The sequence below is a fragment of the Pogona vitticeps genome, chromosome 5 (genome assembly GCF_051106095.1).
Source record: "Pogona vitticeps strain Pit_001003342236 chromosome 5, PviZW2.1, whole genome shotgun sequence".
Taxonomy (NCBI): domain Eukaryota; kingdom Metazoa; phylum Chordata; class Lepidosauria; order Squamata; family Agamidae; genus Pogona; species Pogona vitticeps.
Window position 1 is genome coordinate 5,192,690 of NC_135787.1, and position 144,179 is coordinate 5,336,868.

Genomic DNA, 144,179 nt, shown 5'->3' on the forward strand with positions numbered 1-144,179 from the left:
ATGTCCGGGGCTACACACGTGCTACACTGACTGGCTCAGCGTGTGTCTACCCTACGCCGACAGGTGCGGGTAACCCGTTGAACCCCATTCGTGATGGGGATTGGGGATTGCAATTATTCCCCATGAACGAGGAATTCCCAGTAAGTGTCGGGTCATAAATTTGCGTTGATTGATTGAACCTTGCCCAAGCAACCCTGCACTGAGTTGATGACGGCATCTTCCTCCGGACCCTAGGTCATGCATTTAATTGGGTGGCAGCTGAGTTAGCAAGGCTGCAAAGGAAATTTTACCCCCACCTTGTCTGATACGGAGTTTGCCCCATTTCGGTGTGCCTCTGCTGTCTGTCTGAAAGAAAGCCTTTGTTTTGATGCGGGTCATGGAGGGGACGGCGCTTGTCCACCCAAATCAGGAAAGGCAGTTTAATTCCCATTGCCTTTCCCTTCTTGCAGAACATTAATCGAGTGGTGTTTGTGGGGAACTTCTTGCGCATCAATACAATCTCAATGAAGTTTCTGGCATATGCTTTGGATTATTGGTCAAAAGGACAGCTGAAGGCTCTTTTCTTGGAACATGAGGTACTCGCATTGTGATGCAGGCGTATTTCTCTGTCCCTCCACTTCTCCCCCTCCCCTCCATCCAGTCTAATATTGGGGCAAAGGACAAAATGAAGAGGGTTTTAAAAATGTATTTTTCTCCAACAACTTCATAATGAAGCTCACGCCATGCGTAATAATTGATTGGATTGAAACCTGAACTGCCTTCTGCAGGCTGCAGTAAGAACAGTTTAATAGGTTATGTAAAGGGGCCAGGGTGGGAGTGAGAATTGGGTGGGGGAAGCTGTGATGAAATGGAGTGGGGCCTTTAGGGGAGGGTCTCAAAAAAGAGCCTTAGGAGGGCCATTTGGCCCCTTGGAGCATTTGATTAAGACTCCCCTTAGTTATATATGTGGGGCTGTCACTTGGTTCCCTTTTAAACAGGGTTATTTTGGAGCTGTCGGCGCTCTCCTGGAACTTCTGCATTCGTCCTGATTCACCAAGCAGCCTGACTCCCAAGTTTCCCCGGAGAGACGTCTGCGCCAAAGGGAACATCTGTGTTCGTTCAGCTTTATTTGTCGAAGCGCCTGCCTTTTGCCAGATAATCCGAAGTAATTGTGAGTGATCTTTCCAATCAGTGCAGAGAATAGCAAGGATATTTTTTTTTAAATAGATGAAACTAGCCTGAATACCAGACTAGTTTATAAGAAATGCTTATCTATATAGGCAGATGTGCAGACTGTATCTGTCTCAGAACCGTTAAAATGCATATTTAGTCAGCCTTGTGTCGTGTGGCTTTTATGAAACACACAACAGGATGAATGTGCATATCGCTTGATGACAATACTGGTTGCACTATGCTCAAAATTATTTTAAGTGCGGTTTTATTTACTAATCTTGTATGAATTTGAAGGGCTTTGTGAATTTTATTAGTAGCACCAAGGTGTGCAGAATATAAAACCACATTTGAAGTATTAAAGCTATTTTTAAAAAAAGAACTGTTGATTGTCTTTTGATTTCAAAGAAACTTGATTCCTTGATTCCTGCATCATAAACAAGGGAGGTAGAGATTTGCTTGCTCCCAGTTGAGTTTGCATTTATATGATCTACCAGCTTTCTTCTAAGAATCTTATTTCAGGCAGTAGGCAAGAGGAGCAGACACTGAAAAGAAGTGCGCTATTTTGGCAGGTGTGCCATAAACCAGTCCGTTGGGCAGGAATGAGTTGGGCCAAGGAAAAGGTACTTTGTTGCCCTATAACTGGACTGGAAGCCAAGCCCTATAAGGAAAGAGTGAAAGAACTGGGTATGTTTAGCCTTGAGAAAAGAAGACTGAAAGGTGATAGGATAGCGCTTTTCAAATATTTGAAAGGCTGTCATCCAGAGGAGGGGCAGGATCTGTTCTTGATCATCCCAGAGTGCAGGACCCACAATAATGGGCTCAAGTGACAGGAAGCCAGATTTAGGCTGAGTATCAGGAAAAACTTCTCAACTGTTAGAGCAGTACAACAATGGGACCCATGACCTCGGGAGGTGGTAAGTGCTCCAAAATTGGATATGCTTGAATGTGGATTCCTGCCTTGAGCGGGGGCCTTGGACTTGTGTTAATTTGGGAAATCTGGGCTTAAAATGAAGAGTTACTTTGGAAGGGTGTGTTCCCCCCCCCCTCCAAAGTGTTGGAGGCATTCAGTAGGACGGGCTATAAATGCATCCGAGAGAGATGGCGAGGGGTGTGGTCCCTAATGACATTGCTGAACACTGACTGTGATCTTGAGTTGGATGTTTGTGCTTTTCGGCCTGCCAAAGAACCTTCCATCTGCTGGATCCTGCCTCTCGTTCTGCATCGAGGTGCTGTCGCCCTACCTGTGCCAGTCTGGAGTGGTGGTGCGTTCTCTGTTGCACATCAGAGCATGGAAGGATTTCTTTGTTTTGGCTGTTTTGGCTGGCCGCTTCTGGAATGCCAGGCTGGATAGAGGGATTCTGGGAGAGGACCTTTTCCACGTGGGGACTGCTGAGGAGTTGGGCCCCGTTCAGTCCTGGAGCTCTCCTTTTTTTGGGAAAGAGAGACACTGTCAGACTTCTCTCTCTGTCCTTGGTGAGGGCGAAATGCAAACTCTGGTCTTCTTGCCAAACCTGGGCTTGGCAGCGGGGTTGTGCTTCAAGGCAAAGGGACCAACGCATTAGGGCTTACAGTTGTGTTCAAAATTATTCAACCCCCAATGCTGTAAAGGGGTTTAGGGACTATAGTGTACATTTGGAATTGTATTCAGAATGAAATCCTACAAGGACGTTTTAAAGAACCAAATGCAACTAAAATAACATCAATTGTTTATGTAATACAGTAGTAAATGTTTCTTTTGTGGTTTCTTCATTGCCACAATTATTCAACCCCTTAAAGACTACCACTCTGAAGAAGAGAGGTTCATTCAGGTGTTTTCGATCAGGTATTGAAAACACCTGTGGATGTCACCGAGCACCAATCAAGCATAATAAGCACCAATTAGGCAGCTTTAAAATGACTGTGATACTCAGCTCCTTCTAGACATTTACTGGTGTGGTTACAAACATGGTGAAGTCAAGAGAATGGTCCAGGAAGACAAGAGAAGAGGTGATTTGTCTTCACAGGAAGGGCAATGGCTATAAGAAGATTGCAAAGAAGTTAAACATACCAAGAGACACCATAGGAAGCATCATTCGCAAATTCAAGGCAAAGGGCACTGTTGAAATGCTACCTGGTCGTGGAAGAAAGAAGATGCTGACTTCGACTGCTGTGTGCTACCTAAAGCGTAGAGTGGTGAAAAGTCCCCGTGTGACTGCTGAGGAACTGAAAAAAGATTTGTCAGATGTGGGTATAGAAGTTTCAGCTCAGACAATAAGGCGCACACTGCGTAATGAAGGTCGCCATGCCAGAACCCCCAGGCGCACCCCCTTGCTGTCTCCCAAGAATAAGAAGAGTCGACTGCAGTATGCCAAAAGTCATGTGGGCAAACCACAAAAGTTGTGGGATAGTGTTCTGTGGACTGATGAAACAAAATTAGAACTGTTTGGGCCCATGGATCAACGCTATGTTTGGAGGAGGAAGAACAAGGCATATGACGAAAAGAACACCTTGCCTACTGTGAAGCATGGCGGAGGGTCAATAATGCTTTGGGGCTGTTTTGCTTCTGCAGGTACAGGGAAGCTTCAGCGTGTACAAGGTACCATGAATTCTCTTCAGTACCAGGAGATATTGGATGAAAATGTGATGCAGTCTGTCACACACCTGAGGCTTGGGAGACATTGGACCTTTCAACAGGACAATGATCCCAAGCATACCTCCAAGTCCACTAGAGCATGGTTGCAGAGGAAAGGCTGGAACATTTTGGAGTAGCCATCACAGTCACCAGACTTAAATCCGATTGAGAACCTCTGGTGGGACTTAAAGAAAGCAGTTGCAGTGCGCAAGCCTAAGAATTTGACTGAACTGGAGGCTTTTGCCCATGAAGAATGGGCGAAGATACCCGTAGATCGCTGCAAGACACTTGTGTCAAGCTATGCTTCACGTTTAAAAGCTGTTATAACTGTAAAAGGATGTTGTACTAAGTACTAAGATTGAATGTCACTTGGGGGTTGAATAAAAACTAATAATGATGTGAGCACAGAAAAGACATTTGTGGTTATTTCATTATAAACTTAAGGTTATATTTCTCTGACCTACAAGTGCCTCTTTCATGTAAATGTAAGCAAGATGACTGAATGATCAAAATCAATGTCAAAATGGCCAAAACATTCAATTTCAGTGGGGGTTGAATAATTTTGAACACAACTGTATTTTCAGGGGATGTTTTGGGTTTTTTTCCTTGTACAACAATCTACATTTATTCCAATACAGCCGTGTCCTCTTCTTCTGGTTGCTGCACAAGGGTGGAGGGCGGGGCGTCACTTAAGTGGGGCTCATTTTTGGGGTAGGACTTCTATGACGATCATCCTGGAAAATCATCCTAGGGCTTGTTTTCAGGTTAGGTCTTATTTTCGGGGAAACAGGGTAATAACTGGGTACCAGGAAGTTGATTCTGACTTGCAGCGACTCTTGCCAAGGTTTCCTATGTGTAATCAGGAACAGTTTACCATTCCCTCCTTCTGGGGGGGGGGGAATCCTGGGTGTGTACAGCTTGCTGAAGGCAATACAGACTTGCTCCTTTCCTGGGAGCCAGAGATGAGAATCAAACTCCCAACCTCTGTGGCTCCACAGCTGGGTGCTCCAACTCAATGACCCATCCAGCTTTTGTTAATAACTTGGGTTACAAATAAAAATAGTCATTTTCTGTCTTCTTTTTCCTTCTTATTCGTCCTTCATACCCACAAGTTGCATGTAAGGCTGTGGGTTTGGATACTGATGTTTTGCAACCCACAAAAGTTCATGCTACAAATTTTTGTGTGTTTTGAAAAATCTGGAATAGATGAAAACAGCCAAGTCTGAAAATTATTATAATGTTGGGAGAACATGTAGAGTTGGATAAGTGGGCACGGATGGGCTGTGGATCTGTATCTGAAGGCCAATAATAATTGTTTATATATTTTAGCACACTTTTTGTGTCACCAGGTATTGCTGAGTTTTAACTCCTAGAGGTCACCAATATGTCCACGGGTCAAGGATTCTGGGAGTTGTAGTCCAACAACCAGGCACCAAGATCAGGGACTACTGTGTCAGTGCACAGATATTGGTGGAACCTCAAGCCACCCGAGAGCATTCAAAAAGCATGATGGAAAGAGAAAGATCAGAGTGGAAGGAAGGAAGTTTAAATCCAGATCTACTGAATTGTGTTGAAGCCCAGCCAACTTTGCTCTGTGGCTCTCATGCTCGCTAGAGGGCAGCAGGATTCCACCCTTTAAGCATCGTGGAACAAATGGTTCTGTTCTTAAAGGAATGAAATCTAGCAGATCGAAGGAATAGCAACTGGCCACAAAGTTTGTGTTGTGGAAAAAGAGTTTCTCAGCTTTCATGGACAAGCGACAAAGGGATGTGTGTTTCCCCAAAGAGTTTGCCAACGGATGTGCGACAGCGTTGTGGGGGCAGCCGAGGGCCTCACCTGAGCTGCAGCTTCTCCCCTACATACCTGAGAGAAGGCAGCTCCCCTGTCCCCCCCCCCCATTGGTGAAGATTTTTAGGGTAGAATCTACCTGGTGGTGGCGTGGCATGCAAAGAAGCTGCCTTCTGTGCCCGAAGCCAGAGGAGGCCACCTCCACGGGAGGTTCCCAGTAGCTGGACGCGTTTGTCACATCCTCCTGCTCATACCTGTTTACCCTCCGTGGACTGCAGCAAGTGACTCTTACAGAAAGCAACTGCAAGCATGTGGCATTGAGCTGCATCAGCACTCAACAAAGGTTACCTAAGGTTAGGAACCACTGCTCTAAGGCACTGAGATTTCAGCTGACCCTGCTTTTCTGTCCTACCTTTAACACGTTGCACACACCCACACACACTCTCTTTCCCCTGCCCTTCTGAGGCTTGCCGAAGGCTGGAGGAAGAGGCGGGAACTTTAAAAATGTTTTCGGACAAACCTCTGTAAACGCCGATCGCTGCACAGAGGGACCCGCGCGGGTCCTCCCATGGTGCAAGGTAAGCCCCGGGGGACCCCCCCAAAACTGGGGTGCGTGGTTTCGGGGCACCCCCGCCAGGGTTCTGATGGCTTCCCCTGCATCAGAGCTCTGGCGGGGGTGCCCCAAAACCACCCGCACCCACTTCAGAGCACTTCGGAAGCTTTTCCTGCACCATCAGAGGACTGGTGGGGGACCTCCAAAGCCAGCGATCGCGGTGAGGGGATCCCCTGCCAGTCCTCCCATGGTGCTTCCCCAGCTCCCTACCCCTTAAGTGCCTTAAAAAAAATTCCCCCCCTAGGAACGCATTAATTCTCAATGCATTCCTATGGGAAATTTGGTTTCACAAGACGATGTTTTCGCAAGACAGCGATTTCCACAGAACGGATTAACATCGTCTTGCGAGGCACCACTGTATATAACTGCATACTGAAGGTGCTGTTCTGTATTTTGAGAACAATGCACAGATCCCGGTTATTTTATGGGGCAAGCGTTCCAGTGATATCTGTGCATTGCCTTTTTATTACAAACCGCCTTCCACAAAATGTAACTACATCAGTCATCCTGTATAGATGTACTTTGAAAATCTGCATGAACTGTGCTTTCATCCCAGATTCTTTTCTATAAGCAGTAAACTAAGGTTAGGCCACAAAAGATTCTAACAAGCAGGCTTTGGCTGCATAAATGGATGGGTAGGTTAGCGATGAACACACTCTCGCACAGGATGGTTATTTCCAAAATCTGCCTTTATTTACATTTCAAGTCAAATCACATGCAAACTTTCTCCCCCCCCCGCTCCACCCCTCCCCCACTTAAGAATAGTGTGATTAGCAAAAAAGAGGCATTAGGATTTTAAAATAGCAATTAAATATACAAAAATATAGCTTACAAAATAATAAACCAGCAAATGTTGTCTTTGTTTTTTTTTCTTTTCCTTAAAAAAAATATTCTGCTGCAGAATTTTTATTTATTTATTTTAGTGTACAAATGCGTCTATGAATCCAGGAAGGGAAATCCCTCAAGGTTCATAAACCGTTTCCAAGAGAGTCACACACTATGTACAAAACAGTTGCAGGAAGGGGTGGGTGGGGGGAACGGGAGAACTCCCCTCTGTACCTGGATGGAGGGACTTTTAGAAAACGGGGAAAGGCAATTCCTTGCACCTTGGTAGCTTTGTGTGGACGGCTGCCACCACTAAAATTCTTGCCACGTTATCCAACTGGCTGAAAATGACCCTACCAAGGAAAAGGCGCAGGGGAAAACAGTCTGTGCCGTTGTTAGAAATAACCACGCTGTACAATGTTAATACTGAAAAAGAAACACCCAGCCCCTTCCCTTTTACCCTCTGTACAACCTCAAGCACTGACGGATAAATAAAATAAAAACACTCCCAAATGGGAGATCAAGAAGTGGAGGCTCCCTCTTGCGTAGACCGTGTGAAATAATATGCACAGCTCATCTTGGCCACGGATCCCAGGCAACAGCCGTCTGTGCAGTGCTAATGAATTACTAGACCAATTTGGGGGGGGGGTTGAGCCCTTCAACTCCAATCCCCATCAGCCCCCACCACTTAACGTTCAAGGACGATGGGAGTAGAAGGCTTACAATCTGGAGAGCCACCAGTTGCCCAACCCAAGGGAAGCCTTCTTACTTTATGTAACAAAACTCGATATTTTCAGGAAGCCAAATTAGTAACGAAAGAGGAACGGCATTCTAACTCCCTTATAAGCCCTTTCCCCACCTTTTTTTTTGGGGGGGGTCATAAATCTAATGAAATTTTCATACTTGAAATTAATATCAAGCTATTGTTGCTTGACCATAGTATTGCTTGACAGTGCTACGAAGTACAAATTTTTGTCAGGGAACTGAAATCGTGGCCTGACCTCTGGTTTGCCACTGCGGGAAGTAGGGTGCTGGATCAGACATGGCTTTGGTCAGATCCAGAGCGGACCTTCTTCCATCAGATCACTCACATTATACAGATCCACCCCAGCAACAAAATCGTCCCTTCACCCTACCAAAACTGCAAAGATGTCAATTTTCAGTTGCACAACAATTGCAAATTTGCTTTTTAATTTTTTTCTTAAAAAAAAAACACGAATCCTAAATACACTTTTAACTCAACATTGGTGAGCGCCCCTTCTGTGTTAGCAGGTGGCATGAACTGAATTTATTTGTGGGTTTAAAAAGAGATATTTTTTGCTATGTTCTAGAGAGAATGCTTTGATTGATACTGACAAGGTTTTGTCATTCCTCACGTAGGATGAAGTTCTCCATTAAGGTGACAGGAATTTGTGAGATCTGATTCTTTTCCACTTCCTCCCCACCCCCTTCTTCTGTGGCACTTAAAGGAGCCGTTTTCTGAGGCTGGAATCGAGAAAACATCTATCTCAAGTGCCCAACAGAAACCATCAAGGCCGCTGGGAGAAATTGGCCAGTCTCCTTATGGGGGCATATCTCCACCAACCCCTTGGGGTCTCCAGGCTGTAGACTGACAGGGGTGGGGGGCCCGCGGCCCGCTCTCTCCAGTTGCCCCCTGCCCCTTTGCACAAACGAACACAAAGACTCGGCAGGATTTTGCCTTGCTGTTGTTCGCTAGAGGCAAACTCGATACGAGGTCACCACCGGGAGGTGGAAACCAGGCGGGGAGGGGCACATTTATCCCCAGAGTGTGTTGGAGGGGTCTTCCTGCTGAGCGTGCTGCTGAGTCACTCCATCTTGAGAGGCAGCAAAGATGCACAATCACATAGGGGGCACCTGGTGTGTTCCTTCTCTCTCTCTCTCTCTCTCTCAAAGTCCCTTACAGGCTCTGGGACCTCCTTCATCCAGCAGGCACCTGACCTGACCCACGTCCGTCGTAAAGTGCTTGTCACAAAAGGAGGGAAAAAAAAGAAAGGAGGGCGGAAAAAAGAAGAAAGAGAAGCCAAGCCAAACCCAACGGCTGGCCCCGTTTGCCTCCTCCCCGGTCGCGCTGCTGAGCACTACGCTGGGGCTCCGTTTTTGTGGCACGAACTCTTCCGCCCTTCCTCCTTCCGAGCGGCTCTTGTGTGCTCTTCAAGAGACAAAGGGAATCCTGCAGGATGCTCGGAAGTGCTCAGCAGCCTCGGGAGAGTCTCTGCGCGGGTCTGTCAGGCTCCGGGTTGCGTCGGAGAAGAAGGAGCGGGTGGGTCTCGGGAAGCTATACCATGTTGGCTGCCCCGGGTAGGGGCTCCTGCGGGGGCCCGTGGGGATCCGGCTTGCTGTGGAGCTGCGCCAGCTGGAGAACGGCCATGTTGCACAGAGGGCAGACTTTCCGCACCTCCAGCCATTTGATGAGGCACCTGCAGGGGGAGACAAAGCATCGCGTTTAGGCAGGAGCGACTGGCAGGACCATCTCCTCTATGCAGGTCCCTGGTATTTCCAAGATGGTCTCCCATCTAAGTGCTATCCGTGCCTGACCTTGCTGGGCTTTTGACATCAGACAGGACGGTTATGCCCAGGACAACCCCGTCTATCCAAACAGCCATGGGTGGCTTTGGACTCCAGTTGTTCCTGAGGCCAACCCAATGTATCACATGCAACAGCAATGGCATTCAAAGCCTAGGCTGTAGAACATAAGAAGATGCCTGGTACGGGGTCAAACTGGTCCAACTAGCCCTGCACGGTCAGCACCAAAAAGCAGTAGCTGTCCAGGGTGCAACCAGGGCTTTCCCAACCCTACCTGGACATGCATTGGGCTTAAACTGGCATGCAAGATGGGACTTCTGCCCCTGGTTTATGCCCCCCCACCCTCCCAGCTAAGGCAACTGTTGCTGATCAGTTGCATGTGCTTGATAAAGAAAAGTTCATTCTGGAGAGCAAAGATCATTCTACCACTGCTTTTAAAATTCTGTTTATCACCACAATGGGCTTCTCGCAACGTCCAAAGTGTCAGTTTGCAAACAAAATCCCCATCTTTGTTTCAAGAGACTTTTGAAGAGGAGGGAAGTCAACAACGTGGGCTTGAACTATGGAGATGGACGGCGAAGCCCAGCAATGCACGTGAATGCTTCGGTCTTTGGAACTCCCTCCCACTGGAGGCCTCTGACACTTCCCCGCAGGGGGGCGCCATCAGGATGGCGTGGAAATTGCAGGTGCCCAGAAGAAAAAAAAGTGGTGGTGCAGACACCTCTGGGTTGCACTGGGCTGTGGCTCTTTTATCTCTCCAGGCGTGGAAAAACCCTGCGTTTTGCCTGTGGCCGTGGTGGCTTGGGCAATCCTTTGTAGTTTGAAGCATTTTCCATTCTGCAGTTTTTATTTATTGGTATTTGATCTCACCGTTTTAATTGTGCTCATGCCTTTTTAGGCGCCCTGGGGAAGCAGGCTTGTAGACGGAGTAGAAGGAAACACTACTCTTTGTAAGATGGTGAGGGTGAGTAAAACTAGATGTAATAATAACCTCAGAGCTACTACAGAACTGGAAGGGACCCTACGGATCATCAAGGAGGCCCACTGGGGGAATCAAACTCCCAACCTCTGGTTCCGCAGCCAAAGACCCAAACCGCTGACTTAGCTATCCAGCAGGTCCTAATTTTTGACAGCTCTGCCCATCTGCAGATTGGTTGACCCAGCTTGGTCAACCAATCTTTCCAGGAGAGAACCAGAGCCGCCCCGAACATTTCGCTCGAATCTTTGGTCCTGCTGATGGTGGTGGTGGTGGGGGGAAGGAGGTCGGCACTTACTTTCTGTGGAAGGCATGTTTGCACGGACAAATCCCCAACTCATCCTTGGGTTTGAACTCCTCCAAACAGACAGCACAGATCTGAAAAAGAAGCCAAGGAACCAGAAAGAGAGAGAGAGAGAGGAAGGGTTACCTTTAGGCACCTGCGCGCACCCAGGCCTGCATCCACCCGCATCTTGCATTCATGACGGAGGTGATCTGACTCTCAAAAGAGAAACGTACTGTATTTTCCGTGTATAAGACTATACTTTTTCTCCAAAATCTTTAGACTAAAAATTGAGGGTAATCTTATACACGGAAGTAAGCTGAGGAGAGAACAAAAACAGGCCTGCATCCACCCGCATCTTGCATTTGTGACGGAGGTGGTCTGACTCTCAAAAGAGAAACGTACCGTATTTTTCCATGTATATATATGAGAGTTGCCTTCAGCCATGGACTGTGTTCTCTCCAAGGGAACAACCCACCATTGTGCTGACCACCACACACTGTGAGAAGCTTGTTTTCCACCAGCCCCTGTTCTTTTTAACGGGTAAGATCTGGCTGTTCCATTGTTAACTGTTTTTCAAAAGGCTTGCTGATTTCCAGCTGGCCTCTTTTTATTGCTACTTCTCAAAATGTTTGCTTTCCCTGTTATTATTTGCCACTAGGGAAGTATGTTGCTGATGTTTTTGTGTGTGTTTTTTTTTTGTTTTTGTTTTGGTAGCACAGGATGAGATCTGTTTTGAATGGGAGGTGGAAAGGGTGCAGCTTGCAGACTGGGACAGCTGAGGGGCTAATCCCAAGGACATCCCTCCCCCACGCCCCTGCTCTTAAGGAGTTAAAAATGGCATGGGGTGTGAAAACACACACATATTTTTCTGTTCCTGCAAGCTTCTGCAGTAGCTATTTTCATATTAAACAGGCAAGGGGGGGGGAACGAAACGGACACAAAAGCTCAAGTTAAAAACAAGGATAAAAATTCGTCTTTAAGGAGCCACACAATTTTTGTCTCCCCCCCCCACACTTTTTATTTTCTTTTGTTTCCACCTATATTATTTTATCTTATTTACTCTGTCTGGCTCTGTTGCCAAAAGTTAGAGCCACTTCTCTTGGCCTGCCTCGGCTTTTGACAAATTACTCATTGGACTACAACACCCAGAATTCCTCAGCCAACTCAATCCAAAGCATGGCAGGGTTACTTAAAAAAAAATTAATCAAAAACGATGATTGTTCCTTAACCCCCTGACAGCCAAGGCCATTGGGCTCAGAGGGGATCCGGGGGTGGCAGCCCCAAAGAGTCACTTTTCCGAACTCTTGCAAAGTTATGATTGGGGAGGATGGAGGTTGCAATCCAGCGCCTCAGGACCAACGCCTGAAAGAGGCCTGCGGTTTGGGCCCCAAATATAAACAGGGCCTTTGTGTGCAGGTCTGCGAGTCTGGACGACATGCTGCTTGGGGGATTCTGGGTGTCGTCGTCCGAAAGCACAAAACCGCACGCTTTCAGCTCTGATCTTCAAAAACGTGTCATTTGGAAGCTGTAATTTTTTAAAAAAATGAATGCCAAGAAATTGTTCTGAAATGTTGCCAAGGAAGAAATGCCTCCTCTTGATGACATTTCTTCCCTCCCTGATTTTCCCCTTGGGTGGGGGACCTTCTTTTAAAACTTAAGTTGCCAATCTGAAGACAATATTCTGAACCCTGGACAGGCCCTCAATAGCAGTCCAGGGGTGGTAAAGATTGTGGTGGCACACACTGCATACGTCACTATTCAAAAATAACTTCCTCTCTCTCTCTCTCTCTCTCTCTCTCTGTGTGTGTGTGTGTAGCATGCTATATAAATTGCTCTGTTCGGGCGAACGTTGGCAGGGGCCTGTCATGGCCGCCCAGTCGCATAACCGAATCTCTCCCGCGCATCTTCCCAGCTGTGTGAGAATATCATCATGTCACGTTGGAGCTCCTCAAACTACTTGGCCCGTCAGCGTCGGAGGCCAAGCCGTTCCGGCTGCCTCTCCAATGTCTCCCCCCTCCCCACAAAGTTTGGAGTCTCTGCAAGTCATTCTGTCGGTGCGGATGGCACCGGGGGAATGCCAGTGAATTCAGCATCTCTCTGCCCTTGTGGCCACGAGAGGTCTAGACATCTCAAGCATTCAAAAAAGGAGAGCTAAAGAGCATCTCAGAAGAAGGCAGGCGGCAAAAGGATTTGGATTCTGCTTTATGTCTCTGGGACAACGGCTGTCTACGGACAAAACAAGCATTCTGATAGCACTGGACTCTTCCAGAGATGAAAACTTGTATTTCCTCTTTTTTTGGACAGCTTCTCACTAGAGATGGGATATTCGTATTCGTATCCCTGGGGATACGAGTACAAATATCGGCAGCCGCAGGCGTCCAATCCCTCCCCCTGCCCCTGAACCCCAATTATCAGTTGCCGCACGGCACATCCAGCTGGTGTTGTTTCCGTCATGCCGATGGCAGAGGTAGCCCGGCCGGCGCTTCCCCGCCTCCCTGCGCAGCCAACCACTCAAGGGTTTGAACGGGGAGACTCGTCCTCTCCCCTCCTCGCTGGACTGGTCGACTGCACAAGGAGACACCAGCCGAGCGACTTCCGCAATGTGTACGACAGGAACCACGCCAGCCACACACGGCCGAGCAGCGACCAGTCATCAGACCTGCTCTTTCGGGGAGCACGGGCTTTCTCCTATGGTGCTAATATTCATATTAGTATCCCTAGAGAGAGGAATAAAAATATCCCATCTCTACTACTACACACATGCATCACGTCTAGCGTGGACACTCATTTCTCATGAGGGCTGCAGGGAGCCTATTCTTTCTCAAAAGCAACAATGGGTGGCTCTCCCCCTTAATGCAACGCTGTGGCCCCAGCCTATGATTTTCGTACAGTGAGGTCTCGACTTATGAACTTAATCCGTATTGGAAGGTGGTTCTTAGGTCGAAAAGTTCTTAGGTTGAATCTGCATTTCCCATAGGAATGCATTGAAAACCATTTCATCCGTATCTGCTCTTTTCCATCCATAGAAACTAATGGGAAGTTGCTATTCCGCCTTCTGCCACTAGAGGGGGATATTTTTCCCCCCTTAGGTTCAGGAAACCAGGAGGAAGGCAGGGAACAGTTTGCAAGACACTTTAGAAATTTTTTTTTCAACGAAGCCAATTTTAAATCATGTTTTAAAGCATGTTGTGCTGATTTTTTAAGTTTCTGACCCTTTTTTCCCCTTCAGAAGCCTCTAAGGGGAGGGGGCACTTTTTTCCTGTTCGTAACTCGAGGGAAGTTTGTATGCCGAGTCCTTATTTTCCCTATAGGGCGGGTTCGTAAGTTGAATTGTTTGCAAGTAGGGTCGTTCGTAAGTCGAGACCCCACTGTAGTTTGGAAAGGTGTGATTAAGCGTGCTGAGTCGCAGTGCTGGTGTGTGTGTGTGTGTGGGGGGGCTTACCTCATGTAGGTTGAGTTCTTTGACTTTTTCCTTCAAGATGACCTGCAGCAGGGAAAAGGGGCCCGTTAGAAGAGGAAAGGTACAAGAATAGGAAAATTCCAGAGAATCAAAAGAATCCAGCTTGAATTCTGGAGAATCGGCACTTCTTGCTCCTGTGCTCGTACAGCGATGGCTACAGAGTTTTAAGGCGGCTTCAGCCCAACCACAGTACAGTATTAAGTGCCAAAGGAAGCCTTCTGTCTGGGCCCAAAGTGGCACCAACACACAGCCCATGGATAAAACCTTAAAGGATTTCAACGCCCTGAGCAGTTTCCCTGGGACTCTGAAAAAGCACAGCCGATTCATAAGCTTTCCCCAGTGATTCTCATTCTGTTTAATGAGGTTTAGTCCTTCATACATGTATCTAGGACTAATGCTCCAGAATTAATATTGCTTGGCCTGGAGAGTGTCGTGGAACCTATCCATAACAATAATTAATGTGGCACCACAGTGTCCGTTTGCTAAAGACTTCACATTAATGAAGCCATACAGGGAAATGCATGATGTATTCATAATCACTTCCGCGTTACAAACCAAATCCCTAGGAAATGTCCTAACTAATGTGAGAAATATTACTCCCTGGCTTAGACCTAATAACACGTTCTCATTAGGAATGAAACAACAAGCAAGCGGGATCTTAAAAGAAAAGGGGAAAAAAAGGTTTAGGGCTGCCAGAAGCCATGGAAAAAAAGACCAAAAGACACAGAGGAAGAGAGAAAGGGGGGAAAAAACACACACACACAGACAAGGAGAGCTTACCTGTTTGTATGCATAAAGTTCTTTGTGGGCTTGATGTCTCAGCCTAGAAATCAAGAACAAAAATAAATATGAAGAAGGCAGATTACAGAAACAAAACATTCGAGCAGCCCTGAAGCACGACCCGATTAAAAAAAAAAAAGACAGTAACTGGAAATGTCTTTTAAGACATTCTCCCCCACAAATAAAATAGAAGGCATGCTTTTGTTTAAGGACTCTAAATAAAATAGCAAATAATTCCTGGGCTATATATTTTCACATGGGGGCCAGGGAGGGAAATCACACATCAAGGTAAACCATGGTTTAATGTGACATGCATGAACAGGAGTAAACTGGAGCAAGCCATGATCGCTTGTACTCTTAACTACAACTTCTATCTGATAACAAGAACAGAGACTTAAACAAGACAGCATGAGAAAAAGCTGGCTTCTTGTAAAATAACGACATCCCTTAAGGAGACTGGTTCCAAAAGGCCCCCCCTCCATGAATGCTGTAAACCACGGATAAGAGAGAATGCTATACATATCATGGTAAAAAGGGGAGGAATTATAAAGGATTTTCACCATGTATTACCAGAGCTCCCTCTAATGGCCAGTTCTAGTAAATACATTGTGAAAATATGTATTTTTCCCCCTTTAACGTTTTTAATATTTTCAGACCACAGATAAGTGAAAAAGCAGATACTGATGCCACAGACAGGGGCTCATGCTGTATTGCTAATAATGGCCACAGTATATCTATGTGGACACCACAACAAACTACAATTAAGAGAAAGTAAAAAACGAATCATTCCAGGTTATGTGAGATGGTGGAGAGCGACAGAAGCCAAACAGTCAATGACATTCATTCCTACTAGTGCACACTGCTCTTGAACAATGGCTTCGCATAAGATCCTAATACAGCCTAATACATCTGGGAAGTGCGAGTGAGAATCCTTCCACACAGGAAGCCAGATGCCGAGCCGTGTTTGAATCTAGCTACTCTTCTCTCTAGCACGTTAAATTTCTCACTACAAAGGATTTTATTTTAATTTAAGGTGGGTCGATATTAAAAAAATGCAACCAGCTGCATTATGAGTTTTAACTCCTTCAGAAGCCTGAGTCTTTCCTTCCACTTGGTTAGACGGTCGCCGGAATTCTTATCAGGGGAAGTTACCGGGTACCTATAAGAGCTGGAGGGCTCAGCGGTATAGCTCTCTGGCTGCAAAGCTAAAGGTTGTGAATTCAGATTCCCACTGTCCCTTGACAGGGACTAGACTCTTGATGGTCCAGAGTAGAGATGGGCATGAATTAAGTCAAAGGTGCTGAGTGGACCCTCCAGCTGGCCCGTTTACCCTCCGTTGGCCCCAGCTATGGTCTTCCTTCTCCGGCTGCGCTCCAGTCTGGGCAGGAGCTTGTGCTGCCCTTCCCTGCCTCCGCCGTCAGCTGTGCGGGGAGAATCCCTGTCTCAGCTCCTCATCGGAATGGTTGGCTGCCAGGGGAGGCAGGGAAAGGAAGCCCAAGCTACTGCCCAGACCGAAGCACCACTAACAAAGGAGGGGCACAGCAGATGGCGAGTGGGCTAGCCAGCCTGCGGTGTGGGAGAAGGGTTTGGGCAGCACCTGTGGCGCCACGCAGAGGACTTCACACAAAGGGGCACAACATAATTCATGCCCGTCTCTGATCCAGGGGGTTGTTTCCAGCTCTGCAGTTCTAAGACTATTATGATCATGATGCCTTCTGAAGTCATCAGAGTGGCGTTGTACTCAGTAGAAGTTTGCAAAGCAACATTATACCTATACATGTACATTTTCATGTAAACAAATAGACATAATATTTAAGGTTGCTGTGTACAATGCAGCTTTTCAAATGCTCTTCCCATAAAGCCAAAACAGATGCTTGAACTGCAGGAACTATCTGGGTGGCAATTCTATTCTCAGCTCTTCCTACCACTTCCAGCTGCCAAAAACATTACACGTTACACTGAGGATGTGCAGGAGAAGATGCGGGGGGGGGGCAGGGGAGGAAGAGAGGGGTAAGCTGTAATGATCCACCATAATGACTAGGCAACAAGAGTCAGAGAGATTTGTTTAAAAAAATACACAGAGAGAAGGGCCCCCTTTGCAATGCTGAGCCCCTTCCTCTATTTTAAGTAACTTAATTTTACTTGGAGGGTAGGAGGATATCCGTCTGCAATTTCCATTAGCTCAGCACACAAGTCGAAGTTGGAGGAGCTGGACCAGTGGCCCACCCCTATCTTAAAGAGCCCCAAACGTTTGCTTTGTTTTGCAGAGTTACTAATGCTAACAATAATGTACAGTGGGGTCTTGACTTGAGAACTTAATCCGTATTGGAAGGCGGTTCTCAAGTCAACAAGTCTGTAAGTCAAGTCTCCATTGACCTACAGTGCATTGAAAACCGATTAATCCCGTAACAGGCCGTTTTGTTCCATTTTGGTTTTTTTCTGGTCTGTAAGTCAATTCTCAGGCTGCAAGTCAAACCTAAATTTTGCGGCCAGAGAAGTCTGTAACTCAAAAAGTCTGTAAGTCAAGCCGTCTGTAAGTCAAGGGTCCACTGTAGTGTGTTTTTTTTGGGGGGGGGAGGAATAACTGTTATAGATTTACCTCCATTAATAGTACACTTAGATTCTCCAAGTTCAAAGACAGTGATCTGTAAAAAAACAGACAGCCCAGTCTAGAAGACCAGGTTTATGTCCAGTCTGACCGCTTGCAAGAGGGGAAAAGATAAGGGATGCAGTAAGTCTAACTGAAGCACCTTAGTGGATCTAACGCAGATTTCCTCTCCCGTGGTGGGACTGTTAATCTTTTTTTTAAAAAGATGACTTTCTGAAAGAATGACTTGGACCAGTTTTTGCGGCACTGGCTTGTACATCAGCAGCATCCTCTGTAATGCCGCAAACTTTTATTTGATTGTTCTAACACCAGGTGCTTGTATTGCCCGATAAAAACAATCTTGTCTGACTGATGCAGGGAAACACCGTGCGCCGGATCTGCGCATTTAGACATCAAAACAGGTACTTCTCCTTTCACTTTATCGTAATGTTAACACCAGACTGAACAATCTCAGCCCACTACTTTCCACTGGGTAATGCTTGCAAAAACATGTGCTTCGAAATGGGTATTTATTTATTTATTTATTTATTGATTGATTGATTGATTGATTGATTGATTGATTGATTGATTGATTGATTGATTGATTGATTGATTGATTGGACTTATATACCGCCCCATAGCGCTACAAGCACTCTCCAGGCGGTTTACAATTTTTTAATTATACAGGCTACACATTGCCCCCCCAGCAAGCTGGGTACTCATTTTACCAACCTCGGAAGGATGGAAGGCTGAGTCAACCTTGAGCTGGCTACCTGGGATTTGAACCCCAGGTCGTGAGCACAGTTTTAGCTGTAGTGGGTAGGCAGAACTATATGCTCATCCACCACCAACCTGGCTTCCATATGTTCCTGCTGAGCTTAACTGCCATCCGCACGTTTGATGGGGCAGTCATGTTGCTGCAAGCTACCTCTGTTGTAACGAAAAATATTTGGGAGTGGTTTTCTTGATTGGGAAATTAAGAGCCGCTGGCTTTACACAAGACCCGCTCCTCAACCATTGTAGCCAGCCAATCCAGTGCCTTCGTTTTTAACTTTCCTACTTGGCAGAAGCTGGACAGTGAGGACAAGCTGCTCACACATGCAAATCTGCCATCATGCCACTTTGTGTACGATCACAGGATGCATGAGTGGAATCACCCACACTGAAAAGCTTTGACACAAAATCACTATTGTTGCTTTCTTGCCCAAGTGCAAGGCGGTGACAAAAAGCCCCTTCCTTAGGGTCCATTCTGCCAGAGGTCTCTGCACATTTCCTGGCCTTTTCCACAGGCCATTCAGGATCCACACCAGAAATCTACAGACCAATACGTTAACGCGCAGCGCAGAACAAAGATCTGTGTCGCAATTCCAAACCGGGCCTTCTCTTTCTCAATGAATGAGTAGAATGCCAGCTTTGTAGAGACGCTGCCCAAGCCCTCAATGGAACAGTCGCCCGTTAGCACAAGGAAGGGCTTAATGATCGAAGAGAAATGGCATTTATGCTCGTTGCTGGACAAAAGGATAACTGCATCTTTTTTCGTTTCTGCAAGAAGGAATACAGAGGGACTTGTCTAAGCTGAGCTCAACTGAAGCTGAAAAATAATTAACTCTCCAAAGAGCTTTATGGACTAAACTATGGGTTTTAGGTGGAGAGCACTGGAGTTGGGCCCGTTTACATGGCGGAGCCGCCACAAAATGTAAGTGAGCCCAAGACTGAAGTTGGTGAGACAGGTTGTAGAACAGACACTTCTCCTGGCCATGATTCCACTGGGAGAATCAAAACTTTCTTCCCCTCTTTGGTTCCCCCCAGTCCCACCCCACCCCCACCCCCAATACCAGACCTCTGCACTGGCAAACAAGCCACTCTAGAGCATTTCCTTTACCCTTTCAGAGAAGGGGGAAAACCACACCATTCTGCTTGTGGAGAAGAAACAGATCCAGCAGAAGGGCACGGATTGATCCCGGACCTAGTCAACTACAGTGAGCATCATGGACTTCCAGGCGAACGCCATCTGAAGAAGGTTTTGCATGCTTTTCTTTCACTCCTGTATGTGACACAGAACTACCAGCATGAGCTAGGCAAGCTGTGTACAAAACTCCTAGATTTATTGGTTGTTGTTTATAGAAGGGGAAGACATGGAGGCAGTGACAGATTTTATTTTCCTGGGCTCCATGATCACTGCAGATGGGGACTGCAGCCATGAAATTAAAAGACGCCTGCTTCTTGGGAGGAAACCGATGACAAATCTTGACAGCATCTTAAAAAGCAGAGACATCACCTTTCCAACAAAAGTCCGCATTGTCAAAGCTATGGTTTTTCCTGTTCTGATGTATGGAAGTGAGAGCTGGACCATAAAGAAAGCAGACCGCCGAAGAATTGATGCCTTTGAATTGTGGTGCTGGAGGAGGCTCTTGAGAGTCCTCTGGACTGCAAGGAGAACAAACCTATCAATTCTAAAGGAAATCAACCCTGAGTGCTCACTGGAAGGACAGATCATGAAGCTGAGGCTCCAATACTTTGGCCATCTCATGAGAAGAAAAGAGTCCTTGGAAAAAACCTTGATGTTAGGAAGGTGTGATGGCAAGAGGAGAAGGGGACGGCCGAGTATGAGATGGCTGGACAGTGTCTGCGAAGCAACCAACATGAATTTGACACAACTCCGGGAGGGAGTGGAAGACAGGAGGGCCTGGCGTGCTCTGGTCCATGGGGTCACGAAGAGTCGGACACAACTAAACGACTAAACACACATTAGTCGTTTAGTCATGTCCGACTCTTCGTGACCCCATGGACCAGAGCACGCCAGGCCCTCCTACCTTCCACTGCCTCCCGGAGTTGTGTCAAATTCATGTTGGTTGCTTCGATGACACTCTCCAACCACCTCATCATCCTCTGACGTCCCCTTCTCCTCTTGCCTTCACACTTTCCCATCATCAGGGTCTTTTCCAGGGAGTCTTCTGTTCTCATGAGACGGCCAAAGGATTGGAGCCTCAGCTTCAGGATCTGTCCTTCCAGGGAGCACTCAGGGTTCATTTTCTTCAGAACGGATAGGTTTGTTCTCCTTGCAGTCCAGGGGACTTTCAAGAAGCTAGAGATCTGGATGTACTGCTTCAAACTTCTTCAGCATTTTAGCAGCTATTTTAAATCGTTTCAAAGGGTTTAAATTTTCACGGTCGGTCGTTTTGAATAATCGACACAGGCGTATGGCTTGCGTGCTGCCCTAGAGCCTGGAAACATACGGTGCACAAAGATCCCGGGGTGGAACATAAATATTTAAGGCCAGTGTCCTTTTGGGATTCCAACGCAGGGAACCAAAATTGCGGGAGCAGTTGCTGCTCCCTGGCCTGAACTTTCTCCTACTTTTATTCTGCGCACGATAATCCCAGCAGGATACGCTGGCTGACACGAATAAATCAGTCCTTTGAAGACGTTTCCCGACAACTAATGAACCCACGTAAATGAAGGTTTTTGCTGACCTCAAAGAGAGAAACTCGTTGGAGTCTCTTTCCTGGCATTCCGAGATTTCCTGATGGAGAACTGGAGGAGGGAACCTTCAGTTCACAAAAAAGATTCTGTGCACTCCCCGAACTCTACGTGTGTTACAGCCGGTGCGCACAGATTTTGGATCTCTGTCATCTTTTCTCATCTGGAAGAACTACGACTTCTTCGCCCCCTCCCCCTCCAAGCTTCTCCCTTCTCTCCGAGCCAAGCCGCCAACATTTCTGAATGAGAACGGGGCACCATTTTTGCCTCGCAAAATCCTGAGCACTCTGCATTCCTTTCAAAGGAAATGCAAGGCCATTTATGTCCTTTGCGGAGCTAGACAGACAGACTCAGTGGGAGAGAGGGTGCATCTTTAAAAAAAAATATGACCAACGTTAAAGCACCAGGATTTTTTTTAAAAGAAAAAAGAAAACACTGTTTGTAAATTCCCTAAAGACTTGCCAGAAGACATTAACCAGTTCTTGAATCCATTTCATCTTACGGCTCTGGTCCTGTAATTTATCATGCTCCACCCTTCTTGCCTTTCACAGATTTGTGCAGGTAGGGTTGCTCTGTTTTGGCTCGTTTCCAGCATGTGCAATAACTGGGATCAAATCCAACTGGAGCTTGTTCTCAATTTTCCCTCCTTCAATTTCCCGATATCATTAGGTAGCTTAAGCAGACAACTTAGCCACTTAATGATGCTGAGAAATTAAGAACTTCCTCTGGTCTTTCTTGGCACAGTGTATCATTACTGCTCTAATAGGCTTTAGCAAAAGCCTGCCTGCCTCCCTCTGCTCCTTCCTAGACTTTAACTTTTGCTAAAGTCTATTAGGACAGTACTGATACACTGGCCTTTTGGGGGGGGGGGAATGAAAGTTTCTTCCCAGAAGGAGGAAAAGACAGGAGAGAGCAAGGAAGGTTTTTTTTGCTTGGCTTGGCTTCTTTTTCTTAAAGGGAGACAGGCTAAATAGGGTCGCTCGAGGGACATACGCCATGTGGATGTGAAGATCACGCCAAATGATCACACCACATCAGACCTCTGTGCAACCTTAAGCAACCCTAGTCAGCTGGAGCCAACTGAGCCATTTAGTCAAGCCAGTAGAAAACCTCAGGAATCAACTATGGCAGCACATCATGATGATGATGATGATGATACTCATGGTACTACGTACTCGGTGCTAACCGGCACTGCAAGCCTCTCCCCCACCACTCTGGATGTGCTTCTCTGACAGGCAGCAGCGTTCTGGATCCTCTGGGTGGGAGCTAAGCCACGACTGCCCGGGGTGGCCGGCATCTTAGCTCTCGCAAAGTGCAATGCTCAATAAAAAAGGGGGCCTGTTTTGGGGAATGTACAGGGGTGGCCACCCACCTCACAGACATGCGCAGAGCGACTGCGCCACTGGCTGCTGTTCTGTGTGCGTCTGCACCCACAAGGTGGCTGGATGCACCCAAAAGGTTCCAGTTCACGAGTGGAAAGAAGGGGCTTTTCCACCGAGCTTGGGGAGGTTCCTTCGTTGGGACTACAGCTCCCAGAATCCACAGCACATCTGCTCTGTCTTTTCAAGGAGGCTCATCTTCTTCCCATGCACGGGGGAGAAACCTTTGGACCCACAGCGCCTTGGGGGAAACTTTGCTTCTGGTTTTAACCCAGGGAAAAAAACATGCCCCAGATCTCCAAAACCAAACTAAATGATCCTAACCCTTGGGGGAAATGCTAGTCTTGAGCAGCCTTTCTTCTCGACTCCAGAGGTGCTAGACTACACCTCCCATCGTCCTCCGCTACCACAGCCCTCTTACTGGGAAGGACTCATCCTGGCCAGTCACTGCTGGGCTGGGAACATGTCCTTTTTTTTGGAAAACATTTCACCATTCGACACCGGGTGCTATACGAGGGCCACTGATCATCGGGGCTAATAAAAGCAGATTCCACATAAAGCCAGCCTTTGTTCTTCGCCACCCGTAAGCCAGAATGTTTGTCTGCTGAACAAGCATCATGGGATCTCCCTGCCGCCAGCTGCCCGGGTGCCCGACCTACACAGTTATCTTAAACGGGAACGAGAACAAAACCTCCCCCAAAGATCCCTCCCAACACAATCCTGCTTCGCCTCCATGGGGAAATATTCAGACTTTGCAATGGGTTTTTTCCACTTTGCTCACGTTCCCGAGCCAAGTGTGTTTTGTTAGTTTGGCCGAGAGCTTAAGGAGGGGCGTCACCAGCTTGCAAATGACAACGCCTGCAGCACAAAATATAGGAGTTATTCACTGGGCAGGTGGTGCCATTGGGCTGGAAGGAGAGATGCTAACTTGTACTACATCCACAGCCCACTAAATTAAAAGAACCAGGCCTGTGGTCAAGGCCATACATTCCTGCAAAAGCCATATAAAGCCCGTCATGGGTTGTATTTTATGTGTTTTATTTTTTACTCATGCTCCGGGGAAATGAACAACAACCAAAAAAGGTGAGAAGAGACGGATCAGCAACAGGGCCCCAGGATAAGATTTCGGAACAGAATTGATTTTTGAAGGCTTTTAGACGAGCCCCCCACCCCCAAATTCTACTCCAGAGGCCTGAAGCACATGATATACAGTATACCTGCTTCTGGATATTGATGATTAGGCATCCTTCAGTCTCGAGATGTGCTCTGTATGGAGGACTTGGAAAAACATCTAGTGTAGCTGAGAAGGCCAATTCGAGAGTGACCATCCCTTCCACACTGAAGACAAATATAATCTGTCCCCTGTCCAGCTCCCTGACTTTGCTGATTTCGGGACTGCCTCTTTGCCTCGGCCTGCTGGACAAGGGTCTCTTCCAATTGGGAGAGGCCATGATGCACCGCCTGTCTCCAGGCCGAACACTCAGATGTCAGGGTTTCCCATCTATTGAGATCCATTTCCAAGGCCTTCAGATCCCGCTTGCAGATCTCCTTGTATCGCTGCTGTGGTCTCCCTCTGAGGTGATTTCCCTGCACTAATTCTCCATACAGGAGATCTTTTGGAATCCAACCATCAGCCATTCTCACGACATGCCCGAGCCAACATAGACGCTGCTGTTTCAGTAATGTATACATGCTAAAGATTCAAGCACGATCTAGGACTAGGACTATTTGGAACTTTGTCCTGCCTGGTGATACCACAAATCCGTCGGAGACAGCGCATATGGAAGGTGTTCAGCTTCCTCTCCTGCCGTGCACAAAGGGTCCAGGACTCACTGTAGTACAGGAGTGTGCTCAGGACACAGGCTCTATAGACCTGAATTTTGGTGTATGCCGGCAGCTTCTTATTGAGCCCTACTCTCTTTGTGAGTCTAGAGAACATGGTAGCTGCTTTGCCAATGCGTTTATCCAGCTCGACATCTAGGGATAGAGTGTCAGAGATGGTTGAGCCAAGGTACACAAAGTCATGAACAACCTCCAATTCTTGCGTGGAGATAGTAATAGAGGGAGATGAGCCCATGCCCTGGCCCATGACTTGTGTTTTCTCCAGGCTGATTGTAAGCCCAAAGTTTCTGGATATTAATAATATCGTTTCTGGATATTAATAGTCTTGAAAAACAATTAAGGTGGCATCTAGCTATTGAATGTGTGACTCACGGTGTTTTGGAGAGTGGAAGGGGGTGGGGGAGAATCGTAGAACAATTTTTACATATCAAGCAGAAAACAAAGAAGGTATCAAACTTCCAACCCGAACAGTTGAGGGCAGGTGCAATTCGCTATTTGCACAAGATAAGGAAAGTCAACAGTGAATACATCAAACCTGATCATCTTTGGAGCACCAGTGAGGAACGAATGAAATCAGTTGTGTTCCCCCCCCCTTCAAATGGAGAGAAGAGATGTAATAAAGATAAAAGGTTCCTTCCCATGTGGGTGAATTCTTTTGCCCGTTTTGCATCAGAAGGTAAAGGCAGGATCCGAGTGCCGCTGTCGTCGTTTCCCCCCCCCCCCAAGTTCTAAAACAACAAGATCTTTATTGATGGTGAAAATCCTCAGGCCTTCTGGTCCTGTAAATGTTTCAGCATGTCTTCTGGCCACAAAAACCCACAACAAAAGGAAAATGGCCAATTTCAATAATGGATGTCCTAGACCAGAAGGAATGCAAAAAAAAAAAATATGTCTCTTTCTGTCACAAACTGAAAAATTAATTAATCTGAGAATCCTAGAAGATTGGAGTTGTAAGGCGTTTGATTTGAATCCAGGTCAAAGCAGATCTAACAAACAGTGAAGACGTTTTTCCTGATATTCAGCCGAAATCTGGCTTCCTGTCGCTTGAGCCCATGATGACGTGTCCTGCACTCTGGGATGATCAAGAACAGATCCTGCTCCTCCTTTGTCTGACAGCCTTTCAAGTCTTTGAAAAATGCTCTCCTACCTCCCCTTATTCTTCTTTTCCCAAGGCTAAACATCTCATTAAAAAGTCTCACTTAACAGAAATTTTTTTTTCCAGCCCTCTTGATGGCCGTTCCCATCAGAACACACCAGGAATAATTACTGCAGGTCCCTTGAGCTGAAAGGCTTCCCTACAAGAATCCTTGGAAGTCCACAGCTAAATCTCAGCCTGTTGCTCAGTTATAATTCCTGCTCTCCGTTGGTAACTAAAGGTGCTTGACCATATGAAACTTCCTTATGCCTCCTGAACCACAGCATGGTCCACCCCTGACAGAAAAAAAAACAGCTTCTTAAGGCTCTTGGAAAAGCAATACCACCACCAGCAGCAGCTATCTGGACGTTTCCAGGTCCCATTAGATTATAAAGTCAAATGTGATGCTCTGGAGAATGCAGATTCCCTACAATTAACTGGATTAATCAGTTTTCCTTAGAGATAACATGCCACAGCAGTCAAGACAGCAAACTTAGCCTGAACTTGCAGTCCAGAGACCAGTTTCAAAACAAAACACATGAAATGCAAGATAGAGAGGTGAGAAAAATCACGCATGTTGAGCAGATCCCTTTCGCAACTTGGGGGAGCCATTCTGCAGAAATCTGCCTCAGATTGACCAGGAAATGAACCAGAGAGCTTCTGCATGCAAACCACATGCTCTACACATTCACTCCATGCTCTTCACATGTGCAAGGGGAAACCTCCAGGGGAAGCCAAGCGGTCGGGCGATAATCCGCCTCCTGCTTCTTTCACTAGGAGGGACACAAGCCGCTTACTGTTTTGCATGCTGAGGAACGGCTGATGGCCAGGGAAGCCACCTGGCAGCTTCTCTGTCCCCTCCTGGACTGTGTACAGCTGCGCATACAGAACGGAAGCCTGCATAGTTATTATCCCTTGCACCTGCCGGGTGAACACGGCCGCCCTCTTCCCGGGCAACGGATCTGCCAGCCTCCGCTGCCAACGTGCATTCCTTTCCAAGTGCTGCTTCTCCTGACATGTTTCTGGCCTGCTGCCTTTTGTTCGTTGAAACGGTTGTGCAATTGTGCAGTTATAGACTTAACTATGTCCAGGGTGGGCAAACTCCGGGGGTGCAAAGACGTTGCTGGACCAGCCCCCTTACGAGGAAACAGTTTTAGAAAAGAACCACGTGCCCCTAGAGATTATATTCCCCATTTTGGGGACATGTTTATATATATATATGTTTTCCCCTTGGGGGGATGCAGAAGAGCAATCTTTGGGGTCCACATGCAGCCCACAGGACCCTGAATTATATGGCGCCTTCTTATTCATTTAACAAGGAAATGATATTTTGTCTCTTTAATCTGGGATATCATGGACACTCAAACCAATCATCATTCTTGCTTTTTCAAACTGACAGAACTTGAGCACTCCTGGATCTTATCCAGAAGAGAAGTCTGGATGGAAATGACCCTCATTGTGAGTCCACATCACCTCAAAAGGCTGGAATCAGTTACCAGAATCTGTGAGTTGTATTCCAAATAATAAGAATAACGATGGTTGTTGTGGGTTTTTCGGGCTCTTTGGCCGTGTTCTGAAGGTTGTTCTTCCTGACATTTCGCCAGTCTCTGTGGCCGGCATCTTCAGAGGAACAGGAGTAGGAACTCTGTCCATGCTCTGTTCTTTTGATCAGATGCCGGCCACAGAGACTGGTGAAATGTCAGGAAGAACAACCTTCAGAACACGGCCAAAGAGCCCAAAAAACCCACAACAACCATCAGATCCCGGCCGTGAAAGCTTTCGAGAATACAACAACAACAACAACAACAACAACAACTTCTCCAACATGTGGGCTAGCTTTCCTCTTCCAGCATTGACTCACACATAATCGACCGGCGGAGATCCACCTTCGTAAATCTGGAGTGTGTGTGAGATTCACTCTCAAGCCCACAACGCAAGCAGAAAACGATGTGACTGAATGCAAACATCATCTGGCTGGGCGAAAGGAAACCGAACATAAGGCCACCACCCAGCAAAGGGGGGAGGAGAGAAGCATTTCTTTACCTGATCAGGTAGCAGCAAAAGAGCAAACTGAGGATGAAGACAAATATGGCTGTGCCGAAGACGACGATATATATGTTGAGAGGCAGGTTCTGGAATCCAATGTTTGGCATCCTGAAACTGTAATGCTGGAAATCTGAGCTCATGGATGGTCTGCCAAAAAAAAATGGGGGAAAAGCATGCCGTGAGGATACAAGTTCACTTATTATTATTATGCAATGCCATCTGCTGTACTTTGCAATTCAGAAAACTCTCAGCCATGTATATTCTTCAGAGTTTAGAGAAGTTGGATTCCCACTCCACCCCCACCCCCACGTGGGCTTACGCTTTCCAGGATCACACACAGACTCCATTGCACACAAACACCCTCAACCAACATACCCGGTGGCTGCTTGCCAGGTAAGGGCAGAGGTCTGAATCATTCCAGAAAGCTCATTTTCCAAACTCTTGGGGATCACCCATAAAATACATGCGCGCCCATGCACGCCCACACATGCACATGCTATAAGAATAAAAAGGACTCCTCCTATAAAACAATCAGCGCCTGTAAACAAAACCAGTGGAAACAACCAGAAAGGGTCAGTCAGCTCAGCTGACGGAAACCACAGCTCCGGCACATCAAAACATTAAGGAAGGCAGACGCATGGGGGCTCCACCCGGCACGTTCAAGACCCTACTCTGGAATTGTGTCCGTTGTATAAAACGGTTGGCCCTCCATGTGGACGGGCAAGAGTGCCAAGTCTACAGAGCGCATCCAACTGACCATAAGAGGCAGCGGGACAAGTCAAGAGATACAAGTGGGTGGATTGGAAGCGAGAGCAGAGGACGCCTCAATGGCTGGTTTGACAGTCCTCCCCTCTCCAAGAGATCCTTCGGTTTTGAGACCTAGTTAAGCATTAAAGAGCTGAACCAGCGAACTGGGTAGTCCATGGTTCAACTTGCCGTCGAGGGACACACAAAACACACCCTTTTCGTTGGGGCCCGCACATCGCATTTCAGAAGGCTCCAGATTTCATTCCCACCACTTCTGCTCGGAAGAGCAACATTCGAATCTCCGGAAAGGAACTCGGAGCTTGGGCGGGTTCCCCCTTCTTTTCGGACGACCCTTCCCACCATCCCCAAGCCCGGGGATTTCTGGAAAGACCTCAGCTGGAAAGCTCAGATCGCTGCCGACAATCGGAAGAGAAAGCCGTGGGAGAAGCCAGTTTGAATAGATATGGTGACCCCCGATGTCCCTTTGCTATGAAGTGGTCAGAGAAGTCCCGTTCCCTCCAAACTCCTGTACACTCAATAACGTGACAGAAAATGAAAACGAGGACGGTCACCAAACACAGTCAAAGCTGGCCTGCTCTTAAGGCAGGTCTTCGTGAGACATCCAAGCACTCGCAAGGCGACGGGAGCACAAGAAAAATAAAAGACAGGTAAAAACTTTTACAGCCCTTTCGATCAGACCTTAATTCCACATTTTTCCTTCATGGAGGTTCACGTAAGCACTTTGGGAACAGGAGAACGAGAGGAAAGACAGAAATACTCCATATCATTACTGCACGATTAGACTTACATGCTGTGCGGCATGGCGAGGATGGGAAAAGACGTCAACGCTCAGAAGTAGAACTGATCCAAACGGTGGCCTTTTAAAAAAAGCTTTCTCTTACGCAGCTTTACGTCTAAGATGAACGATAGGCTTTTTGGCCAGGGCGAGCCACAGCCCTGTCACAAAATTCCCTTGCAGGAGGGTGTGTGTGTGGAGAAAAGGTCCCTAACCACGAAACGTGGCTTGGCTCGCTTCCTGCGCTGCTCAAAGGTCTCCTGAATGAATCCCAGAATGGGTTCGGCCGGCCGGTGCAAGTGGGATCCTATAAGCCCAGTCCGCTCTTCTGTTTTTGCTTCCAGGCGTAGTTTAATCTCCGCTGCTGGTCTTTAACAGAGAGAGTGGATGGGAGGTGGGAATGGAGGCGGTGAGGGGAGATTTCCACTAACTAGGTGGCAGGGCCAGAGGAAAGTTACAAGCGTCATAAAAATGGGAATTTTTTTCTTTTACAACCTTCACATACCTCCCCCTGCCTTCCTGCCCGCCCACCGGCACAGCTGCTGGCCACCCTGGAAGCAGAGGCGCTCTCCTTTCCTCCCTTTCTCCCGGCTTCCTTGATGGCCCAAAGAGAGGACAGGGAAGGTAACAGCCCGGATAATCTCCTCCTCCTCTTAGGCCCTATTTCAGTAGAAACCGGGTCTCCGCGTTCGAAGCAGGGTACGGGTTGCAAACGGTATTCCGTGGCTTATGGAGAGCCACCGGCACCCTGGATTTCTGCCACGCGATGCCATCGGCTTCGGGGATAACCCAATCCCCGTAGCGCCTTTGCTTCCAGTTTTCCCCCCTTTCCTGTTTTTTTTTTTAAACTTAAAAATAAAAAGGTTTCAAAAATATTTTTATTTGCTCTAAGGTTCTGAGCCGTTTCAGATACAGCGATTTTAATGATTTGCCCCACGTTGAAATCTGTTAGTGTAAGGCGGGTTAGAAAAACATCATGATATAATGTGGGGCAGGGTGGGGGACACACACATGTCCCGCAGGATCCCCCAAGAAGCTGGCTGGGAGTTTCTGGGCATCGTTGCTTAAAAATGTAGTTTTCGCTAAGTTCTGGTCGTCATGGAAGTCCTATTTGAGTGTTCTTAAGCTTGCCGATGTGTCACGCAAGGAGAGGAATAAACAGATTCATTCCCTCCCTTCTTTGCTTCTCTCCTGTGAAAAGCAAAAGCAAAAGCAAAGCGTGCTGCTTATATACTGCCCCATGGCACTTAAAGGACTCTCTGGGCAGTTTACAATTCCATTCTGCAGGTTATACATTGCTGCCTCCTTGCAAGCTGGGTATTCAATTTACTGACCTCGGAAGGATGGGAGTCTGAGTGAACCTGGAGCAGGCTACTCGGGATTGAACCCAGGTCGCGAGTAGAGTTTTGACTACAGGACTGCAGTTTAACCACAGCGCCACGAGGCAAGCAGCAAGTCTGAAGCCAGAATGTGTCTCATGGAACCAAGGGGGGCAATAAAGGATGGAACGTGCTTTGCAATGGTGGAAGAAGGCTGCTTAACAAGCCCCACTGTGGTTTAGAATCTGAGACGGATCCCAGAGCTATCAAACGGCATTGCCACTTAGCAGGCGGTTTGTGCAATCCGAACTCCTGCTTCTGCCCCTGCCCGGCTGCCCGAAACTGAGCCAGGCTACAACGGCCGGCTGTGTGGTTTTCGTGGCGAAGCCGCTGCGGGCGACATAATAAACGACGAACCTGCAGGTCTGCTGCCTGGCAGAGCGTGGTGCCAGAGGGGCTGATCTGTGCTGGAGAGAGAGGAGCTCAACAGCTGGCCTGCCCATGGCATTTCCGTTGGTCTCGAAAGGTGCCTGTCTGGAGCGACCCCGGGGCCCCAAAGGGAAGGCCATCGATGAAGGTGGGGGAAAGAAAGCAGGCTGTTCCCGGCTTGCACGTGTCCTTCGAGAAGTTATTTCCCTAAAGAGAAACTTTTCACGTCGGATCGGATGGGAATTCTTTTCTGAAAACTGGGAAAGGCATCACAATGCCGTGACTCATCGCCTCCCAAAAGAGGGAGGAAGGAAGGAAGGAAGGAGGAATGTTGTGACCGAGAAAGGATGGCAGTGGCGGCAGCCACAGCAAAAGGAGCAACAAATCTTTAGCGGAAGCATGACACAAGTTTCATTTGCATTTGCAGTGGGATTAACAAAGGCTGCGGATGAAAAGGTTTGGAAATCGGATATTAACCGTCAAGCCCAATTATGGCAAACATTTATACCTAAAGACTTGGAAGGTCTTTTTTTTAACATGTGTATGTTTGAGAACAGCTGCACTTGGGTTTTTCCTTATTGTGCTCCATGTGTGTATGTGTGTGTTTTATACAATCAGGTGCTAAAGACTTCTGTAACTCTTCAGAAATGGGTCCCCCCCTCTCTTTTTTTCTTCTGTGTTGGGTCTTTCAGAATTGCACACCTGCCGACGGGCAGCATCAGCACGTGGAGACAACCAACAATTTAGAGTGACATGAATAAAGAGAGAACCCCCCCCCCCATAGAGCCTTGGACTGCCGGCCACCACCTCCTTGCAATGGAACCAGGAGGCAGAACAAACCAGCATTCTGTTTCACTTAGCAAATTCCTGGTTTGTTGCTACGCATGAGCGATGAACAGTAGCTTGAAACAAGCCACAATTTGTCCAGCATCTCGGCAGAACAATTCAGCATTTGTTGTTTGCTTATTCAAGAACGAATCAGATTTTCTTTTAAACTACAATCCCTGGTTTATATGTATCCAGCAAGCCAAGAATCTACTTGAAGGAAAACAGGCTTCCTTCAGTTTAACTCAGTGGCTTGTGGCGGGGGGACTGTAGACTCTTTTATTTTTGCACTTATGAATACAGCACTAAGCCAAGAAATATGTTTTAGAGATAACTAAAATGTTTAAAAACAAACACAGGGGGGTCATAAAATGGTGCTTACCACAAATATTTTCCCAAGCTTCAGTCGGTTAGCAGTAAGAGCCCCAAACAGAGGAAAATGCAACGCTCCCCAGAATGAAGAGAAACCATTACTATTTCACTGGCAGGGCTTACATTTTTTATTTCTTTCTTTCAAATATTTTTACCCCACTTTTACCATTGAAAAGGACCCAAAGTGGCTTTTGACATTGGAAGGCAATATTTAAAGCTGAAAACAATGTGTATACAACAGTGGTTAATATCATGAAAATAAAGCACAGTGGTGCCTCGCAAGACGAATTTAATTTGTTCCATGGTTAATGTTGTCTTGGGAAAAATTCGTCTTGCGAAATGCGTTTTCCCATAGGAATGCATTGAAATCTAATTAATGCTTTCCTACGGGCAAAAAAAAGTTGGAACAAAGTCAAATTTGGTTTACAAAGGGTTTATTAAGTGCTCTTTAAAGCCATACATATTGTGCAGATAATTTTAAAAATTTCAATAAAAAAATTAACTTTTTAAACATCATAGAAAAAACATTTTAAAATCAGCAAACATGAGGCAGGAACAAAAAACGGAAAACATTCGTCTTGCGAAGCACAGCCATAGGAACATTTGTCTTGCGAGTAATCAACTCCCCATTGCCAAAACCATTTGTTTTGTGAGTTTTTTGTCCTGGGACACATTTGTCTTGCGAGGCACCACTGTATTTCAAGTTGAGAACAATGAGCATAAAGAATCACCTTACATCTTTAAGAGGCAATATCAAAGCTAAGAACAATAAGTATGCAAATATTTTTTTTAAAAAATGCTACTCTGAGAAATGGAGAACACAAGTACCATATTTTTTGCTCCATAAGACGCACTCCCCCCCAAATGTGGGGGGAAACTGCGTCTTATGGAGCGAAGGCGGCGATTTCACCCCCACTGGCCCTGTGGTGCCAGCGCGGGTGAAATTGCCAGCTTCCAGGTTGGGGGGGGAGTGTCGCAATGGTCCGGGAACTCTCACTCGGACCCTTGCGACATTCCCTCCACCCCCCCCCACGGGGCCAGCACAGGCGAAATCGCCAGCTTCCAGGGTGATTTTGCCCCCACTGGCCCCGTGGGGGTGGTGGAGGGAGCATCACAAGGGTCCGAGTGAGCCTTCCCGGACCCTTGCGATACTCCCACCACCACCCACGGGGCCAGTGTGGGTGAAATCGCCACCTTGTGGCAGTCTTTTGAGGCTTGGGAAGCTTCAGAAGACTCCCAGACGCTGGCGATTTTGCTCCCTCTGGCCCCGCAGCCTTGCAGGACCCTTGGGAGGCTTCCCCCCCCCCCACGGGGCCAGCAGGGGCGAAATCACCACCTTCGGGGACTCTTTTGAGGCTTGGGAAGCCTCAGAAGAGTTCCAGAAGGTAGCGATTTCGCCCCCTCTGACCCCCGGGGGGCAGGGTGAGTCTCTAAAGTGTCCTGGAACATACCCTAGGACCCTTTAGAGACTCACCCTGCTCCCCCGGGGGTCAGAGGGGGTGAAATTGCCACCTCTGGGACTCTTTTGAGGCTTGGGAAGTTTCAGAAGACTCCTAGAAGGTGGCGACTTCGCCCCCTCTGGCCTCCGGGGGGGGGGCTGGGTGAGCCTCCAAAGGGTCCTAGGGTGTGTTCCATAAGACAGACCTCTCCATAAGGCTCACCAATTTTTAGGAGAAGAAAAGAGATTATTTTTTCCTGTTTTCTTCTCCTAAAAATTTGGTGCATCTCATGGAGAGGTGCGTCTTATGGAGCGAAAAATACGGTACCTAAACTCCTAAAGCACAGCCAAGGCAGTATGGCATAAAATCCATCTACAAGCATCACACAAAGGTAGCTAGTTTACTGTGGGAATGCAGGAGATCCTGGTTTGGGAACTATTATTCCTAACTTGGGAAACTCCTTGGAAAAGACCCTAATGTTGGGAAAGTGTGAAGACAAGAGGTGAAGGGGGCAACAGAGGATGAGATGGTTGGACAGTGTCATCAAAGCTACCAACATGAATTTGACCGAACTCCGGGAGTGAGTGGAGGACAGGAGGGCCTGGTGTGCTCTGGTCCATGTGGTCACGAAGAGTCGGACACAACTTAACGACTCAACAACAACAAATTCCTAATTTGATTTGATTAGCTCCTCTCCCTTCCAGGAAAAAAAAGTTGTTACATTTATCCGCAACATTTACTAAACATAAAGCAAAACACAGCTGCTGCTGCTTCCTACCTCAACTGGTCAAACAAGCTACTCTACACAACCAGAGGTCATGCAGGGAACGGGGTGGCATCACACCGGGACAGAGTCCTGACCCCACGATGGAAGCCACTCAAGACAACTACGAGCGAGGGAAGCGAAGGCAAGGGAGATGAAGCAGCAAACATTTCTGCAATTCTAGAACGAAAAGGAGCCAGCACAGAGAGAGAGAGAATGGCATTTTGTCTCACTGATGAAAAAAGCCGGACAAAAGCACTTGGAAGGCTCTCTCTACAACTGCAACCCAAGCCTCTTGAATTCCGGGGATTTGCTGGTGCTTCCTTTCTGGGAATCTTATACTTTCCAAAGAGTGAAACCGTATAGTGATTACACAGAAAACGATGCCCTCTCTGCCCTTAAACAAGTAGGTCCACTGCAATTGCAAAAATGGCAAAAGAGCATCATAAGCTTCCGCGGGACAGTCTCTGTGCCATCGTTACTCCAAAGGTAAAGGTAAAGGTTCCCCTTGACATTTTTAGTTCAGTCGTGTCCGACTCTAGGGGGCGGCGCTCATCCCGTTTTCAAGCCATAGAGCCAGCGCTTGTCCAAAGACAGTTTCCATTGTCACGTGGCCAGCGTGACTAAGGAACACCGTTTTACCTTCCCACCATGGTGGTGCCTATTTATCTACTCGCATTTACATGCTTTCAAACTGCTAGGTTGGCAGGAGCTGGGACAAAGCGATGGAAGCTCACTCCGTCGTGTGGATTCAATCTTACGACTGCTGGTCTTCTGACCCTGCAGCACAAAGGCTTCTGCGTTTTAGATCCGCAGCACCACCATGTCCCTTATCATTACTCTACACCAGCCCAAAATATGAGCATGGCCAATCCTTTCTCCACTGCGCCGACAATGTTTGCGAGCATAAACTCTTGATGGAAGGGATTTTATCTTGAATTCTGCAAGGGGAAAACAAAGTCACTACCACCACTGCTGGAAATGCCAGTCTGATTCCAAAGTAAAGCCCTGTTTTGTCATTCTATAGCACAGGAAGCCTGTGAAGTTTAAAGGAAGCAAGCCAGCTCTACCCCTTCCCACCCCTGCCCTCAATACAGGGCAGGGACAGACTGGGGAGGGGGGGAGAAAGGATGCTGTTCTTTCCAGGGAGCTTCTTCCTATGAACCCAAATCACAATTTGAAGCTAGCATTCTCTGCAGCTTCTTTTTTCCTCCTCGTGTTAAAAAAAATGCATGCATGGAAGACACTGGATTTACGATGTGCAGAATTCGGAGTAGAATTTTTGCAACGTTGCCTTGAAAGATGCATGCTGTCCTTTTCCCAGGCTGTTCTGTAGAGCAACTACGAAACAACCACAGCGAAGCCACTTGTGTTCGAGCCAAATGCCTCCAGAGGGTTTGTGAGCATGAAAGGATTCTTATGCGCATGCACTGCGGATCAACATTCTGGCTGAAGGGACAGTGTGTCCTAGATACCTGATAGCTAAAACACATCATGTCCCTTCTCTAACCCCCAAATTTAATAGGGAGGCATGCTTTCACCTTTAGCGGCCAAAATGGCCTGGAGGAAAATTAACGGCTACCCCTCCACGTCTCCCGCCCCCTTGGGCATCTGTCCCCCATCATAAAGAGGGCAAACTTAGGGCAACCACTTCATGACGGAGGAGAACGGAGGCAGTCCTCGTGGAACACCTTTTAAATATCTCATCAACTTGTTTTTCAACACAAATTAGCAGCCTGCACACCACATGCTGGCTCGGGAATGACTGGGATTGGGTTGGAAAAAATCCAAGCTCAGACCTGGATCAGCTTTCAGAGCTGGGCAAGTCCCTGAGTCTCCCAGCTTAACCCCAAGGTTGTTCAGAAGGTTGCAGGCAGGAATCACAACAGACAAAGCCTGGTTAATAAATTGCAATGGATCCGCTAGCGGAAGAGAATTCTTCCATGCACTCAAGGTTAAGTTTAAAAGCCCCCCTCAAGGAAAAACTCACTGCCCCGGGCTGAATGTCCTCTGAATGTGATTTCTAGGTGGGAATTCCTGCCAACTTGCAAACACAAACACACAATCAAGGATCCTGGTATATCAGAGGTGGACACTTGTGGTAACCCAGTGTTGTGGATTGCACCTTTGCATGTTCTGTTGGCTAAGGCAGTGGTTCCCAACCTTGGATAACCCATATGTTCTTGGACTGCAACTCCCAGAAATCCTGGTCAGCACAGCTAGTGGTGAAGTCTTCTGGGAACTGCAGCCCAAGAACCTCTGGGGACCCCAGTTTTGAGAATCACTGGGTTAAGGCAGATGGGAGCTGTGATCCAAAGCCATCTGGAGAAGTACAAGTTGCTCTTCCCTGGGACAGCCTTCAAAAAAGGTGTTTTTGGTTCTGGGAATCCCACTTTAGAACAAACAGGTCCGTCCAAATGCCCTTTAGTGTCGCGCTCCCACATTTGAAACCTTGATGGTGACAGCATGCAAAAAAAAGTGCCACGACTTTTCAAACCTCAAACAGGTAGAGTGCTGTCAAACTGGGATCTTGACATGAAAATTGCAAGCAATTTTTTTCCTAACGGGAGCTTAACATTGCCAAGTTTTAAATGTAAATTTAAACCAACACAGCAAAGGATGCAGCTAAGGGTAAGAAAAAGACCCTCCCCACCCTTAATAGAAAATAAACTAGATGGGAGGTGCCATGACCAGCGTGTTCTGTGTACACAACTGAATTATTGCTCTTTTATGAAAAAGGCTGACTAGAAGTGGATACAAGGGACGTACAAGCATGTGCAAATAGCTTGCAGCTCAAAGTACAAGCATGTGTACATCGCTTGCAGCTCAAGGACGGCAGGACAGAACAAAGGGGTAGTAAACCTCACAGGGCAGGTGAGGTCTAAGGAAGGTTACGCGGACACTGCAACAAAACTTTACAGTGGCCAAAATCTTAGCGTGGTCATTCGCACCAGAGTAGCCCAAATGAATCAAAGGGGATTTAAAAAACCACTTAATAAATCTAGACAGCATCTTAAAAAGCAGAGACAAAGGTCCGCATAGTCAACGCTGTGGTTTTTTCTGTAGCCATGTATGGAAGTGAGAGCTGGACCATAAAGAAGGCTGACGACCGAAGAATTGATGATTCTGAATTGTGGTGCTGGAGGAGGATTTTGAGAGTCCCCTGGACTGCAAAGAGAACAAACCTATCAATTCTAAAGGAAATCAACCCTGAGTGCTCACTGGAAGGACAGATCCTGAAGCTGAGGCTCCAATCCTTTGGCCATCTCATGAGAAAACTCCCTGGAAAAGACCCTGATGTTGGGAAAGTGTGAAGGCAAGAGGAGAAGGGGATGACAGAGGATGAGATGGCTGGACAGTGTCATTGAAGCGACCAACATGAATTTGACCGAACTCTGGGAGGCAGTGGAAGATAGGAGAGCCTGGCGTGCTCTGGTCCATGGGGTCATGAAGAGTTGTACACAACTTAATAACTAAACAACAACAAATCAAGTCCTGTGTAAATTTCATTGATTTTAATGGGCCTACTCTAACTGCAACGTACTATACCAAATTTCACTGCACCTAGCATAAGCCCATTTAAAATAATGGAACTTTTTGAGAAGATGGCTCACCAAATCCCTACCCATTCAACTGGACTAGTCTAGTGTGATTTCCTGTGCTATGCAACAGGATCTGAGCTAGTTTTATCATCCCCCTAAAAGAGGGTTTCTGGACAGACCATGTAAGACACTCCCCTCCTTTACCATTCCTGTAACTGCTGGGGTTTAATTTTTCAAACGATGACTTTCTTGTTTTGAGGCTATTCAGAAAATTCAGCCCTGGTTGGGCTGGTCCTGAGGTGGTGCTTCACCTGTCTTAAAAAGGCACTTGTCTTCTGCAAACTCCAGTTCTGCCCCCGCCCCTTGATGATTCCCTCTTGTTCTTCCGTGGCACCTGTTCTGACTAATATCCCTGCTAACATACCCTAAGTCAGAGCAACACAAATTGGAGCTGGTTGCACCACACTGTTGTTTTGTGAAGCACCTTCACACGCAGAAAGCATCCGAAGAGGCTGGAGGGGAAATTACAGGGGAGAACTACTAATTACACTGAAAAAAGGTATGGCTGAATGCAAGGTGCTGGAGGAATTTCCAGGTGACAGCCCAGAGGTGAAGCTTTGCACAGGGTCACAGGCAAATGGTTAGAAGGCACAAGCCCTGGAAACTCCGTTTAAAAAAGGATCAGGTAGAGAGGCCTGAGAAAAATTCTCTGCTCAAGATTCTAGAAAACCAAAACAAAGCAGAGATGTCTGGATCAGACTGGACAAATGGTCTGAGTTGTGCATGACATATGTTTTTGACATACCGTATTTTTCCATGTATAAGACCCCCCGTGTATAAGACGCCCTCCACTTTCTTTGCAAAAAGGTCTTTTTCCCATCCATGTTTTGTAAAGAAAATGGAGGGGGAAAGCGATTCCTCCTTTCCCCCTCCATTTTCTTTGCAAAACGTGGAGGGGGAAAGCAAGGATCAAAGCACTTTGATCCCTCCCGCCCTTACTTCCATGTATAAAACGACCCTCAAATTTTCCTTTAATTATTTCAGGAAAAAGTGTCATTTTATACACGGAAAGATACGGCATGTGCAGCACTAATATTGTGCAACAGAGCAAATCAGCATTTTACAAGGCAATTCTAAAACTGGGCGCAACACAAACAAAAACTAATAACTTTTTTGACAATTTAAAAGCGAAGGAAGGTCTCTCTCCAGCAATGTGGCCCTCAAAAGCATTGCCCAGTTTGCAGGAAATAACTTCCTCACATGCAGCTAAGTCATTTAAATGTACAAGACGGTGGCCCTCTCGCCACTCAATGTTGCCATAAACGCCACTTCCGCTCCTTGGCATCAACACCCTCCGCAAACAGACGAGTGTTTTTCTGTTCCTTGAATTGCAAATCGTTGTAACACACCCCTCAACATCTCATACCGAGGTTATGAGAAATTGGCAAACACCTTTGAATATTACCGGTTTATCAAAAAGCAAATATTTTCCTGACGCAGAAAAAAAATGTTCACCACTGGATGGGGGAAAGGCAGCTGCATTTCATGCCAGCGGTAGAAAGTGGCCCTAAAAGAAATCTGATGGACCGCTGAAAAGGCCCTTCTCCAGTGCCAAGAATATTAGGTAAAGGTAAAGGTTCCCCTTGACATTTAGTCCAGTCCTGTCTGACTCTAGGGCGCGGTGCTCATCCCCGTTTCAAAGCCGTAGAGCCAGCGTTTGTCCAAAGACAATCTTCTGTGATCACATGGGCAGCGCAACTTAGACACGGAATGCCATGACCTTCCCACCGAGGTGGTCCCTATTCATCTACTCGCATTTTGCATTTTGCATGCTTTCGAACCGCTAGGTTGGCAGGAGCTGGGACAAGTGACGGGAGCTTACTCTGTTGTGTGGATTCGATCTTACGACTGCAAGTCTTCTGACCTTGCAGCACAGAGGCTTCTGCGGTTTAGCCCACAGCGCCACCACGTCCCAGCTGCCAAGAATATTAGGCCAGTCCTAAAGAGGCTGGCTCAAACCTTAAGACACCCGGCCAAAAGTACAGCTTGGAGGCTGCCTGCATGCAACATGCAAACCCCAAGCCGTTTTCAGGTCTTCTCCCAGAGCCGCCAGGCCCTGTTTCTAGCCGGGCAAAAGCAATTTGGTGAAGAAAGGGAATTTTCTGTCCCCACAAGGTTCTGGGAGCAACGCTGAGTCCAACCAAATTCTCCCAAATAAGCAAAACCCAATGCAATAGAATTCTAGAAACTGATAGCACCTTAAATGTGGGGCGGGGGGGTTATTTAGGCTTAAGGTGGGTCCTGGAGAGTGGGTGCGCAGGTTGCCTTCCTAAAAAAAGGTTTATTAGTCTTTCTTTTTCCCTTGATCCCTGCCTCTCTCCACCCCACCCCACCCCGACTTTGTCCTCGGTATTGCACAGCTTCCATTTAGCCCTGGCAAAAATATCAGGAGAAGGAGCCCATCAAAATCTCCAACGGGGCCGGAGGGGGGGAAAAAACCGAACAGTCATGCAAGACGGAGTTGTAATATTTTTGTTTTAGAAAAGCAACACACCTTTCGCAGATAAAAAGCCTCGTGCGCTGCTGGGCCAACGACGAAGCCCAAAGGGCAAACAGAAGATAAAACGGCAAAACAGCAAGATAGCGGCCAAAAGGAAAAATACAGCAGGCAAGCAGGAAGTCCAAAGCAAACATATTCCTTATCCTCTTAGAACTTCAGAGCCAGAAGGGACCCCGGGGGATCATCCAGTCCAGCCCGACAAGGAGGAGGCCCAACAGGGGAATTGAACTCCTAACCTCCAGTTCCTAGAATACAAAGCTTAAGAATTACGTTATAAAAGGAACTGTGGCCAATTTTTAAAAAGTATTAATTAATAACTTGTTTCCGCTACCCATTCTCCAGTTTTCCCCCTTACTCATAATGTTGCTCATTGCTCTTTTTTGGAGGCAATTTTTCGTTCTTTTGGGGAGCACCGGCGGGCAATCCTGGCAGGGCAAAGGCCCTTTTTGCTGATTGGTCCGTGGCCCAGAGGGCTGCGCTCCAAAAGGGGAGGGGCTAAAGAGGAGAGGTGGGGCCAAAGAGAATAATTTACATGTCCCCCCCAATTTTAATTTCCATGATTATGTATTGTAAATATTGTCACAATGGGTTTTTGTTGACTGGAAAAAAAATGGATTTAATGAAAAGAATTTTTTTTCTACCTATAAAAGATTCCACGCACCCTTTGGTTGTATGAAACAGATGGGACACACAACAACAACAACAAAACTAACAGGGTTTTTGGGACACCCCCCAAAGGTGCTGTGCGTCCCTGAAAACAATTTAACGACGTAGTTTTCTTCTGTGTCATACTATAACTTAACAGTGTTTTTACTTTTATGTGCTTCTCATTCCCATAGAAAGATGGATGAGCGAGCAAGGAAGCACGGAAAAATTCGCGAGAAGATGCAGCAGGTAAATATTACTCCGTACAGATCAAAAAAACCCAACCACGTTACTGATCATTGTGTTCTTTTGCAAAGGAAATTTCATGAGGCCTTAATTGTCCCCCAAAGTTAGGTATTTTTGCTTGTGATATGATTCGATTCTGAAGTCTGCGTTTTAGCCACAAACAGGAAAACACAGTTAAAATATGGCACTTGGGACCTCCAGAGTCCATGCAGCATAGCAGATAGAGCGTCCAACCAGGACTCTGGAGACCTGGGTTCAAATCCCTGCATGGCTACAGAAACTGTGTGTGGCAGTGCAAACTCCATTAGAGTTGCTATAATTCGGAAGCAACCTGCCACAACATTTCAACAAGGGGTCCCCAAGTGAAATGTACAGAACCTATACAGGGAAACACAGAACCTTTAAGTCAGTGGTTATCAAACCTTGGGCCTCCAGATGTTCTTGGACTACAACTCCCAGAAGCCTTCACCACTACCTCTGCTGGCCAGGATTTCTGGGAGCTGAAGTCCAAGAACATCTGGAGGCCCAAGGTTGGGGACCACTACTTTAAGTCACTGAATTGAGGGGGAAAAGAGTATCATCACACCACTCAAGGTGCCAGATGTTCGTGCCGTGAAGGATGAAGGCTGGGCAGACATCTAAGCAACCAGATGTTTGTAAACTTGAGCGCCAGTCTTCTTTCAGAGTCATCGAGACCCACATAAATCTGTCCAGTTGTCCTCTAAGTGGGGCCCAAAGCAGGGTGGCCTTTAGACTAGCAATGCGAAAGACAGATCCCCCAAACTGAGCACGGAAATGGCCTTTTTTTTGCTCTGTTCACTGAATGTTCATCTAACTTTGTACTTAGAGATATTACCCCATGAAAGGAAAGGGTTCATAATTGACATATGAGACCATTTTTAATTTTTTTCCCTTCGCTGCTGCACTGTACCAGACATATATACAAAGAAGTTTACCCAAAGCGGAAGGACCATAAAGGTACTTTATGCAACAGATGCTGGTTCATGAAGGCTTCCCTAGGCAGATGCCCGTCTTTAAAAATCCGCTCAACGCTTGGTGGTTTCTTCTGCCACAGACTGCAAGGGCCATAAACCCTTCCTCCCACCGCACCCCCAATCTCTAAGGAACGGCGCTTTCAGCTTTGACAAGGGATTAAACAAGGTTCCAAAGAATTGTGGGGAAAAAAAGGGAAACGAAGGTCAAGGGGGTAAGAAGTCATCCTTGTTTCAACGGAAGCAAAGTTTCCACGTAGGATTTCCTTAGAACAGGACAACTCAAAATGCAGGAAATGGTCTAGGGTTTCTCCATTGGTCCAGGGGTGGGGGGTGGGTGGGGTGGGGGTGGGAGCACTTGGTTTCAATTTTGTTTGTGTGTGTGTATAATTATTGTGTTTCATTTGCTTGTTGTTCCGTTTGCAGTTCCTTTGTTTCTTTACAATATGTGCTCGTTTCATGAAATAAAGATTTAAAAAGAAAAAGAACAGGACCACTCAGGTGCAAGGGGGGGGGGTCAATTAAGGGAAAACCAAGATGAAAGCAACGAATGCAGCTTCTTTTTTTAAAAAAAGGCTGGAACACAACACAAAATAAAACCAAGAACGTGTGTGTCTGTGTGTAAGTGTAACACTGGGGGTCTATATTTGCAAAGAGATCCCAAAACAAGAGCCTAAGAATGGGCCAGGGGTGTTATTTAAAGAAGAGGGGGTAAAGGTCCCGGGCACGGTGCCAGCTGGTTGCAAGTCAAAAAAAAAAAAGGAAATATTTTTCACCTTGAGCCAAAAGAGGCCCCCGGAAAAGCCTCAAGAATGCCAGCAAACATGGACTCACTTCGCATTTGAAGCACCTCTTCAGGTTTGTAACAGGAAACCTGGAAACACCTCGTGAATGATGAAGCGAGGAGAGGTTTCCTCCCCCAGAGAGGCACATACACCTCTCGAACTGATCTAATAATAACATCTAATTTAGTGCCGGCTCAGATGCGGCGTTACGGCCTCGCTGATCAACGCCAAGAGCCAGGATCCGAGGGGGAGCCGAGAGGCGCCCAGCAAGCGTCAAGGAACGCCGTAAGAAGAGAGGATGAAAAAGACACAGACGTCACGAGGGACAGGCCTAACAAGGAGAAGCCAGCTTTGCGAAAGGTATCCGAGGGCTGGGTGAGGGACGCTGATCCGGGATCCCATCCCCTCTCTTCCCAGACACAGGTGGTCCTGGGACCCAAATAAAGGGCAGGGGGGATTAAATAGTCCACGCTGGCCAAAAAAAGACCCCACGAGCAGTGGTTCTTCTCTTTTAAAAATGGCTTTTGGGAGGGGGTCATCATCATCATAACCTTTATTGGGGGTTAATTCTGGGCCTGTGCGGCCCACAGGTGGAAAGTTTTAAGGGGGACAGGCCTTATCTGTTCTCTTCCACTTAGCCACAACTTTCAGTCACTTCCTCTCAAGCTAATCTACCTGACAGAGTTGTTGTCGGGGTGAAGAGGGTGTGGGGGTCAAGTCACACAGGTATCCATGGGCTCGCTGGAAGAAGGACAGGATCAAAAATGTTGAGCGAGATATATGGGGTTGCTACCGATTCTCTCCTTGGCTGGATCTTTAGCCATTCAACTGCTTGAAGCATAGGCAGCATCAGCATCTCTCTCTCTCTCTCTCTCTCTCTCTCTCTCTCTCTCTTGAGGCCTCATGTGCCCCAGGCGGTCTGCAAAGGCTTCACAACACCCCTCCTTCCAAAAAAAAAAAAAAAAAAAAAAGCCATAGGTCTTAGAGAAAGAGCTGAAGTGGCTTAAAGCAGCACAGATGGCATTGGCTCCCTCCCTCCCAGTGGTTTATCCAACATCTGGATGCATATTAACTACAGTGGTGCCTTGCTTAACGACAATAATCCATTCCAGCAAAATCGCTGTAGAACGAAATCGTCGTCAAGCAAAAGTAAAAAGCTCATTGAAATGCACTGAAAACCATTCAATGCTTTCCAATGGGCAAAATACCTCACCGTCCAGCAAAGATCCTCCATAGGGCGGCCATTTTCTGGTGCCTGTATAGCGAGGAATCCATCCTTAACACAGCGGGGAGCCATTTTGAGAGCCGCCAATCAGCTGTTTTCAGATCATCGTTTAGTTAAAAAAACGGTTCCCGAAGCAGGGAACCAATCGTCGTCAAGCAGATTTTCCCCATTTAAACATTGTTTTGCGATCGCAAAAACCTCATCGTTAAGCGGATTCATCGTGGAGCAGGGTAATCGTTAAGTGGGGCACCACTCTTACAGGTCTACGTGTTCTATTTTCAACTTGGCTATGTTGTGCATGACTTTATGACCCTAAAAAGTGTTGTAAGAGCGAGATTTAGAAAGAGTTACGTTCTGGGATGAAAGTTACCAGAATCTCGGAGCGTGTGAGAACTGCTGTTGAAATGCATACTTTTCCTGAACTCTGGCACTTTCCCAGTCACTAGAGGTGGCAAGAATACACAGAGGACTTATACCAGAAAGATATGGATGTCCCGGACAACCCAGATAGTGTGGCTGCTCACCTTGAGCCAGACATCCTGGAGAGTGAAGTCAAGTGGGCCTTAGAAAGCCTGGCTAACAACAAGGCCAGTGGAGGTGATGGCATTCCAGTTGAACTATTTAAAATCTTGAAAGATGATGCTGTTAAGGTGCTACATTCAATATGCCAGCAAGTTTGGAAAACCCAACAGTGGCCAGAGGATTGGAAAAGATCAGTCTACATCCCAATCCCAAAGAAAGGCAGTGCCAAAGACTGCTCCAACTACCGTACAATCACACTCATTTCACATGCTAGCAAGGTGTTCCAGTGCAACCTTCTTGAATGCCCTGCAGCAATCTCTTTTGCTACTTCGCCACCCAAGGGCAGCCCATAAACACAACTCTTTTATCAGTTTGCTGATTTGGAAGCCGTTACAAAGTTACAACACGCCGGCATCCGCAATGATGAAATGCCAAGAAGGGAAGGGAGCTACCCGAGTCTTTTGCAGAAAAGGCCACAACACTAAACCTCAAAAAAGACAGATTAGCTTCAAGGACACGCGTGCAGATGGAGGCTGGTCAGACTCTGTTGGACATCAACCTGCGTCACATAGTCTATAGACAGGTCCCGCTCCCAAATGCCTTTCGAAATGTACATACCATAAAATCTAACACCCTTCGTCCTTAGGTCGCAACAGCTGACTGCAGCGCATGGTTCTGGAGTTGTGGGACAGTTCTGTACTAAAGGAAACCGGGTGCTTAGCTTCAAACAACCCAAGCCAAGAAAACACAGACAGACTGATTATTTCTCTTGGCACACTTCATTTGCCAGGAGCGTTCTTATCTGAATTCTGAGGAGGGAACCAGGAGCACAACAATGTATAAAACTGTCTTTCTGGATGGTGTCAAAACCTGTTTCATCCAGCTCTCTGCTTCCAGTAGCTGACAGCCAGACGCCATCAATACAAAAACCATGAACGGTCTGACTCTGTTTGTTCACAGCATCGGGAGTAGAACATACAATGCAGTCTCATATCCAGACAGACCACTGGTTCACCTAGCCTAGTATTGTCAACTTTGATTGGCTGGCTGCTCTCCAGGGATTCAGGCATGACCCTGGAGGACGGATCCTGACAACTCCGCATGCAAAGCATATGTTGTTCTAGCATTCAGCTAGACTCATTCCTCAGGACAAGCACCTCAGTATCTAAGTGGATGGTCTCCCATCCACATATCAACCAAGCCTGCTCCAACTAAGCTTCTGAAATCCAATGACGTTGGGTGTCTCCACTTCAATGTCAACGTCACTCCTGCTTCAAGCAGAACATACGTCTACTCCAGTGGTTCTTAACCGTTGTTACTCGGATGCTTTTGAACTGCAACTCCCACAAACCCCAGTCAGGACAGCTGTAGGTGAAGGCTTCTGGGAGTTGCAGTCCACAACTCCTGAGTAACCCAAGGTTAAGAACCAGTGGTCTACTCCTATATTCCATTTCCAGCAGCATTCTATATTCCATGGCAAGTAAGCACCTTACTCCATAGTGGGCTGTGAGTTGTCGTTTTTTCCTTGTCATCACAATTTGTTATGATTTCTATTTTAATAACTCCCCTGGTGTTCCACCACACAGGTCTATAGATCCTTCCTCTTTCCTGTAGTCTTATCTTAACCCCCATAACTGTGAGAAAGTATTATTAACTCTACACACAGAAGTCACGGTCACTTACAGTCAATCGCCTTTGCTAGAGTCATCTTGCCTGGAGCTGTCTAACTGAATACAAGGAGGCGGGAATGTGGTTGAAAAACAAAACTCATGGCCAAAGGGGTATGACCTGAAGTCATGAGCCACAACAGAAAGCCATGGGAAGGCCCCAGTCCTCTTCCCCTCTCAAACGCTAGGGCTCTACTCTTGAGTAAAAGGCTGCTGCAGTGCCAAAACCCAGGCCACGGAACATCTAGATTTTCTTCTTCGTTGCAATTTCATGTCATTCTCCTGGCCAACAGAGAATGACCTTTCCCAAAGACTACAGATGGCAACAGAGAAAAACATCTTGCAGATATTGCTGCTCTTACACGGTACATCCAACAGTCTTCCCCACTCAAACGTCTCCTCACATCAGATATGCAACTGCTCAACACTTGTAATGCAGCATCGCTGAATGCTTCTAAAACAGTTGTTCCCAATCTTGGGTGACCCAGATGTTCTTGGACTAAAACTCCCAGAAGCCTTCACCACTAGCTGTGCTGGCCAGAATTTCTGGGAGTTGTGGTCCAAGAACATCTGGGTTACCCAAGGTTGGGAACCACGGTTCTACACCATTTGACGACTATATCTGAATTTGTCTAATGCTCAACCTGTAGAATACAAGGAAGTGCTACTCAGTTGATCTAGAAGACTGTTGTGTAAAAGGATGGAAGTGTTGAAATGGAGGCAACATATTGCCTTGAGGGCTAGATCCATAAAGACACACAAAATGAAAGTTAAGATTATCTACAGGAAGCATTAAAATCAAGAAATGCTTCTATTTATGTAGAACATATCATTGTAAACACTTTAATTGCACAACTAACAGATACTGACAGAAAATATCTGGAGAGACCAAAAAATCAGAGTTTGCTTTCTCTAAATGCAATCATGTCTGATTTAAACACACAAGCCATGAGGAGGAATCAGATTTTGAAAGTTTACTCTTTTTTCAATTTATACTGTAGCTTCCAGAATCCTCTGGTGGTTGTGTTGTCTGAGAAACTCGGGGAGTTGTAGAGCAATAAGTACCATATTTTTTCATGTATAAGACTATATTTTTGTTTAAAATCTTTAGGCTAAAAATTGAAGGTCGTCTTATACATGGAAGTAAGCTGAGGAGAGAACAAAAACAAATGGAGGGGAAAGCAGGGATCAAAGTGATGCTGCAGGCTTTTAATCCCTTTTCCCCTACACTTGCTAAGTCTCACTTAGATCTCTTAATTTTGGATTAGAAAAGTGGTGGTGTCTTATACATGTAGGCATCTTATACATGGAAAAATACAGTAAGTTTTCCAAGTTGGGATTAAAAAGTGGTCACAACTCAGAGCATGAAACCATGGTCTACAGTTTATCATTGCTAATGTTCAGCCTCCACAGTACAAAACACAGTTAAAGCATGTAATCATAAACCTTGGAGGGGGAGGTCCGGAAACAGCCTCTTGCACCCGGCTCCTCTGATCTTCGACTTTCTTTTGCTGTGTGGGTTTTGATGGGAACAGAAGTGATTAAAATGCTCCATCAAGAAAAGTCGTGCTTTCCATTCTTTCAGATCTTGGAGCAACTGAGCCGCTCATGCTATCCATAATAAATCAGAATCAATTCTAACACTTAGCACTGAGAAATGAATACTTGCAGGCTTGGCCGTACAGTTGCAAGATCACCTACAGCAGAATAGAAGGTTATATAACAGTTTTGATTTCATCTGGACATTCTCATCCTTTCTCGAAGATCAAATTCGGTTTGTCTTTCCACATAAATGTACAATAGCATTGATTCAAAATTGCAGGTGATGCAAAGTTTTAATCAACCTATAGTGACCTGAACAGGACTTTCAAGGTAAGTGAAATATTTTAGACCTGGTTTTACCAGTTCTTCTACCCTAGTGAGCTTCCGTGGCTGAGCAGAGATTTGAATCCCACGGCTCCTAAGTCCTGAGTTGGTGACTCTGTTGAGTACACCACACCCGTTATCCTGGTATAATCTTATACTGTCAAAATAATGGGATGCTTATTACTGTAATGCATACTGGGACATCAGTACGCAAAGACAACAAAGACAGAGATAAGTGTCTATTCTCAAAAATCCTACAGTCATAATAAAAAATGAAAATGGGCTGGTCACCAATATGGGAGAGGAAGGCAGGGGGAAAACAAAGATAGTAAGCATTTATTTTGGATGGATGGATGGATGGATGGATGGATGGATGGATGGATGGATGGATGGATGGATGGATGGATCAGTCAGTGGATGGATGGATGGATGGATGGATGGATGGATGGATGGATGGATGGATGGATGGATGGATGGATGGATGGATGGATGGATGGATGGATGGATGGATGGATGGATGGATGGATGGATGGATGGATGGATGGATGGATGGATGGATGGATGGATGGATGAGTCAATGGGTGGAAGGATGGATGGATGGCTCTTTGATCCCAAAGTGGATTTTAGAATGGTACGTGCTAAAAACAGTTTTTAATAAAATAAAAACAGTAGAAAAGCATAAACAATTTTCTAAAACTAGGAGGAATGAAACTATTTTTTTAAATTATCAAATTTGAACCAAATATTTTAAATGTAGAACTTGAAAAGCCAGGGCATACAAAAGCAACAACATCATTTTAGCTTTGCGCCAAAAGCAGAAGGGCGTTTTGGCATGCTTCTCACAGGAGGGTATTCTCAAGCCAAGGTGCCACCACAGAGCAGGCCCTCAACCTTCATCATTTCTGTGTACAGAATTCAGAGAGAACAGAAGGGCCTCCTCTGTTGAGCTCTTCACACTGGCAGGTTAACGTAGAGAGATGATTCTTAAGATGTTCGGGGCCTGAGTTATTTTTGGTGGGGGTGAGGGGCCCATCTCCTCCTAGGGGCTGAACCCTAGAAGTGTCTGGGGGTGACATTCAAGCCATGGGTGGGATGAGGGTTCACAGCTAGGGCCAAGGTGTGTAAGGCCAAAGTGAAGAGAGAGCGGCCAGGTGTAACTCTTCCTCATTCATCTATCTCTTTCCCAAAAGCCATCAATGCACAGCCTGCAACACCTATAGTTCAGTCCCACACAGCAGCTTACGTCATACCAAGAGAAATACCACTTTTTAGGCTGCCTAAACAGCAGTGAACAACCAATCTCAGAAAACAGTTCTACAGTCGACCCTTGACTTACAGACGGCTTGACTTACAGACTTTTTGAGTTACAGACTTCTCTGGCTGCAAAATTTAGGTTTGACTTGCAGCCTGAGAATTGACTTACAGACCAGAAAAAAAACCAAAATGGAACAAAAACGGCCTGTTACGGGATTAATCGGTTTTCAATGCACTGTAGGTCAATGGAGACTTGACCTACAGACTTTTTGACTTGAGAACTGCCTTCCAATATGGATTAAGTTCTCAAGTCAAGACCCCACTGTATCTTTTCCCCCCTACAGCTTCCAGAACCCACGATCCTGCTTCCAAGCAAACAGAATGTGGTTGCCGCTAGGAAGGAAGATTTAAAAGGTTCAGCTAAAACATACCCAGGAAAAGATGAGAGCTCTCGAAGAATCTGAAGGAAAAGAGAGAGCTGGTCTCTCGTTTTGACTCACAAGTCAAAACACCAACTCTTCAAGTAATCAGATGCTCCACACACATGTTATCTTTCATCCCGCCTCACTGGAAATGCTACGAATGTCGACCCAAAGAGAAAACAATAAGTTACAAGTTAAATAAACTGCCAGCAATATGAGCGGAGACCCCGGGTCTGGGTACCACCGCCCTGAAGATGCTAAACATTGACTGCAGCAGCTACACCCAGACTGTGTGTCTCTGTTGATGCCACTACCAGTTTGCTTAACTTATAAGTCACTCATTTATCTTTGGATCAACATTCATTAACACACAATTGTTCTCGAAAGATCTCCATCAAAGACCTATTCTGCCGCCTCACTCTGGCACCTGGGCGGCTAAAGGTGAAGCTCGCTTTGATTGAACCTGCCCACGTTTCGGCAGGTTCTAGCAAACAGGTACAACTTTTGAGTACAGTCCTAGAGGTGGAGGACTTGCTCTGCCCTCCAAAGACCAACCTAGTTATGTACACAATGGCTTCCCGCCAGGCGTCCGTTCACCAGGTGAGGAATTGGCCAAAAAAAACCACACAGAAAGACAATGTGGAATACCTGCAGTCTACATCCATGAGGAGACCACACAAATAAACGAATATGATGATGTGGGCTGCGGTCCGTGAAGGCTTCTGCCAAAATAAATGTGTTAGGATTTGGGTGGTTGTTTCTATTATTTGTGTATATAACGAACAAGTCAATCTCTCAGGTTCTGAAGAACTTTCCCCTTCTTTTTGACGTAACAGACTGACGCAACGATTTCTTTGGAAATCTGGCACAAAACACAACAGAAAGACTGAGAAGAAGAGGTCAACACATGTACACGTTTGTGTTGCTGCTCATTTGTTTCTAGTGGTGCCTTTGCTTCCTGTGCCTATAAGTGGAAACGTCTCAGTTCCTGACAATGAGCCCATCTGAGAACAACCCAAAGCAGCCACTTGCATCATGCTAATCCCTCGGCCATCTCCTTTTCCTTTCACTTGCCGTTATGATTTTATCCTTCCGTAAGAGTTCCATGCAACTCTTGAGTCAGAGCTTCCTTTTTCTTTTTTAAGGACCCTGAGTATACATTTTTTTAGGACAGCACCTTTATCAAAGCTATTCTCCAAATTCTACGGCATTTGCAAATTTTAAAATTTTTGTGCTACTCACAGGAAGAGCGATGCAGGGCACAGAAATTTGGTCCTCATCCTCCGAAAATCTTCGGCCAACACATATGAGATATGATTACACCAAGCCCATACATGTCAAGCATACCGTTGCTAATATTAGAGCTACAAGCTTCCTGTTTTTTTTTAATCAAAGCAAAACTGATTCTGAAGAAGGTGAACTGCCCTAATGTGTTCTTGCTGTATTTCTGCAGAACTGCCACAACGTTTGGCGTGCCAGGGTGGTGGGTGCTCTACAACCACTTCCATGTTTGCTAAGGAATAGATTTCAGCCATGCAAGTCTGCAGAAGCATCAGCTGCTGGTACCATCCAGGTAATGCTGGAAGGCAATTCCTGGGGGAGAAGTTAGCTCACATGCCTGCAAAGGTGCTTAATTCAGTCCAAGGGTTATCTCAGCGTGTCCTATTCTGAAACCCCACCTTTTCTTGTACTCGTTCTACTTGACTTCCAGCTCAACACCCATCCATCTTTCTTCTGCAAATACTGTAAAAGAAAAACCAACTCACTCCCCTGTACACATCGGGAAGCCCACCTACAGAACTTGGCTGTTGGTCTCCAAATCAGGGTTGAGAGCATGCTCCGGGTGCTGTTTTCGCCTCTCTCCTGGAACCTCTCTTGGTTCATAATCATCCCTTCAAACATAACCAGAAGTGACCAGAAAAATCACTTTCATTTTAAAAAATTCCTGATTAAAAAAAAATAATTGTGTGGGTTACAATGGAGGTGGGGGGTTTACACTTTTTTTTTGAAGCCTGAACATCCCAGGTTACATTTAAAGCAGTTCTTTTTTTAAAAAAATCTTTCTCTCTCTCTTTTTCCTGCTCTTTGAGCTATAAATCAGAATTGACAGCACATGATGAAGATGAAGAAGATGAAGAAGATGAAGATGAAGATGAAGATGAAGATGAAGAAGAAGAAGAAGAAGAAGAAGAAGAAGAAGAAGAAGAAGAAGAAACCTGGCATGGGGTGGAGTTGCTTTTCTCCCCCATAAACCAGTAGAACTTAAATTTGCCAGTGTGGTTATTTAAAAGGAAGGAAAGAAAAACTAACAGTTAAAAACAAGACGGGCAAAGGAGAGGCTGGTTTTTTGTTTATTCTACTGAAGAATCACCCTTCCGGCATTCGAAACTACAGTACAAAGCGGGTTTGTGTTTTTTTTGGCACATAAGTTTTATTTGGCCTGAGTTTCCACCGCCATCACACACTTTTCCCCCCACGTGCACGGAGAAGTCAGGTTGCTTTAAAACAAGGTGCAGGCTTCCGCCGCACCTGTCTTCAATGGGAAAAATTCTCTTTCTGGGTCTGTTCTTTGTGGCCCATGCGGTCAACAGGAATGGCGGGGCTGGGGGCCTCTGTGGAAGGCCACCAACTGAGAGGTGGAGGGAGCCCACGTGGCCCACCCACCCACCCTTCCTTTTAGACTGACCGATGTCAAGCTTCTGCGGACTGGGCTTTCAGCCCACCAACCTTCATGGCATAATCAAAGTTTATTCAGCTTTCAGGTACTGCAAGATAGTCTGTCTTCCCAGTGTTGCTCGTAACCAGAAACCTGAAATACTGGAAGGCAGAATGGCATGTCTCGCCTTAGCGGCATCCCATAGCAACCAACGGTCAGCAGTAGAGGGGTTAAGTCTTTAAAGGTCAAGGCAGGAATCAAGCAGAAAGCTGAGCTTCTGACTCCAGGGTGAAGGGACATCGTGACAGCCACTGAATCAAAACATGGAGACCGGCCAGTTTTCCCCAACCCATCTCGATCATGGAATCCCTTCACGGTGGCTTCATTCTCGAAAAACACCGCACAGAATTTCTTTATTTCTCTCTTATACAAATAAAATTCTACTTAAGTCAGTTTTGTTTTATACAGCACAGCGGTTAGAACGTTGGGGGACCCAGGTTCAAGGCACCAAACAGTCATGCAGGAAGAACTGTGTGACCTTGGGCCAGGCATTCCTTCTCCTTCTCTCTCTCCCTCTCTCGTTGGGATATTCGCATTCGTCTCTCAGGGAGACAAGTACGAATATCGGCACCACAGGTGCCTGGGCCATTTGCCCCCCAATCCCAGAACCTGCCGGTCCACTTACCGCATGACACGGACCACAATGGCCTTGTGAGGCGCACAGCGAGCAAGAAGTGGACTGGCTGGTTCCAGACGAATATTCGCATTCGTCTCCCAGGAGAGATGAATACGAATATCCCATCTCTACACCTCATAGGGTGTAGCGCCAACCAAGTAGGGAGGACACCCTGCCCCGGGCTCATGGGAGGGAAGGTAAAATAGCTGTCGAATTAATTACATTGAACCCATTAAATCAACGTTGAACCAATTACATAGAAAATAAATATACATACAGAGAGAAAATTCAACAGTTTATGATTTATGTCTGAATGCCTTCGGTGCATTTATAGGCTGCTCTTTCCTCCAAGGCTGCATATGCTGCTCTTTGTCCACCACCCCACTATCTTCACAACAGTCCTGTGAGGTAATAATTTAGGTTGAGGCTAGAGACAATGATATTTTTTTTCTCCAATTTTGGCTAAATGGCAATTTGAACCCAGATTTCCTCTGTCGTAGCACCACGCTCCAACCATGACACCCCAGGGGCTCCCACCAGGGAAAATGCTAAGTCGGCTGGAATACTATCATTTGCTACAGGCAGGGGAACCTTCCATCCCAAGCATTTCCACCTGCTGTTGAAAGCAGTCCATGTCAGACAAAGCCCACCACTGAATCTGCTGTTCTCCAGAATTTTTGGGTTCTCGGCTCTTTCAGGCGGAAACCTACCTTCAAAAATTTGCTAGAATTACGACACATCTACAGCTTGCAACTTGGCATACAAGGGAGGGGGGATTCATAGCCCTCAAGGCCTAAAAATGCTCAACCCCGGGGTGGCCGTCTACCACAAGCCCCCTCTGGAAAATATCATCCTCCTTCTTCTTCTCTCTCTCTTTTAGAAACAAAACGGCATTATAAGCAGAATTCCTTCCATCTCAGCTCCAGCAAGATTGGCATATTTCAAATTGCAACTCAACTCGCAGAACAAGCTAGCTAAAAATACCACCACAAGAGCTTCTGGCACAGTTGTAATATGACTCTGCACACGGCTGTTTCCAAATAGTGCCTCCCATGGTCGAAAACACAACTGGTCTACGTGTTCATTTTAAAAACAAACACCACTACGCCTTATGCCTAAACATCTGTGAATGTGGATGCGGACTCTGTGTTTATGTGTGTTAAGAAAGAGAGAGGACGAGGATGATGATTTTTTCTGGCTCCACCAATCAAAAGCATAACCGCAACACGCAGGAATGAATCAAACCGGATAAGCAGGCTAAGTTTTCCCGATTTAGCATTTTGAGAGGGGAAGTTAGACTGCAAACTCTTCATGTAAAATCTGTCTTTCCTACTTTCATTCCCTGGACAAGGAGTGGCGTTTCCTACATGCACCAGCGAGCGCGTCCCTGGAAACGGAAAAAGGCAGAAAGTCCCAACTTCTGTGTATCTTCTGTTCATTCCAAGGGAGCGCTACCTGGCATAGGAGGGAGAGCAACTTAAGCCACTGATGTACCCCCTTTGCCATGGTGGGATCTGCGGGCAACGTAGGCCGAGAGGTCAACACCACAGACTCAAAATTCTCCTGGTTCCAGGCTATCCGTAAAAGTCAACCCCAACGTTGCCCGTACTCCTTTAGGGTGGACATTCCCAGGGTAAAGAATGGCAATGGGGTATAAAGAGCTGGAGAAAGTTACTATTATGTGTGCTGCAATTCCCAGATTCGCTCAGGCAAGCAAGACAAAAATATTGAGGCTCGGTTCCAAAGGACTAGTGGCTCAGTCTGACGGTGCTGTCGGTCATTCCATCAGAAAGATCCTGGCCCAGCCTGGTTCATTCATAAACTGAAAAAGTTAATTTTGCTGGACTCCAACTCTCTATAGTCTCAGCAGAGCTGAGAACTGCCATCTAAGAAAAATGTTCTTTATAAGCTCCAGGGGTATAATGCAGAGGGCGCAGCCTGTTTTTGTGCCAGACGGCTGAGGGATTGTGGAAGTTGTAGGCGAGAAAGTACCGTATTTTTCCCGAGTATAAGACGCCCTCACCTTTTTCCTAAAAAGAGACCCTAGACAGCTTACAAGCTTGTGAACCAAACTCTTGAACAGAGAGAGAGAGAGAGAGACAGACAGACAGACAGACAGAATGATGTGGGATATGCATCCTAAGGAATATGGAAACACATGAAGCTGCCCCATACAGAGTGGGTCCACTGACTAAGCTACTTCCATTCTAAAAACAGCACGATTCCCTAAACCTCACTGGCCGTCTGTGATTCAGAAACCCCAAAAAGTTCTTTCAGAGTATAAAAGATGGTCAACCATCAAAACAAAGATTATCCAGATTTTGTCTTGCCTACCAATGTTGGTTGACTAGTTTCCCTTTGTTTGGGGAATTCCTCTCCACCTTCCTCTCGTAGGGTAACTGGAACGATGCAGATTCAGCCGTCAAAACCAAGATCTGGGGAAATGACCTGTCCTTTCTGGAATTCCACTGATCCGGGGAAATCCCCGAGCCTAGGGAAGTTTCATTTCGGAAACTTTTTAGAACTCCCAGAAAGCCCCAGCCAGCATGGCCAGACTGTGGCTAAAGCATTCCTAGAATCGTGGGCCAAAAAGGTCCATTTCCCCATAGTTGCATTGGATCTCGTTGTAGACGACTAGGGTCAGATTTACATGCAGTGCAGTAGAGAGTGGTTCGAATGTAATTACATTTTCCTGCTCGGTTTGCTCACCGTGAGAACAGAGCACCTCCGACCAGCAGCATTTGCATGACTACCCACGCGAAGACCACGGGTTGTTTTGTTTCACACTAGCAGCGTCAGTCTGCTAAATTTAAAAGTGGGGGACGGAAGAGGCGTAGGGAACGGGCCGAATTAATCTCTGCAATTTTCTAAACATTTTAAGCCATTGATCCCTTAATCTCATTGTAAGGAATTAAGAGAACGTCATCCTTTTGCCAGGAAAAAAAAGTAGTTCTCAAAGGAATTCTGCAGCCAAAACACAACAAAAAAAATGAAAGCCAACACCCTCAACTTTGCCGCAGCCAACATTCCCAGGAAGAATTCCCACACAACCAGAGGCAGCTGACGAAATTTTGTCTGGGCATTCTTTCAAGAGCCCTACCGAATTGGGCCAAAGGACGATCCGGCACTGCCCTGTGTTCGCAGAGTGGCCAACAAGATGCCTCCCGGAAGCCCACCAGCAAGAAAGGAAACACATTCCGTTTACATTTCCTCAATCCAGCCCACCCTACACTAACGGGTTTAGAGAGACAGACCGCACCTGATCCAGGAGAAACCATATAGCCAGAACGGCTAGTTGCCTCTGATTGCATTAATCTCGCCAACCTGGATCATCTCCTTTTAAAGCCACCGAAACTGGTGGTCATTCTTACATCTTGTTGTTCTTAGGAAGGACAAACGGCAATTCAAGTACAGCTCGGCGGGGAGCAGTTTTTTATAGCGCATATCTGGTGCCTCTTCTGGTGTCATGCAATAAGCATGGAAGAGATCCTCCAGAAAAAGCAGGTATTTTGTCACCTCCTGCACAACGATCCTGTAGAGCAGTTGTTCTCAACTTTAGCACTCCAGATGTCCTTGGACTACTACTCTCAGAAATCCTGGCCAGCACAGCTAGTGGCGTAGGCTTGTGGGAGTTGTAGTCCAAGAACATCTGGGGGCCCAAGGTGGGAACCCCTGCTGTAGGGTGAAAAAAGAGGGTACACTGAGATACAGCTCTCACCTTTCTCCATTCAGACCTGAGATGAAGATCTTAACCTCCAGGTAGGTACAGAACAGAACAACAACCCCTTCAAGTCTCCAGGAAAGCTGTTTTGTCAAGAGAACAGGCTGGCCATCACAAACACTCTTTTCCAACAACACAAGAGGCGACTCTACACATGGAAATCACCAGATGGGCAATACTGAAATTGGATTGATTATATTCTCTGCAGCCAAAGATGGAGAAGCTCTATACAGTCAGCAAAAACAAGACCTGGAGCTGATTGTGGCTCTGATCATCAGCTTCTCATAACAAAACTCAAGCTTACACTGAAGAAAGTAGGAAAAACCACTGGACTAGTCAGGTATAATCTAAAACACATCCTTTATGAATACACAGTGGAAGTTAAGAACAGATTTAAGGAACTCGATTTGGTGGACAGAGTGCCTGAAGAACTTTGGATAGAGGCTCGTAACATTGTCCAGGAGGCAGCAACAAAAACCATCCCAAAGAAAAGGAAAGGCAAGAAAGCAAAGTGGCTGTCCAACGAGGCCTTAGAAATAGCAGAGAAGAGAAGGGAAATAAAATTCAAGGCAGATAGGGAAAGTTACAGAAAACTGACTTCCAAAGAATAGCAAGGAGAGACAAGAGGGCCTTCTTAAATGAACAATGCAAAAAAATAGAGGAAAATAGTAGAAAGGGAAAAACCAAAGATCTGTTCAAGAAAATTGGAGATATGAAAGGAAGTATGGACATGTTAAAGGACAAAAATGGTAGGGACTTAAGAGAAGCAGAAGACATCAAGAAGAGGTAGCAAGAATACACAGAGGAATTATACCAGAAAGATCTGGATGTCCCAGACAACCCAGATATTGTGGTTGCTGACCTTGAGCCAGACATCCTGGAGAGTGAAGTGGGCCTTAGAAAGCCTGGCTAACAACAAGGCCAGTAGAGGTGATGGCATGCCATTTGAACTATTAAAAATCTTTAAAGATGATGCTGTTAAGGTGCTACACTCAATATTCCAGCAAGTGTGGAAAACCCAGCAGTGGCCAGAGGATTGGAAAAGATCAGTCTACATCCCAATCCCAAAGAAGGGCAGTGCTAAAGAATGCTCCAACTACCGTACAATTGCTCTCATTTCACAGGCTAGCAAGGATATGCTCAAAATCCTACAAGATTAGCTTATATGCAGAATACATAATGCGAAAGGCTGGACTGGAAGAATCCCAAACCAGAATTAAGATTGCCGGAAGAAATATCAACAACCTCAGATATGCAGATGATACCACTCTGATAGCAGAAAGTGAGGAGGAATTAAAGAACTTCTTAATGAGTGTGAAAGAGAAGAGCGCACAAAATGGTCAAATAAAATCAAATAAAATTGTGGTACTGGAGGAGACCCTTGAGAGCCCCCTGGACTTCAAGGAGAACAAACCTATCCATTTTGAAGGAAATCAATCCTGAGTACTCCCTGGAAGGACAGATCCTGAAGCTGAGGCTCCAATCCTTTAGCCATCTCATGAGAAGGAAGACTCCCTGGAAAAGACCCTGATGTTGGGAAAATGTGAAGGCAAGAGGAGAAGGGGACAACAGAGGACAAGATGGGTGGACAATGTCATCGAAGCGACTAACATGAATTTGACCCAACTCCGGGAGGCAGTGGAAGGCAGGAGGGCCTGGCATGCTCTGGTCCATGGCCTCATGAAAAGTCGGACACGACTTAACACCTAAACAACAACAACAAAAGGAGCCATACAGAAAATTGTAGACCTCCTGGGGGAAAGAATCAGAAGCCTATGTTCATCGCAGCTGGCATTTATACCAATAAAGAATGAAACTAAAAAATCACAAACAATCATATCAACATTCATCTGAGTATCAAAGTACAGTTCTTTTCATTCTTGCAGTAATCCCAATATAGCTTGTGTCTTTTTCTACAAACTTTATTTATCTATGCTGTTTCCATGTTCCATACACACAAGTTGTTCATATGGAACCCTTCAGAAAGTCTTAAAATTGTTAGAAAACTGTCGACACAAACACTTAAAAAATATATGAAAACTGAACTTAAGTTGCAAGCAAATTATAAAGTATTCACTCCAAAATACAGGAGCAAATGTACAAGAAAGTATCCAAAAAGAATATTTTCAGTTACATTCTAAAAATACAAGCTTATAACTTTATAAGGCACATTTGAAAACAAAAGACAGAGAATATCTTAATAAAAAGCATTACAACTTTAAGTACCCTTACTTAATAAGCATGGAAAAAATATCAATATTGTTTAAAATATATAAAGTACAATGCATTACTTAGCTTCTAACCATGTTAAAAAACAAATACAGAACAATTTTAAATGCTCACTCAGCCAAACAATTAAAGTCTATAGAGGAAAATCCATGCTCATTTTTAGTCGCCTTTGTGTCCATCTGCTCTGCTACCTTAATGTTGTTATCTGGTGTGTATAGTGTAGTGCGAAGCTGTCTTGTTATGAGTTGAATACCTTGTTTGTATGTACTGTCTCCCCGTATATATAACTCTTTCATTTGTTTTCACTTCCTCCTTATCCATAAACAAACCTTATCTGCAGAGTTCTAAGAGCCTGTAAATCCAGCAAATGTTTTCCTATGGAAAATTCTATTGTTCCTGCAGTCTGTGTGTCTCTAGGAGTCTGCAATTTCATATCTGGCTAACCAACATTATTATGATTTTCATCATTGCTCTGGCTATTGATTTTACAAGCTCTAGAATATCTGTAATTACAAGCACCTAGAGTAGACCAACAAATCCTTATTGCATCAACAGTCCATGGAATTTCAAGTTGTCAGCTTCTTACTGCAGACCACATAGACTATTATGATCGCTAGTAGGGTATACTGTAAGACCTAAAAACACCATTTTCATATTTTCATCAGAAACAATTCTACTCATTCAATTCAATTGAGTTTATTCAATTGAACTGAATGATGCATGGAAGGGAAAGGCATTTAGTTTACTTCCACACTAAACTGGCAGACATGAATTAAATTCTTCAAAGCAGTGTTATCATATCATTGACCTTGTTCCCAGGCTTAGCTGGAAAAAAGCTGATTGTTTTGAAAACAACTATAACTAATGTAAACTGTTCCCCAAGCCATACTTTTAAACGTCTTTTCATTCCGAGGGGAACTTTTCTGCACCTTCTTTAATCATTTCGAACACCTTATTGACTCAAAATTTCATATGTTGAGACCCTATACAGTGAACTGGAAGAATCTAATCGGGATGTACAGGGTTTGCAGGGTGAGTGGGATAGTGCAGAATAAAATCTCTGTGCGCCTGGACTGCTGATGTTTCACATACTCCATAACTGGTTATTTTGGGAACATGAGATGCAACACACAAGTCCATATCATGTAACCGCAGTGACTTCTGCACTCCTTAAGTTACTGGAACGCAACAACTATCCACACCAGCAGAGGTCCTGGGGATCTCAGCTCAGTTGGCTGACTTCATTAAAGGAAGGGAGGGGGAAGAGATATATAAGGAGGTGTCTAAGGTGCATTGCTGACATTTGTGAGGTTGCATAAGAATCTCACCAACGTCACCAAGGTGATTTCTTAGAATATACCACGAGAATGCCCTTGGTTACCAGCTTGCCTTGTAGAGATCCAAGATTCAACATCCCACAATTGCCCGGCGGTATGACTGGATGGAACACAGCCACCCAAGAATTCCGAGGGGAAAAAAGGCAACCCAACGATGTAACTGAATCAAAAAAAAAGGCAACTAGATCAGGCCTGGCCAGGGCACGGAGCAGAGACAGGATTTTCACAGAACTTAACAAATTACAATAAGCTTAACATCTGGCAACAATGGTGTAGTGGAAGCTACATGTCAAAAGCAACATAGCTAAAAACAGGTTAAAAGCATGAAAATACTCACATTGTACATATACAGAGTGATGAGTATCTACATGCCATACTTTACATTCATGTGTGACCTATACAGTGCAATAAACACCTATATTAAATAACGTTTTATCCTTTTTCATGCTGATGGAGAGAACAATTGGTCAAGGGGAAGCATTCTGCTCCAATCTCCCCCTGCACTCATCTCAAAGTTTATAAACCGAAAGTGGCAGGCTCTTCTCCAGCCATGAAATATTTGCACACAGACTCATCAATTCAATTACAGCTCTCAATAGTGCTCTTAGACGAGAAACACCCTTCGGCTTTGAAATGAGGACAGCTTAAGACTATTCGGGGGGGGGGGGGGGGAAGAAGAAAATAAACCCCTTGGGCTTCTGTTGTTTTCAGTGCCACAACTAAGTTTGCAACTGCCTTGCACGTGCGCGCGCACACACACACACAGGCGTCGAATGCACATTGTAAGCTCCTTGAACTTAGGCAAAACTTTCAATCCCAGCACATATAGAGGGAGCTAAATCAATACTGTACTCAGAAAAGAAGGGAAATATTTCATGCAGGATGCAAGTGTGCAAAACAGCAAACCTAACAATTACAATGAGCAAAGAGATGTCCTTAGCATCCGAACCAACATTTTTTTTAAAAAATACATTTTTTTCCACTAAAGTTTTATAGAAGTTTTTGCAAGAGATCAAGTGACACAAGTTATATACATACCAAGCACAAACATGCTACAGAAAGAAAGAAAACACCACAAAAAAGGAAGAAGGTGTGTGGCCTACCCCAACATCAAGATAAATCAAACCACATCCACATAATAGGATTGCACCATCCTCTCACTTCCCAGTGACATCCGGCAGATTTACCTTGCAGAGCAATGTGCATGCAATGAAACGAAGCATTTCTCCATGAGCACCTCAGCTTGGACTGTGTGGCTTGCTGAGAAAAGCCTGGCGTATTACATAATTCCGCAGTCCGCGCAGCCCGTGGAAAGGAAGCCCTTTCAGAAACAAGATGCCTACCAGCCAAAAGTGCAAGCCTAATTCTGGGAGGGGGCTGCCCCGGCAGGCAGCGACGACAGCAAAATGCCCAAAGCTTGGAAGCGTTTAGGGTGTTGTTCCCCAAAACTGCCAGCCAGCAATTTTTTTTTTTTTTTTTTGCAAGCTGTGAAAACATCCCGGGAAGAGCAAAGACACCACACAACTAAACAAACAGGACAATGTGAAGCAATGCCATTACTGCCTGGGTGAGCACAATGCGAAACCTCACCAATGACAGCTGTTTTTTTTTTTTCCTGAAGGTTTGTCTGATAACAGTTGCCAAGTCAAATAAACATCCCACCCCATACGCGCCTTTCGCAACTATCTCCTGCATGGCTCCCAGACTGTCAGAGGAAAATGGATTTGCTTGGTCTCTACTATGAAGCTTTAGATTCATCCATCATCCTAGGGCTTCCCGTTGCAAAGCAGACGTATCCGACAGGACTCATGGGTTGGTAAGGTAAAGGACCCTGAGACATGCGCGGGAGGTAAGTTTTAAAACAAATCATCATCTGGAAACAGAAACACACAATTAAGGAGAGGGCATCCATGATCTCCTTAATATTCGTAAACTGCGAACAGAAGCCTTCCTGGGGCCCACGGATGAGAAACCTGAAAAGAGAAACATAATCTAGGCAAGGTCTATAAACACGCCTACCAATAAATGATTAGCACGTGTATCAGCAGCAGGAAATGAGCACCTTATGGACAAGGAAATCCACAAACGATAACACAAGGTGTATCTAATTAGGTCATTAACCATTCCTTAAAATAAGGTATTTTCCCTTCCTTTTTTTTTTTTTACAGATAAGAAACACATTTTAACTCAATCTGCTTTACGACTTTAATTCTGAAATGTAGACTTCAACAGGTCCATGTATTTAGTCTGTATTTCATGTTAAATTTGTTTTCTTTTTTTAAAAAAAATATGGGGTGGAGACAAAGAGCATGTAAAGGATCTACATTATGATGGTGTTTTTCCACTCTGATTCAGTTCCCTAGACTTTAAGGCCTGAACCTGCCAGGGAAAACACAGATCAGCACAACCACACAAGTGGGTTCTCCTCCGTCGGACTGTATTTGCACATGCTTGTGCAACCTGCACAAGGGACAGCCTGCTGGTGAGGCAGTTTTTCCGTAAGGAGATGCCGACTGAAATGTTTTTGGCCCCACTAGCAACAACTGGTAATCCTCTTCCTCAGATGCATAGGACTGGGCCAGCCAAATTATAGGCAGGCAGCCTATAATTGCATTAATATATTGTATTAAAAAGCAACTAGAGGTTGAGGCAGTGCTGCATGCGCTAAATAAGAGTGGCTGGATTTCCAATTTTCCAGAGTCACTTTTATAGGGCGAGTCCCTAACTGGGTAAGCAACTCCACCTTTCTTTCCATGGCGAATTTTCTGTGCTAAGGGGGGGGGGAGGCAGAAAAAGCAGCGAGAAATTACAAGGTCAGAAAACAGAACATCAGGACATCTTGACTTTTTGTACAATTAGGTTAATTAGAAGGCCATTGATACGTTAATTAAAGCCTGGTCCAGCGGTTCCCAAAGAAATGACAAAAAGTAATTCTCTGCTGTGAGAAGGAGTCACGAAAAACTCAGTGCCAAGGAAAAAAATGGATTCTACTTCCTCCACCCAAAGCATGAGTTCCTAGTCTTTGCACACATGAAAACCCACAGTTTTGTAGCAACACAACCTGCAACGAAGTGGTTTCTCTCTTCTTCTTTTTTGAACACACCACCTCACATAAATCCTGACACCCAAACCTCCATCGCCCCCCCGAAACAGGAAAGTTGCTGTCCGGTTCTCAGCCAGCCTCTTCTGCTCCCAACCGTCCGATTCTCGCTCTGGCCCTCCCTGTATCTTGGGTAAAGATCGGACCGTGACTTACATCAGGTTGGACATCTGAACGGAGATGGACATCGGTACAGACCTCCTAAAAAGAGCGAACTCATGAAAAGGCCAAAGAAAAGCACACAATCATTTAGCGGCGATCGCCGAAGAAAGAAATCCACTAACCCCGAATCCCACTGGCTGCAAGAGGACGAATCCGGCCAGGAGGCTGGGAATTAATACACGTTACGAGAGCCCTGACGAGGCAGGAGGAGCTGTGAGTGACATTCGCAGCTGCTCTGTACCAGGGCTCTAAGCCAGCGGACTAGGCACAGGATAGAGCCAGAATTACCGCTTCTGGACTACAAATCCCAGAATGCTGGCTGAGGGATTCTGGGAGGTGTAGTCCCAAACCCAGCTTTTCTCCGCTCTGGGATGGGGAGCGTCTCCTTTCATTCATTGATGAACCAGGAAGAGGGGTGGTGAATAACAGGAGGAGGAAGCTGCCCAGGTTCAAATCCGGGCAGATGCCTGTCTAATTCCATCTTTTCTGCGTTGGCTGGCCACACTTCCTTAGATTTTACATCATGTTGCTGCAGCTGCTCCTGCTGTAATTTCGAATGCAGCCAAGTAATTTCAAACGCGACCATGATCATGTTTCCAACATGTATGAGATGCTCCAAGAGTGTTTTATTATTACCACCCTAAGTGATTTGAGATAGCTGAATGGCGATTTGAACCCAGGTCGCCTGAATCTCAATCCAGCACTCTATGCACTACAAGACACTAAATCTCACAACTACTTACATTTAAACTACTTATACACTATTTACATTCAATAATGACCTGCCAAAGCAGGGCAAGTCGAGAAAGTGACCAGGGGAAAAGTTCTTCCGTGAGTTTCATGTCTCAGCAGGGACAAGAACCCAGAACTCCAAAGTCCCATTCCAACACGCTAACCACTACACCATACTGTCACGGTCTTTCGCCTTGCCTGTTACCTTATCCTTTTACGCCAAAATGTCAGGGATCAGAACCTGCGATCTCCTGCATGCAAAAGAGATGTTCTGCCACTAGACTCCGATCATGTGGGGTTTGAAAAACAAAAATTGCTGTGCAGGATATGCGGAGGCATCGTGACCATCAGCCTTTCCAGCTCCATAATACTCAATAATTAAAATGCATTAGCAGAGGCAAGCAGCCAAAGACATAACTTGGTTATTCCAACGCAATACGAGATTCCTTGATTCCGTTGCTTCCTTGTCTACCCATTTCCCATTTCCCTTCCTCACTGGGGTGGGCTTCCAGAATATAATCTTCCTCCATGCAAAAACCTGTATCTTCGTGTGCTTTTTTAAAAACACATAAGCGAAATCCAGACATCCTGAAGACTGGATAATAAACGGCTTGTGCTAGACCAGTTAATTCTGGGAAATATATTACGTGCTATTTTGTGCAGCTCCCTATATGTGCAGAAGCACAACAGAGAGAGAAAACACGCCACGTGACTAACACGGTGAGGCTGTTCCAAAATGACAGCTTCACTACATCTTTGGAGGGGGAGCAAATCTCTCCCTGCAAAAAAAAAAAAAAAATGAGGTCAGTGGCTGAGTGTCAACACAACTGCAGTCAAACCGACGCCACTAAGCAACGAGTGGCCGCACCTCAGAGTAAAATTTGGTTGCAGGGGTACCCAAATCATGCTCTTACTTCCTTTCCAGGCCATAACTGTTTGGAAAACAAAAATTAAAACGGCTTGTTCCAGAGCCAAACTAATTGACAGGAGAACAGGCAGGGTTGTTTCATTGCTTTTTTAATTATCACCCATCCTTCTTTGATTTTTACCTTCATAATTTCCTTCTTTCTTTCTGGAGCCCTGCGTTCTAAAAGTTCAGGCTTGGGATCCCCACAGGCTGAAGGGCGGTCTTGTTAAGAGTTAGGAAACCTTACTTTTTGATTCCAACTCCTAGTGTCTCCCACGATCTTCCAAGTTCCTTATTAAGCTCTGGGTCAGATGCTTCCCTTCTAGAAGAACTCTTGCTTTCTGCCTTCTAACCCAAAAGGGGAAGAGGTGTAAAACGGCAGACCTATGGACGGACCTTCCTTGCACTGAATCAGGCATCTGGTTCACCAAACCCAGCACGGCCTGTACAGAGAAAATCTCTCCAAATAGCTCTTCGGAAAAGACAAGACCTGGGGAAATTTAGGAGTTATTTAGCCCTGCTGTCTCTGGAATTCTGGGAGTTGTAGTCCAGACATTGGCAAAAAGTGTCTTGTGACCTGCTAGACAGGCTCTCAAGGACCTGAATGTGGGCACGAGGGTTTTCTGGTGCTTTTTTGCACCAGCAGTAGATACAGGCCATCTGGCTTCCTTAAGACTCTGAAGAGACCCCTGGACTGCAAGGAGAACAAACCTATCCGTTCTGAAGGAAATCAACCCTGAGTGCTCCCTGGAAGGACAGATCCTGAAGCTGAGGCTCCAATCCTTTGGCCATCTCATGAGAAGAGAAGACTTCCTGGAAAAGACCCTGATGTTGGGAAAGTGCAAAGGCAAGAGGAGAAGGGGACGACAGAGGACGAGATGGTTGGACAGGGCCATCGAAGCTACCAACATGAATCTGACCCAACTCCGGGAGGCAGTGGAAGACAGGAGGGCCTGGCGTGCTCTGGTCCATGGTATCGCGAAGAGTCGGACATGACTTAACGACTAAACAACAACAAGATGACATGACTTGTTAACTTAATTGACAAGCACTGTGCAATCACGTGGTCCACGGCACAGCTAAGTCTTCTAAGGAGGCATCTGGTTCATTGATGTATTTCTTATACAGTAGTTATCTTCTCTTTTAGTTACTGTCTCTTCAAGTTATTTTCTTTTAGCTCTTTTAGTTATTTAGCAGGCTGAATATCTCAATGGGTTAGAAATCTGGCTGAGTTGCTAGAAGGCAGAAGTTCGATTCCCCACTAGCGCCTCCTGGGAGAAAAGCCAGCCTGTGTGGCCTTGGGCCAGCTGCACAGTCCCAGGGCACCCCTCGAAATAGGGAACGGTAAACCACTTATGACTATTCTCTACCCGGAAAAAGCTTACTATTATTAGAATCATAGAATAATGAAGTTGGAAGGGTCCTAGAAGGCCATCTAGTTCAACCCCCTTTTCAAGGCATGGATCCAGGTGGCTGTCGATGTTTCTCTTGAATGCCTCCAGCGTTGTAACACTTACCATGTCTCAAGGTAACTAACTGCCTTACTGCTCTAACAGTTTTTCTTGATATTCAGCCTAAATCTATCTTCCTGTAACTTGAACCCACCGTTATATGTCCTGCACTCTGGGATGATTGAGGCCAGATCCTGCCCCTCCTATGCATGACAGCCTTTCAAGCACTTGAAAAGTGCTCTCCTATCTCTCCTCTGTCTTCTTTTCTCAAGGCTAAACATGCTCAGTTCTTTCAGCCTTTCCTCCTAGGGCTTGGTTTCCAGCCCCCTGACCCTCCTTGTCGCCCTCCTCTGAACTTCTTCCAATTGGTCAGCGTCCTCCTTGAAGTGCGATGTCCAGAACTGGACACAGTGCTCAGGAAGAAACCTTAACCAACGCCAAACAGAGGGAAACTAGCACCTTGCAGGGTTTGGAGACTATACGTCTGTTAATGCAGCTTGAAATAGCACTCCCCTTTCCTGTATTACTTCCTCAAAATTAGTTAGAAATGGATTTGCATACAGCATCGATCAATTCTCAGTCGAGTATCTCTCAAGATGTATCAGAGACTGCCAGGGGAAGCCACGGTCCAGCTTTTTGGACTCTGGGATCTCGAGAGGCACCCGGTTGTCAAAGGCTGGAATCAGTCCAGATGAGCAAACCCATATCTGAACTACAGGGTGCTCACGAACGCATGCACACTCCCTATAATCACCTTGCCTTAGGAAGGGAGGAGGAGACAGCTGAAAGGCCCAGGAATGCCTAAGCCAGATGTGTGCAGCTTTTCTTCGTTTTGCAAATGTGAGCTGCAATGGGAAAGTCTGACAGTCCTGTCTTCGGCCAGGCAACAACACAACGCTTCAGTTCAGTTCCCATCATGTTGACCCAAGTCAGACTCATATTTTCAAAAAAACACCATTTTAGGAAGTTTGGGCTCTTGGTGGTTTCCTTTCCAAATTTCCAGCTGTTTCTGGGCAGGCACAAAGCTACACTTTCTCTGGGCTTCTTGTCCCAAAATGACTCTATGGCTAATGCAAATATTATGAAGCAAGAGGTGTGCAGCCAAAAACTTGCTCCGAATACTCTGGATTAATATTATTATTAACAAGAATAGGCAAGTTTAGTTCACCCTCTGTAGATCCTTGGCTCTTCAGTCCATAGGCCCCTGATTTGACTATATTATCCATCAAGGGTTAGCAATAAGGATGGCTTAGTATATATTGCCTTCAGCACCAGAAATAGTACACTGGGAACATAAGGTGAAGGGTGTTGTGGTCCTGTTTGTGGAAGGGGTGACCGGCTCAAATTGCCCAGTAAACATCAGGTTTGAATGGGGATTTGAATACAGGTTTCCTACGCCCTTGTCTAACACTCTAGCTACACCTTGGCTCTCCTCCTATTTAATTCTACAGCCATCGGCGCCTTTATTACTTGACTATACAGCAGCTGTTCTTCTTTCTCCGGGTGCCATACATTTCCCTCAAAGTCAACTTGCTCCTTGTTCCCCGAGAGCTTTGGGGCAAAATTTTGCACCACTCCAGGCTGCAAACCACTCCACCCCCCAAAAATACCTATTTTTTTCCAGCTACTTTGGGCAACAAAAGAAAATAGCAAATGCTCAGTTTGATAACTCTGCCTTTTTTTAAAAAAAATTGGGCTTTCTGGAGGATGGCTGTTCCAAAGTTCCCAGCGAGTGTAAAAAATAATTTAAAAAATTATTTTAAAAATGGCGTGCACTCTTTCATACTTTTGGAAGTCACAGAATCATAGAAGAACTAAAGATTCCCAGAATCGAAAAAAGGAAAGCTGTCACAGTGCTTCACAGTCTCACGGCCCATTAGGCCCTATAAAGAGCGCGTCCCAAAGAACTACAATTCTCAGAAACCACTGCCACAGCTTTCTTTCAAAATAATACTAAATCAGTAAGAGGAAGCAACAGCAAACAGAAAGGCCAGGGGATCAAAATGATGCAGGTAAAATTACTCAAACGCCCTTCTCCCAGGTTGGGGGACAACTTCCAGGAGTACCGATTTAGGTTTCTCGGCAACATTTCTTGATGAATTCTGGGAACTGAAGTCCAAAACACAAAAGCACATACCCCCACTAACAAAAAAAAAACCTAATATGTCTATAATCAAATAATTATGTGCCATCAAGACAACTCTGAACTATGGCAACCCTTCTCAGGATTGTTCAGGTAGGGAATACACAGAAGTGGTTTCCCCTTCCCTTCCACTAGGGGCGCTGTGAGACTGTGCCGCTTGCCCAAAGCTACCCAGGCTGGCTCTACTCAGAGGAGGCCCAGTGGGGAACCGAACTCCCAGCCTCTAGCGCTGCAGATACCTAAACCATTGAGCTATCCTAGTAGAAATCCAAGAGGCCTACAGGAACTGGAGTAGGGTGTTTTTTTGGCCAAAGCAAGGTTTTAAAAAGATTTTAATGAGTTGGGGGCTCACAGGAGGTCACAGGGAACACAGCCATGACCCATGGCCTGTACACTGCCTCTTTTCCACCCTTGTTTTGCAGCTAGAATAAACTTTCCATGACATCCCATGAACTGAAGTTGATGGTGAATGGTTGCATTCAAAAGTTACAGGTCAAGTTTTAAGGTCATGTTTTCTAGGAATACCTACCCTATGGGGATGCAAAGCTGGAAGGAAACCGTACATTAACTCTATCAAGGGACCAAGGATTACTGGTATCTGAGTGTGTGCATTATTACAACCTCTTTTAAGACACTTGAAAGGTGCCACCCATTTGAAAGGCAAGCTATAAGACGCCTAAATAAATATAGGCTCTACTTAAGAGAAATTAAATTACAGGAATTTCAGAAAGGATATTCTTTGAGGGCAAACCTTATGCCATGTCCTCCAGGGGATTAACTCTGACTTTTTAATTTTGTTTGCCAAAGGACCATCTGGCCTTCAAATTCAATGGCTAATTCAAACAGCTAAACTCAATTTGCTAAAATGGAAATCCATAGAGTGCTCCAAGCACTACCAGCTGCGTGATCCCACGCTCCCCTTGATCGCCTGCTCTTCCTCCTGTCCTTCCCACGGACCCCCCTGGTTCATAAATGGCTAAGCCACTGGAGGGAAAGGGTTAATGCATGCTAGGCCATATAACGCTGCAGGTATCAGCAGTACCTGGTGTAGTATCTTTGGTAAATAAACAGTAAAGATAAGACAAGGGTTAGTTGGTGTGGATTTTATGCCATGTTTGTGTTAATATACTCCCAACAGGATATGAGCGCCATGCAATTCCTGCAACTGTAAGAAGAGCAGAGTCACTCTATGCATCAATACACCGCTTCCTTTTCAAGATGTACAGGTCTAACTCCACTCTCAGATGTTCATCCCATTAACCACTACAGAGATGCTTTGCAGCCTCTTCCCCAGAAGTGACATGTTGCATAAAAAGGGGTGGATAACAGGTAGCCTCCCAGAAATCCTACAGCAACCAAAATATTCAAATTTTGGGGGTGATTGTGTTGGGCTCAAAATGCCCTCTAGGACTGGGAGGGGCAATTGGGGCCCTTCAATTTGTGTCGAGGTGGGAAATCAGGGAGAGTATGACTATGAAATAGTCTATGCAAATAGAAGGGAAAGATATGGAGGCAGTGACAGATTTTACTTTCCTGGGCTCCATGATCACCGCAGATGGTGACAGCAGCCACGAAATTAAAAGACGCCTGCTTCTTGGGAGGAAAGCGATGACAAACCTAGACAGCATCTTAAAAAGCAGAGACCTCACCTTGCCGACAAAGGTCTGCATAGTCAAAGCTATGGTTTTTCCTGTAGTGATGCATGGAAGTGAGAGCTGGACCATAAAGAAAGCTGACCGCCGAAGAATTGATGCCTTTGAATTGTGGTGCTGGAGGAGGCTCTTGAGAGTCCCCTGGACTGCAAGGAGAACAAACCTATCCATTCTGAAGGAAATCAACCCTGAGTGCTCACTGCAAGGACAGATCCTGAAGCTGAGGCTCCAATACTTTGGCCATCTCATGAGAAGAAAAGAGTCCTGATGTTGGGAAAGTGTGAGGGCAAGAGGAGAAGGGGACGACCGAGGATGAGATGGCTGGACAGTGTCTGCGAAGCAACCAACATGAACCTGACACAACTCCGGGAGGCAGTGGAAGACAGGAGGGCCTGGCGTGCTCTGTTCCATGGGGTCACGAAGAGTCGGACACGACTTAATGACTAAACAACAACAAATGACTATGAAAGAGGGGGAAAGGGGTCAAACTTACCTAAGGCAGCACGTGTGCAATTTCTGCCCTGACACTAGAAAGAAGCAACATACAGGACCATCTCTAAATTACACCACAACCCATATTAAGGCCAAAAAATGCCTGATAACGGGTGGAATCCTCTTCTTAGTCCAACTTCCCAGTCCCACTTGTAGGTGCCCCACTGATTCATCCTGCTCGCTATGGGCCAAACTCACGGATAGTAGAACTTCGGGATGTCCCATTAGAGTTTTATCCCAACTCCGCTGGAAATGCTCAGAACCAAGTCTGGAACTTTTGAATGCACGTGACATCTTCTCTTGCTGAACTCTATGCCCTTTCCTCAACACATTCAGTCAGGAGCAGCTCTGACCGACTTCAGTGGAAACTCCTCGTTAATGGGTTTAAAGTCACAATCTACGAGGTGGTGGTGGTGCGGTCTGTAAAGAATTGAATGGGTATCAGAACACTTAAGATACACTTTGTTGTTCTGTGCCATCAAGCCAGAACCGACTTATAAACGGCCCTAAGAGGTCTTTCAAGATAAGTGAGATGCTTAAGTAGTTCTACCAGCTAGACTCCCCCAGTGACCTTCCATGGCTGAGCAAGGATTTGAACCCTGTTCTCTAGAGCCCCAGTTTGTCACTCTATCCACTCCACCACACTGGGAATCAAGATACACTTTATGTATCTCAAAAGAACAAGCACGCATTTTCATGAGCAGAAAAAGAAGTTAAGACACCAAACATCTGCTATATCCCAAGGTCCCCGATCATGTTTTATAACTTCTGCTTCAATTGCGCAAGGAAGTTTCGAACTGTTAGTTCATCTTGAATACCGCAACCAATGATGCAAGTGGACAGTGGAATCAAGGAATGCTACTTCAGGGAAAGGGGCTTATAATAATGTATGCAACATATCAGAAAAAGAACGAATTGTGGTATTGCTCCCATTAAGTCTGAATTAGGAAGCAACCATATGGTCCAGAATACAGATGTGTTGAAGCTCTTCAAAGTGGTCTGGAGTTACTCCCCCCTCCTCACAGGCCCCTGGGCTTTGTATGTCACAATAAGAGCAATGTTGTGTTCCAGGATCTGGCAGACGGAGACCTGCTGAATTCCTGAAAACGGGACCTTCCTTGCTACATGTCCCATCTTATATCTCCTTGCACTTCTTAAGAGAGGTGGCCGGGAAGGTCCAGTTATTGCCTGAAGGCATCAGCAGTGCCTCAGCACCATGGCCAGGTAAGTACATCCAGGAAAACTAGGATCCATAGGAACCTCACCCTCTGCGACTCCCTATAAGCAAAACAAAGTGTACGCACATGCCGAGCAGATGGCAGAAGCCCTCTCCTCTCCCCCGTACATGGCTGCAGCCAAAATCTTTGCCAGGCGCAGAAGAGCTGGCCAGGAGGACATGATGCGCATGAATTATATCATCACTCTGTGCATCTAAGGGGCTCAACCTGGATCCATTCTGAACCAGATGCACATCTCAAACAATCAAAGGTCTGATCCCTCTTCAGACTACAGACAGGGGAAATTATATCTCTTTATCAGCTTTAAAAGGCGACTGGAGAAAATTCTTAAGAGGACGGGCCATCAGCTGATATGAGTCATGATGGGTTTCTACATTCCCTCCAGAACCAGAGGGAGAAAGCGCTGGGACAGCTCTTTGTGGGTTGGAGTCCCTGACTGAGGAGCCCGGAGCTAGAAGTTCCAATACTCTCTGGAGCGCTTAAGAGAGCCACCGGTCAAGAATACCTGAAAGGTATGTGGCTGACGGGGCTCTGTGCCCTGCTACCTCTGCATAACCTCGGGCAAACTACATGGCCCTCGAGCGTGCCATCAGGAGGGCTTGGCGAACCATTTATGAACCCCTAATACCTACGAAACTCAAGGAAGTTGACTTTACATCAGAACCGACCAGTAATGCATAGTTATTATTACTAGAGTCTGCATGCCTTTCTACATCAGCCGCTGGGAAGCATGTGCAAGAGGATATTTCGACATTCCTGTCCTGCATGGAGGCTCCCCACTGACAACTGGCTGGTTTGCAGGGCAAACAGAATTCTAGATGGGACATGCCTTGGGGTTTGATCCTGAAGGGACTTTCTCTAGTCCTTAATGTTTTCCTGCACCTTTCCCTCCCTGCATAGGGTCAGTTAATGCCAGAGACAACGCAACCGGTAAACTCTTCGGCTCCGATAACCGCTCTATGTGCAGAAAGCAGTTTTTAACTTTTTTAATATGCGAATTTAACCCCACAACCCAATATCATTCAGCTCAGGAACAGCTTTAATACACAACCTTCTGTCCCTGTGAGTTGCTACAAAAGCTAGCGTGAAACACAAGGCATTCAACGGCCATCACCGAAGAGGGAAGGGAAGGCCAGCTTTTCTCCCTCCTTCCACTGAGGCAGGAGGGCCTGCAAACAGAATTTTCCTAACTGATTTCCTACAATCCTTCCCGTTATAGTAGGTCAAAAATGGAGAACAGAAATCCCGAGCACATCACAGCAAGACAAAAGATAGAGCACAACAAGGGCGCATAAAAAGGGAGAAGGGGGAGGTCCAACTGCACCCACCTGATCTGAAAGAATACTCTTTTCAAACTTTGGCATGAAGGAAAGGGCGAGATCAGTTTCTATTCACACATATATGTCATGTTCTAATATTTTGTCACACTGACCGGGAATCAGAATTATGCTCCAAGCAAAAAACATACTAGTTTGTCATTGAGTCGCCTTCAGGGTTTGGAAAAGTTACTTTTTTGGTCTATGCTTCAATGGACCCACCAATGAGCATGGCCATGCAAGGCTGGCTTGGGATCTGCATAACTCTAGTCCGAAAATGGAACTGTTTCAAATGCTGTCCAGAAGTTTTGCAAGTCTAAAATGCCTAGAAATTCACCTTGATCATTATGAAAAACAAATACAGCTGCTCGTAAGTGGCAGATGTTTGAAAATTAACTCTAGTCTGTTAAAATGGCTACACATCTACTACACCTACTATGCATTAATGTTTAATTGTACCTAAATAACTAGTCTCGAATTAACACAGCTGTGTGCAGAAAGAGAAACGTACAAACAAGGAGAAAAGAAAGAAATTTGCAACTCTATACTGCTCTAGCTGGAGAGGTTGTAGACCCCTATATATTACAGTGGACCCTCTACTTACGAAATTAATCTGTATTGGAACGGTGGCTGCAAGTCGAAAAGTCTGTAAGTCGAGTCTCCATTGACCTACAATGCATTGAAAACCAATTAATCCCGTAACCGGCCGTTTTTGTTCCGTTTTTGTTCCATTTTTTTTCCTGGTCTGTAGGTCGATTCTCCGGCTGCAAGTCAAATCTAAATTTTGCGACCAGAGAAGTCTGTAACTCGAAAATTCTGTAAGTCGAGCCGTCTGTAAGTCATGTACCATCAACTCAAGTCTGACTTACCGGGACCCTTTTCAGGTTTTTCTAGGTACTCAAAAGTGGTTTTCCCTTCCTTTCCACTAAGGGCGCTGTGGGACCATGCAGCTTGCCCAAGGCCACCCAGGCTGGCTCTAACTCACAGGATACACAGGAGTGAATTGAACTCCGCACCTCGATCTCACAGGCAGAGACCTAATCCACTGAGCGATCCAACCAGCTCAATTATAATCATGTGCCAACAAGTAAATTCTGACTTACGGAGACCTTTTTTTCAGGATTTTACAAGTAGAGAATACTCAGAAGTGGCTTCCCATTCCCTTCTTCTGTGGTCACCTGGGGAATCTGCAGCTCGCCCAAGGCCATACGGGCTGGCTCTTCCCCAGGAGGCAGAGTGGAGAATTGAAATCACAGCCTTTGACTCCGTAGCTAAACCACTGAGCTATCTGGCCAGAAGAGGTGCTAATATCTATTAGCACCTCTTCTTGCGGGGAAAACAGGTTCAGAAGTTGGAAACACAGGTGGGGAATTCTAGTTGTACTGTGTATGTACAAACATTTTATGTTAGTTATGTTACTATTATTTTTCTGTAATACAAAGAAGACGATGTTGGAAACACAAGGCACGGGAGCAGCCTTTGTGAAAAGAGGAAGGGGTCTGAAGATCAAACAGCCCCAAACATTTTAAAGGCGTCGGGGGAAAAAAGAGGAGCTGCATCGAGCCAGCTTTGCGTGTTGCTAAGCACGTTACATGCAGGATCAAGAACGAACAGATGAAAAAAAAAAGGGAGGGAGGAAGAGAAGCCAATCAGCGCAATATGCTGCTGCATTCTGTTGCCAAAGGTTCTTCTTACATACACACACAACACACACACACAGAGTGCAGATGCAAAGAGTTTGGCGCCTCCTCTGAGGGGCCGGCATCGAGGAGCGAGCTAGCTAAACCGCATGAGACTGTAATGGTAACAGGCATTAACAAAACCAGCTGCTTTGCAGGACGGGTCCAGAAATACCTCGGAAGAAGTTTCCATTCTCTCTGCTATTTGCTTAACTATTTGCTGTGTGTGGTTTTCTTTTGCTTTTTTTTTTTTAAAAAAAGAATCAGCCAAATTATCCCACACTCTTCCTCAGCACCATGGACTTTGCACAAACGGAGCATTTTGCTCACTCACTGCCGAGGATCAAAGGCAATGGGAAAAGTTAAAAAAGTTGTGCCTTCAAAAGAGACCCCCTTGGTTCATTTTGTCTGATCTCGTTCACGCCAGTCCACAAAGCGAAGCCACGGGTCCTTTCCTGTCCAACTTTCTAAAGTCTGGTATGGCCAGCCCGTTGGGAAAGGAACAGGACACTTTGGGAAAGGGCGCATGGCGACAAATTAAGAATCCAGCTTTATGCTTCACGATGCTCATGCCTTCCGAGCCCCAAAGGGGGGAAAATGCATGCTGCCACTCAAGGACGATGCCCCATGCCTTTTCCGATGCAAACTTGCATACAGAGCGAGCATAGCGCCCTGAGCAATGCCAGCCTAATAAAGGAGCAACAGCTGATTCAGACCCTGGGATGGCAATTTGGAGAGGCTGCTTTTGTGGCACAACATCACCACCCCCCAAAAAATGGGAGGGCAGAGAACCAGTTCCTTGGAGACGCCCATTAAAGCCAGGCAGGCAATTCAGATGTCGTGGCATTGAAAGGAAGGGACGCCTCATTGTTTCCAAACACAAACCTCCTCCACGCCTTCCCGGGCTCCTCTGCCAGGGCGACTCCCCACGCCAGACCCACGGCGGGCGGCCCCACGCACTCAGGAAACCCTCTAGGGAATAGGAATGCCCTCTTGCGCCCCCCATAAGAAAGCATTTCTTCATTTCCTACAGAGAGTGACCCACTCCCCTTCCCAAATCTACACATCCCCACAGGAGGGATATTGCCATGGGGCTCCCCCCCCAAGAAACCTAGAGCCCACCCAACCAAAAGCTATCCCCCCCAAACTTCCTACCTCTACCTTTGCCTTATTGAGTCAGAGGTTGCACGAAACCCCCCCCCCCAATAAAACCCAAGACAGGTTAAGGAAAAATGAGGAATGATCCCCTCTTCCCCCCCATTTACACAGATAACCCCCCCAAAAAACTAACTCAGGCTGTTCCAGCCACGACTCCCCAGTCCCACAAGCGAGAAGTCTCCCCCCTCACCCCAACCCAGGGCTACGGAGGTTTCTCAGAAGCACCACAACATCCTGGAAGAAAATACCCCCCCATCTTCCCCCCATCCCCTTATACTGCCCCCCCTTCCAAATAAAATACCACACTTGGGTCACAAAGCTCCCCCCCCCAATAAGCTGAACTGGAAACCTGCAAAACAGACAACCCCCCCCAGCAGCACCGAAGGACGCTTCTCAAGGCATCTTAATCTGAACCCCCCCATCCACATTGTTTGATTTTGCTATTTAATATTTCAGATGTTCCCCCCCACAAAAAAAAAACACACACACACAGAGTGTTCATTCATTGTTTGCTACCAAAGTCACCCCAGCCAGATGAGCCTTCCCTGGGAAGGGTTTTTTGGGGGGGGGCAGGCGAAGGCTATCCACCCACCCCTTCTAGGTCTTCCCCCCCCCCATGAATTCAACCCCCCACCCAAAACAAAAAAACCTTGGGGGCTGCAATGGGGGGGAAAGAGAAATCAAGACAGGTACGAGATGCCTCTCTTTGTTGCAAGTCATATTGAGGGAAGGCTCTGCCTCTGTGCAAGCCCACTGACCAAAGAATGATTTAAAAAAAAATTAATTGGTTTATTAAAAGTCAACCCCCCCCATACTTTGCAAAAGGGGGGGGGATGGAGATCACCTTCACCCATTCTGGCACAAGAGACTGGCAATAAGCCCTTGATCCCTTTAGGCATGGAAATAATGCAGCCTCTTCCAATAAATAAAATTAAAAAAAAAAAAACACCAGCCCCTCCAGGAGGAAAAAAAAACGAGGACGGGGATTCCTTCCTCTTCCTTCCCCCCCCCCAGACGCGGACTCATTACTCACCCAGAGAAGATGCTGCTGCCTCTGCACGGCGGAAGGGTCTCGGGAGCTCCGAACGCGGGCAGCCGCTTCACAGCCAGAAACAGCGCTCAATGCCAGGCGAGCGCCCAGACCCTCAGCGGCGGCGGGGGGGACGGTACCCGGATGTGGAGCACTCCGCCCCCTTCTCTGTCGTGCCGCCCCGCCTCCTCCAGCCCGCCGCCGCCGTCGGGCAACGCTGAGGCACGGCTTCTTTTTTTCTCCTACGGCGCATGCGCCCTGGGCCATGGGCTTTCCCAAGGCTGGGCAAAGGGAGATCCTTAGGACCCTTCTCACCCCAGGGAGCTCGAGGGTTTAGGCATGGGGTTGAGAGTTCGAATCCCCCACGGTGCCTCCTTGGCAGGGGCTGGAGTCAGGGGTCCCTTGGCGTCCCTTCCAGCTCTGCAGTTTTTAAAGGATGATTATTATAGATTTAATGTATTTGCAAAGGCTTTCACGGCCAGGATCTAATGGTTGTTGTGGGTTTTCGGCCCATGAGCCAAAGAGCCCAGAAAACCCACAACAACCATTATAGATTTACTTGATCTTTTATAAATTTGCTCGTTGCTTGGTGGGACCATAACAAGGGGGAGCAGGTCTTTTGTAAAGCTAATAGCTCTAAATTGCACGGTCAAGACTTAAGAGCCCTCACAGATCATTAGCATGACAAGGATAATTTTTGCAACACTATACTGTTCCTGGGAAAATCTGTTTCACTTCCAGCTAGTCCGAGGAGTGCAGCTAAACACAAGATGATCAGAAAAGCCTGATAGAGATGATGTCATTCTTCCTGTAACTCCTAGCTCCCTGACACTACTGATTCACCTTACTGGATCAAGTAGCTATTTGGTGGAATATTGCATTATGTGTCATTTCTGAGCTTTGATTCTGGCACCCTCCCCACACTCTAAAATCCAAAGGAAATTTTCTTTCCATGTCATTACTTTCGGCTCAAAAGCAGCTTCTGGTCTCCTGAAGCAAATCCTCCCAATATATTTGCTCTGGAGAGTCTTCACATGGTCTTGCTTGGAATTCTGGAAGCAGAGTTAGATAAACAGGCAGGCGAGTGGACAGTCTTGCCTCAAAGCGTGGAGTTGAACTCCATACCTGCCAGCTCTGGGACTGCTAGGGGCAAATCGCTTAACTACAGTGTGGGAAACAATGGCTACTACAGTATTACCAACTTTAGCTGGCGTTCTTGTGCTACGCCCAGCAAAAGAATCCAGGGTTCTTCGGGTCAAACACAGTGATTCATAGACTAGAAACACATTAAAAACTAAGGACAAACAGAGGAGGAGGGGGTGAGAAGTTGTCCCAGTTCCATGCCTGGTGGGAATATTTCTGATTTGCTGACTGGAGAGCTCAGTGATTTAAGTCTCTGGCAGAGCCAGAGCTTGTGGGTTCAATTCCCTATCCAGGAAGAAGAGCCTGCCTGCCTGCCTTGGGAAACCTGCACAGTCCCAGGGCGCCCCCAGAAAAAAAGGAATGGTAAACCACTGATGAGTATTCTCTACCTGGAAAACCCTGAAAGGGGTGCTGTAAGTCTGAACTGACGGCTCATGATTATTACATCTATTTTGAAAATATTTCTAACCCACCCTATACCAGCACATCTCATGGCAGGGTAGAGCACTTGAAAATCACATTAAAGATACCTGAAACAATGTATTCTTGAAGGATTTCATGACCGGGATCCGATGATTGTTGTAGGGCTGTCTGGTCATGTTCTGGAGGTTTCTCTTCCTAACGTTTCGCCAGTCTCTGTGGCTGGCATCTTCAGAGGACAAGAGTCAGAACTCTGTGCTCTGATGCAGTTTCGTGAGAGAGTTGAGTATTTGTAGCTGTGGGATCAGTTTTTTGTCCTTTTCAGGAGATTGGGTGATTATGGTGATCAGCGTGTATTTTTTTAATGGGCACATTGTTGTGATTAGGGGGGAGATGGTCTGTCACTGTGATTGATGGGTGTCGTTAGCTAGTCTTTTGTGTGCAGTGATCCCCAGTCTTTGTGGCTGGGTAGAGTTTGTTGCAAGCTGTATTTTTCAGTGCTGAGAGCCAGGCTTTGTTGAGTTTTAGACTTTCTTCTTTTTTGTTGAAGCTTTGCTAATGTTTGTGGATTTCAGTGGCTTCCCTGTGTTTAACATAATAATTGCTGGTGTTATCCAGTACTTCTGTCTTTTGAAATAGGATTTCATGCCCAGCTTGTTTCAGACAGAGTTCTAACTCCTGTCCTCTGAAGATGCCAGCCACAGAGACTGGCAAAACGTTAGGAAGAAAATTTTTTCAGAACATGGCCAAACAGCCAGAAAAACCTACAACAACCAGAGCAGGAAGCATCTGGCCCTTTCTGGACAACGGTGGAGTCCATGCAGTCTAGGCTCAAAGGTATTGCAAACCAAATCAGGCGCTAAGCATCAATGCACGTGGATGGCTCCGCTTGACTGAAGCAGGGAGAAAACCTATAACAAGTCAAACACTCAGAATACAGAGATATGCACGTACCACAAAGAGGCAATTGCTTGGTACACCTGAGGATTACTTGGAAATGTTACTTTTTTGGATCACAGTCCTAAAAGCCTACAGGAGGAAATCTTGGGAGGAAACAATAACAAAAACAGCAAAAGTAAAATACATTCAGAGTAACACACTTTATGTCAACTTTCCCCCTTGCTTTAGGTGTATGTCTGAAGAAGCGGACATGATCCATGAAAGTTCCCATTAAAATATAATAGCAGGTCTTTAAGGTGCCCCATGTTTTTGTCTTTTCCCCTCTGGATCTTACATGATCTTAAGACTTTCCAAAGTACACCCTGTTTGTGAGGGTCCCTCCACACACAAATGGACCTTTTTAAAAAGGCAGCTTCTTTTTAATGCCCAAGTCATTGCCTTTTCTCGCTTGATGGCCTCTGGATGTATTGGATTGTAGCTCCCATTGTTCCCAGACCTCCCATGGATACAGTTCCTAATGGTGATGAGATTTATGATCTTAAACACTTGGCAGGAACCAGGCTGAGGCAGGCTGATCGCCATGGATAGTAGCAAAGAAAACAGCCGTAAACGAGATGGAGACACTAGAGTTGATCGCTGGGATCCCTAGAATCATGGCTGGCCAATGGGCAGAGCAGCCTGCCCTTAAGCCTAGGGGTGCCCCTACCACCATCACGTCCAGAACACCATCGCTGGCTGGCATGGGGGAATTTCCCGTCACAGCCCTCATCTAATTTGCCAAAAGAAATCAGCACAATCGAAGTTCAAAAGACGTCATGCTTCTAGCAACGTCTGGAGAGTCTTGGTTTTCCTCTGGTGTTTAATTGTGTTTTGATATACCTTTGTAGAGGTTGCATCTCCTTTTTTTTGTTTTAACATATTATCTTTGTACAGTGTTAATTTTTGTGAGCCTCCTTGGATCTCCCAGGGGGAGAAAGGTGGCAAACAATCAGAGAAATTAATGAAATAAATAAACCTCTTGTCCCCTTTTCATTTGTGGTTGGTGGAATGAGCCTAACCAAGGCTGTCACGTTGGAGAAGAAAGAGACATTCTCGTGGCACTAATGCTACTGCCCAGAGTGTCCCCTTTTTCTGAGCCATGCGCTTGCAGAAATTTCATGGGCAGTCAACATTTGCCACCTCAGATGTAGGGCAGCAGGAGACTGCAAACGTCCTAAAGGCTTTTCCTAGAGGGATTAAACATTTTGTTCTGCTTCTGGTGTAACTCTCCAAGAACAGAGATGGGCACGAACTGCCAGTTCGGCGGTCCATGCCAGTTCGTTTATTGGTCAGAGAGGTGTTTGGTGCTTCCTGCCCAGCCTCCTCTGAGTGCTGCCCCCGAATGGGTGCCTGCCAGAGGAGGCAGGGCTGAGATGCACCGAATACCTGTTCAGACAATAAACAAACTGGCACAAACCACCGAACCAGCAGTTCGTGCCCATCTCTATCCAAGAAATATCCAGACCTCCACTACTGTCGGAGAACTCCCACTCCTGTTCAACATTTTAATCCTAGCAGATGGTGAAAACCTGCTCTGACAGTGGAAAATAAATCCGGCTCACCAATCGGTAATTAGGCAACGGCAACTGCAGAGCTGACCAGTTCTCTTGAGATTTTGACACAGGCAGACCTGACAGCATTTGGATTCAGCTCAGGAGATCTCCAAAATTTCTGGCAGTTCCATTCTTAAGCCCTCAGTGTAATTTCAGCCATTGGCGTCTGACCTCAGGAATGCAGGCACAGCAGCAGAAGAAGGAGAGCATTCAACAGCCTGGGTCTCATGAGAATCTTATTACTGCCTTGGGAATCCCCTGCTCAGACCAAAGAGGGGATTTCCCCAAAGTAAGTCTTCTCCCTACCAGCAAGGCTATCATGAATGGAAGGCAGTTGGAGATAATCAAATGGAAGATAATGGGCAGGAAGGAGGAGGATAATTTCCCAGAAAACCTAATTCCATCAGGAAGTGGGTGGAAGAAAAGCTTTCAGTACGATTCCTTGTTTATATAAAAAAAATCCCTAAAATTGCAGTTCAAGCACTGGCCTACGAAGGACGAACTTCACCAGTACGGATCACTGTCATGATTACAGATTCCTGGTTTGGTTTACGCCTCTGTCTTGTGATCGCTGCTTGCAGATATGGATGGCTTCAAGAAGTCATTCTATTCACTCTTTTGAAAAGTGGGTTTCCAACAGGGATCCTGGCAAGTTTGGGGTCCGAGTCCCCAAGTCCGAGTCGTTGGTACCATGTCTGAGTCCCAAACACCAAGTCGGAGTCCCTGTTAAAAATAAGCTTTTTTTTTCACCCGGAAAAAAAAGAGGAGAGGTGGGTGGGTTCCAAGTTGTGTGTTGAGTTGGAGTATGGGTTAGTCAATGGATGGATGAATGGATGAATATGGATGGGTTGGGTGGATGGATGGATGGGTTGGGTTGGGTGGGGGGTTGGGTTGGGATGGATGTGTTGGGTTGGGTGGGGGGTTGGGTTGGGGTGGGGGGTGGATATGAGTTAGTCAATGGATGGATGGATGGATGGATGGATGGATGGATGGATGGATGGATGGATGGATGGATGGATGGATGGATGGATGGATGGATGGATGGATGGATAGATAGATAGATAGATAGATAGATAGATAGATAGATAGATAGATAGATAGATAGATAGATAGATAGATAGATAGATAGATCAAATCAAATAAATTTTATTGTCATTGTAAGTATATACATAGTATACCCAACGAAATTCGCACAGACACCCAGGGACCAGACCCACATGCACACACATAAAAAAAATCCCCAAACACTCCCCACCCACTAACCTCACCCCTAAAAATACAAACATCTACACCGTAGGCTAAGTAACACTGTCCAATTATTCGCTACTGGTGGTCTTTAAGTTCATTGTTAAGTGGATTTCTAGCTCTGGGATAAAAACTATTCAGAAAACGTGTGGTCCAAGTCTTAATTGTTCTGTATCTTCTGCCTGATGACAACAGTTCAAAGAAGTTGTAAGCAGGATGGGAGACAGAGATGTTGGCTAGTCTTTGGGTCCAAGTCCAAAGTCCAACTCTTTCATATCAAGTCCCAAGTCCAAAGCAAGTCAAGTCCAAGTCACTGGGGAAAAAAACCCGAGTGCAACTTAAGTCTGACTCGACAGCATGTCCCGCAACTCGGGTCTCCATCCTTGATAAATAAGATTTGCAGATGACACCAGACTTGGAGGAGTAGCTCCTAACTCAGAAGAGAGCCCTTAAAGTTCAAGATGATCTTAGCAGATGTGGTAAACGAAGAGGGAACTAAGAAACAAAGCTTACTTCCACGGTACAGGGGGTGGGAGGCAATAAAGTTTTACATTTACAGAGGAAAAATCCTTGACACTAATTATAGAGTAAGGCGGCCAAGCTTGGCAGAGAAATGCGTGGAAAGGACCAAGGGGTTTTAGTAGGCTGCAGGTTAAACACGAGTCAACCACTTGATGTGACATCAAAAATAATGGACCAATACGAAACCACATCAAAAGAATTCTAGTCCTTATTAAGGGCATGGCAATAATACCAGCCCTTTTCTGCTTTGGTCAGACCTCATCTCAGCACCACAGATGAAGTAGGGAACAGGCACGCTGGAACATGTTTAGAGGAGGGTGACTGAGATGGTAAAAGGTCTGGAAACCAAAGTCTGTAAAGAGCAGTTGAAGGACCTGTTGGAGTTACTGCAACTTCATCTGCTGCCTTTAGTAAGTGTGGCTGGAAGGGACCTTTCTGGGATGGGGGTGACTGTTAATCTATCCAGCACTAGCCAGTTGTTCCTTCCCTGATTTAAAAGAGAGCCCCGCCTCTCTGCTTTTGAGCTCTTTCCCTCTCTGTTGTCTGTTGGAAGTCAGGTCTTCTGTTGAACCCTTTTACTGAAAGCCCATCCTGTATTTCATTTGTTACACATCTATTGTGACAAACCCAGACCTACTGGAGGATGCCACACTTTCACTAAGCTGCCACCAACCATTCCCTGTAAGAAGTCACACAGACCAGGGATGGATTTTTAACAAATAAAAGAACAAGGTTTATTTAAATAACACACAGGGAAAATAAAATGATCAAGTGAATAAGATACAGTAACGTGGCTTAGTCTCAATCATACATACACCCGTTTTGTTCACTCAGAACACTTTTAAATAAAGCACAGACCCTGAACCTATCAGTTCTGGCTAACCATACAGACACCTGAACCTATCAGGTTGGTACTGACTGACACACAGTAGTACCCTGTCTGACACACAGACTCCCACTCAAGCTTCTTCTCTCAGCTCTTCTCTCAGCTCTCCTCCTTCACACAAGCTCCACATATATATACAGTACAGCCCCTCCTCCTGATGTCCCGCCTTCCACTCCCCATAGGATGGAACTTTCCCTCCAACCCATGACAGACAGGTAACATCAGTGCTGTATGTAACACCTCCCCTCTTTATAAGTTGTTTTGTAGGGGGAAAGCTAAAGTGCTTTTCTCCAAAAAACAACCTGGTTAAAACACACAAAAACAGTTATACAATACAATACCATACTTACTTATACTTACACTCTAGGTTCCATATCTTAATTAGGCATTTAAACATGAACATTTACAATACATCAAGTTACCTTTATTCATACAAACCACGCATGTTTAATAAACAAATACATTTAACCTTTGGTCACCAAAATATATACATAGTCCATGTTTCTTTCGCCGTCTTCATTCTTCGGGTCTTCTTGACAAGGCGTCAGCAACACAGTTCACTGACCCTCTGACCACCTTCACTTCAAAGTCATAGTCTTGCAGGTTTAAAGCCCACCTCATAAGTTTGCTATTGTGGGTTTTCATTGTCTTTAACCATTGCAGTGGTGAATGGTCAGTGCACAGAATAAAATGTCTTCCCCAGATGTAAGGCTTGGCCTTCTGGATCGCGTAGACTATGGCCAGGCACTCCTTCTCCACGGTTGCCAAATGTTTCTCACCTTTCTGGAGTTTCCTACTCAGGTAGGACACTGGATGCTGGTCACCATTTTCATCCTCCTGGCAAAGAACTGCTCCTACCCCGCTGTTAGACGCATCGGTGTAGATGATGAACTCCCGGTCGAAGTCTGGAGCACGCAGCACTGGATAGTTGATGAGGGCCTCCTTCAACCTCTGGAACGCCTCCTCACAGTCGCTGGTCCACGGGATGCGGTCATCAGTCTTCTTCCGCGTCAGATCGGTCAGCGGAGTCGCCATCTCGCTAAACCTCGGGATGAACTTTCTGTAGTAGCCCACCAACCCAAGAAATGATTTGACCTTTTTCTTGGTGTTGGGTCTGGGCCAATCACGAACTGCTTCTATCTTGGCCTCGAGGGGTTTTATCACTCCTCCCCCTACTATGTGACCCAAGTATTTTATTTCTGGGCTACCCAGCTGCAGTTTGTTCTCTTTGCAGGGCCTAGGCCAAAGCACTTCCTCCCCTGGGTTAAAGTGCCTCTCCCTGGCTTCCTGGTCATCCCAAGCTTTCTTTCTGACCTTTTGAGCTTGCAGGGTCTCTGCTGCTAGCTCTAGGTTTCTCTTTAGGTCATTCCTTAAAGAGTCTATATAGGTCACAACATCTTGTGGGTCATCCTGGGTGATCTGCTCCCAATTTTGTTTGATTAAATCGAGTGGCCCTTTCACCCTTCTCCCAAATAAAAGTTCAAACGGACTGAACCCGGTACTGGCTTGTGGCACTGATCGATAAGCAAACAAAAGGGATTGCAGCTTCTGGTCCCAATTGTTTGGATTCTCTGCCAAGTAAGCCCTAATCATGCACATCAGAGTCCCATTGAACTTCTCCGTTAGCCCATTACTTTCAGGGTGATAGGCAGTAGTTTCCTTGTGTTTAATTCCACAGATTTGCCATAACCGTTTCATGAGCTTCGATGTAAACGATGCGCCCAAATCGGTGATTATTTCTGAGGCAAATCCCATCCTGGACATATACTCCACCAAGGCATCTGCCACTGTGTTAGTTTCAATGTTAGTTAAGGGTATGGCTTCAGGGTACCTCGTGGCATGGTCCACAATGGTGAGAATGAACCTGTTCCCCCTCTTTGTGGCCTTGGGCAAAGGTCCCACAATATCCACCCCTATACATTTGAACGGAGTGTCAATCACAGGCAAAGGGCACAACTTCGCTTTGGTCCTGTCACGGTGATTCCCCTGCCTTTGACACACATCACATTGTTTACAGAACTCTTTGATCTGCTTCCCTATGTCAGGCCAGTAAAAATTCTGTGTGATTCTCTGCTGTGTTTTGTTCACCCCTAAGTGCGCAGCAAACATGTCAGAGTGCCCCCTTTGTAAGATCATGGGGCGATACTTTTCAGGTACCACTAACTGACTTCTGATCCCATCTCCCCCTTTTGAGATATTCCTCAGGGTCTCTCTATATAAAATTCCCTTTTCCTCTCGAAATCTCACTGGGGTTTCAGGTGTTAGCTGGGCGTCTGTCACCTGTTCAAAACACTTTTGGAGAGTGGCGTCTGCCTTTTGCTCTTGGCCAAATCTGCTGTCTGTGGTTAAGGTTTCCACCACAGCTTCGGCACTCCCCTCTGCTTCCGTCTCGGGCTCATCAGTACCCCCCTGAACTGTCCCCGTGGTGGCTTGTGAGCGTGTAATCACTAGCACCCGTTTCACATGTTCAGCCAGGTCATTTCCCACGAGCACGGCTGCTGGCAGAGTCGATGAAATCGCTAGCCGCCAAACTGCCCTCCAGCCTTGAAAGTACACAGGTACCTCAGCTACTGGTAGCGAGATCACCTGTCCCTCAATCCCTGCCACCTTTATGCTCTCATTCGGGATTATATACTCCCTAGGAATAATATCTGGATGGCCCAGGGTCACCTGGGAACAAGTATCCCTTAACCCCCGATACTGATGGTCAAGTATTCCTACGTCCACCCCTGCTGTTTCAAACAACTGTGAATCTGTTCTCACAAGCAAGCAGCGCCTGACCTCCACAAGAGGACCATTTTCCTCAGCCTGATCAGCAGATGTAACTGTTCCAGATTGAGTAGCCATGGCAACAGGCTCCCTCAGTGACAAGGAGCTTTGCTCTTTCTGGACACAGAACACAGCTTTTGGCTTGGTTCCACTCAAATCATGAGGCACATTTCCTTTTAACTGCTTTAATTTCTCACACTCTGAGATTAGATGGCCCTTTCCTTGACAGAAATAACATTTTCTGCTGTATTTTGAGTCTTTCTCATCTTGTTTTGGTTTTCCCTCCAAAATCTGAGGTCTTGGTTTCATGTCTGAGGGCTTCCCTTCACCATGGGCCCCTCCCACTTGCTGGTTTTTTCCTGGTCCCTGAGAGTACTTGCTGTAGGTTTCTTTGGGTTTATCTACAGATTTCCACTCAGCACCTAAGGGCTTTCTGATTTGATAAATAAAATCTGCGATCTCGGCTGCTTCTGCCACAGATTTCGGTTTCCTTTCCCTCACCTGGAACTTCAGTTCCCCATGCAGGACTGAATAGAACTGTTCCAGCGCTATCAAGTCTTTGAGCTGCTGGAAGGTCTCTGTCCCCTCCTGCGACAGCCATTTCTCTAGCAGCCTCACCAGTTGGGCCCCCACTTGGGTAAAAGTCTGCTCTGGTTTCTTGGTGAGTGACCTGAATCTTTGCCTCAGCTGTTCCGCATTTATCCCATGTCTGGCAAACACCAGTTTTTTAAACTCTGCGAAATCTTTTAGCAGTTCCTCTGGCATCTCTGCATAGACTTCTGCCAGGCTGCCACTGATTAAAGATCGCATGATGGTCATCTTCTCAGTTTCCCTTACTGAGAAGTCCACAAACGCTCTTTCCACTAGGGAAAAGAACACCTCAGGGCAATCCCCCTTGTGGTACACAGGGAATTTCTTCAAGTCAGTTTTAGACAATTGGCCCCCCTCAGAATCTCTATTGTTATTATTGTTCTGATTCATCAGTTCCAATTTTCTTAACTCAAACGCCATTTTCTCTCTCTCCAATTCCATTTCAAATTGTCTTTGCCTCTCCCTTTCCTCCCTTCTTTCTTCTCTTTCCAATTGCCTCATCCTCAGTTCATGCTGTTGGGCTATGAGCATTTTCCTGAGTTCTGGGTTCTGTTCTCCCGTGCTCTCATCCTGCACTGAGCCAAATTCCTCCTCAGAACCTTGGTCTACCTGGGGGTCTTTCACTTCACCCATTTCTGCCATTTGGCTTCGAGTCAAGGGCATAATCCCCCCCCCAGAACAGGCTGCTTTCAAAAGTCAAGCCTCAAAATAAAGCGACCACTTTTTTCTTTTTTCTTTTGCCTCAGAACCAGCCTTCTATAGATTGCTGCTGTTCTTCAGCACTAACTTGCAACTGTAGCCAGCCAGAGTCTACCCCCCTCTGCTAGGCCTCTCAGCAGGCAGGCTAGATCACTGTTACTTCACACAGTTTTGCCTCAGCTTTTTTCCCGCCAAAACAGGTTGCCTCAGAGCTCCCTAATCTAGTCCCACCAATCTGAGGTTACACGTTCTTCCACTAGCGCACCTCCCCGTGAGGTACGCCTAGAAGATTACCTACGCGCTCTCAGATTGTCCCTGACTAGACCCCCCTTGCTCTGGGCACACTTGCCAAGGCTTTGCTGGACCACTGGACTACTGGACCAGTCGTATCCCACACGCTGGACACCAAACAATGTGACAAACCCAGACCTACTGGAGGATGCCACACTTTCACTAAGCTGCCACCAACCATTCCCTGTAAGAAGTCACACAGACCAGGGATGGATTTTTAACAAATAAAAGAACAAGGTTTATTTAAATAACACACAGGGAAAATAAAATGATCAAGTGAATAAGATACAGTAACGTGGCTTAGTCTCAATCATACATACACCCGTTTTGTTCACTCAGAACACTTTTAAATAAAGCACAGACCCTGAACCTATCAGTTCTGGCTAACCATACAGACACCTGAACCTATCAGGTTGGTACTGACTGACACACAGTAGTACCCTGTCTGACACACAGACTCCCACTCAAGCTTCTTCTCTCAGCTCTTCTCTCAGCTCTCCTCCTTCACACAAGCTCCACATATATATACAGTACAGCCCCTCCTCCTGATGTCCCGCCTTCCACTCCCCATAGGATGGAACTTTCCCTCCAACCCATGACAGACAGGTAACATCAGTGCTGTATGGTAACATCCTGTATTTCATTTGTTACACATCTATTAACTTTAATTAATTAAACCTTGTATTCTTCCGCTTACTAATGTGTCCGAGTGAGTTATTGAGACAATAAGTGCCAGTGGATGAGCAACAAGGGGTGAACTAAACTGCGGGACCTGAAGCTATTCTGCTCCGTGAATCCCCTGCATTTTGGTTGCACACCTAGAGGAATTTAACCAGAAATCCAAAACTCCGCAATAGGAGCTGGGTATGTTTAGCCTGGAGAAGAGGAGACTGAGAAGCAATATGATAACCATCTTCAAATATTTGAAGCGCTGTCACGTACAAGATGGAACAAGCTTGTTTTCTGGAGCTCCAGAGGGCAGAACCTCCAGTGATCGTTTCAAATGACACATACACACAAAAAGGTTTTAATGAAATGTTAAGAAGGACTTCCAGATCATAAGAGCCGTTGTACGACAGAATGGTCTAGTTTGAGAAGTTGGCCATGCCTCTTTCAATGAAGGTTTTTAACCAGCGGTTAGATGCCAGGGTCTCACAGACGGTTTGCCTATAGATTTCCTGCATCAGCAGGAAATCTATAGTTTGTCCCAACACTTTGCATCATCAAAGTGTTGGGAGGAACTCTACTGGCCTATGATTCTGTGGCTCGCCGGCCCACCATGCAAGAGAGGGGTTTGCTCTGCACTGACCTAACTTTATATACAGTATTTCACCAGCTGGATAGACTAGTCAGGAGACTGTGTCAGCAGGACGGGCCTCCCGAGCTCTTAGCATTAGAGCCTCTCTTGTCTTGTGTTGCTGTGGTCGGCTTTTCTATATATATTTAACCCAGAAAGCCATGACGGGATGGGCCAGCTTGCTGACACCGGCCTCTGCAGACAATGCATTCTGCACAGACAGGCGGTTCCTTTGTCACTTGGTAGAAAGAGACGATGTCAATCTTTTCCCCCCTAAATAGTTGTGTTTTTTTAATGTCAACAAATCAAAAATAACAGCGGCATGGAGGCATCGATGGGTAAGCTGGTCAGCTGCAGTGGTCTGTGAAATTTAAGCCTTTGCGGCACTCTCTGACAATGTCTCATGCGGCTTTAAGGTCTGTTTCCTCAAGGTCAAACTACAGGATACCGTCAGGATTAGACCCAGAGCTCCTTTAAGAGGTTATATTTGTCTTTATATGTTTTGTCGTTGTTTGCAGCCTGAGGTTTCTTAGCTCCACAAGTGAAAAATAAATTTGCTTTTGTTTTTTTCTAATTGGCCTTTTGGCGGGAAACACAAGCTTGATTTGCAAGTGCAATTCCTCAGGCAGGGTAGCTTTGAAGAAATGGGGTACCTGGAGGGAAAACATGTCTTACCTAGTTCTTTCTGCAGCTCCTTTGTGGTTTGGTCATCATTAGCAGCCTGCATCCAATGCCAAGTGGGCACCAATCCTGCCACTATGGAATGAGAGGGTCTCCATGAGCATCCAGAGCTACACATCTGCTCCCCAACCCCTTTCTCTCTCTCTGCAGGCTGTGTGTGAGATTCCTTCCTCCACAGTCCCTTTTCTCATTGACCTGTCCTTTCTTCATCTCTCTTGCTTTTCCCCTTCAGACTCCGTCTCCCTTCCCACTGGATATTTCATTACTTGTCCCGCACCGCTTATACGCCTGGCACCTTTCGGGGCAACAGATTCTCTTTCTACCACCCTCCTGTGGCCGCTGCCCTGCCAAAAGAGGTGTACAGCCTTTTCCATTTTAAATAGAGCTTGGAAAAGTTTCTTTCTGAAACACGGCTCCCAGAATCCTCTCGGCAGACATTCGGGACTGTAATCCAGTTTCCGTTAACAAGCTTTGGTTACGATCTAGCATGCCATACGGCCCAATCTTACTGCTTTTACACTCTTTCAATTCCACTGAAGGAATGAGGTGGAACATGGGTTTTATTGTTGATAACTCAGGCAACACGAACCTTCCATGACATCATAGCAGAACAACCAATAGACAGAGGTTTTGCAGGTAATAAGCCTGTTTCATACAATCCTCGTTCCTCTCTCTTTGTTTGTTCGTATCAGTCATCCGGGTGCCGCCTGCTTTGAGTTGGTCAAGGTATCCTCTTATGGAGGTGCAGAACTCCATATGAACCGTTCCTTGACTGCCTTGATCCTGCAATCAGAGGTTGATCCAAAATTCAAGGTGCTCTTCCTGGTTTTTCCACAGGGCTCTCTTGCTGCCGTTCCCCAGGAGGAAAGTGTGCGAGTCCAACATTTTGATGAACTATTTTTGGCAGGGAAAAGTCAATAGCATTTGATCAATTAGCAGTGGCAAAATTAAGTGGGTGATAGGATTCATTCCACTAAAGTCTGCGTACGGCACAGCCATCCAGTCTGGAAGGGACGTGTTAGATATTCATCACACCCCATTTATCTAGTTGTTTCTCTCTACAATAGAAACCGAGAAGTTGGTAATTAATTTCTAAAACAGAAAAGCAATGGATCTCATAACTATATAAAAGTTACCTGTGCTATCCAGAGTTTTTGGATAGCCTGTAATTGGATACCCTAATAGTATCCAATTTTTTCCTAACCCTATATGCCAGCCTTCCAGTTTCCAATGAGCTGGACTACATGCATAAATGCACGGAGTTCAGGGCCAGAGGTAGTGTGCCAATGGTCCCTGATGAGCTGTCTGGGCATGTGCCAGCATTGTGCCAAAGGCCGTCTGCATCAGGGCTGCGCAAACATAGTCGCCTTTGGTGACTAGGAATCTCTTCCAGGAAACCATCCTCGTGTGGATGAGCACATACCAAGGCATTCCTCCAGATTCTTTGCGCCGGCGTACGACAATAAAGCAGGCGCAGATTTTACTAGCTCACAATGCTAGAAATCATTCTCTGTACTGTAGTTGTCAGCAGGTCTCTGTTCTGGCATCCTGCCCCACATCCAACCTGAGCTGTCACTCGGTGCTCAAGGTTGTGTGAGCCAAGTTGCTTTAATCATTGTATTTTATTTTTTGCTGCTGCTGTGCTTAACCTCTCGCTCTTTTAATCCAGCATTTCAGCAGAAGAAACCGTTTCCAACTCCGTCCAGCCCTTTTCTTCATCCCCAGGATCGTACATGCTTTTAGCTGTACCTCTTCCAAACCCTCGAAACCACAAGAGAAATCACATCTCCAGCAGAACCCACCATCCTTTTACACTAGAATTACCTGCATTTTGGTGTCAAGGGAACTAATCCGAGTGATGTGCAAATGGCATCAGTTTTAAATGGCCCAGGTTTACCTGTGTGCTTACTCAGAGGGGAACGGTGTTCCCTGGAAAGCTTTTAAACAGAGGGGAGGACGGTTAGTCAGAATCCACAAAAGGATGAGAGGCACTCACTAGGTTTCACTTGTGAGAATTTTTTAGCTTTAAGAAAATCGTATTTATTTATTTGGACTGCAACTCTTACACCCCTCTGACTAGACAGCTCTAGGGGCTGCAATCGAAAAAGTTGTTTTTTCACGTTCTGAAATGCCAGTGGGTGGACACGGTAGGTTTGTGGCCATCGGCAAAAATCATTTGGAAACGTGTCCCACTGAATTCACGACAAACCTGAAACGGCAAAGAAATTCATTTGATCCGTTTTAGTATTGGTATACTCACTGCTGTTGGCTTAAGTACTGTCTTTTAATTGATCTAAATCTGTTCTCGATCATACCAGAGTGCAGGACACATAATAATGGGCTTAAGTGACAGGACGTTTTTTCCTGAAAAACTTCTTAACTGTTAGAGCAGTATGATAATGGAACCAATTATCTCGGAAGGTGGCGAGCGCTCCAACACTGGAGGCATTGAAGAGAAAATGGGACAGCCGCCTGTCAGATCTGCTTTGATTTGGATTCCTGCCTTGAGCAGGGGGTTGGATTGGGTGGCCTTATTGCCCCTTTCCGGCTCCTTTATTCGATGATTCTAAGCCACTTTGGATCCTTTTTAAGGAGAAAGACGGGGTAAAAATGTATTAAATAAATGAAGTATGAAGGCAAGAGGAGAAGGGGACGACAGAGGACGAGATGGATGGACAGTGTCATCAAAGCAACCAACATGAATTTGACCCTACTCTGGGAGGCACTGGAAGACGGGAGGGCCTGGCGTGCTCTGGTCCATGGGGTCACGAAGAGTCGGACACGACTTAATGACTAAACAACAACAAATAATCAAATCTTCGCTCAAAACACACTTCTCCAAGTAAGGCATCACCACCTATATGGAAATAGTCGAATGATGCTCTGTTTTGATGTTGCAATGCAAAGGTTAATAAGAACCTTCTCCCAGCTGAGTAAAACGAATAGCCGGTGTTGTGTAGTGTAGTGGATAGAGTCACAGACTAGAAGACCTGTGTTAGAATCTCTGTTCAGTCATGGAAACCCCCCGGGGGGTGCATGTGCTGAAACCGGTAAAATCACTATTTGAATATTTAACTTGCCTTGTAAGGTCTAGAATCGTAGACTCATTAAGTGGGAAGGGGGCCTCTAATTGCATGCTCTAGGAAGGAATCAAAATAAAAGCAGATCTGACCGATGGTTGTTCAAATGATTCTTGAATGGCTCCAGCTCCCCACCTCTCGAGGTAATGGGTTCCATTGTTGTACTGCTCTAACAATGTTGAAGTTTTTTTCCTGATCTGAAGGCATCCTTCAGTCTTGAAAGACTATGGTAATGTGCTTTGTATGGAGGACTTGGAACAGCATCTAGTGTGGCTGAGAAGGCCAATTTGAGAGTGACAATCCCACGCTGAAGATAAACACAATCTGTACCCTGTCCAGCTCCCTGATTTGACTGCTTTCGTGACTGCCTCTTCGCCTCGGCCTGCTGGACAAGGGTCTCTTCCAATTGGGAGAGGCCGTGATGCACCGCCTGCCTCCAGGCTGAACGCTCAGATGTCAGGGTTTCCCGTCCGTTGAGATCCATTCCTATTTTCCTGATAATCAGCTGCAACCTGGCTTCCTGTAGCTTCAACCCATTATTACTAAAAAGGTTGCCGTAACTCAGCTCTGACACGGCAGCACATAACGTGCCCACCCCACCAATCCGGCGAACAATGGGGCTATTATAATCCGCCACTGAAGTGTGGGGAAATGTGTACAGAACTGTGTGGGCAAGTAATGAGCTGTGAGTGAGTAGGTGAACAGGCTTTTTTCTCCTTCACCTTCCCTTTCCCTTGATTCCCTTAATTTCCTTGATCTCTGCAGGTGTCCACCCTCATTCATGCACCGAAAAAACAGGTAACTTTTCCAAGCTGTGAATGCAGATGATTGCCCAACCGCGGCCTCTTTCCTTTCCCACCCGTCACACACACGAATCGGCCAAAGGTTGATTTAATTTCTATGCCCGCTTTCCACCAGGTCTAGGGACCCGCGTGCACCTTTGCCGTTCATGCAGTTATGATTTAGCCAGAGCAGCTGATTCTCCCGCCGGCTGAAAGCTTGGGGAATCATTACGTAAGATCTATATGGATACCTCTGTGTGTCTGGAACAGGCTGTGAGTGAGTTTCTCTGCAGGTTTTCTCCACAGTGAATCCGTGGCCTCATTCTGTTTCTTTTTGCTTGACAAATGGGTCTGCCAGCCAACCCCTGTGGGAAACCAGGGTATGCCCAGTAGCATGCAGATGCGTCTACGGTTCTGCGTGCAACCCAGCCATGGAAGCCTTTTCATGCCTTCATATTCCAGACAGCACCTACCCCTATAGAGCAAATAAATCTGGCAAAAGGGTCACCTTGACCGGTATTTATTGCCATCCTGGTCAGTCTACAAGGATAAGCCAATTATTTTTCAACAAGGTCAAATATACAATTATAGTTACAATGGGTGGGTTCTTGTTGTTTTCAGTTATGCTGTATTTGGTTTCCTTTTTCTCAAAGTAAAATAATTCCTTCCAGTCATTTCTCAAAAGGAGAATGTTACAAGCTGGTCTAATCTTCTATATAGCCTCGCCCCTCCTTCGTCTTCCGGTCAGGGTGGATTTCGTCTACATCAAATTGATTTAAATCATGATTTAAATTTAAAAGATCAGGGTTTTTCTGTGTATTCTCGAAGGCTTTCACAGACGGGATCTAATGGTTGCTGTGGGTTTTTCGGGCTCTTTGGCCGTGTTCTGAAGGTTCAGATCAGCAATGATCTTTTTTTTCTGTTTAAATTGTGATTTAAATTTATTAGATTAAAAAAAAAAACATTGGTTTTTATCCTCTTTGCGTCCTGTACAGCTGGAATGTTTTAAAACACCACCACCATAGGCATGCGGACATTTACTACAACAAGCACTATTGCTGGCCCACGCTAGGAAGAACGACTGAAACGAATAGGGCTTAGCAAATCAGAACTACTATAAGTCCCATTGATTCAGTAGGTCTACACTAGTTAAAGTTAAGAAGTTGAATTTATTTGACATGCCTGTAGTCTCTGGCCCTTCAGAAGCATTTGCGACCTTCTCTCTCCCCCGCTCCTAAATAAACTTAAAGGATGCAAATCACATGAAACCACACAAAAATAATTTTTTCCATGTATAAGACTATACTTTTGTCCAAAATCTTTAGAGTACAAATTGAGGGCCGTCTTATACATGGAAGTAAGCTGAGGAGAAAAAAAAAACAAGTGGAAAGGAAAGCAGGGATCAAAGCGATCCTATAGCGCTTTGATCCCTTTCCCCCTACACTTGCCAAGCCCCATTTAGATTTCTTAATTCTGGGTTAGAAAAGTGGGGGGCGTCTTATACATGGGGTCGTGTTATACATGGAAAAATGCGGTATTTACAGTGCTATCGCTGTCATTGCAGTGAGTATGGTCATAAAACAGTGTCCTCCAACTTTGCCGCTTTCCGAGAACGAGCTGAATTCTCTGTACTCTAATCTGAGGGGGAGCCTGCCTCCACAGCAAGGAAAATCTGCTTTCTTCCACTGTAATCTGTGGTTTTTACAATTAGGTCCCTGTTAGTTGACGCAGGTGAAAATTGCTAGAGCCATCCAGAGGACACACAGCTGCAGGAGTCAGCAGGAGCAGAGGCACAGAAAGCTGTGTTTTTCGGGAGCTTTGACAGCAGAAACTGCTTTTGAGCCGACGAGGCGCTAATTGGCAATTTCTAAACATTTATTTTTCCACAGTGACCCAGTGCTAATCTGTTGCAGTGTTGACTTGAAAGCCTTTGGAGGAAAAGAAAACTCTAGGCATTCAGTTGAGGGGAAACTGTCGCCCCTACAAGTGCCCTCTTGCCTTTGAATCAGGCAATCACACCCAGCAGAAAGCAGAGAAAAGCAATGGCAGGCAACTGAAGCAAATTTAAACCGCCCCTGCCAGCTGACGATTCTCCACTAAAAATATATTATTTTCCAGCAGGCTTCCCTGCACTGAGCCTTGTGGTACAGTGGCTAAACTGCAATACTGCAGTGAAGACTCTGCTCAGAAACAGACTCACGTTGAGGTTGACTAAACGCTTGAGGTTGACTAAGTCTTCTATTCTTGTGAGGTCAGTAAACTGAGCACCCAACTGGTTGGGGAGGGGGCAATGCATAGCCTGCATCATTAAAGTGTAAACCACCCATAAGCCCTATGGGGCAGTATGTGATCAGCACAATTTATATTGTGTAAGCACTGGGTTTAAATTCAATTTTATCTGTGCCCAATCCAGTGCAAGTCGTGGAGTCAATGGCCAATGCAGAGTTGATTTTCTGGGCGAACTAAATTCCCAGAAATAACTTCCCCCACGAGCATGGCCAAGGTAATTTAGTTACTCTATGTAACTCTAGCCAGCAAAGTAACTCTCTCAAGCTGGCATATGAATATATGGCAATTATTCCACAACTCATCTTCCTTGAAAGACCAGTCCTTTGATTCTGCCCTGCCTGCTGAGTCGCCCGTGTGAAACGACCTGAAAAAAGAATCACAGGAGACCATTAGCAATAAGTCAGGGTGTCCAGAGGAATAAGGCAGAGGTTGCTTGGCCTATTTCTCCTGCAACAGTCTAAAGAAATGCCTTTGGGTCATGCTTGCCGTTTGTTTTCCTCTGAAAGGGGCCAGTGCGGCAACGAGTGGACACTTCAGAAAAAGTGATGGCAAGTGATGCAATGAGCATTAGGGTGTCAACAAAGCTTGTCACGTAGATGGCTAATAGAACTGAGTGCCAGAGGCTCACCAAACAAATATCCTGCTCTAGCTTGTGCACACCGAGTGAGGCAGCCTGGCATTTTAACACGTACACGTACACACATGTAGGGCTATAGCTTGGGTGGGGGCCGCTGAGGTGGAATCACGTCTGCAGCTCAGGACCAAGTAGGTAGAAACCAGGTGAGAAACAGTGCCAGTTTGTGTCGTCCTGTGTGGTTTGCTTGTGAGTTAATTTGTTTTTAATGCATCGTATTATTTGCATTTAGTGTGGCTGTTAACCAGCCAGAGAGTGTGCACTGCACTCTCGGGTGGTATATAAGTTCAATGAATGTATGAATGAATGCCAAAAACGGCTTCTTAGGGCGGACTGTGCGCGCACACGCGCACGCATGCACAGACACACACACACACACACACACCTGCCATTAAAATCTCCCTTTGGCCATGGACCTCACGGGATAACCGTGGGCCATTCTGTCCAGCTCAGCTCACAGGGCTGTTGAGCAAATACTGTAAAGCCAAGAGAGGGCCCAGCGGTTTGGAGGAAAGAGAGGATAGAAACGTGAAGAGGAAAAAGTTTCCTGTAGCCATTATTTTATGTACTGAAGTCTATGGACAAAGTGTTCCGTTTGCGGGGAGGATATGCTGGTGTTTGAAGGCCATTACGCCTTTAACACACAAGTACCCTTCCATTTTTACTTATTTATGTATTTTAACTTTTAACTATTTATTTATTTATTTATTTTATTTTAAAGAAGGCAAGCAGCTAGACCTCATGGGGGTGGAGAGAGATTCTCTTATCTCTTCGCCCATGGCTGGGGATTCTATGTGCATTGTGAGTACATCCCCAAGATCCAGTCCTTTACCACTGGCAAAGAAGAGAGAGGCTTCTCTAGAGCAGCCGTATTCCAGTTCTGCAAATATAGCCAACTTTATTTGCATATTATGAAATGAAGGCAGCTTGCTTAGAATAATATAGAAATCTGTATATCATGAGAGATTCCCCCCAATATTATTTATTTATTTATTTATTTATTTATTTATTTATTTATTTATTTATTTATTTATTTATTTATTTATTCCACTTCTATGCCACCTACCCTCTGCAAGAGTCTCTGGGCGGCTTCCAACATCCATTAAAACAATTCCATTAAAACAAACACACTAAAAACCAATACAGTTAAAACAAAAACAAAAAACAATCTACAAATAATGCGAATTAAACACATTCATTATTGCGTTGCATACCAGTCTGTTTCAACTCCGGCACTGTTTATGCAGCAACCATGAATCTGAGAGAGCCGGAAGAATGTAAATAGAGCATCAGAATTAGGAAACCCATATTCAGATCTCTGCTTAGCCGTAAAGTTTGCTTGGCAGCAGCCTTTGGGCAGTCCATAATACTTCCTCAGCCAAACCTACCTTACAGGGTTGGTTTTTAAAAATGAAATAGAGTTGGGAACCATGGAAAGCAGCTCTGTGAACTGCTGGTTTCTGTTAGGAAAGCAATAATGACATTTGCCACAACATGGGCTCCGGATACTTCAATAAATACTAAATTGTCATGAAATTTAACAGGGCTAAGTACAAGGAGGGGGGACACAGTTACAAGATGGGGCATACTTGGCTCAGTAATGCGACAAACAAGAACGATCTTGGAACTGTTATAGATCACAAGCTGAATAGGAGCCAACAGTGTGATGTGGCTGCTAAAAAGGCAAATGGAGGAGGCTCTTGAGAGTCCCCTGGACTGCAAAGAGAACAAACCTATCAATTCTAAAGGAAATCAACCCTGAGTGCTCCCTGGATCCTGAAGCTGAGGCTCCAGTACTTTGGCCATCTCATGAGAAGACAAGACTCCCTGGAAAAGACCCTGATGTTGGGAAAGTGTGAAGGCAAGAGGAGAAAGGAACAACAGAGGATGAGATGGCTGGACAGTGTCATTGAAGAGACCAACATGAATTTGACCCAACTCTGGGAGGCAGTGGGAAAAGAAGACTGAGGGGAGATCTGGTAGCACCCTTCAAATATTTCAAATATTATCCTACAGAAGAGGGGCAGGATCTGTTCTCAATTATCCCAGAGTCCAGGACACGTAATAATGAGCTCAAGCTAAAGGAAGTCAGATTTAGGCTGAATATCAGGAAAAACTAACTGTTAGAGCAGTACGACAATGGAACCAATGACCTCAGGAGGTGGGGGGGGTGTCCTCCAATGCTGGAGGCCTTCAAGGGAAAATGGGACCACAATTGGACCAACATTGGAAAATCAGAGCTGCTTTGAGTTAGATTCCTGCACTGACCAGAGGGTTGGACTCAATGCCATTATCGGCCCCTTACAACTCAGTTATTCCATGAGTCTTGTCTGTTGTTTTTTGTCCTTTTCGTTTTACAGATAGCAGCTCTCCACCCACAACCCCATGAGGACAAGAATCTCCCAAGAGTGAGACATTATCATCAGACCTGCAACAACATCAGCCACAGAATGAATAAGGAATGGAAACTTTTAATAATTTATCCTCCTCTTCCCCTCCCAGCAATTCCTTTCCTCAGGGTTTCACCCCGCTAAACTACCCGCTGAGGCAGTGGAAGACAAAGTGGATGTTTCTAGAAGGGCATGGAATCCGGCACCGGTAGAATCACAGAATGATAGTGCCGGAACGGGGTGCCGAAGATCATGGAGACCAACTCAATGAAAGCAGGAAATGCACGAAGTTGCATAATATCAGAGCCTGGAAACAGTTGCCTTTGGGGGAGGTTGGGATGAAGGCCACAGCTCTCCTAACATCCCAGCCAACGTTTATTTCGATGGGTTAATAGCCTTTTATAGACTGTTTACAGGCCGCTCTCTTAAGGGCCAAGCCACAATGCCCACACTTGTCCAGAGTCGTCACTTTAGACATTTATTTATTTAAAAATATGTTTGCCCCACCTTTCTCCTAAAAAAAAGGACCCAAGGTTGTTCGCATCATTAAAAGCACAATATGAACAAGTTAAAAACTGTAAATTAATCAAATATTTTAAAGGAATTGAACAGAGCTATTAAAAACGTTAGGTAAAAGCATTGCAAAAACAGAGTTGACAGCAACAAAAATGCAAACTGTCCTGAATGTAAAACCTCTCTTCGACAGTCCGTCACTGAGGGAAAAGCCTGCCTGAATAGAAAGGTGGGGCCAGGCTGGCCACCAGTGGGAGGGAGTTCCAGAGTCTAAAGGAGCAGCCACCAAGAAGGCCCTGTCCTGTGTCCACATCAGATGCACCTGTGAAGGTGGTGGGATCAAGCGAAAGGCTTCCCCTGATGATCTGACAGGCTCATAAAGGGAGATGTGGTCCTTATGATAGCTTGGACCCAAGCTGTTTTAGGCTTTATAGTTCAATACCAGTGTTTTTAATTGTATCTGAAAAGAATTCAGCAACCAGATGTGAGATCCTGCGATGCTTTAAATAGCCTTGTTCATGGGAAAAGCAAGCAGAAAGGGTTGTTTTTCACCAAAGGATTGATTCAAATTATAACCGCATGTTTGGCCTCATATCTCCTGTCCTATAAAAGCTATAGACTTAGGTAAAGGCAAAGGTTCCCCTTGACATTTAGTTCAGTCGTGTCCGACTCTAGGGCGCAGTGCTCATCCCCATTTCCAAGCCGTAGAGCCAGCGTTTGTCCAAAGACAGTTTCCGTGGTCATGTGGCCAGCGTGACTAGACATGGAACACAGTTACCTTCCCACCGAGGTGGTACCTATTTATCTACTCGCATTTTTACATGCTCTCAAACTGATAGGTCGGCAGGAGCTGGGACAAGCGACGGGAGCTCACTCCGTCGTGTGGATTCGATCTTACGACAGCTAATCTTCTGACCTTGCAGCACAGAGGCTTCGGTGGTTTAAAACACAGCACCGCTACGTCCCTGGTAGAGACTTTGATCACTTTTTTTAAAAAAGAGAAGTTTGGGCTAGCTGATGGGCTCAGTGGGCAATAAGTGGCCCATCTAAAATTAGAATAAAACCTCACTCACCAGCCAATGTGGCAACTCTGGGCTTCTGGGACTCAAAGCCTCGTTTTCTATCCAGAAGGCCAGAAGGCCTCTGCCCTTGCTGTAGACCAAAATCCAACACAAAGGGTGAGCCTGTTTTCCAACGAAACCTGCTCAGTTTGATTGGCTTGTCCCTGAATTTCCACGTGAATCCCGCCAGTTTCAAGAGCAGGCCAGCACAACTGTGGCTGGTGGCGTCTGGGAATTGTAACCTTGGGATACCTAAGGCTGGGAGCCACTGGTGTATGGTTTTCTGGGAGAATTCTGGGAGTTGTTCAAGGAAAAGGACACTTTCCCAAAGTTTGCTCAAAAATGTCTATCCTGATTTCATGAATGAGTAAGTCTGACGAATGAATGTTTATGGACCTTGAACTGTGGTCAGTGTGACTGAGTGCAGTTCCCTCCTGGCCTCCTTATCCATATAGCCTGGGACGCCTCCCCATCCACCTCCTACTCTATGTTTTCGTTCTTTTTCATCACTCTCAGTCCCGGATCTCAAGGTGAGCCAGATCAGCTTATCTATCACCCCGTGGCGAAGCTCTGAAACTCATTTCTGCTATCTCCACCTCCCGCCTACGACTGACAGGCAGGAAATGCTGGCCACTTTGCTTAGCCAAGCCTCACTGCCTGATTGTGCAGGGACAGAGCGGCAAGACAGTCAATCCGAGAAAACCAAAATACAAGCACCCGAAACTGCTTCAACAAAAGCACAAGTCAAAAGACATGGAAGGCGAAGCCAAACATGGCTGCAAGGCAGCAAACACAGGAAATCTAGAAGGAGCCCAAAGGCAAAACAGCTCAAAACAGCAACTTCTGAGCAAAAGAGATCAAACACGGCTGGCTAGCTCAGAGGCTTAGATATCTGACTGCAAAGCCAGATGTTGGGAGTTCAATTCCTCACAGGGACGCCTTGACAGGGGTTGGACTCAGTGACCCACAGGGTCTCTTCCAGCTCAGCAGCTCCAAGATACTCTAGTGTGACACAGTTGGTGTAAATCTTGGCGGAGAACCGCCATATTTCAGAAATTAGCGTCTGCTCTTGGGTGGCGCCATCCAAGTTATTACTATGCAGGTGCACTCGTAGGTAGGTAGAAGTAAAAGATAGAAACCAAAACACAAGCATTTTTGTAGTCACTCTGATAACAACACCCTCCTTCTTTTGAGCTTCATGGTAATGAGACAACCGCCGAGCAAAGAGAGACATCTGTAGACCAAGTTCAGCGTAGGCTTCATCAATTTGTAATCACTTCCCCACCCCCACCCCCAACCATTGTCAATCACCCAAGAAAGGAACCAGCCATGGATAGAATCATAAAGCCGGATGTATTTTTTAGGGTTATCTAGTCCACCCCGTGTCAACGAAGGAAATCCAAAACTAGACCATCCGTAATAGATGGCAAGCCATCCCACTGTAACATGATGGAGATTCCCTCTCAGGGCAGTAGCTGCCTGGGGAAAGAATGGGTGGGTTGTTAGTACCTCGTTACCTGCTGGAGAGTCTCTCCCAAAGAACATTGACTCACACCACCAGATCCCCTCAGGCCATGCTCCTACAGATCACCACACCGAGAGAGACCAGAAAAGCTTCCACCAGAAACAGGGCCTTCCCAGTTATGGTGCCATCTCTTTGGAATTGACTTTTGGTTGAGCTACGCCTGGCCCCCTCCCTGTCTACCTTCAAGAGACTCCTGATGCTCTTTACTGAAACTTTCCAGGGCATCCCTTCATGAAGACTGCCAAATTGTGTTTGCTCACCCATCTATCATCTAATGTTGACCGATTTATCTTATGCTTATCGATTGGATGTGCTTTATTATATTTCCTTTATTATTGTTCTGTTCTGTTACTTCACTGTTAACTGCCCAGAGTAATGCCTCACACAAATCAGGTGATGTAGAAGTCAACCAACCAACCAACCAACCAACCAACCAACCAACCAACCAACCAACCAACCAACCAACCAACCAACCAACCAACCAACCAACCAACCAACCAACCAACCAACCAACCAACCAACCAATCAATCAATCAACCGGTACTTTGGAACAAGAGGAAAGAGTTAAAGGTCCTTCACCATTCGCTCTGGCCCAATCCTGATCTCTCCACAAGCCTGTCTTTTTAAATTAATCCGTCCAAATGCACAAAATACGTGACATGTGTGCTTAGCTTGTATAGTTTGGCACCCAGCCAAAGGCTTTCCCCATATCATATGGCAGGTAATTTCATAAGCCTGTGATTATAACTAAGTGTTTCCTTCAAAATACACTCCAGTCAAAGGCAAGGGTTTCACTTTTGTGGTAAACAAATGACATGTGGGTGAGGGAAGTTCAAGCCCATCACAATAGCAAAATAAAACCAGGACATCATGTCCTTGAAAGAATAGATAGACAATTTCCACATGTCCTCCTCATTGTTAAGAGAATGTGCAAGTTCCTGAAGGCTGCATATTCTTGTGCCTCACATCCTGGGAATGGACTCCAGACTTTGATGACTCAGGGGCATGAAATGTGCCACGTGGATTGATCTCAGTTACTGTGGCCACAGTGGGATGCTGCAGACATGTAATGTTATGATGATTCATCCTGCAGCTGTTCCAGGTGAACTTGCTCCACAGAGGGAGCGGCTGTTTTGTTGTTATTTTGGGGTGGGTCAAAAGACTGCTTCGCAATTTCCTATAATTCGTGCATAAGGAGACCTTGGGGATAAGTGTCATAGCCTGGACTACAATTCCCATAATTCTGTGGTTCAGAAAGAAGTGAGAACATCGAGTTCATTTGGACTCTTTTTCAGCTGGCATCAAGGGCTCATGTGAACATGATGTGCCAATAATGAGTTTTAAAATTCCATTTTCCATGTTTATATATATAGCTGAGGTGGACATGTGTCCTATTTTATGAAAAACAATACTCCTTTTTTGAGGATCCCTCCTCCCCCATGCCCTTGTTGCTGGCTCGTAACACTTAGTTTTCTGAGCCAGTTTTCCCCTCTAGCCTTACTAAAGCCTGCTGGGTTGGGAAAAAGTCAATTAAAGCCATAGATCAAATCTCTCTCCTACCCGATTCTTCATGTAAAGAACAGACTGACCTGTACTTGATGCAGGGTGGCTGCTTGCACATCATGACAAAGGAGGACAGGTCATCATCACCGAGAAACAGGGAGCTGGTTTGCAGACATTTGCGTGTGTTACTGTAATTTATATGCACAGAGGCAAAATTGGAAATTATATTTATAAGGTCAACAGAGTTAAAATGGATCTCATCTCAGTGATTGGGTCACTTGGGTCACCCTCAACCCTAATGGAAAAATATTCCAGAACCCCAACATCTTATCTCAAGAACAATGCTAGTCCTCATCGTTGCCTGAAAGGCTCTGCACACTGGCCAGCGGAGTGGCTTCAAAGTGATATTCGTATGTCAGTGTAAGATTTTTGGATTTCCTGGACTACAAACTCCATAATTCTCTTTTCTGGGAGTTCTACTTGACAGTCTGTCCGTCTGTCAAGGTAGAACTGCCAGAATGGAGAATTATGGGATCTGTAGTCCGAGAGATCCAGAGGTCAGATGGAACTCCCAGAAGGGAGAATTATGAGATTGGTAGTCCAAGAGATCCAAAAATCCCATCCCTATAATATGTACGTGGTGACCTGAGCATTCCCTAGCGGTTTAGAGGCTGGAACGCCCAGCGGAAATGGTAGGCCTTATTGGACCGCTCAACTGTCACTCCTTGGTATCAGCAGCCCAATCCATGGTATTCCTTCCAATTTCTCCTTTCTTAAATTCAAATCCAGGGTCCCTCATTCCCTTATATTTCTTTATCTTTTTACCTTAGATAAAACTTGAACAGCCTTTTAAATTAAGGACACTTTCAAAAGGGGAGTTATCACCTGGCAGTCCTTCAAATAGAGGACTGCCCCCCCCAAAAGAGGCCATCTGACCACCTTAACTGGAGAAAAATCTTGAGATTTTCATGATGAGGAAAAGGTCAATACCAGTTAGCTAGCCTTTGTCCATACAGGCATCTCCCAATGGCTCCCACAATAGCTAGATGATTGTTTGCCATTTATGTTATAGCATTGCTATAGTGCCGAGAGGTGTAGTGGATAGTGGATAGTGCATTGGACTGGAAGTGAGTTCAGATGCCAGCTCAGCCATGGAAACTCACTGGAAGAGGGGTGGCCCTGGTAAAACCACTCCCCCAACAACTCACATACCTTCAAAACAGTATTAGGAACACCATACGTTGGGACTGATAAGAACAACAAATTGCTTTACTGGCCAGGTTATCTTAGCTTCACATCCTGTTTGATTAATCGCTCCTTTGGTCAGTCCTATCAGCAGGGCAGTGTTTAGAAATGCTGAATAACTCTCACTCGACCGTCATGGACACTGCGCCGGAAGTATGAGTCATCATATCAACCTCGTAATAGCTGTTGTTATCACTACTGTTATCATTGCTATTTCTGTATCTACAGAGGCTGGTCCTTTTTTTTTTTTTTTTTTTTTTTGGACTGCAACACCCAGAATCCCCAGAATTCCGCGAACTGAGGTTTAAAAGCAACCACAGAAGAACAACGTTCTGGTGCTCAGTGATTCTATGGCTTTGCAATAAATGTGCATCCTTGAAACAGGGAAAGCCTTCCCCTCTGAGTTGCAGGAGACATGACAATCCCTCATGTTGTGAGCAGTGGCAAAGAGCCGAGACGCGACCGCTTGAAATCCATCTGGTTTTGCGCTGAATTCTGTGACCGAAGAGGAATCCCCGTTGGGTGTCTCCAACACAGCATCATTTACGAGCAGAGATCAGAAGAGGGAACATCTGGAGATGTCTTTGCTCCTGCAGAGGATGGAATGTTTTGAGCCAGGACCTTCAGACAACTTCCTCTGGCGAGAGATACGTCCTTTGTCTCTCTCTCTGTCTCTCTCTCTCTGTCTCTCTCTCTCTCTCTCAGGAAATTCTTTCAGCTGTTCCCAGGCCTTTTTCCCCTTTGCAGCTCAACCACTTTCTGATGGGGTTGCCAGGATTCCAGTGGAGGAATGCCCTGGAGATTTAGCTAGAATGACTCCAGCCCAGCAATTAAATAAGAATTCTCAGCAAAAACAAACAGAAAGCATTACTAAAAGAAATATCCCCCCCACACACTCTTTTTGGCTGAGGGAGCAGCTAGAGGGAAGTCTGTCCCTAGTTGATGCAAAGTTTTTTTCTGCCACTTTGCAGCAGCTGAAGTCATTGTTTTCATTCACAACTAGATTTAATTATGCTGGAAAGGTGCGTTGTAAGTTTTCAAATGAGGCCCAGTTCTTATCACACACTCTGCCCTGCCTTTCATCCACACCAGTGCTGTTTAAAAACAACAACAGTTTACGAAGTGATATAGCGCTGAATTGACAAGACGGGGCCACTTCTGAATTACTGCTGCATGCTTACCTGAGGAAGTCTTCCTCAAATTTAAAATCCTTCATATACTGATTATTTTAATTCCTGGTCCCTATGCAGCTTTGTTCCTTGAACCCTGGAAAAACTGCTGCGGACAATCTTGAACTGTTTTTTTTCTATCCTCTCGGAATCTTAACACACTGATCTTACCTGATTTCAAAAGCTGAGCCTGGTTAGTAATAGGATAGGGGACCATTATGAAATACCAGCTATTTCTAGGCTCTGGGAGGCAAGAATCCTCCCTGCAAACTCTGGAAGGCCTTGCCTGCCAGTCAGGGATGGCAAAATTGGACTGGTTGAACCAAGGCTCTCTCTCAGTAAAAGGCAGTTATATTCCTATAATTTGGCCGTCAGTCCATTGCCCAACTCATGCAGGAAGAGGAGTGGCTCCTTCTCACAAGTAGAAACACATGCTGCACTCAAGAACTAGTTACTTCACCTTTTGCTTGCAACACCAGATACTCAGCGGATTACATCTTGCATTTCCACCCCCTCTGATATTATATAATGTGTAATTGGAGAACTTGAGAGGGATTAGCTGCAGTAAGAAATACTGAGCTCTTTCTTCCTTGCATATTATGGTGCTGACTAAGAGGCAAAGTTATTTGCACTCCAAACCTGCTGGGCTGGTGAGAAATGTCATGTGGAAATCAGAGCCGAGACAAAGTGATGTTTTTCCAAGGATGGGACTCATATTTTTGCTCCTGCTCAAGGAGACTTTGGCTTTCGCGGCCGGTTCGCAGTCAACCTGGCGGGTTCGTCCAGGATGATCTGTGCGGCGCGTATCACTCTCTCTGCACTCTCAATGGGATGGAAGAGAATGAACCTATCAGATGAGGAAGCCATTTGCAAGGCTGGACTACAACTCTCATCAGCCCTTGACCAGCAAGACCAATGTTGATGGATCCAGGGAGCTATCATTCAGCAACATCTGGGAAAGCCCCATTCAGCTCCTTTGCGTTTAAGAAGGACTCTGCTGTTTCAGGGTGAGCATGTCTTTAGGAAAGCCAGTAGTCATGACAGGTTGGTGTCGGTGGGGATTCTTGGACCTGTAATTTGAAAAAAATAATGTACGTATTCTAAGCTCTGGATAGAAGTAGCATCTGCTAAACTCGTCAGCTGGTTTCAATGGCTGTTTCTGTTTGATTCTGCCCCTGTTTTAAATATTTACCATTTTGATTATTTGTTATGCATGACATTATTTTCCCCCCCCCGAAAGGTAGCTTAGAACCCTCCAAAATGAATCAACAAATCTCAGGTATCTCCTTTCTGGTGTCACATGACAAACCAAGCCAATTATACAGCTTATGTCTCCATTACCTTGGTCGGAAGAGTCAGAATGGATCTGTATTCCATCTGGAGCACTGTGTACCTCCCCTTGTACAAAGTGCGCCCCGGATCCCAGTTGATTTGTAAGGAAGTTCTCCACTGCCCTACACTGGAAACCAAATATGGCTCAGAGGAAGAGAGAGAAGTTATTATAAACAAATTAAAAGCAGGGAAAACAACTGGTCCAGATAGACTGGACCCAGAATATTATCAAACTTTTTAAAAAAATTCTTATTCCAAAATAAAAAGAATTATATAATGGTATATTAAAAGGAGAAAAAATCCCTCAGTTTTGGAAAAAAATCATTAATGGTTTTAATTTTAAAACCAGATAAAAACCCTATAAATATGGCGTCTTCTAGGCCAATTTCATTTATAAATCAAGATGCTATTTGCAGCAATTCTGGCAGCAGATTAAACAAGTTTATAGGGAAATATCTTGAGAAAGATCAAAATGGTTTTATATTTATTTATTATTTATTTATATAAGGTAAACAGATGTCGGATACAACGAGGAAGGTGCTTAACTTGATGTACTTAGCAAAAGAATCAAAATGTAAGGCAGGTGTAATATCCCTAGATATTTTCAAAGCTTTTGATTAGGTTGAATGGGATGCATTAAAATATTGCTTAAACAGATAGGATTTGGTACCCAATTTAGACGAATAATTCATCAGTTATATTCACAGAACTGTGCAATAATAATAATAAATGATGACATAACAGAATCAATAGGTTTAGGCCGAGGAACAAGACAAGACTGCCCCTTATCTCCAACTTTATTTATGTTGATAATGGACATGCTGGCACAAGTGATCGGAAATGATAGTTTAATTAAAGGTGTAGATAATAGAGAGGAGGATAAAATCAATCTTTTTGCGGGTGGCACACCATTAATAATTAAAAACCCAAAAGAAACTTAGACGTATTCCAGATATTATTGCACATAACAGAAATTTAATATGGAGGGAACTGGAATTGTCAAAACATTTTAATAGATTGGAGAATATCCTCTTTAAAGAAAAAGTTGCAGAAGTAAACAGAATAACTAATCACTTTTTGAAGAATATGTTAGAATGTTGGAAAGAATTCAGATATATATTGAGTCCACCTATTTCACCACTAGAAGAAGTAGTAGAGAAAGGGTTAAGTACAATAAGGGCTTGGATGAAAAAGATGAACGATAAAAACACTATGAAGGAAATCTTGGGAGAGGAAGAGGGGATATCTTGGTAAAATATACTCCAAGTGGAAAGTTGGACAAAGGAGTAGACTAGAAAAAGTAGGAGAAATTAGAAAATGGCATACATTTGAGGAGACCATAGAGCAAAGAGAAGTTCAAGAGGAAGGAAATAAAAGAAAGGGTGCCGTAAATGTGATTTATAAGATTCAAGTACACGTTGGATACAAAAAAAAGCTATTTTGAAAAACCAATGACAAGAGGATTTGGAGGAAGATGTTAAAAGTGAGGACTGGAACAAAATAGGGTCACAAAGAATAATGAACAATATGTCTATAACGGTAAAAGAAAATTGTTATAAAGTTGCATTGAGATGGTACCTTACCCCAGTAAGATTGAAAATTATAAATAAAAATGTGCCATCTCACTGCTGGAGATGTAAAAAGGAAAAAGGAAGTTATTTATATATGTAGTGGACTTGTGAAATAAGAAAGAAAGAATGGGCATTGGTTTTGAGAGAAATCAGATAAATTATTGGATATAATATTCAAATATCACCAACTATTGCCCTTTTAAATATAATCAAGGACGACCATCTTAAAAAAAGAACAGAAAGAACTAATTGTTATAATGGTCACCATCACAAGACTAATATTTGCAAAAAAACCTGGAAAAATGATAAACAAATTAATCTTGAAGATTGGTATAAAGAAATGTGGAGTTTAGCGATCAATGATCAGCTAGCATGTGAAATAAAAGTGAGAAGGGGACTGAGAAAATAAAATGACTTTAAAGAGGTATGGAATCTATATTTGAATTACGTTTTTGTAAAAGGGAAAGGTCACAAGCCAGCAGAAGAATCAATGTATTTTTTGGGTGGAACGTGGTGAAAAGAAATTAAGAATATATTTGGTTATCTGATCCCAAGTGGGGATGGTGGCACAGGCAGGGAAAAATGGTGCGGTATCTGTGTACACCCTTGTTATGTTAGTATTGTCATTATTGTTTTTTCCTTAATGAATAATAAAAATAATAATAAACCAAATATGACTGTAACATTTTTGGTTTTGTATTGATGTCAATGAACTTTTGGAACATGACAGACTGCAAAGAGGATGGTAAATCAGCAAAAATGTCAGACGTGTAGGTTCAGCAGGAAGAGGAAGAAGAGGCTGATGTGATTTGTGCACCGTCTGATCGCGTTTCTGCTATCGACACAACTCCATCTTGCAAATTTGCTTCACCTTGGGGCTGGGGGTGGGGGAACAACTGAATTTGGCCCTTCTGTTTTCATCTGGACTTCATACAACTCCATCCGAATCAGGCTGATTGGGTCTGTCGCTTCTGCTTCATCCGAACCTTAGGTACAGCTGCAATGGGTGGGCACAATTCCGTAGGCTTTCAGGATGGCAAAGCTGAACCGGCTCTGTCCGATCAGGAGACCGTGGCTTCCCTGTGGTGTGACTGATCTTAAATCAAGCCCCTCAGGCGTCTCCCAGCAAATCTTTCCCACAGATAACACTGTGATCCTCTCTCTCTCTCCCGCCCCCCATCATCCGAAGAAAGCAGCTGGTGTTGCACTACCGTCGCCTTGGAGTTCTCTGGAGGCTGTGATGAATTTATAATTGAGTCAATTCCAAGCTGAGGAAGGAGAACGAGCCCTCCCAGAGCAACTGAGCTGCTGGTGGGCGGGGGGGGGGGGAGACCACAAAGTGAGACTAAAAGTGACACCGAATCGGAGACTGCAGCTGGGTCTAGGGGAGTGAACGGCTAGCACTGGCTTGTTTCGCCCGCATCTGTGCTGTTTGTAGATGGTTGTGATGTGCAAACGTTGGTACCGATGACCGTGTTTGCTGTCTATGATAGCCACCCACCCATCATGCTGGACCTTCTGCATGTATGCTTCATTCTATAGCCTCTGCTGATCACAGGTAGGTCTCCCCATGCATCTGAAATGATCAACTCCAGTCCATGAAAATTTGTGCCACTTTCAGATACCACAAGATTCTTCATTGCTTTGGATAGAACTCCATTTGGAATTTTTGGATTTGGGGGGGGGGGTTGTTGTTTAGTTGTTAAGTCATGTCTGACTCTTCGTGACCCCATGGACGAGAGCACGCCAGGCCCTCCTGTCTTCCACTGCCTCCCAGAGTTGGTTGAAAGTCATGTTGGTCCCTTCAGTGACCCTGTCCAACGCTCTCATCCTCTGCTGTCCCCTTCTCCTCTTGCCTTCACACTTTCCCAACATCAGGGTCTACGGAGTCCATAATTCTGCATTCTGGGAATTCTACATGACCGGCAGACACCTCACCTGGTATAAAAGCTTAAACTGGAAGATGGCTAGTCCTACCGTAGCTCTACCTAGGCTTCCTGTTCCAGTTCTGGGAACTTTCTTTCTGAGCAGGAACCTATAGACGGCTTGCTAGGCCTGGCTCGACCTCAAAGCCTTCTCCCCAAGCGAGCCACATTTATGTTTCTGTAAGATGTCTGCCTTTCAAAGAGAACTCCCAGGATGGAGAATTTGGGTATTTATAGTCCAAACAATCCAAAAATCCCATCCTTCAAACAAACAACAGACTCTGCAGGAGAAGACTAACACAGCTAGCAGTCTCTGAATGTTTTTAAAAGTGTTTCTTTCTTATTGAGTTTTTTTAAAAAATCTAATAAAATAGTTGTTTCCCCCACCGCCAAACTATGAAAATTACAAGCTACTGGCCTGTGGTAGAATTCATGTGGTCCTTCCCATCTCAACACTCATAGCAAAGTCATAGAAAGCATCCATGGAACCACACTCTCCTCCACCGTTTTAGAAGGCCATCTCCATGTTTATAACTCCAGAAATAACTTTTTAATTTTGTCAAATAAGCTTCTGAGCTAACAATAAAAATTACTTTAAAAGTTTACACTGCAAAAAGATTAATGTTCTTCCATTCATAACGTAATGTAGCTAAATCTACATTTGTTTCCAAGTTTGGGGCTTTAGGTTTCATGTCGCAGAAATTGGAGGTAATGTTGGGTGCAAGCCCTACGTGTTCGATGCTGTAGCCGCGCACATAAATGGCTCACAGGTCTGCAACACAGGCCCAGATTTCCTTCCAGCGTGGCTCACAAAAATGCACAACCAGTTGAGTTATTAAATGGCCAGCCTCTCCAGACATCCACTCAGTGTAACTCCCAAGAACATAAAAGTGTAAAGCAAGAGAAAATTAAAATTCGCTAAAGCAATGGATCAGGGAGACATCCTTTGCGTTTTATCTAGTTTCAACATGTCACTTACTTTCCACCAGGACCTCATGTTCTTAGTACATACCTTTGCTTCTTAATTATCAGATTGTTCTACAAGTCTGCAGAAAAGAATTTCCATCATCAAAGAACTCAAGATTTCCTCCTCTAATTAATCTGCCTGATGCCTCCCTGTTAGGTCTTATGTAATGTCAGAACAAACACCGGTGACATAATTCATGCTGATCTGGCAATTCGAAAAGAAAAGTGAAGTAACACTATCCGATAGGATCAGGAATGTCAGCCTAACATGTGAGAAGGAGCCAGTCCTACGGGTAAGATTATCTCATACACACATAACACGCAACAGTTCTCTCCACGTGGCATATTGAACTCTTTCAACATCTCATCTCTCCAGTATTACCAGAAAGAGGTAATTAAGTTCATACCAGGGAATGCTTCATGCGGGCTAATTAGCAGATGTGGGAAAAAAATTTTTTGCTTGTTTGCATTACAATCCCCAAAATATCAGACTGGACCAGTGGCCATTTTATTCCAACGTAACTTGTGTTTTAAGTAAAAGAGCTTTGTAGCACCCTGGTGTATTCTTTCAGCATTGTTTGTGAAGATGGGAGGAGGAAACACTACAGTGCTCAAATTATGGTCGTCAAATGTAGTAGGGACCCTCTTATCTGCAGAATCAGTATTCATTTATCGTTGGTCTGAACATATTAAAAATATTAGAAGAGATATCCCACAAAATATGTATTTTTAACCATGAGGTTACAAAACTGAACACGAAAGGGAGGCAGAGACCAGGCTATGTATAGTGTTTGCTATTAAAAAAGCATTTCTTGATTTTTCAGCATCTGCTGGTGGGAAGGGACTTGGAATGGATCGCTGTGCATACAGGATCTTACTGTACTTGTGTTATCTTTTCTTTCTGTTCTTGAGGATGTTACTGCTGGATAACTCAATCATGTAGAGTGTCCCTTCCGGCTCTCCAGACCATCATCTGGAACTGCAGAGCTGGAAGGGACACTCTACACGATGATGATGATCCTCCACATAGGAAGAAATTGGATTTCTCTTAACACTTTCGTTTTGTCTTTCCTTAGAAGCTGTTTGATGTTTAACCAAGCAGTCACAGCCAGGCAGATGCTAAAGCGATCAGCTGTTTCTTCTTGTTTCACAAGGTTTGGCAACTTTCCCATGAGGCTCTGTTGTTGTTGTTGTTGTTTTAAAGTGACAGATTGATAAAGAAGGGAATCGTGGTGGAGCAATGCAGCATGCTGAGATATATTTTATCGCTTAGTAGCAGGTGCTCGGAAACCGAGTCTGTTGTACTTGGGTGACACCACAAGAAGGCAAGACTTACTGGGAAAGACAGTAATGTAAAGAAAAGGTGAAGGGAGCAGGAAAAAAGGAAGGCCTGAGATGTATCACATCTGTAGAGGAAGCCACAGCCTTGCATTTGCTGAGCAGGGTTGTTGATTTGGAGGTTGCTCATTAATAGAAATTTTGGAGTTTGCTCATTCATGGGGGTTGCCATGAATCAGAGTTGACGTGATGGCACGGAATAAAAATCAATCTGTTATTCAAGGCATAGCAGTTGGACAGGACTGGAAAATTGGCAATGCTATCAAATGGCTCTGGGAAGTCTCTTTGAGAAGGGCCTAACAGAGCTGAGATGCTCAGTTCTCTTTCCCTGTGGCTAGATAACAGGTACCAAGAAGTTCTGGTACTCCAGAGGATAAGATTTTCTACATGCTGAGGCTGGGTTTTTTTTTTTTTGTTTTTGTTTTGCTTAACTCTTGTGGCTCATAATCATGAAAAGACCAAAATGCCAGTGACCTGTTTAATTCTTTTTAAAAAACCATCTAAACTATTGCCTATATTTAAGTATTCATGAACAACATAGTTGATAAGTGACCCACAGTTAAGTTTCCAGCTGTTTTCTGCTTTGGCTGCAGATTCGGAACCATTACATAATAAGGGAGTCGCCTGTCTCCTACGCCCTGGCTTTCATAATTCCACTCTGCGCCAGCCAAGGAAGGAGGAATAAGGTGAAAAGTAACTTAATTCCAGCACTCAGCCAAGTTTTGCTGAGAGATCTGATTGGATGGGATTGCTGCCCGATGAGAGCAAAAGCAAGCCACAGAATCATCCCAAATCCTTGTAGGCTGAAAGCTAATAGGGGAGAGGGAACAAATCTTGGAAGAGTTACTCTCTCTTTTTTTTGGAATAAAGATCCCAGAATAGAATCCCCTAGCCTGCATAGAGGCTGGAGGATACTGGGTTGTTGAAAAGAACTGAACTTTTTCAAAATCTGGAAATATATTTTTATCTCCTGGGATGGAAATCTTGTTCCAGAAAAGCTTTGGTTACAAGAAATTGCTTTATAGTGAATCGGAGGCATCCACTATTACGCCCTGCGCTGTCAAGTCTTACTGGCAGTAGCTTTAGACAATATGGTGTCTCTTCTCTTCCTCGGAAATGTTGAGAACAGAACTGAGAGCTTCTGCAGGCAAAGTACAATACTGGCCACCAAGCTCAGGGTTGCCAAATTTTTTTTTTACCAGTCCTGCTCACAGGTGGGCTACTGAGAAATTAAAAGGTTGAATTTCACTCCTCTCGTCCTCACGTCTCCAGGGAAAACCTAGCCTGCCCGAATTCCAGATCCCAGCCTTTTGCTATAGATCAAAGGCACTGTTAAAAGCTGGCAACGTTATCAACAGAAGACATCAGGAACCTGATGTTTGGCGACGGCCAAGAGCCTTATTCCTGAGCTCTCATTGATAGTCTGTAGCTTACCATGTCTTCAAGTAGTCCTTGCAGTGGTTTAATTGGCCGACATCCGTAAACGAGGCAGGTTGCTCAATGTGTTATGGAAAGGTATGCTCTCAATTCTGCTGATCCAACCGCCATTAGAGGCGGAAGTGCTGAGCACCGACTTTTTTAGTGGCAAGCCCAGATTTTGAGTCAAGGCTGTGTAATTGGAATCCACCTCAAAGCCACACCAAGCCCATCCAAGTCTGGAAAGCTTAGGGTTTTCCTGGGGCAGAAACAAAAAAAAAGGCATAATGAAGGCACCAGAGCTAATGATTAAGTGAAGCTGGGCAGATCCACCTACTCATCACAGCTCTTTTGAAAGGAAGAGCCAGTCGCTGGGATGTGTGGCTGGGGAAAATGCCACCAGCTGTTCTGGGCTGACCTCAGTCAACCAGGAGTTGACCTTGTCCCTTCGGAGTCAGCATTGCTGAACCTGCGTTTGACAAAGATGTGGCACGATTGTTTGAAATACGTCCTCTGGGCATTTCTGAACTAAGCCATGTTGCTCCCTATTCCGTGAAGTTGGCTGAGGTAGTTTGTATCTTTATTACATCCCTATGCTCCAATTCGTGGGATGTGGTGGCGCTCCGGGTTAAACCGCCGAAGCCTCTGTGCTGCAAGGTCAGAAGACCAGCCATTGTAAGATCAAATCCATGTGGCGGAGGGAGCTCCCGTCACTTGTCCCAGCTCCTGCCAACCTAGCCATTCGAAAGCATGCAAATGCGAGTAGATTAATAGGTACCACCTTGGTGGGAAGGTCATGGCATTCCATGTCTAGTCGTGCTGGCCACGTGACCACGGAAATTGTCTATGGACAAACGCTGGCTCTGTAGCTTGGAAACGGGGATGAGCACCATGCCCTAGAGTCGGACACGATTGGACATTTGTCAAGGGGAACCTTTACCTTTACCTTATGCTCCAATTCACAAATGTTGCTGAAGATGCAAGTCAATGCATTTTTCTTATGGGCTTTCCTGTTGCTTTTGACTTCGGGTGACCCGAACGGAGTGTTTTTTATCTCAAAGCCGTTCCGGGAAACGGCTACCTCTTCAGCAGATTTCCATGGCTGAGGGGGGAATTTGAACCTAGCTCTCCCGAATCCTACCACAGCACTGTCCACCACACGGTGCTAGTTCTTTAAAGCAATGCTTTACACCAACAATAAGGGAACACACAAAAAGGGGCAGATCAATAATGCCTCAAGACTGAAGGCTGTCTATAGTTGCCAACTTTTCCTTTCTAGCAGGGCTCATGTGCTTTTTGACAGGCTAGCACATGGGTCAACAAACATGCACAAAAATCCTGTGCAATGTCATGTATCCCATAAGTACATAAGAGACACACAGACGGGCAGACCTCATCCAGAAACCAAAGCCGTGTCCATCCCAGAGCCCTACCACCACCTACAGTCCATTGTGGTGTATTACAAATTCCCCGACACTCCATGTCTTTCGCTGACGGTAGGGAACTGCTGTTAACCACCACCACCACCACCCCCCGGTCCTACAAGTTCAGAATTGTTTGCTCTGATGGGCAACAATTGTCCAGGCCCTTCCAGTGAGAATCTTTCCCTACCACCAGATCCTTTCTGAAGACATATTGGGAAATGAATATGGTATGTTTTGCATCCAAAGCATGAACCTTTAGGCTGTGTGACCTCCAAATCCCACAATATTAAGCGTGTCTCTGAGGTCCGAGGATGGTTCTTGATTTTAGGGGGCCCGCCAGACCCGGCAATCTCAGCAAGAGATCCTACTGTGCATGAGACGAGACAGAAAAGTCAGATCGTTGTCTACTTTCAACCAAGGTTTTCTAGGTTTCCACACACACCCCAGCTCCTTCTGGATCTAGCGCTGCTTGGGACCTTCGAAATTAGTGATCTCCTAACTTTCCAACATGTTTCCTCCTTTCTGATGACTGAAAACCCCTCATGTCTCCACCACCACTCTTTCATCATCATCCGGACCCAGTTGAACCAAAAGCTCAGCTCAACATTTAACATGAAAAATAAACACGGGCTAAAAATCTTTTAGATTAATTTTGTGGTGTGGCATTTGAAAATAAAGCATTTCTTTAAACTGTTTTTTTTTGGGGGGGATCCTTAGTTTTGAAAATCTCATTGTCTTACACCCCAGTTGGTGCTTCCTGGGTCTTATAGTTTTCCGACCCTTTGGGCTCTCTAGAGGGCACCTCCTGAAAAACCTCCGCTCCCAGGAAGCAAAAGGGCTGCTCCCTCTTTTGTTGTATATTAGTAACAGGAAGCAAGGCCAGAGCTAGGCCTAGAGGCCTTAGTGTGAGGCCTTTTCCCAGGCGAGTGAAATATTGGCATTTCTAGGTGGGAGTTCGGGGATTGGAATGTCCTGAATTCTGCCTGGAGACTTCTTAGAGAATTCTGGGAACTGCAGTCCAGAAAATCTGAATCCTACATTCCTGGAAGCAAACACAAAACCCCTAAAAACAGCTGCGTGATGCAATGAGCATTGGTGCCTGCTGGGAATGGGTGGAAAGCAGTGTCCAGGCTTTAAAGTCACCTCACATACATAGATATTTGGAGTATCTGTTACCCTGAGATTTGTCTTCTTGCCAAAGAAGCACAGCACTTCCCTGAAATTTTAGCCTTACTGTAGTTTGAAGTTCCTCAAGACTGAAGTAAGGGGAAGAGAGGAAGTAGCAGATACTTGTCAGTGATGGTTCGGGGAGGGGGACAAGTCAGAACTGAGGAAACTTATGATTATTTTTTCTGCAAACCCCACAGCCAACACAGCCATGACTAAAGGTTGCAGGTGAATGTTTTTGGACTACAACTCCCAGAATCCTCCAGGGAGCGAAAACACAGTTCTGCACTCTTCTACTGCAGGTCAGGCTAATTCTGCCGATTCTGACAGCTGTCATCCAGCGAAGAAACTTTCCCAAGGGCTGGAACTGGGGCTGTAGACCCACATCTGGGGGTCCAGCCGTTCTGCCACCTTCCCTTTGGCCTGTCCAGCTATAATACAGTTTTGTCAGGAGCTGGGTTGGCCAAGAGGAGGAGGGGAGGCCCATACAGCAGCCAACTACCTTTCCTAGGAATGTTTTGGGCACAACCGCCTCTTGAACCTCTTCCTCGGACCACTGGTGATGAAGAACGAGGCACATTCCTCAGCTGCTTTGGGACACAGTTATTTGGCCGAAATGACTCAGCAGGAAAGACCTCCGGTGCTCAGCAGAGCCTAACAAAGAAGCACAACAATTCACGAGGCGAACTCTTCTTTCCTCAATTGCAACACAACAATCCCTGACACTACTTTACGATGAACTTCTGGTCCACATTAGACGTGGGGACGAATATAAAAACGAATCAGGATATTCGTTAAATATCCCCGATTCATCAGATATTAGTTGCTTCGTATTCTTAGGGTCCAGGAGCGACATCCTTCTGTCATGTACTAGGCAGCAAGTGGGAAGAAGGCAGGGTATAAGAAGAAACTGTTGGAGTTTTTACAACCTCGCATGCTGCTTCTAGTAAGTTTGGCTGGGAGGGACCTTCCTGGGATGGGGTGGCTATCAATCCATCCAGCACTAACCAATAGAGCCCTTCTGCCTTTGAATGCAGAGAGCGCCCTGTCTCTCTGCTCTGACTCTAGTTCCCTCTCTTTAGTCTGTTGGAAGCAGTTAGTCTCTTAAGTCCTTTGCTGAAAGCAATCGGCCATGTTCAGTTTGCTGTACATCTGTTCAACTCTAAGGCAATGAAACCTTTTATTCTTTCTCTTAATAATGTATCAGAGTGAGTAACTGGGACTGTAAGTGCCAGTTGATGAGAAAACGTAGTGGACTAAACTGGGGAAGTTGAAGCTAATCCTGTTCCATAAATCCCTGCACTTCAATTGTGCAGCTAGAGGAATTTGGCCAAAAATTCAGAACTCTGCAACAGAAATTCCCACCTTTGTTGCTGCAAAAAATACAGGAGAAATGCATGTGTAACTGGGCCCGGAAGAGTTCCAAAGGTTACAAAATGTTCCTCCCACTTACTAGCATTCATTCCTTGCATCCAGGGTTCTGCACCTGGTGGCCCCTTCAATGTCATGAGCGGTCTTCAACTTTCTAGGAAACTCTACTCACTTTTTAAAGGAAGCAAAAGGAGTGACATTTCTAAGATCCCAGGGAGAGTTTGAATCTGTATGAAACCCAACACCGGGGGCTGAAGCATGAATTGCATGGCTCAGAACATCCTTCCGTCAATGAGAAGCCTTCAAGATCTGTCCGACTCTGACTTTCATAACCCCCCCCGCCAGATCAGGATAATGGGAGATGTGGTCCAAAACATCTTGGAGGTGCCACACTGGAGGGTGTAGGGTGGGGTGGTAATAGTTTTCTAGGTGTGTCCCGAGAAAGAGAAGGGAAATGCACCAGGCAAAACAAGCATCCAAAAGGATTTCAGCTTGAAGTGCATAACGAAGACAAGTAATGGAAAACGAGATGGGCACCTCTTGGATGTGATGATGATCCTTCCCACCAGCCTGGCTGTGGAGGGTTTCTGAGATCTGCAACCCAAAGAAGCTATTTTCACAAAATCTGGGAAAGGGAATGAGATCTCAGGAAGGACATCTAAAGGAAGATACTGCATCTCCTTCTTCATACATGCCATCGTTGACCTGTGGAATTCCCCGCCACATGATTAGTTGTGGTAGTCCACAGACATCTGGTTAGCCCTTTCTTGAACACAATGCTGGACAACATGTTATTAACGCTGGCGGATGCTAACCGTTTATGGGGAGAGGTGTAGCGCCCTTGAAATTTCCTTCAGATATGAAATTGAGTTAGGGTTTACTCAATGTGCAAGTGCCCCAAGAACTGGCCCACCATCTTGCTAAGGACGGTGTCCGCGATACCATCTCTCTGGTGCGGTAGAATTACATTTCCCCAAGTTCAGCAGAAAGCGGCAGTACCTAGAACTTAGGTCTACCATGTGAAGCTGCCTTCAAGTTCCTTATCTCCACCAGTCCATCCGCAACAGAGAGGTAATGACATTGGCCTACATTACAAGGTTCTTGTAGGGACTACATAGTCCATCTATGCAGAGTATTTCGAACACCTCTGTATTTACGTCAGAAGCTTTCCAGTGGTGCTTTTGGAGTGGAAGAGCCAGGCAACAGGGTGACATCATTGCCCGATCACATCTGCATGTGTTCACAGTCCTTATATTATTCTCCGGGGAGGTTCCTTCCACGCCCCCCACTTTGGACACTGAAGCAGCACATAAATTCAGTGGCAAAAGTGCCTTCTTATAGGCTTGCTTGAATGGAAAAACAGTGCTTTGCTGCCCTCTGGTGATCAGTCTAGGACTTAAATGTATTTGAACAAGGGAGCTCAAAAACATTTTTTAAAAAAAGCTTCAGAGGAGAGCTCCATGGCTACTCTTTACCCATATTCTGTTCTGTCTGTCCATCCACCTGCCCGGCCCCTTCATCATATCTCATTCTTGTAGAGTCCTTCCTTCCTTCCTTCCTTCCTTCCTTCCTTCCTTCCTTCCTTCCTTCCTTCCTTCCTTCCTTCCTTCCTTCCTTCCTTCCTTCCTTCCTTCCTTCCAAGATTTCCCCCAGAATTTAGCATAGAGAATGGCCGGCAAGATCTGCATCTTCTATGATGTCACAGAAACTTCACAAACATTCTCTTATTCAGTCCAAGCTGTCAGCAACAGTATAAAGACAAACAGTTCAATTTCCACGGTGGGAGTAAAAGGTCGGGATCTTTTAGCGGCCTCCCATTTCTATCTAATGAGATTTGGGAAGCAGAGCTCTGTATTTTAACCAGAATTTGGAACAGTTCCCTTTTGGGAAGGCAGGCCCCAGAATTCTCCAGGAACTCAGCTGGGAGATTCTGGAAGCTGGAACCCCAAAATGGAACTGGTTCAACCTCTAAATTATATCCCAGACAATGAGGTGTTCCTTCGTTCTGATTTCTTCAGCTTAACACTCTGTAGTAGAACCTTTAGAAGAAAGAAAGAAATCAGTCCGTCCGTCCGTCCGTCCGTCCGTCCGTCCGTCCGTCCGTCCGTCCGTCAGTCAATCAATCAATCAATCAATCAATCAATCAATCAATCAATCAATCAATCAATCAATCAATCAATCAATGCCCTTTTATGTCTGCAACCCACAATCCCCAGCCAGAAAGGCCAGTGGCCACGTTGGATAGTAGCTGTTTTAGAGCTGCGGGCTGCAAAGAGAATTCTGTTCCCATCACCTGCTACTTCTCCCCTACAGACAGTCTTCTCCCCAGTGCTCCTTTGCAGCGGAGAAGTGGTGCCGGGCCAGACCGAGAATCTTTATTTGCATCCGAGCTGGGATATGAACCCAAGAAATGTTCTGCGGAACAAGGGCCAACGATTTCCAGCAGGCGCTTTCTTTCTGGAATGCAAACAGTGCCATTTCCTCCATCCTCCTTCCTTTCCAAAGATGCCTCCGTGTCCGTTCTCTTGGAACAGGATATCCCGGAACAAGCATGACAGCTGTCTCAACAACATCAGCAGCAACAACAGCCAGGACAGAAACCAGGGTGGCGGGCACTTTCATCCATGCCTCTGAACTTGACCGGCTTGACTACTGCCATGTTGACACGCTGACTCCCCTTTGCTGTGGGAAGCTTGGCCTCCTTTTTCCTGTCGGCAACGTGGCCACGATGGAATCGCAACGTATCTTACCTGAGCTGGGAAGAATGCAGTCAAGTGTGTGGCTCAGGCGTCCGTACTGGTGGACGGACAACTTCCAGCCCCCTCACTTTAAGAATTCTTGGCATTGGAACAGCTGGGGGGGGCACATTCCAATTGTCCTGTATAAAAGAAGATATACAGCCAACCTAGTTTGGGGTGGAATAAGACAGCCACCAAGGTGTGTGTTTTATCATGATGGAAGGGGTGGCTTTGCAGGGAGCAATCTCCCTTCAGGCGAACCCCTTCCATCTGCTGGGGACTCACTCCAGCCCCAGCTCCTAAAAAAAGAAATACTACAGGGGCTTGGAGAGGCATCGGGGACGGGCAGGCAGGAGTGGATTTCCCCATGTGTTGTGTCAGATCACTGGGAAATCAGTCGCTCAGGACCTCTCCATGAGGGGGAAAAACTGCAATCTATTTCCCGCCGTGATCAGACAATTCCATTAGTAGTTGTTCAGTCGTGTCCGACTCTTCATGACCCCATGGACCAGAGCACGCCAGGCCCTCCTGTCTTCCACTGCCTCCCGGAGTTTGGTCAAATTGATGCTGGTAGCTTCGATGACCCTGTCCAACCATCTCGTCCTCTGTCGTCCCCTTCTCCTCTTGCCTCACACACTTTCCCAACTTCAGGGTCTTTTCCAGGGAGTCTTCTCTTCTCATGAGACGGCCAAAGGACTGGAGCCTCAGCTTCAGGATCTGTCCTTCCAGTGAGCGCTCTGGGTTGATTTCCTTCAAAACGGATAGGTTTGTTCTCTTTGCAGTCCATTCAAAAGCATCAATTCTTCAGCGGTCAACTTTCTTTATGGTCCAGCTCCCACTTCCATACATCGTTACCGGAAAAACCACAGCTCTGACTATTCGGACTTTTGTTGGCAAGGTGATGTCTCTGCTTTTTAAGATGCTGCCGAGGTTTGTCATCGCTTTCCTCCCAAGAAGCAGGCGTCTTTTAATTTCGTGGCTGCTGTTGTTAATTCTGTAGCAGATGCCATTGGTCCTAACATTTTTAGCTCCAAAGGAAGGAAAGCTGTTGTGAAACAGTCTAATGGAGGAATCAGTTTTACATAGCCTTGGATTTTCTCTCTCTCTCTCTCTCAAACTAGAAAGGAGTTGCTTGGATTCTGAGGGATGCAGAAAGCCTCCTGGCTTTTGGTTTTGCTGAATTCGGACGGAGGTTGTTCTCAAATCAGTGTGTACTGGGTGGTACTGTTGGGTGGCTGCTTCGGGCCATGCTGATGGGGAAATGTGAGAAGGCTGCAATTCTAGACCAAGGTTTACAGAATGTGTGTGACCTGCTCAAGAAGTTGTGGGTCATGTACCCTGAAGAGGGAGTAGAAGCTTCTCTTATATTTGGCCTCCAGCAGGGGGAAAAAAGTGCGAAGTTTCTGGGATATTGGACAGACTGTGTCGGTTCCGTGGGTAGTGGAGAAGGTCACTCAGACTTTGTCGGGGACCAAATGATGGGCAAATCCTCTTAGAACTGCCAAGCTGGGAGGGACCCTGGGAATCACTGAGGCACCGTAGGGGAATCCGACCTCTGACCCCGCCTCTAGATACCTAATCCACCCAGCAATGCCTCCCTCTTGTACCGTGGTACCTTGACTTATGAACTTAATCCGCATTGGAACGGTGTTTGCAAGTCGAAACGTTCGTAGGTCGAGGCACCATTTCCCATAGGAATGCATTGAAAACCGATTAATGCGTTCAGGGGGAAGAAAAAAAGTACTAAAAATTTCTAAAAATTAAAAATAAAACACTGCAAGTCCCACGCTGGGACTGGAAAAAAAATTCAAAAAAACAACAACACAATACAGCACAGAAGCATAACCCCACCAGCCCAAACCCACACTGCAAAAGCCACCTAGAACAGTTTTAAATAAGAAAAAAAGCAGCATTTACTGGTCTGAAGCCTCCTGGGGGTCCCCTGCCACTGCGATCGCTCAAGACTCCCAGCGCTGGGTGACCTCTGCCTCCGATCGTGGTGGTGGGGGACCTCCAGGAGGTATTCCAGGGCTTCCCCGCCGCCATCGGAGACCTCCTGGGGCTCCCTTTCCCTAACTGTTGGGGCGAAAGAGCAGCCCCTTCGCCACCAACGGTTTGAATGGAACGAAAAAAAAAGGCAGAGGAAATTTGAATTTCCCACCCTTTTCCCCTGCCTTTTTTTCATTCGTAGGTTGAGGCTCCATTCGCAAGTCGATACAAATTTTTGCGAACGGAGCCGTTCCTAAGTCAAAATGTTCGTAAGTTGAGGTTTGACTGTACCTCGTCTTCTGTTATCGTACAGTTTGGTCTCAGAGCCTGGGATGTTATTTTTTATTTTTTTTAAATGCGATGCATTAGGCATTATTTTATTCTTGTTACTTTAAGAGGACTTCATTAATTTTAAGGTTATGAAGGCATTACTTTTGGTACAGTTCTTGTTAACAAATGTGCACTTTATGAGAACTAGATAATAGCTCAAAATGGGCTCCCCACCTTCGCTCCTCTGAAAAGTTTCAGAACCGGCAAGAGAACGTGAGTCATCATATCAAAAAGGAGCAGCTGTACCCCAGCATCATAGTCATTCTGCCTGAAAGCTGGCAAGTCTATCGGATGGGTTGGGATGACATTAAGGAACGGGTGGGACCCAGGGGGAGATTCCTCTAGTTGTGCAGCAGTAGTGCAGGGATTCTCCAGAGTAGACCACCCCTTTTCTCATGAACTGAGAAAACAATTAACTGACGCTTGCAGTCTCAATAAGTCACTCTGCGATATTTGTATGAGAAAGAATAAAAACCATCTGGATACTTACAAACCAATAGCAAACTACCAAACATAACTGCTTTTGGCAACAGACGTCAACAGACTCAAGAGAAGGAAAAAGAGACAGAGCAGAGGGGCAGAACTCTCTTCTCTTCTTTTCTTCCTTCCTTCCGTTACTTGCTCTGTTATTTACTATATACTGTACTATTGTTTTAAAATATATTTTCTGTTTTATCCTTTAGCCCATGGGTGGCCAGCTTTGGAAGACTTGCGGGGTCTTATTTTAGATGCTACACACTGACACAGGCTGCTCCTGGTCTTGACATGCCTGAAAGAGGCCATTTTGCTGCTCCCGGACTTTGGAACTCCTTCCCACTGGAGGCCTGGCTGGCCCCATCTCTGCTGTCCTTCCCCAAGCAGGCCAATACCTTTCTCTTCAGGCAGGCTTTCCCTCCATGACTGGCTGCCTGAGTGGGGGTTTTCAAATGGACCGTTGTGCCTTGTTGCTTTGTATGTGCTTTATTGTTTCTTATGTTTTTTTGTACGGTATTTGTATACTCACTGTGGTTCACTCTAATTTTGCATTTTAATGTGATGCAAGCTGCCTTGGGTCCTTTTTAAAGAGAAAGGGGTTAAAAATATTTTAAATGAATAAAATCAAAAAAGACGTAACCGTCCTTCTTTGGCGATAGTGGGGGGGGCAGCCTCTCTGCTTCTGTCATGGCGGTGGAAGCACTAACCCCAGCAGCCATGCTCGGGGAAGGAGGACACCCTTACCAAGAGCTGTGCAGGCACATAGTTTTCAATGTTTTAGGCCAAAAACATACATCAGCTCTCACTTCTCCTCTTGGCACAGAAATTTAGATGCAATGAAGAAGCTACTTGGATGAGCAACCTAATAAGAAAGAAGTCCAGTGGCCATAACTCAACCTCTGGATCACCACATCTGGATGACTGAAAATCTTCACAGAAATTTAGGTCATAGAATCGTCGTAGGGTTGGAAGGGACCTTAGAGGTCTTCCAGTCCAACCCCCTGCCTAATGCAGGAGACCTCTTACCATCCCGGACCTCACATCATCCCGTACAGAGGGCTGTCCAATATTTTCATCCGGTGATGGGGCACCCACCACATCAGGAGGGAAGCTGTTCCACTGCTTAATGGTTCTCAACAGTCAGGAGATTCCTCATTTCTAGGTTGGATCTCCTTCTGAGGAGTTTCCACCCATTAGTTCTTGTCCTACCCTCAGGCGCAACGGCAAATCCATCGATGCCCTCTTCCCTGCGGCAACCCTTCAGATCTTGGAAGACTGCTATCATGTCTCCCCCTCGGTCTTCTCTTCGTTAAGCTAAACATACCTAGTTCTTTTAGTCATTCTTCACAGGATTTAGCCTCCAGTCCTTTTATCATCTTGGTTGCTCTTCTCTGCCCCCCTTCCAGGACCTCAGCATCTTTTTTGTATTGTGATGACCAGAACTGGACACAGCACTCCAAGTGCAGCCTCGCCAGGGTGGTATAGAGTGGGACTATCACTTCACATGATCTTGATGCTATCCCCCTGTTGATGCAGCCTAGGACTGTGTGGACTTTCATGGCAGCTGCAGCACGCTGCTGGCTCATCCTTAGGTGGTGGTCCAGCAGGACACCAAAATACCTACTGTATTTTTCTGTGTATGAGATGCCCCTCCCACCTTTTTTTAACCCAAATTTTCTTTCTTTACAAGAAAGTGGAGGGGGAAGGCAGGGATCAAAGTGCTTTGATTCCTGCTTTCCCCCTCCACTTTCTTTGCAAAAAGTGGAGGGGGAAAGTGGAGGGGGAAAGCACTTTCCAGTTTCTTGCGAGGAAAGTGATTTCCCTCCACTTTCTTACAAGGAAAGTGCTTTCCTCCTCTACTGTCTTGCAAGGAAAGTGCTTCCCCCCTCCACTTTCTTGCAAGGAAAGTGCTTTCCCCCCTCCACTTTCTTAGAAGGAAAGTGCTTTCCCCCCTCCACTTTCTTACAAGGAAAGTGCTTTTCCCCCTCCACTTTCTTGCAAGGAAAGTGCTTTACCCCTCCACTTTCTTTGCAAAAAGTGGAGGGGGAAAGTGGAAGGGAAAAGCACTTTCCAGTTTCTTGCGAGGAAAGTGCTTTTCCCCTCCACTTTCTTGCAAGGAAAGTGCTTTCCCCCTCCACTTTCTTGCAAGGAAACTGCTTTCCCCCTCCACTTTCTTTGCAAAAAAGTGGAGGGGGAAAGCAGCTTTTTACAAAGAAAGTGGAGGCTGAAAGCAGGGATCAAAATGATTTGATTCACCCCTTACTTCTCTAACTATTTTGGGAAAAAGTATTGTTTTATATACAGAAAAATACGGTAAATACTGTCGAGCCAGGTACCACCTATCCTGCACCTGTGCATCTGCTTTCTCCTGCCTAAGTGTAGGACCTTACTTTTCCCACCACTGAACTGCATCTTATTGGATAGGGCCCAGTGTTCAAGTCTGTCTAGATCCTTCTGAATGTGAAGTCTGTTTTCCAAAGCATTAGCAATTCCCCCCCAGCTTTGTGTCATCAGCAAATTTGATGAGTGCTCCTTCACTCCCGTCATCCAGGTCATTGATGAAGATGTTGAAGAGCGCTGGGCCCAAGACAGAACCTTGAGGGACCCCACAGCACACTTCCTTCCACGTAGATGTGGTTCCATTGAGGACCAGCCGTTGAATGTGGTTGGTCAGCCAGCTGCAAATCAGCCATGCTGTCTATTCCACTTGGTTCTATCCTACACAGAACTAGGTTGTGGTCTACCTTATCAAACGCCTTACTGAAGTCTAAGTATTCTATATCCATGGTGTTTTCTCGGTCCACCAATTTAGTCACTTTATCAAAGTAGGCAATAAGATTTGTTTGCCATGACCTGTTCTTAACAAACTCATGCTGGCCTCTAGTCATCACTTCTTGTTATCTTCTAGGTGCTCACAAATCTGCTGCTTGATTATTATTTTTTCCAGGATTTTCCCAGGTATATTGATGTCAAGCTGAGTCACCTCCAAAAATGGTGGATCCAGCTGTAGTTTCCCGGATCCACCTTTTTTTGAAGATAGGAATCAAGCTCTTTTCCAGTCCTCTGGGGTGCAATGCTACACAATCGCCACGAGGGGTCAGGGCGACATATTGCTGCTCCTAATACTGTCCGTACAAATTACTGAAACTTTTAAAAACAACATCCATTCGGGGGCCCTGAAATCTGCATCTCTGGACAGCTTTTACTGTTGCCTTTGTTAATCCTGTGGAACTTGTTTAAGATATAGAACTGTCTTGCTTTTCAAATAGTCAGTATTCATTGGAGATTGTTATTAAACAGGAGACAGTAAGACTGTACAGTGTGGGGTTACAGTGATAGGGTCTGACAGCGGGCAAGCGGGCTGTAAAACTATTTACAAGCAGATTCAGTTACTGTCTGGCCAGGATTACAGATGGTTCAGCTTCCCAGCTGAGGAGAGACAGCTGAGTGTAGAAGAGGTGGCTGGAGAGGATAAGAGTGTCAGCAGCATATATAGAATCATGGAAAAGTGAAGTCGGAAAGGGGGCCCTATAAAGCCATTGAGTCTAACCCCCTGATCAATGCAGGAATACAATCAAAGCATATCTGCAAGGTGATTATCCAAGTTTTTTCTTGAATGCCTCCAGTGTTGGAGCACTCACCAACTCCCGAGGTCATTGGTTCAGTTATTGTACTGCTCTAACAGTTAGGAAGTTTTTGATGATATTCAGCTGAAATCTGGCTTCCTTTAACTTGAGCCTATGGTTGCATGTCCTGCACTCTGATCAAGAACAGATCCTGCCCCTCCTCGGTAGGACAGCCTTTCAAATATTCGAAAAGTGCTCTCCTATCACCCCTCAGCCTTCTTTTCTCAAGGCTAAACATTCCCAGATCTTTCAGCCTTTCCTCATAAGGCTTGGTTTCCAGCCCCCCCCCCCCCCCGATTCTCCTCCTTGCCCTCCTCTGAACTTTTTCCAGTTTGTTAGCATCCTTCTTGAAGTGTGTTGTCCAGAACTATATAAGAACAGCTGCAGTAAATGGGGAATGAAACCTCCTTGTTCAATGGTAGTCTACCTCGGATTGGTGTCGGGGGCACACAAGGGTTGTTTCCCTCCTTCATTCCAATGTTTATGAGCCCCCTGGGATCTTCTGGCTGGACACTGTGCTAGGACACAAGACAGATGTTGGTTGCGTGATCTAGAAGGGGAAATGCTAGCTCCCAAGGCGTTGTCATGCAGGACTTTCTGATCCACAGAAGATCCTGAGTGTTGGACAGAGTGAGGCCGGTGCCCCAGGCAGGGGACTTCAGAGACTCTTTGTTCGGCACAGAAAGGTAAACAGGGCAGGGCAACCGGGACTTTGCCCTAGGGGGTTAGAAGCGAATGCGTCCCGATTCCAGAGGTGAGGGTGATCTGACTGGAGAACATCAGGAACAGAGGCGGCACCACCTCCCAGATCTGTCCCCTTCCAAGGGAGCGCTGCCCCAGTGGAGGCAGGAAGCAAAGTGTCATCCCTACCCACCTTGTGCCACCAGGACGTCCTTGGCCAAAGACAGTGGATGCCTTTGAAGGAAGAAAAAAGGATGCTGTGGCAGGATGGCCAACCAGAGCAGGATGAGGACAGCCACAGAGAGGGCACCCACGCCTGCCCTTCCATGCCCAAGCAGGAGGAGAACAGGACACCAAGCCTGTGGGGTAACCCTGTCCCCCTTCCTCCCATAAAGAGGAGGAGGAATCTCCCAGCGGAGTGGGAGGGAGGTGGTGCTTCTTGTCCCCAAATGGCCAACGACAGCTCCAGACCTGGCACTTTTTCTTTTACTCCCAGGTATGGGGAGAAGTGAGATGTTTCTTCTGCCTGGGCCTGAGGAGGTGAGATCTCTTGGCCTCGTCCCTAAAGCTAGAAAGGAAACTGCCAGGTTCAAGCTTCTCTTTCTACTGCATTCGGTAGCTGAGCCATACACGGTGCAGTCAGAGAGCTCAGCTGGCGTGGGCTAAATAGAGCGGCTTAAGCAGGAGCCTTGTGGCATGGTGGTTAAACTGCAGTACTGCAGCCAAAACTCTGCTCACGACCAGGGTTCGATCCTAGATAGCCGGCTTGAAGTTGGCTCAGCCTTCCATCCTTCTGAGGTCAGTAAACTGCCGGGCGGAGGGCAATGTGTAGGCTGCATAATTAAGTTGGAAAACCCCTAGAGAATGCTTTCAGTGCTATGGGGCGGTCTAGAAGTGGGGCCTTTTGCTTCTTGCTTTTTTTTTAAGGTCATGGAGGGGTCCAATAGGCCGTTTGGTGTGATTCTTGAATTCCCCTGGCAATAGCACCTCAAGTGAGCCTATTTGCTCTGCTTCCCTTAAGAAAACAATAGAAGACATTTCTCCCCTTGCCCCTCTTCCTTCTGGGAGGAAGCTTTCATTTTTAATTGTATTTTTTCCCCCAAGAGGTGTCACACATCAGCACTGTGCTAATAGAGATTTTTAATGTTTTTTTAAAAGCAGGTTTGCTTCCTTCCTCTGTGTTGAGTTTCCCAATATTGTGAAGTGGCTAAGCTGTCTTCTTAAGCCACTTAATGATATTGGGAAATTGAAAATTGAAAGCCACAAACTCCCCTTGGCTTCCATCCTAGAGATCACATGAGCGCGAGATGATCCAAAATGGAGGAACCTGACCTTTATCTGACAAACAGTAGCCTCTGACAGGGACCCAGTAAAGTGTGGGTCGAGTCACTTTCAGGATGGGCTGGATCAGTCTTTTTCCTGGCACAGGGGGCATTAAGCGTCTGTTTATTTCCCTTTTAACCTGTTTTCCGAGTGGATATTCCTCCTGACGGTCACAATCTCAGGGCGAGAGTGTTGCACGTGGCTGATACGAAGCCCCAAAGAGTCCTCACAGAAGCAGGTTCTCCCTGGTGCCCCTGTGTCTTGGTGGAGCCCTGATCTAACTGGGTTAACAACTGTGATGGACGTTGTGGCTAGGCTGGTGCACGGGGTGTTGGTGTTGGTGCCTGTGGGCAAATGAGGAGAACATGATGAAGAAAGCCTCTCTTTGTCTCCAAGAAGGTCTTCTTTCTGCTGCTCCTCCTCCTCCTCCTCGCCGGGTCCACAAAGCAGCTCTTGTGTGCAAAAGCTGCTGCCTTAGCAAAAGCCGTTTCTGCAGGCTGGGGCTGGTCAGGCCCAGGTTCCAAGGGGAAAGCCAACCCGTACTTGACCCTGCCATTAGACAAAGAGGCAGAAAAGCCAAGGAGCCATTTAAGAAGCCGTCACACGTGGGAAACCCTGTGGGCTATGAGAGAGTGCCTTTTCCCACAGCGCAGAGGATGGACGACACGGGGAGCGGGTTTGGGAGAAGGAAACGGCACAGAATCAGAGCTGGAAAAATTACAGTTCCCAGAATCCCCCTAGCGAACAGGATGTTTGGGGATCCTAGGATTTATTGTCGTCGTTTAGTCGTTTAGTCGTGTCCGACTCTTCGTGACCCCATGGACCAGAGCATGCCAGGCCCTCCTATTTTCCACTGCCTCCCGGAGTTGTGTCAAATTCATGCTGGTCACTTCGATGACACTGTCCAGCCATCTCATCCTCGGCCGTCCCCTTCTCCTCTTGCCTTCACACGTTCCCAGCATCAGGGTCTTTTCCAGGGAGTCTTTTCTTCTCATTAGATGGCCAAAGTACTGGAGCCTCAGCTTCAGAATCTGTCCTTCCAGTGAGCACTCAGGGTTGATTTCCTTTAGAATTGATAGGTTTGTTCTCCTTGCAGTCCAGGGGACTCTCAAGAGTCTCATCCAGCACCACAATTCAAAGGCACCAATTCTTCAGCAGTCTGCTTTCTTTATGGTCCAGCTCTCACTTCCATACATCACAACAGGAAAAACCATAGCTTTGACTATTCGGACTTTTGCTGGCAAGGTGATGTCTCTGCTTTTTAAGATGCTGTCTAGATTTGTCATCGCTTTCCTCCCAAGAAGAAGGCGTCTTTTAATTTCGTGGCTGCTGTCTCCATCTGCAGTGATCATGGAGCCCAGGAAAATAAAATCTGTCACTGCCTCCATATCTTCCCCTTCTATTTCCCAGGAGGTGATGGGACCAGTGGCCATGATCTTAGTTTTTTTGATGTTGAGTTTCAGACCGTTTTTTGCACTCTCCTCTTTCACCCTCATTACAAGCTTCTTTAATTCCTCCTCACTTTCTAGGATTTATGATCCAACAAAATCCTCTTTCTCCATTCAGATGGCTATCTAATATATATTTAAAGATAGTATCTCTGTCTATAAAATAAGTGCAATGCTTTCAAAAGCTCTGTCATGTAGAAGCACAGTAGAAACGGGGAGGGGGGGAAGAATAATCTTTTCTCCAAACCGGAAGCCCAGCAGTTGTTGTTCTTAAGGTAGAACTAAGGACCGGAGAGGGAGATCCAGAGACTGGACCGACCCATCTCGTTCTTCTCTCGATTCTGGATTCTAGCACAGATGGATAAAAATCAAGACGCTATAGAGCTCGCCGTTCACAATTTCCCCTGCCATCGCTGTTGGGTTTCTTTTTCTTTTCTTTTCTTGAAGTGTGAACATTTCCTAGGACTGGAATCTCCATGGGGAATCCCAAATCCTGGAGTCGAGGGTAAGCACGTTGGCTGGGAAAGAGTGAAACCTTTTTTTTAAAAAAAATTAAGCGTTATTGAACATTGTTGAAAATTTGCCTGTTATTTTGGGCACCACGTCTGGCAAGACAGCAGCCTGACGAACCAGCGACCTCTGCGTGGCGGCTGCAGTGCCTGGAATCACGTCCTCTCCTTCGGAAAGCCGAGTGTTTTTCTGGCTTTTTCTGGAGCAAAACAAAGGAACAGTGTTTAGAATTCAGCTTTGCTCGTAACTAATCCTTACTGTAACTTAGCCTGGAACGGAGCCTAAGCACATGCAACTGAAACCACTGGATATTCTTTTTTTAAAAAAAAGTCTTGCTCATTTCCTTCCTGTTGCACACTGCATGTTCCTTGGGGCACAGACCTCTCCTCTTGTACTCTGTACAGTGCAGGTGACACTGAAGGCAAAATAAGGATATAGAATAATTGAGTGGTGGAAGGAGGATAGAGCAAGGGTTAGAGAGAGAGAGAGAGAGAGAGAGAGAGAGAGAGAGAGAGAGAGAGAGAGAGAGAGAGAGAGATCTCAGCACAGCCTGGAAAAGACTACATCGCTAGTTGGGGAAAGATTTAGGGAGGTGAAGCTCCCAAAATTGGGAAAGGAGTACGACAAGGCTGTATATTGTCCCACTGCTTATTTAACTTGTATGCAGAATACATCATGCGAAAGGCAGGACTGGATGAATCCCAAACCAGAATTAAGACTGCTGGAAGCAATATCAACAACTTCAGATATGCAGTTGATACCACTCTGATGGCACAAAGTGAGGAAGAATTAAAGAACCTCTTAATGAGGGTGAAAGAGGAGAGTGCAAAAAACGGTCTTAAGCTCAACATAAAAAAACACCAAGATCATGGCCACTGGTCCCATCACCTCCTGGGAAATAGAAGGGGAAGATATGAAGGCAGTGAAAGATTTTACTTTCTTGGGCTCCATGATCATTGCAGATGGTGACAGCAACCATGAAATTAAAAGACGCCTGCTTCTTGGGAGGAAAGCCATGACAAACCTCGACAGCATCTTAAAAAGCAGATACATAACCTTGCTGACAAAGATCCGAATAGTCAAAGCTATGGTTTTTCCTGCAGTGATGTATGGAAGTGAGAGCTGGACCATAAAGAAGGTTGAACGCCAAAGAATTGATGCTTTTCAATTGTGGTGCTGGAGGAGGCTCTTGAGAGTCTCCTGGACTGCAAAGAGAACAAACCTATCCATTTTGAAGGAAATCAACCCTGAGTGCTCCCTGGAAGGACAGATCCTGAAGCTGAGGCTCCAATCCTTTGGCCATCTCATGAGAAGAGGAGACTTCCTGGAAAAGACCCTTATGTTGGGAAAGTGTGAAGGCAGGAGGAGAAGGGGATGACAGAGGATGAGATGGATGGACAGTGTCATCAAAGCGACCAACATGAATTTGACCAAACTCCGGGAGGCCGTGGAAGACAGGAGGGCCTGGCGTGCTCTGGTCCATGGGGTCACGAAGAGTCGGACACGACTAAATGACTAAAGAACAAAACAACAAAAGCTCCCCAAATTAACTTTTATAGCTTCTGCACCTCAGATGATATTAACCCATATGTTTTTCACATTTCAGCAGAGGCAACCCACCTGACCGAGGTCAGCACAGCAGCCAGAAAGGTAGCACCTCAGAGGCCTCACAGCTGAGCTAGCTGTCTACTTGCATGGAGTTGTGCGAGGTGGGCTTTACCTAAGAGAACACCCCATCTGCAGCCTGAAATAGCATGTACCATTCTGCCCCATCAGGGTTCGTCACCTCCCTTCCCTTCCCGTTCTTTGGCCTGGATAAATGCCATTTGCTTGAGCGGGAAGCATGAGTTACAAGACCACTGAAGGGGGAAGATGGATCAGAAGGCGGGTGAGAAGGCGTAAAATGTCTTTAATTGCTAACATTCCTGGAATCCTGAAAAGACTAAGAACTTGTGGGTGCTAATTAAATGTCCTTCTAGTATCCCCATAAAGTGGGGAATTGTTTGTCACCGATTCACCAGAGTTTCAAAGTTCCAGTTTAGTTGCATACTCGGGGTGATCAAAGATATGTTGGAGTATTATTTGCAGCCTCAAGTGCTGTCTGTCTTTCGAGTGACTGGAGAGCCTTTTCTGGGCTGGAGGGACTGTATATCTAGCACCAATCAATTGCTTCTTCCAGCCTCTCTGCTGAGTGTCTGTTTTCCTCCCCTTCATTTGTTGGTGGCAGTTGTTTGTTTGCTGTTGATCTGTTCAGTTGGTTGCCAGTATATACACTATATGTAGTAAAGAAAGCAGCATGCACATTGTCTGTAATTTCATGCAACTGTAAGATTTTTTTTTAAAAAAACTCTTTCTCCTACAGATGTCTCAGATCGAGTTATTGAGAATTTAAACGCCAGTTATTAAGAAAAGAGTGGTCTCTGGGGAGCTTGTAGCTATTCTCTTCTGTGAGTCTCTGTACTTCTACTGTGTAGTAAAAGGAATTTTACCGGAAACTCAAAACTCTGCAACAAGAAGAATGTGGAGGATGAGGAACACCAGAAAATAGGACATTCTTCACAAAAAAGGATGTTTTTGGGTTAAATTTGCATATGCTCATTACAACTAATATGCATATCATTACAATTTGGCATTAACACTGCAATTTAAATGGAAATACACAACTGCTCACCACATTGCAGAGTGTGACTGGTAACCACCTTGGGACACAGCACTGAGAGTAAGATGGGATGTAAATTAAATGAATAAATACAGAGCAGGACTCAGTAACTCTCCAAAATGCCCTGTGTTTTGTATTTTCTGCAGCTTACTGAAAATGAATATATGAAGAAAACAAACACAGCTTACTGTAGATTTACTGAAATATCTAGCTAGGCAATAACCAGTTATTTGAGAGGAATGGTCCGAACAGTGCTTTCAGAACAGCCACTCCTGGGACCGGCATCCCTTCTGATGTTCATACAGAACTGACATGCTGTGCCATATCCTTCCTAGCTAGCACCAGGGAGCAGCTTCCATTTTGAACTGGAAATGATGGCCAAGCTTGGTGTATCCTAAGCCATAAGACCTTCCAGGGTGAGCACAATGTAGGTGTCCATCTGGCAGGTGGAGCTAGAATTCTAGAATTTGAAGTAAAAAACCAACCAACCAACCAACCAACCAACCAACCAACCAACCAACCAACCAACCAACCAACCAACCAACCAACCAACCAACCAACCAACCAACCAACCAACCAGCCAGCCAGCCAGCCAGCCAGCCAGCCAGCCAGCCAGCCAGCCAGCCAGCCAGCCAGCCAGCCAGCCAGCCAGCCAGCCAGCCAACCAACCAACCAACCAACCAACCAATCAGGATTTCTCAGTTGCCAGGCCCAGTATCTTAACCGCTGTACCACACTGGTTCTCTTGCAACCTACGGCTGAGAGAAGGAAGATGCATGCAACAGGTGGTGTCCCTCGGATCTCAGGACAGAGACCAGCTCTGACGTCATTTGGATAATAAGTGACCATCTATGTTGGCTTGGGCATGTTGTGAGAATGGCTGATGGTTGGATTCCAAAAGATCTCCTATACAGAGAATTAGCGTAGGAAAGACCCCAGCTGTGATACAAGGAGATCTGCAAGCAGGATCTGGAGGCCTTAGGAATGGACCTCAACAGATGCAAAACCCTGACCTCTGAGCATTCAGCCTGGAGGAAGGCAGTGCATCACAGCCTCTCCCAATTGGAAGAGACCATCGTCCAGCAGGCCGAGGCCAAGAGGCCGTCCTGAAACCAGCCAAATAAGGGAGCTGGACAGGGGACAGACTGTATTTGTCTCCAGTGTGGAAGGAATTGTTACTCTCGAATTGGCCTTCTCAGCTACACTAGACGGTGTTCCAAGTCTTCCATACAGAGCACGTTGCCATAGTCTCTCAAGACTGAAGGATGCCTAATCTAAGACCTCTTTTTTGCTAAAATCCCAGCCCAGCTTTTAGGATACCCAAGCAATAACAAAGAAACAGGACCTTGTGTTTTCCCAGGCTGTCACAACTGGAATCATTTCAGCTGCATTGTGTAAACAGAAACACTTGGTGTGAATTTTCCAAAGGAAACCATTTGGGAGACAGGAGAATATAATAAAAATAAACTGAGAAGAAGGTTTTGTATGCTCACGGATATGCCTCTGGGAAAGCTTGTGTGTCATTTCCTTGTGGAAGGTGCCATGAGTTGTGGAAGGTGCCAAATGCTGGCCGCTTCTGCCTTAAGAGGTTGGGAGCTAGCTTTGTTTCCACTTTGGGTGTATTACTGCCATTCGGTGCAAAAAACCTTCAGACTTTCACCGTCTCTCTCCAGAGATGGGCCAGCCGAAATCATCCAATACGTGTAACGGCTGGAGTTATGGATCCTGCCACCTATTTATTTATTTAAAATATTTCCAACCTGTCGTACTCCTTAAAAAGGACCCAAGGCAGCTTGCAAAAATTAAAATACAGTACTTAAAATCTGTAATGGGTATGCAATACTAAATGGATCAAGGAAGGCAACAACAATAACAACAAAACAAAAAACACATAAGCAACGCCAAAATATATTCAATGCATTATACCTCTATATTTTTTTGATACTTTCTAGTTTCTGCTTAGAGTTGGAGGATGGCCATAAGTCAAAAATAACTTAAGGTGTGTAATTATTAATTAATCTAGAGATGCCATGGACACACTGTACCTGCCTGTTAAGATAATGCAATATGGGGAAAAAATGGCAAATTGTTTGCGATCCAGGCTCATCAATGACACTGACCCAGTGAAAGTTCAGGGTGGGCTTAGCTTTAGCGAATTTCAGAGCACACAGGCCCAGCACGGAGGCGAGGATGTATTTTTCGTTCCGAGTGTTGGCCCAGGATTCTGAACACCCAGACAAAGGTTCTCTTTGTGCCTGGAAAAAATCCTGATTAGTAAGCTAAGCGCAAGGCGCCTTGCGATCAACAATGCATGTGCTGGGTCAACCGAGGACAGGCTACTTTGCTTTGCTTCTGAATTGCCCTTGACCATAACTTAAAGAAAACAGTGTAATGGGGGCAGGGTTGTCTCTTCCTCAATAGAGAAGGGCTTTTTACTGCTGGATAGCATAGTGTTTTAGGTCTGAGCCAGAGGTTGGGAGTTCGATTCCCCATTGGGGCTCCTTGACAGGGGCTAGACTTGATACCCCCAATGTCCCATTCTAGCTGTGCGGTTTTAAGAGCCTTCAGCTGTCGGCAGAAGGAAGGGGACCAACCTGACTCCTGAGTCTTCTACAGCCTGAGAGCCACCACAGAGAAGGCCCTCTTTCATGTCCCCATCCACCATGCCTACGCCGGCAATGGGACTGAGAGGAGGGCCTTCTCTGGTGATCTTAAACCCCGAGAAGGCTCATATGGGAAGATGTGGTCCTTCAGGTAGCCTGGGTCCAAACTCAACCCTGTGACCAGTACTGTATCCTGCACTCTTGTTGCATTTGTGGCACGCACATTTGGGCTAAACTAAGCATTACCGAGAGCTTGGAAAAGTTACTTTTGGAAACCACCGCCTCTAAATCTGGGGAATCCAGAAACTGTAAGCCAGAAAAGGTAACATTTGCATCTCTTTTTTTTTAATCTCATGAGAACTTACTTTCCCCTGAAAACTACTCTGTGTAACCTATAGTGGCACATAAAGGTTTTTTTTTTTGTGTGTGTGCAGATTATAAGAGCTAGACAGGATGGGCTCAGTGGAATCGGATGCTTCTATATTACTGTGTCAGAGAGCAAGTGATGGAAATCGAGTTGGAAAATCTCTTAAGTCCCAGCGGGATCCGGCATTGACTGTTGGGAAAAGGAGGCGATGAGCCGTGAACGCATCCCTGTGAAAATAGGCGAGGCGGTGGAATGGTTCACATCCGAAGGAAAACAGCTGATGGAGAGGACGATAGCCTTGCTTTGTACCTTGGCCAAGTTAGAAGCGGCTGCTGACATCTGGAGATAAGAAGTGTCTGGCGGGGGGCTCTACTAGGCTGCACGGACACAAGGGGACGTGCAATCTTTGGAGAAGGGACCTTTTTGGACCACCTATGAAGTGGTACCCAAAGGCCAACTTTCATCAACACCTTCCAGATGTTTTAGATGACACAATTCTTGATCAGTGGGCAAGCTAGCAGAAATGAGTGGGATCCGTCGTCCAAAATGTCCCCAAAGCACCCATTTCAGAGCTTCGTGGTGCAGTGGGTAAACTGCAGTACTGCAGCCAAAACTCTGCTCCCAACCCGAGTTCAATCCCAGGTAGCTGATGCAAAGGTTCACTCAGCTTTCCATCCTTCTGAGGTTTAAGCACTATGGGGCATTATCGAAGCAGCACAGTTTGCTTTGCTGTTTTTCACTAGACTCTTCCTGCCCTAGCTAATCTATTTGGCCTTTACCCATAATGCAAACTGCTATCCAGAACACGTAACACAAAGAGCTAGGGGAAGATAGAGAGGAAAAAAAGAGAGAGAATGTAATTTAATATCCCAACTGTAGTAAAGCTATGTGGTTAGTGATTTTAATTCCAAGTAGCTGGAAGACTGGTTCAATTTTTCAGAGTTTCTGAAGCTTCTAGTCTTTGGGAGTTTTTTCCCCTATCCCTACAAAATTAATTGCAGGGTTGATCAAGGAAGAAAGAGGAGGTGAAATGGGCAAGAATCCTCAGATCCTTTGCTGATACAGCAGAGAGAAAAAGCTACATGATTCACCCTTTGAAATGGTAGCCAGTGAATAATGTAATTACACCCTTCCGCATCCTTAATACGAACCCGTACCTGCAGTGAAAGCAGATGCTAATCTGGAAAACACCTTTCTCATCAATCCCAACAGGCAGGATGAAAAGAGATGGCCTTGCGCTGCCAAAGGAGGATATCAAGAAATCCCTGATTTTCCCCAGCAAAACATCTGGTTGAAGGACAGCCAACTGGGATTTTTATATGCTCTGCAAAAAGAAACGGGGAAATGCTTCTGCTTAGTTCTAGCCTGCGGGTCTAGTGAAGAGGTGGCTTTTCTTAAAGGTCCTTTGGCAATATAAATAAATCAACAGACAACTCCCTGCACGTTGAAATAAAGCCCCTTCCCCGCCTCTACAATACAGCAGTCAAAATAGGACACATTAGCCATGCTGGCCGTCCTGGCAATGAAATAATCTTGACAGAATGACTATGAGAGGAAAGGAATATATTTTTAAAAGCCCACCTGCTGGTTTTCTTAATACTATGTTCAGATTATTTGATTTTATGCTGTGTGTTTGTGAGACAGACAACTCACATTGGCTTAGGCATGAGAAGCGTCATGGGCACATTAAAATATCTGTCACAATGATAAAACATCATCTTCCTATAGAGGGTCTAATCCATGCTGTGTTCAAAGGCACATTTCAAAACATGCAGGGTTTCAGCTGTCCAGAGCTCTATTGCAATCTTGGCCAAAGGGTACAAATAAAATAAAATAATGTGGGTGATTTAATTTCCGATCTGATTATTAGACATTGACAGTTGCACGTCACACAGTACTTTTTTTTCCCCAGTGAAAATGTAGGTGAGGTTACAGGAGGCACTTGAAAAGGGTTAGCTCTTCCAGAGCCAAAGAGTCCGTAAAAGCAAACCCACCTCCCCTAAAATGAAGGACATGCTCACGGGCATTAGTTGTGGTGATAAAACTGGAGTGGCACGTGCCACTCATTCTGCAAATTCCATTTCTTGCATTAAGAACGACCAGTGCCTTGCAAAGGCTAATACCAATCTGTTTGATCATAACCATTCAGATGCTGACCCACTTCAGCAGGTATGTCTGATGAAGTGGGGTAGCGCTCGAAGGCAGGTGGGGCCCATCGTGGTTGGCGGGGTGGCTGACAAAACAACCTACAATGGGCACAGCCAGCAGTGGCAAACAGAGACCTAACCACGTGAACGTGACAGAGCAGCCTGCCAACGGCTTCCGAATACACGCCAACAGAAACGTTCTCAGTCTTGAGTATCCACTGATTCACTTATCTGCTGCCTGAAAATACAAAATAAAACACCACCAGAAATAATTATTTATATATACAGTATTTCTATGGTGCATTTACCAGAACTGTCCACTACAGGGAGACAGAGACGACGCAATGTTGTTTGGGTGTTAAGTCATGTCCGACTCTTCATGACCCCATGGACCAGAGCACGCCAGGCCCTCTTGTCTTCCACTGCCTCCCGGAGTTGGGTCAAATTCATCTTGGTCACTTTGGTGACCCTGTCCAGCCATCTCATCCTCGGTCGTCCCCTTCTCCTCTTGCCTTCACACTCTCCCAACATCTGGGTCTTTTCCAGGGAGTCTTCTCTTCTCATGAGATGGCCAAAGTATTGAAGCCTCAGCTTCAGGATCTGTCCTTCCAGTGAGCACTCGGGGTTGATTTCCTTCAAAATGGATAGGTTTGTTCTCCTTGTAGTCCAGGTGACTCTCAAGAGTCTCCTCCAGCACCACCATTCAAAAGCATCAATTCTTTGGCGGTCAGCCTTCTTTATGGCCCAGCTCTCACTTCCATACATCGCTACCGGAAAAACCAGTAATATATAGCATTCGCTATTTCTGTAGGGTTTTTTTGGCATCCACTGGGCCTGCAGAAACTGTGATACTACTGTAAACAGATGTGAAGGGGGTGGATAATCAAGGGTCCCTTAGCAGGCAAGCATGGCTCATTCTGTACCTTTCCTTTGGATCAGGGCCGGCTTCTGTGTCTCATTTTGCCTTCCCACCAACCTTGAGAAATCTCACCCTCTGTTTTTGATGGATAGCCGCAGGAAGCAAGCCCCATAGAAGAAAATGAGCCGAGATCAAGGCTAGCTGGAGCTGATAATGGTCCTTCAAGGGCTCTCCCCACCCACCCTTTCCTGTTTTTTGATGCTTGGAGTTATCTGCCAACTGTCCGGCATGACCTCCTCCATCCATCCCTGCTTCCTATTATTTCTGGTTCTTATGCCCTGCTTCCCTCCTACAAGGGAAAAGTAAAAACCCCTTTGCTTCAACAAGGGTGGGCAGAAGAATCCCTTCCCCACAACGTATACATCCAGTGCTTCTATGTAGAAGAACCGGGTGTATCCAGCATCAGCCACGCTTTGGGGGAACTCCAGTAAGGGCAGGGGAAGAATAAACCCTATTCACCCTTCAAGCCTGGGGGAGATTCCCTTCCCTAAGAAGAAAACACACCAGAACATTTTGTATGCAGGCCAGACACAGTTCTGCTGTATTTCTGATGCTGGCTGTGGCATTCTGGGAGCTGTAGTTTTTTTTAAAAGTAACTGATCCAAGCTCTGTAAAAGTCTCTTAGCCACAACTCCAAAGAGAGTCCAAAATCCAGGTCGCTGCCTTGACCGTATCTCCCTCCCTCCCTCCTCTAGAGGAGCCTTGTGGCACAGTGGTTAAACTGCAGGACTGCACCGAAAACTCTGCTCACAACCTGGGTTCAATCTCAGGTAGCCAGTTTAAGGTTCACTCAGCTGTCCATCCTCTTGAGGTTGGTAAATTGCACACCCAGCTTTCTGCATAAATAAATCAATAACTTAATTAATAAAGTAATAAATTATAAATCATCAATAAATAAATGACCCAGAGAGTGCTTTAAGGGCTAGGGGGCGGTATATAAGCAGCTTTTTTTGTATGCATGTTGGCCTCACTCTCCCCCGCCCTCCCCAGCCCTAATATTTTGCATTATAACAGGGATGACTCTGAACAACACACACTAGCTTTTCCCAGCTCCTGTGAACACTGGATGTCAGCTTCAAGGAAAAAAGAGACCCTTCGGAAAGGTGGCTGATGGGTCTGGGTTCCCACAAATTGAGAAGTCCTTGCATTTTGACTGGGCTCCACCCACCGTTCCCAAACTTACTGCCAGGAAAACAAGCTCTTGGTAAACTCGGATGTTCTTGTTTAATTACTTTTCCGTTTAGCAAGAAAAGGGATTAACATCCTCTCGCCCCCGAACAGCCACAACAAACAAACCCAAAGCGTCATCCACCGCTTGTGTCAACAGGAGATGTGGGATTACAAATTGCTCTAGATAATTCCAGAGATTTCCTGCTCCTGCCAACTGCCGGGGAGGAACGATGAACAAAAGACCTCAGATGCCAGCATTGTTCAGAAGGGTTTCTACATCAGGAGAGAACATACCCTTTGGTAGCTCTGATACCAATTACCAGCCGTGTCAGGGAAAGGAAAAAAAAATCCCCAATTTTTCATGTTAAAGAACCACAATCCTTTATTGCTTTAAATTTCCTTTATAGTGAAAGTGGGTAGAATATTGCTCATGATTCTAATGGTTTTTGGAACTTTGCAATATCCTTTTTTTTAAGATGGTCTGTTGGAACTTCATTTCTGATCTGAGTGGCTAGGAAACATTATGAGCGTGAACTGCATCTCCCACCTACGTAGAACCTTCTAGACCAGCGGTGGATACGAAAGGGAGGAAGCCGCTGAATTAAGGTTCTTATGGTGTCCAGAGGCAGCTAGTTGGCCATTCTGGGAAGAGTGTTTGGGACTAAAAGTGCCTTGGATTTGACGCAGCAAGACTGTACATTTTCACTTAATATCACCAAGATTGCACAGAACAATATTTTTTGTTTTCAGTCCCATTGCTGATCATTCACGATGCTGAGTTTGCTTTTTTCACTTCCCCATGCAGAGTCGACATGTTCCATTTCACATGGCTTTCGTTGTAGACCAAGTTCAGATACCACCAGCGCACATGAGAAGTCAGAAAGAAATTTTTTTGGCAAAAATGGGCACCACTAGGCACATTGCCCATCCCATAATACTGCCCTCCTTTTGCTTAGTTGTGGTTCATTCAACCAAGAGCAAGCTGAATCCTGTAGCTTTGACCATGCAGAACCAGAAATTGTCTGTGCTTTGTTGTCAAAGGTTAAAAATGAGACACACTCAGCTCTTGAAGCTGCTCTCCTCTGTGCCAAAGAGGTACTGAATGAGGATGGTCTTAACCATCAAGGCTACAAGGAGGAAAACTGATCACTCATTTCTAAAAAAAATATCAGGGAAAAACTTCTTAACTATTAGAGCAGTATGACGATGGAACCCATGACCTTAGGAGGTGGTGATTGTTCCAACGCTGGAAGCATACAAGAGGAAATTGGACATCCATCTGTCTGATCTACTTTGATTGGGATTCCTGCCTTGAGCAAGGGGGTTGGACAAGATGGCCTTAGAGGTCCCTTCCAACTCCATGATTCTATGATTCTGTGAAAAAACAAGGCCACGGATCATTAAGAAAGGATGAAAGGTAACACTGGTTGGCATAAAATTGCAAATGCTAATTTATACACACAGTAGCAAAATTGGAAATTATTTCTGTAATTTAAGCAAAATTAAATCCTGAACTATCTTTGGAGGCCAAAATGTTGAAGCGGAGGCCGTCTTACTTTGGGCACCTCCTGCGAAGGCAGGATTTCCCTGGAAAAGACCGTCATGCTGGGAAAGGCGGAAGGCAGCAGGAAAAGAGGAGAACCAAATACAAGATAGATCCACTCCCTAAAGGATGCCACAGGGTTGAGTTCAGAAGAGCTGAGCAGGGCTGTTAAGGATCACACAATTCATAAGGTCGTCATAAGTCAGGGAAGACTTGACAGCACATAATAACAACAACAGCAAGCAGAGTTAATTAAACATTTCGCCCAAGTGGGGAAGACTTTAGGCAGGAGATTATAATTTTGTCTGCCCACTCT

At 45.7% G+C, this 144,179-nt stretch overlaps 2 protein-coding genes across 8 annotated transcripts in view; one reads left to right on the plus strand and one right to left on the minus strand.

Annotated features, from left to right (window-relative positions):
* The window catches only part of PANK2 (pantothenate kinase 2), a 14,626-nt gene extending 13,095 nt beyond the window's left edge, over positions 1 to 1,531 (plus strand). For 3 of the 4 annotated variants that reach the window (XM_073002117.2, XM_020806634.3, XM_073002119.2), the window contains 2 exons: positions 450 to 575; positions 978 to 1,531. In XM_073002117.2, the coding sequence (XP_072858218.2) occupies positions 450 to 575; positions 978 to 1,028 (177 nt within the window). In that variant the 3' untranslated portion in view covers positions 1,029 to 1,531. The remainder of the gene's footprint in view (positions 1 to 449; positions 576 to 977) is intronic. The other variant, XM_073002118.2, reaches the window with a different exon arrangement.
* A 6,672-nt stretch (positions 1,532 to 8,203) lies between these two features.
* RNF24 (ring finger protein 24) lies at positions 8,204 to 77,753 on the minus strand. Of its 4 annotated transcripts, none has more exons than XM_073002110.2 (6): positions 77,603 to 77,753; positions 27,502 to 27,651; positions 15,036 to 15,078; positions 14,238 to 14,279; positions 10,808 to 10,887; positions 8,204 to 9,427 (listed from the first exon to the last, which is right to left on the minus strand). In XM_073002110.2, exons 2-6 carry the CDS (start codon positions 27,642 to 27,644, stop codon positions 9,286 to 9,288), a joined length of 450 nt encoding a protein of 149 aa, XP_072858211.1. In that variant the 5' UTR covers positions 27,645 to 27,651; positions 77,603 to 77,753; the 3' UTR covers positions 8,204 to 9,285. The 4 variants fall into 4 exon arrangements, with proteins under 4 accessions (XP_072858211.1, XP_072858209.1, XP_020662300.2 ...); XM_073002108.2 differs by lacking the exon at positions 77,603 to 77,753 and adding an exon at positions 63,796 to 63,945; XM_020806641.3 differs by lacking the exon at positions 77,603 to 77,753 and adding an exon at positions 61,727 to 61,751.
* Between the last annotated feature and the right edge of the window lie 66,426 nt (positions 77,754 to 144,179).

Bases quoted from the DNA above. Each gene is read 5' to 3' on its own strand.
- RNF24 (XM_073002108.2), bottom strand. From the start codon at position 63,827: ATGTCCATCTCCGTTCAGATGTCCAACCTGAT. The intron at 27,652-63,795 runs GTAAGTCACGGT...TTTTTTTGGCAG, and splicing joins GTTCAGATGTCCAACCTGAT to ACCATCCATGAGCTCAGATT. The intron at 9,428-10,807 runs GTAAGTGCCGAC...CTCCCCCTGCAG, and splicing joins AAACATGCCTTCCACAGAAA to GTGCCTCATCAAATGGCTGG.